The sequence below is a fragment of the Dermacentor albipictus genome, chromosome 2, assembly GCF_038994185.2.
Source record: "Dermacentor albipictus isolate Rhodes 1998 colony chromosome 2, USDA_Dalb.pri_finalv2, whole genome shotgun sequence".
Taxonomy (NCBI): domain Eukaryota; kingdom Metazoa; phylum Arthropoda; class Arachnida; order Ixodida; family Ixodidae; genus Dermacentor; species Dermacentor albipictus.
In genome coordinates, this window is record NC_091822.1 from 189,712,981 (window position 1) to 189,834,876 (window position 121,896).

Consider the following 121,896-nt stretch of genomic DNA (forward strand, 5'->3'; position numbering starts at 1 on the left):
ACAAGTGTGTGCGTGTGTCTGTGCGCGCGCGCTTCCTATGCGGATGACGATGCGTCCCAAAAAAGTCTCGGTTTTTGAAGTTATGTGTGCTACGCGACCCGCGCCTCGTAGACTGCCGACCACTCGACAACCTACAGCGTCTGGCAAAACTTCGCGCCGAATTCCGCAAAGAAAGGCTTGTAGCACACAGCTTCCTACAAAAATGGAGATGTCTTTAGTGTTAGTGCTTACGGAAGTTGCAAACATAGCGGTTTGGTCAGCATTGGAATGATGTTAGCATACATCGATTTGCCTCAATTTCGTCCTTCCAGCTTCAAGCACCTTTGCGGATTTGCAAACTGCCAGCAATATACTATGACATTAATGCAACAGTTCGCAATGATTATGCATATGCTCAGAAACTTATTGCTTTCACGCGTTTAGAAAAAGTATGATTGCTTGCAAATTTTGGAAAGTACAGCGGATAAATACCTAACGCCACATGAACGGCTTGAGCCAAAAGTACGAAGATTAAATAAATTCATGTACTACCCATCATTCTCATGGTAGCTGAACGATCACAGCACCAGAGTTCCCTTAGTGATTTGGTAGGAAACTCTGTGGATGGCGCAGCCTCCCTTTTCGAATACAAAGACGCTTGCCTAAGGGTTATTCCGCGTTTCCTCACGTAGGTCTCTGTGGTAAGTGTCATTCTAGAGGTGTTCTTTTCTTGGAAAGCCTCTAAGGCAGCAACGCTAAGTCGTGTTTAAGATCTTTGTCACCCGGTGCATGTCAATGCGCGATGAGTCACGACTAGCAGAATGTATACTCTAGAGAGTGCGCAAAATTCAGCAAAGCGATTACTGCGGCCTATTAACAGGCCTTCCCAAAGTTCTGTGAAAACAGAGGCTGTGATTGCAGCGCCAAAGTTGCCATTATTTTTTTCAGGAATCTCTAAGGGTTACGGGGTTCGACGTGGCTGTGACTTGCGAGTGCTGTTCTGGTAGAGTGAAGTGTTCATTCCGATGTACTGCAGTCAACTTCTCACCGTGAAAGCTTTTCTGGTCAGTGGAGTGAAACGCGAGAACTTTGTACGAACTTACAACTGGTCAGTCACTAAGTGGCATATTGCTCTTGTCCATGAGCACAAGTTAGCTATACAAGTGGATATCGATGTAATGAAACGAGCTTATGAGCGAGCCACACTTCCTTTTGGCTTTATTTTAAGCACGCACGTATACTTAACGATATCACGTGATAACACATCTATTTCAACATCACTTTCTACCGCTCTCCAAAATACAACTTGCTTCTTTTCGAGCTGCATTTCACCTGTACTACGTCGAGCCGCTGCATGCAACTGTTGCGGACTCTCTGGTGCGTCCGTGTGTTTCCATCTGTTTTGCTTTAATTCCTGCCTGGTTTGATATAGATATTAGGTGGCTACAGCTCACGCACTACATATATGTATACATTACTGTTTCTGCATAAATACTCTAGGCGAGTCAGTACCATCCTCTCCATCATCTAGAGCATAACGAGACATATCCTGATGCTATGACCAGCTTTCGGCGTGGACGGTCCTCGACAGATAACACGATTGACCTTGTCTCGTTTGTACAGCAACAAAAAGGCCTAAAGAGATTATCTGCAGCGATGTCTTTGGACGTGAAACGCGCATACGACAATATATCGCATGAAGCTATCTGGATGCCGTGGGGAACATTGGATTGGGGGACCATGTCTACCAATGGATATACAGTTATTTTAAGGGCAGAACCTTCTTTGTACAAAGAGGAGATGGTACAACAACACACCATTGTGCTTTTCGTAGTGTGCCTCAAGGCGGAGTCCTGAGCCGCACTCTCCTTAAACTCGCGCTCATCGACCTTCTCGATGTACTTCCGCTGTCCTTGCATCTATCAATATACGCAGACGCCATCTGCATGTCGGCACCAGGAGTGACGCGTCTGCACGTACGTGCCGGGCTTCAGAAAGCGGCTACACTGACGTCAAACTACCGTCAAGGACGGGGACTAGAGCTGTCATCTGAGAAGTGCTCGCTGGTTGCCTTCCCGCGCAAAGCGATGGGCCCATACGTCATTAAAATCAATGTACAGGCTATTAGTGATGTGAAGACTCACCGCTTTCTGGGAGTATTAACACATCGCAAGCTGTCCTGGAGCCCTCATATTACCTTGTACATGAAAAAGAAACTCACCATGATCACCCATGTGCTAAGATTTCGTGCGGGAAAACCGTGGGGTGCATCTGTACGCGCGATGCTTCTACTTTATGCGGTACTTCTCCTCAGGTTCATGAGCTACACCTCACCTGTGATGGGCAAGACCCGAAGAAAAAATGTACACGTCATCCAGTCGATTCAAGCTCAAGCACTGAGAAAATGCCTTGGCCTTCCGAGATGTGTGTCTTCAGCAGCGACTATCGTCATCGCGCGTGATCACACAATCACAACAGATATTCGCGTCGATTCCTTAAGAATGCGCATCAGGATTTTCGCCCGGATTCCATCACACCACCTCGCCTCACTTCCTGCTTCTGGACCACACTCTGCGTTCAGCGATATTATTGCTTCGCATCGTTCAGTGCTTCCCTCGAACTTCAAGCCTGCAGGAAGACCACCATTACCGTTGTGGTGCCTACATCCTGTCGAAACCCTCCTAACCATTCCTGGAATCCAAAAGAAAACACAATCGTCATTTTTAGCCCTACAGCAAGCCACACTACAGCTACTGCATTAGAAACACAGCAATGCGCCTTCACATTTACACAGATGGTTTAGTTACTTCTACAAGCTCAGCAGGAGCAGTGGTTATTCCCGCGAAGTCCGTAACCATAAAATTCAAGACAATGTATTCTACGTCATCGACAGCTGCAGAGCTCGTCGCCCTCCGTGTTGCTCTACAATTCGTAATTGAAGAACCGCCTTAGACATGGTCATACTTCTCCGACTCCACGGCCGCTCTCCAGTGCATTATGTCGCCATTTCGTCATGAACCGAATGAACAATTAGTCGCTGACATAAGACTTCTTCATCATAACGGAATGGAGAAAAAAACACAACATAGTTTATCAGTGGATACCGGGCGACTGCGCTATCTACGGAAACGACCGTGCAGATAGGCCACCCAATCTGCTCATGATGGTCTCCACTGTGTTGTTATACCAGGGCTTCGTTCGCTCGCACGTGAACTTGCACAGTGGAACTCGACGGCATTTTCCAACGGTCGTCTCCACAACCTGGATCCGAATCTACGGCTACGTCTTCCGTCAGCACTATCTAGAGCTGAGGAGACACCTCTGTGCCGCTTGTGGCTTGGCGTGGCCTTCACAATGCTTACTCATTTCGGATCGGAATGTCCAACAGCCCTACATGTGATAAGTCTAGCTGCGAGGAAACAATCGCCCACCTTCTCTGTGAGGGTCCCCGCTTCAGTGCACCCAGGAAATAACTTTCAAGAGTGTTAGATAGTCTTCGCAAACACTCTTTGTCGGATGGACACTGGCCGAGGCCGTCCTCAGCACAGAAGGTTTTGAAAGCGTTGTTGCGCATCCTGCGGAAATCTTTCCTTTTCACTTTTTTTCTTTTTTTCTTTTTTCTGTAACATTTCTGTTCTATTATCTTTCATTCCCCTTACCCCCTTTCCCCAGCATAGGGTAGCCAGCCGGTCTGAGAACTGGCTAACCTCCCTGTCTTTCCCCCTATTACTGCTTCCTTCCGTCCTCTGCATATTTACAAAAAATTGTTTTGCACTAGATTTAATGTTTGGTTTACTAAAATATCATCATCAGCAGCAGCAGCAGCGGCAGTATACTTTATGTTCACTGCAAGACGAAAGCCTCTCCCTGCGATCTCCAATTACCCCTGTCCTGCGCCAACTGATTCCAACTTGAGCCTGCGAAAACATATTGGTACACGAGTTATATATGCGCGTAAGTTGTAGGTTCACGACAGAGTCCCATGGTAAGACTCTCAGGTCGATATCCTGATAATGTAATCACAAATAAGCAAGAGTAAGCAACCAAGCATTATGCACAAAACACATATTTAAACATAATGCAACAATACATCAAAAAAGGAGTTTTGAAAAAGATTTTTTTTTTCATGTCGTTCTGATTACTCGCGTTTGTACATTATGGCATTTGATTCCTGATTAGCCTCTGGCAACGCGTTCAATAAGTGTTGCATATTGTAACGGACAACGTCACGCAGGCGTAAGCGTTATATTGATCTTCACGCTGGGCGCCACTTTCTATCTTCTGTTGCTTCACAGCTCTTCGTCATCCGTATTGACGCGCTCATCCTCTTCCTGTACAGTGGCACTTCTGACGATACTGACGACACTGCATGATGTACTACAATGTATAATTCAAGTAACCGAACTTTCACTTAAGCGACCTGCTTCAAGGCGGCAACGAATGGCAGTGCCACAAGGCCGAGTGAAGTCGGCGTGTTCACATCATTCACCATGTATCCCGCGCTTTACTACGAAGTAAACTAAATTGGATCGCCGTGGCGCTACACGTCGGACGACGGGCGTATTTCTATCTTCCGCTTCCTTCCCATCGGCCGTGTATAAACATCGAGATCTCGATATATCCCGCATCTTCCGCATCTCCTGATGCGAAAGCACGACAGCAAAGCCTCTCTTCCCGCAGCTGAACGCGATGTCTGGCTTCCCGAGCACTCTCACGGTGCGCACGGAGAGTTTATCGGCTTCGCGGATGATGTCGCTCGCTCTCGAAACGCGGAGGATAGCCGCGAAAACACACACGCACACACCATAAAGCACAGGACGCACGCGTCACAGCGCCCAGAAGATGGTCGGGTGGGAGGGGGAAGTGCGAAGTAGACAGCGCCCAAAATGGGCTGACCGGAGAGGGTAGCGGAGGTCGCGCGGTATACGTATGGCAAGGCGCCAGCATCGACTGGGATGGGAGATGGGGCGATAAGGGTCCTGTAAGCCCGCCTGTCAGCCGGCTCGTCGGTCACTTGACCAGATGCCCGAACGTTCCTCTGCGCCTTTTTCCCATTAAGGATGACTCCGGTGGTGCCCTCTGCGGTGTTATTATTTTCTTTTTCAGCGGCCCGGGCCCGTCTGCTTGGACATGCATTTATTCGAGAGCGACACCGCCGAGAGAGCGAGCGACCCCGCGCCCAACGTCGAGGCTTTCCTCTCCATCGCCGCACTCAGTGCAACTTTTCCCCGGCTCTCGCGCTTCCTTCATCGCGGCGCGAATACCGCGACGCTGCCTTCGCTCTCTCGAGCGTCACGGGGCACCTTTCTTGCCCTTCCACTCCCAGTTGTCGCTGAAAGCATCGGAAATTGACTCTCCGCATTGGTTCTCGGTGCGTCTTCTATAGCACTCTGCTACGCGTGGCACCAGAGGCCAAACTTTTTTTTTTACTTCTCCTCATTCTTTTAAGGAAGCTGTTGGCATCTGCGAGATGCAACGGCGAAGAAAGATTGCGCTCTCCAGCATTTTAGTGCTCGTCTGTCTCTTTTGCTGGAACTTGGGCGGCGCTAGCGAAGCCTGGCACGGCGGCGTTTACACGGGAGACGGCGCAGTGCGACTGCAGCCTTAGCAGCGGCCACCGCGGTCGCTCGCTGGACGCTTCTCCACGGCTCGGCGAAGCCCTCGTGGCGTTTCCGGTGCACCATCGACATCCTCCACGTTTCTTCTTCGATCTATCTTCACTCTGCCCGCAGATCTGACGTATACAGGCGGTGCCCGGCGATCCTTTACGTTGCCTTGTGCATGCTTTCCTGCGTGCAAGCGTGTGTATGTACGCATCCCAAGCAAAACGTCTACGTACGACAAGACGGAAAAAAATTTTAAAGTTATGCAGATTCAACGCACATTTTGGAATCGATGTGAGGCGCAGCTAGCTTTAGTGAATCGGTTAATAATAAGGTATGCAACTCAATGGGGTATGCACAATTGTGTTTATTTTCATCGTATGCGACGTGTAATTTTATTCGGTACTTGTGCTTTTTCACCACACTGTTAACGCATTTAGGGCCCCTCACTAGGTCTGGCCATTTCGAGCTGACAAGCGCAGAGCATACAACGGGCGCCAACTATCGTGTTTGCAAAGAATTACATCGCTACACGCCGCGGAAAGGCCTGACATTTCAATCCGAACGCCGTTTCCTTCTTCACTCGCGGCGAATCCACCCGGAGAGGGATGGAGACGTAGTCGGGCTCCTGCGCCTACGTAATCGTGTCCGCAGTGTGACGCCGCTCGTGGTGACACGTGACTTCGAGAATTATTCAAGACATCTGTTATCTGTGCGATCTGTTGCTTGAATTGACGAATTGAAGTTTAGAGAAATAATAAAACACACAAACGGAACGTCTGCGTGTTTTCTCTTTTACTTCGCACCGAAGCAAGAGAGATGTAATTCCACTTCATCTGCTTCTTCCCACGGTCATGCGGTCACGTGAGCAGGTAGCGAAACTATGCCATTTTCTACCGTGTTCGAGCGCGTGAACACGCTCTGCGATCCACTTGTTCTGCCTCAGTATTCGTGAAGCACTGAATTATACCGCTAGGGATGTTTCCATGTGCACAGCGCGCAAAATCGGGCGCCGCGCGAACGAGACAGCAGCTCGCCCGTGGCGCGGTCAGCGGAAATGCGTAGCGCAGGAAAAAAAAAAGAGCGAGGAGAAAAAGAAAATGAAGGCGGCCCCTGTGGCGCATGCGTCAAGCGATCTTCGAGGTCTGGTATGGGGAAACGCAGGGAAGGAATTTCGCTTGTGAAGGCTAGACGGGGCGAGTGCAGAGAGCATCTTGCTTGGCAGTGGAGCCCCCCTGCTGAAATCATGGGTTCGCGGCACTGAAATATTTCTATCTCAGATCAACATCCAGAAAGATCCATTAAGTACATTCCACGAAATTGTTTCCCATTATCGACTAGGCAGGAGGACATTTCCACCCCCTCACCCCAAACTGAACAAACCTCAGGCTACCGCACTAAGACTCCTGCAAACCCGTACATGTCCCACTCCTCGGTCTCTTCACCGGACAGATCCTGAGCACTCACAGTCGTGCCCCAAATGTGGTCATGACGCATGCTCCTTTGACCGCATGCTCTGGCTGTGCCCAGCCCTTAACTCCTCTCCAGCCATCACGAAAGAACGATGGCAGGACTCTCTCAAGAGCAGCAATCTCAACATTCAACTTCAGGCTGTCCAGAGGGCCCACGACATTGCCGCGGGACTTGATCTCCCGGTTCCATCGTGGGCGGAGCCACCGACTTGATCTTCGGGAGCCTTCGGTTTGGCTCCCCGAGGTCTCAGTCCCTCAGGACTCAAATAAAGTTCTTGTCATGTCATGTCATGCTATTAATGAGCCGATTCGAAAAATTATTGCGGCTGAACGCTCCCTAGAGGACACGTAACAACTTCCAGCGTATAACCAAAATTTGCTATGGGGCCTGGTGAGGGGCCCTTTAATGTTAATGCGTTACACAGATCACAACATATGCGGAAATGCAAACACGATATCAGGGAACTGTCCAGCGTGCAACGTCAACACAGCGATGTCACCATGACGAGAAGTGATGCACATATGATGAATGCCGAATGAAAAAGGATGATGAGAGATGTATGGCAAGCGGTAGGGTGGTGGTGAGGAGGGGGGCGAGCAAAGAAGTACGACACCTACCCAATTACATTTGAGGATTCTACTCGCCTTGGTTAAAGCGCCACATACCTATTCTGAAGGATTCGTCAAGAATGGGCCCATATCCACGGTCCAAGATTGGGGTAGCAAACACATAAGAAATTTATCTACTTTGTCATTCGACATGCACTGTTATACAGGGTGTCCTAGCTATTACGCACCAAGGTTTAAAAATAAGCAAATGCCACGCATCTGGACAGAACCACGGCAATGTTGTTTATCATAAATTGGAGATATTCAGATTAAGTTTTGCATCCCACCTAATTACATAACTAGTCTTAATTAATTATTAAACTTCTCAAATATTATAATTAGATTAATAGTGTCAATTATAAAACTGCATCGCAACACGAAAAACTCCCGATACAGCTATCTGTTGCTCATTACGTGCTACGTAAATGGGTTTTTCCAACCGTGAAAGAAGCCCGCGAATACACGCAAAGTGCCTCGAGCGGCCAGTCGCGCGGCAATATTGCCTGTCCTTGCGGGCTTCTTCCCCACCTTTGAATGTAACTATATATGTAGCTTGTAGATAAGCACGCAAGCATTGAAGCAGACGCTTCAGTAAATATAATGCACGCTTTAGGATATGTGCAGACGTTGAGCATAACAGACGACCGCAGGCTTTATGTGTATTCCCAGTCGAAATTTAACTGCTGTATTTTTGCCGACAAACCATGTTTATTGAAGAAGAAAAAGTGTGCAAAGAGTGTGCAACTTTACAACACTAATGTAAAGCCCGTGCAAAGCTTTGCCGTGGTTTAACGCAGCTAAACCAAGTTTGTCGAGCGATAGCACGGTTTTGCTTGCTTTGTGAAAGGACAGAGACGCTGCTAGGGCGCCGTCAACAACTACCGCATCTACAATTGCACCGCAAGACCACACACAGATGCTGCTTGACACGGAAGCAGCAGCGAGCGAATTGACCTTGGCACTGCATCTCGCTTCAACGTAAACTAAGCGTCAAAAGCACAGCGCATGCGAAGCTACCAGCAAACGGCGCACGTTGTACACATCGCAGATCGCTTTGAATACGAAATCCGCGTGACAGCGCACTTTTTCCACATCGCAGATCACTTTCAAGATACGGGTGCCCACACGGTGTACGCAGCAACCACCGGTAGTGGCAGGCTAAGTCTCAGTTTGACCTTTACTGAGCTTGAAGGTCAGATTTACGGAACCAGACGTTTTCTGGGTTTGTTAATGGAGTAGTTGAGCTGTCGCTCTAAAAGAATTGACTGTGTTTAACACTTCCAGTCGTGCGTCCTGCAGGAACACCAACACTTCGTATACGCGTATAATGTGTCTGTGAACGTGGCCGTCTACAGTACATAATCGAAACGGCACTACTATGGCACTGCTATGAAGCCACCACTGACAACTGTGCCGTGTACTGAAGTAGCGCCACCAATATTACGCGCTTAGATGACATTTGCAGCGAAGCATGCGAGGATGCGACATTTCTTCTTCTTTTTTCTTTCTTTTTTTTGTTATCGATGTTGCTACAAAATATTTTTTTTTCAAAGTTAAGTGCATTTGCATACTTGCATTGCTTGATTAAGCGGAGCCTCACCGAGTTCCTCCCTATGCGAAGGAAGCAGCGAAGTGTAGTCTAAATATTCCTGCGGCCACTGCGCCAGCGAGAAACCCGGAAACGGGAGTTTTCCTCGTTACGCCCCAAAGTGTCAATGAGCAGCAGTCGCTTACCGAGAGCCAGTAATCGAGACAAGCCCTCGTAGGCACCTCGCCACGGATTCGGGCAAGCGAAGACGCGGTCAGTGCCGAAGGAAGCTCGTAAACTGTTTCGAAAGCTCAGCCATGGGCAAGGTTGAGACCGGTGTCAACCTCGGTCTCGAAAGCTAATACAGTGACAGAGTCAAAGTTTCCGAATGATATCGCTCTAAGTACCCTTCGAGAGTTAGTTAGCCAAGGTGTACTGCATAAATCTTTCCAAATGTAAGGTAACAAACCGGATTTTTTGTTCTGATTAACCTCCCTGCCTTTCCTCTCTGATCGCTCTTAAACTCGTATAACTGATACGTGGTTACGTTCCTTTATTTATTTTTATATGTCTAAGTGTCTCTCTCACACGGCTTGAACATACAACGATGACTGGAGTCGCTGATATTGTCTTTACATTCCAGTTGCTTGCGCTAAGAAAGTACGATACATGTAGACACAAAGACAAGTGCTGTGATTGCGCAATGGGCGACGCCATATTACACTGTAGAACATTTTTGTAAACAAATATTATTTTCATTAACAAAGATTGTGGACCCCGTTTTCACCTGTCATTGGAGCGGAAAGCCAAGGGGTAACGAGGCTGGCTTCAGAGGCAGCAATTGAAGTGGGAGGCAAGGCACCAAGGCGACCAGTAGGCAAGCTCTCCCCAATAACAAAGGTCCTAATAAAGAAACGACAAAGAATGAAAGTGTCCAACTTAAGAGATAAGACAAAATTCGCGGAACTGTCAAAACTGATCAACAAGGCGAAAATAAGTGATATTCGAAACTATAACGTGAGAAAGACTGAAGAAGCCGTAAAAAAATGGACGCAGCCTGAAATCAGTGAGAAGGAAACTCGGCATAGGACAGACCAAGATGTATGCACTAAAAGACAAGCAGGGTAATATCATCAGCAATCTCGAAGATATAGTAAATGCAGCGGAAGAATTCTATACTGACCTTTACAGTACCAGACGACTCAGGAGCGCTCTATTCAAAACAATAATGAACAGTATACAAAAACTCCTCCTATAACTAGATATGAGGTCGGAAAGGCCTTGCAAGGCATGAAACGGGGAAAAGCGGCAGGGGAGGATGGAATAACAGTCGATTTAATCAAAGATGGAGGAGACATAACGCTACGAAAACTGGCGGCTCTCTATACGAAGTGTCTATCGACTGCAAGGGTCCCAGAAAACTGGAAGAATGCAAGCATTATACCAATCCACAAAAAGGGCGACGTTAAAGAACTAAAAAATTATAGGCCCATTACCTTACTCCCAGTATTATATAAAATATTTACCAAAATAATCTCCAATAGAATAAGGGCAACACTGGAACTTAGTCAACCAAGGGAGCAGGTTGGCTTCAGGAAAGGTTACTCTACAATGGATCACATCCATGTCATAACCAGGTTATCGAGAAATCCGCAGAGTGCAATAAACCTCTCTATATGGCTTTCATAGATTACGAAAAAGCATTTGATTAAATAGAGATACCAGTAGTCATAGAGGCATTGCGTAATCAAGGATCACAGACCGCTTACGTAAATACCCTAGAAAATATCTACAGAGATTCCACAGCCAACTTAACTCTACACAAGAAAAGTGGAAAGATACCTATAAAGAAAGGGGTCAGACAAGGAGACACAATCTCTCCAATGCTATTCACTGCGTGCTTATAAGAAGTATTCAAGCTATTAAACTGGGAAGGCTTAGGAGTAAAGATCGACGGTGAATGCCTCAACAACCTTCGGTTTGCCGATGACATTGTTCTATTCACCAACAATGCAGGTTAATTACAACAAATTATTCAGGACCTTAACAGGGAGAGTGTAAGAGTGGGACTGAAGATTAATATGTAGAAGACAAAGATAATTATAAATAACCTGGCAAGGGAACAAGAGTTCAAGATTACAAGCCAGCCTCTAGAGTCTGTGGAGGAGTACGTTTACCTAAGTCAACTAATCACAGGGAACCAGGACCATGAGAAGGAAATTCAAAGAAGAATAAAAATGGGTCGGGTCACGTACGGCAGACATCGTGAGCCTCCTGAATGGGAGCTTACCATTACCATTGAAAAGGAAAGTATACAATCAGTGCATTTTACCGGTGCTGACATACGGCGCAGAGACTTGACGGCTGACAAAGAAGCTTGAAAACAAATTAAAGACCGCGCAAAGAGCGATGGAACGAAGAATGCTAGGCATAAGTTTAAGAGACAGAAAGAGAGCAGTTTGGATCAGAAAGCAAACTGGCATAGACGATATTCTAATAGACATTAAGAGAAAAAAATGGCGCTGGGCAGGTCATGTAATGTGCAGACTAGATAACTGTTGGACCATTAGGGTAACAGTATGGGTACCAAAAGAAGGGAAGCGCAATAGAGGACGGCAGAAGACTAGATGGTGTGATGAAATTAGGAAATTTGCGGGTGCTATTTGGAATCGGTTGGCGCAGGACAGGGGTAATTGGAGATCGCAGGGAGAGGCCTTCATCCTGCAGTGGACATGATGATGATGATGGTGGTGTGATGATGATGATGATGATCCGTCCACTACGTTGTATCTCATAGCCTGCTGTCCAGCTCTGGGCAGCAAACTTTCACCAATTATACATGGCGCAAACGCTCCGCACGACAAACCATCCCCAGCTGTAGTACGTGGCCGCACAAGCCAAACGCGAAATGCCCGCTGTTTTCTTTTGACATGGCCTAATCGCTTAGCGACGGTTTGTGGCGACCTAAATTCCAATTTCTAACCCGGACTCATCGAATCGTCTAGGTAACGTTTTTTTTTTTCTGCTTAGTGTTTTCACCTAACTGCTCTCTTCGATAAATTCTATACATTGTCAGTTTTAACTTCTTGCATGTCCGCGAGTACGGGCAACCAACGATAAAAATATCGCAGTTCTCACTGAAAAGACCCGCCGTGACCTGCGCCCGCAGCCGCGAACGTAAAACGAAAACGACCCGACGAGGCGGAGACACTGCCCGGACTCCTCTCTCCACTTTCGGCGGCAGCTGCGCTCGAAATTTGCTGCGGGGATCAAAGGATCATAAAGCCAAGTCTCCCCCGCCAACGTGGCTCTTAACTGCGTGTTCCTTCCGCGGGCGCAGTTAAGGACTTCCCGAACTTCGTGAACTTGCCGCTTGACTAATAAGAAAGAATGAATCAAATAGCTATACCGCTACACGGCGCCGTCGTGAGTATAGGCTGGGACGAAGTAGGCACTGCCCTGACCTGTAGGGTGGTTTTCATGAGCCAGTCAGCTGACGCCTCGGAAAGGCGCGGAACATCCGAATTAGCCAGCCAGTGCTTGCAGAAAATTTCGCTGGGGATGACCGTCTCCGCCGTTACGTATATAGTCCTTGCTTGATCGTATAGGCTCACCGAATTCGATAATCGAGTCGCCGCTACTTTTATGCTTGCGGTACCTCCCATTCATTCCTGCGATTCTTTTCTCTTTGGCAGTTCTTTCTGTTATAGACTTTCGCAGATGTTTGTCGTGTAAATCACGGCGGTAACAACGCGTGAAACTTACGACAAGTCATATTCCACAGCAGCCGCTAGTTCCACTCATATCAAATCAATCAATCAATCAATCAATCAATCAAAATCACTTTATTTCTGGGCATTTCCTGCGGAGACAGAGACTAAAGGCTGAAATAGCCTGACTGGGCTCCTGCCCACGTTCAGTTCATACAGCATTTACGCGTACAATAACATATACAGTAAGGTGCACATTATATTAAAATTACAGTTTTCCAATATACATTGGAAGGCACGCAGTCAATACAATACAATACAATACAATACAGCACAGTACAATACCGTTATTTTCCATTTTTAACATGACAATGACGGATGATGTGTGACACAAAAAAAAAAACGTTTGACGATGTTCTCACTTACTTTACAGCAGCAAGTATCTGGAGACTATTAGCTAGTCACCGTGAACAACAAGGAAACGTGTATTTGAATAGCACTGTGTTCTGCGCGCAAGTTAGGATTGCCCGATAACGGTTCTTCACTGTCTCTTCTAAAAGCAATATCACGTCAGAATGAAGCCTTAACGGGGGCAAATAAAGCGCAACGTCTCTCACAGATGACAACACGCAGTCGCGATGCAAGATCTCGAGGAATTTAATCCGGTCATTAAAGAAGTGGTAATCTTCGACTCAGCATCATGCGAATGTATCGCATCGTAGTAACAAACAATAGAGTACTTAGAATGGGAAATACGCCTTCTGGTTTGTCTTTCAGTATTCGTTCTTCATTGCAGAGGGATATTGCGTTTAGCTATCCTGATCTCGTGCTCAATTCATGTGCTGATTGATTAAAAAGATCCAGCCTTTTGATAGCATAAGATGGTAAGCCATTAAACTTAAAGAAATAATTGGGCTTGGCGCCAACAAGATCCATACAAAAGTGGGTATTAATAGCACTGTAGAGTTTATTTAATTCTTTGTCTTCTTTTTTTTCCTTCCTTTTACTCTGAGGGGGGAGGGGGGAGGGAGGTTCCACTACACTTTTGCTACATTCATCAAACAGTCCTTTCCTTTTCTTTTTTTTTTTTGATGTGAAGCAGCGTGAAGTGTGCGGACGTATACTGCAGACTGTGTTAAAACGAGACGCGAAGAAAACACTGTCCAATGTGGGCTTTATGGTTATCTCTCTCCGAACCTCTCAATCTGATTGATAAATGTTTCCTGTTTCTACCGCTACTTGTCTGCTTTGACTTAAATGTTGCTGTGATGGGTTCAACGATGTAAAGAGAGAGAGAAAAGATGGAAATAATAAATGGTATGCACCGGGCCACCAAAGAGGAATATCTGCTTCCCTCTTACTTTTCTTTCTTTCTAAGCGAGCGCTGGAGTTATAATAAGACAGTACTGCGGGAAAGTAAATATTTCGTTCGTTCGATTTCTGCTATACTTCCAGAGAAATTTTTACCTTTCGGGCTATTAATTTTCATGTTGATAAAGTCTTACATCACAATAGATCGCAAGGGACAGAGCACGCCAGGGGCAAGACAATAGCTTTAATCCATGCCAATTTGTTTCTTAATTTGCAATAAAACTCCTAAGTGAGTATCGATTTTCATATTTACGGCATACTTCGTCCCGCTTAATCCCTACGGCGTCCAAAATGGCATCAAAGTAGCCAGATCCTTTGGTACCGAGTGCAGGAAGCATTCTACTTTGTAGTGTTTCATTTTAACACAGCTGCGCACAGTGGTCAGTTATTCAAACGTGATACTCAGACCGCATGGCAGCCGGCGCTTGTTGCGCCACCGCTGAGCACTGGGTATGCGCGGGGCGGTGGATGGGGAGGCCGAGGCCAAATTCAGTCACCATGCATTACAAACGCGCTGCCCAGATCGCTTATCGCTACACATTTGCTCGGTTTCCGCGGCGCCCACGGGTGGCACAACAAGCTCAGGCAACCATGTGCTCCGAGTATCGCTTATGAATCGCTGAGCACCGTACCACAGAGTAATATGACTGTAGTACATCTCGGACAGACAGTAACGTTACGCGAGCGGTGACGACACTGCGCCAGCGAGCCAACCAGCAAGAATCGCAGCGCACCTTTTCCCTTCCATCTCAGATGTGACTGGGCCCTTTGCGACAAAAAAAGAGGGGCGAGGGGAGACGCTATCGTGACACGAACGAAGGCGGCCGCGTAGGTGACTGCGCGTTAGCCACGGCACGATCTCGTCCCCCTCGTCCCCACCACCCCCAGCTCTCCTCACTTACCACCACCCTGGCCCCGCTCCACGCCGTCCCTAGACTCCTCTCCGGGACGCACCCTTAAAATTGCTGCAATGGGGAGGATAGGGAGGGCCGCCGGGTCGCCTGTTAGCGTCGCCTCGATAGCGCGGAGAAGAGACGAAATCGTTCGGAGCGCTTCTCCGTTTTCTAAATGACCTCCCTGCATAATGGATGAGCGTGGCCGCGCCAGGGCGGAGGGCAGAAAAAAAGGAACAAACCGTCTCCCGTTACCGGGGCCCTTCTTCTTTGCGCGCACGTAATGTATTCGAGCCGCTTCTCTTTCCAGATAGCATCGGCCGCGCTCCGAACTGGCCGTGCGAAGACCACCTCGGTTGAGTCGGTGTCGTCGCGCAGGTCGAAAGTCGTCGCAAGGACTCACTCGCTCCGCCAGCTTCGAACTCGGAGGGAATTGAAAAGTCGTTTGAGAGGCTTTCAGAGAGAACCGAGGCTTCCTGCGTCGGCCTATTTCTCGATAGCCGCGACGCCGCGACGCGGTCTCATCGCTGTATAGAGCGGTGACAACGGTTTTCGGGGAGGATTATTTGGGGCAAGAGGCACTTGGGGCAGATTCGCAACAGCCGAATGAACAACGTCCGTCGCGACACAAAGCGGTTTGCGTCGACACTGCTTAAATCGTGCACCAAAAGAACCGGATGAGGGCTTCACGTTCAACGCGCGATCATTGCTTCATTGATTCCTATCCGCTACGACATTCGGAGAGCAGCCGACGTCGCGTCCCTGTCGTTGCCAATTCTGTCATTTGCCTTTCTGACCAAATTGCGGCCAGAGTAGTAAGATAACAGTGCTGTGCGTACTTATTATATGGGAGTGCGCGCCAAACGGAGCTGTATTCTCGAACAATCGCTTAAGAGGATATCTTCAGTTTTCAATGACGTTACGTCTGGTGCGACGTAATACTTGAGCGACTGGAAACTTTTAAAAGGTGTGGCGATTCCTTTGGTCGCATCCGCTTTTATGGATTAGACAATTAGAGGGCACTTAAAGCAATACGCAAAAATAAAATGATCGACGGAGAATACGGGACCAGTCAGTTTTGACCAAACATCGCAAGTGCATTCACGTGTATTTCTGTTCTATTATAACGTATATCGCTAGTTCTAGATCTATACTTTATAATAGTACAGGGGCCTCTAAACTATGCTCCACGGGCTGCATCAGTCCCGCGGTGGACGGTCCGCAGGGGAACTTCCTCCTTCCCCCCCAAGTCTCAACTGCGGCTGCGCCTGAGAGCGGAGCTTCTCTACAAACCATCTCGCTATTGCGCTTCTTCCTGGGAGCCAGCTTCACTGCAGTTACAAGATCACTCCATCTCGTCCGAGGCAGCGCCGACGTACAAGGAGTTGTCTTTATTTGTATATATATATAGGACATTGGGCAAAATAATAACAAGAGCATGGTGGCGCCACCCACCACACCGTTGGAGCCTCATGCGACGTTCCCATACAAGGTCTACACACAAGGTCGGCTGTCTACGATGGCGGACAACCGACTTTGTATGCGAGCATCCAGCGGCACGCTCCGGCATCGGCTGTCCCAAACACGGACGCCCTGGTTTCAGACACTGCGCCACCCGCCTTCTTATTATCTCGGGTGCTCTGCCGAAGACTCTGTTTGCCGATATCATTTTCTTTTTCGCATGCTAAATGATCTCACCGCAATAGATATCTGCATTGAGGCGAAGCTTATAAAACATATCCGCCATTATAGAATGCATATAGGATCCTCGCCGGCATTTCTTTCCATCTACATGTTCCACGACAGAATCGTTTACCCGGAGGTTGTAGAACAAACAACAATTAATGGCTAAATTTTCAATCGTAACGAGATTTGATAATTCTAATCACACAATGGCAAATTCTCCCTTTCTGCTATATTGGGGGGTTTTCCGGGTGAAGGTTGTTGGGACGCCGGTTACTCGAACCTCGACCGGCGTTACTACTGGGTAGCCTGGCGTTGTCCGCAGGCTGCAGGCATCCGGTAGACCATGTCGACCAGGCAGGGGCGAGACGATTTCTAGTGCGAAACTTGCACTGTTTATTCCGTGGTTCGTTAAGGATATAAAAGAAGAAAGTAATTCAAAATACATTGCGGGTGCCGCTTAAATAGGCCCGCTAAAATCGCAGGCGGGATTTTGCTCACGTCAACGTCACGTGACGTACTGAATCCGGTCGGTGATGGGCTACTGCTCCCTCTCTCCTCGGCGACGTTGCACGTGCCCGCCTCCGCTGGCGGCAACCCGTGGGTCCAGCCTGGTTCGCGGAAAGGAGTCTCCCCTTGAGTCGCACAGTTCGCGGAAGGCGGCCCTCCCTCCTGTTACGCACGCGCACAAAGGGGCCCGTAATCACTGTGGGGCACCCGCCAGGCCGGCAACTTCTCGAGAAACCCATAGCAAATTAGGGATCCATACTCCGTTTTGATTGGGCATGGTGTTTCGATCATCCTTTTTGCACGGGGTGTTACACGCCAATCGTAACAAGGTGGGCCGGCAGCGCCGGTTTCCATCTCGCCTCGTAGCGACGAGCGCTTACGCGCTCTCCACAGAGGCTTGGCGGTGAAAGCGAAATCCTAATCCTAAAATAGTTATCTCGCTCCTTTGCAGGAAGTTGTGCCAGAAGGCACAACTTAAAAGTTTACTCATTTATTTTCACAAAGTTTTATTTAGTAATTTACTGCCCGGCGCTCTACACGGCCGCTGGTTGCCAATCCGGCCCTCTGGCCAGAGAGATCGAAGACCCCTGGAACAGCGGAGCGAGCGAGAAGCAAGAACTTCTCTGCAATAACGGAGCTATGCGCCGAACTCTTTCGCCGCACGGCGAGAAGCTTGACAAGCCCCAGCGCTTCACTTAACCGTGCTATCTCCGTTTTATAATAGTTAAAGCCCTCGCCCACTCAATGGATCTAGCGCGTACACGTTCAGCTGAATCGCCATAAGTAACACTCCAGCGAGGCGCTCCCGGAAACCAAGTTTTCCCGAGAGCCGTCTTCCAAGAGGCGCGCATAGTTCCTCGGCTCATCCTGTTCGTGCGCAGTTGCGAACGGTGCACTTCTTATGACACGCAAATCGGCGGGCGGGCGATGCGTGACACGACGACCCGCGCGTGCAGTTTCCTCCGGAAGAAAGCGTTGCTTAGCGCCGAGATTCTTCCGCATAGTTTCAGGTCCGAGAACACGGAGAGGAGAGAACAAGGGGCAGCCGATGATTTCGGAATGGGGGGGCGGGGGGGGCGCAATCTTGTTCATCACACCGGCGCCGCGTTGTGTAGCGCCTGCAACGGGCCGCGCGGCGAGCGCATTCTTGTGTTGTCCCCGTGGAGGCGGCGCGCGCACTTCCTTCCCCTCGAGTGGGCCTCCGCGCACTTGTTCAAGCGGAAGATCATTTTGCGTCTCGCGAGAAGCAGGGCCCGCGCACACATGGCTGCGCCTTCCGGTTCACGAGTGCGCTCATCATCGGCTTAGAGCACCTGCGCCGGCGCTTGTTAGCGACCCAAACCTGCTTAGCGCAGCAGCGGGAGGAATGGCGGCCGCGGCGGCGGTCGGGAGGAGGAGGCGCGGGCCTCCCCTCCCCGCACTGCAACCGACCGCAAAGTGCGTCGAGGGCGCCGAGAAGGGCTGGCGCCCCAGCTCTTTTGCGAACGCACTGCAGCACGCGACGCGGCTGCCAGAGTTCCCGGGAAGAGGGGCACGGCGAAGGCTGCGCCTGCCACCGACAGCGCATGCAGTAGGGTACTAACGTACGTCACGTCGCTATACCGGTGTTTCGTGTATGAGGGACACCCAAGGACCGCGTACGTAGGGCGCCCCGATCTGCGTTCTCTGCGCAGTGGTTTGAATGAACGCGAAAGCAGCCTCGAGCCATACTGCTAACGTTGCACCTGTCCTTTCCAATTTAGGTTTCCCAACTCTGACCCGACAAGCGCCGTCACCGGCATAAATGTTATCTATCGTTTCAGTTAATTCGAAAGGTGAACTTCTATAGGGTGTGTGCGTTGACGTCTAGCGGCCGCCATGTTGCATGTTGTGCAGTTAGCAAAGTAAAAACCTGCGCGTTATCCAAATCCGCTTATCTCCAATGCCGTGGAAGCTGTGAAACTGAATATAATGTCCGTGGAGTTACGTCAATTTTCCATGTAGATCAACTTGTCTTTTCTTTTTTCGAGCGACGTTTTCTTTTTTAAAGGACCTCCCACCTGGTCTGGCCATGTTGAGCTGACAAGTACAGAGCATACATTGCGCGATAACAATCGTGTCTGCAAAGTGTTACGTTGCACGCGCCGCGGAAAGATGTGAAATTTCAAACTGAACGCCGTATTTCCTTCTCCTCGCGGCCGCCGCGCTTCAAGCCGAACGGTGACGTACTCGTGTACCTGCGCCTACGTACTGGTGTTCGCAGTGCGACGTCGCTCGTGGTGACACGTGAATTATTCAATACAACAACTGTTATCTGTGCGATCTATTGCTTGAATTGACGAATCGAAGTTTAGAGAAATAATAAAACTCACAAACCGAGTGTCTGCATGCTTTTGTTTTACTTCGCACCGAAGCAAGAGAGGTGTACTTCCGCTTCGTCTGCGCGTCCCCACGGTCGCGCGGTCACGTGCGCAGGTGCCGAAACTGTGCCATTTTCTACCTTGTTGCAGCGCCTGATCATGCTCTGCGATCTGCTGCTTGTTCTGCCTTAGTATTCGTGTAGCGTTGAATTATACCGCTAGTCATGTTTCCTTGTGCACAGCGCGCAAGATCGTGCACCGCGCGCACGAGACAACAGCTCGCGCGCGACGCCGTCAGCGGAAGTGCATCGTGCCGAAAAAGCGAGGAGAAAAAAAATGAAGGCGGGGCCTGTGACGTGTGCGCCACGCGTTCCTCTAGGTCTGGTATGGGAGAACGCAGGGAAGGAATTTCGCTTGTGGAGGCTAGACGGGGCTAGTGAAGAGAACGTCTTGCTTGGCAGTGGAGCCCGCCTGCTGAAATCATGGGTTCGCGGCACTGAAATATTTCTACCTCGGCTACTAATTAGCCGATTTGAAAAATGTTTGCGGCAAAACGCTCCCTAGTGGACACGTAACAACTTACAGCGTGTAAACGAAATTTGCTGTGGGGAGTGGTGAGGGGCTCTTTAAGCAGTGATGTCTGGTAAGACGGTCGTCTAAGGACTGCTCCACATGGTGGCGCTTCATGTCGGCAGTACTTTGCTTTATCCATATCAAAAGGAGAAAAATGGCACCCTTGTAGGCTTTACAAAACTCCTGATGAGCACAGGTTTGATGGATCACACCCACTATCGCTGGCGTGGGCTCTCTTAAACCCGAACATTTCTGCTCGGGTGGACAAATGTACTGCAGCTCAACACAGCGCGCGAGGCTAACTTTAGCTCCGAATGCATCACGCCTGGCGCGACAACAACGCGCCATCTGTGCACCTGACGCACGCCTTCTTTCCTCTACACAACGATACCAAAGTAAGGCACGTTAACGTGTTTTCGTTACATGCGGTTTAAGGAAGCCGCATGCAACCGAGTTTAAAGGAGTTTCATGTAAAAAAAAAAATCGTTTTTCTTTGTACGTTTCCTTCCCTCCGTTCAAGTACACTGCGATATCGTATGTTGGACACGATATACGCGACTGTTCCAGAGAGCACTGAAGCACCACCTTGTTGAAGCTGTTGATATATGCGTTATTTCTATTTTACCTACTGAGGCAACATCCACGCGGGTGGAACCCGATTATATTATGAGACATGCAGTTCTTTAATTTGCACGCGCTATAGCCATCAATTTACCGCCATAACGAGTGTTTCGGGTTGCTTTCTTCCTTTTATTTATGCGCTTCTACTTTTCTCATCTGACCATCACATTTATCGCTCTTCTTTTATTCCCCCTCCCGTGTGTGACCTGTACTTTGTGTTCTACTTTCTTCTTTTAGATTTGTCCTGTTGCTCTTTCTTTCCTCTCTTCCTTCATATCTTCCATTTCTGTGTTTCTGTCACCTCCTTTCCGAAGAGCACGCAGGCGTTGTGCCCCTTCCGGTGGCAGTTGCCAGCCTGTTCCTCGCTTTCCCTTTCCTGTCAAATGCATATATGTTTTCAAAACAAATAATAATAATAATACCCCAACGCTGAGCAGCACACTAGAACAGAGTATAGTTCAGGCCGACCTCGCAGCTCTCATTTTCATAATAAACATCTATACCTCTCCATCACTTGAAATGCTTTGCACTCGGCTATGTTTCAGCACGAAAAGACGAGAGTCCCGCGATTTGTAGCACTGCGTCGTCTTAGAAGAAAAACCACAGCGTACAGATGGTCACCTTTTTGTCACTCATGATAACAGCCTTTTGAACACTGCCCGCTGCCTCGTATGAGCTTGAATGTCGACAACACCGGATTGAGGACAGAATTTAAAAAAAAATGCGAATTTTTTACGTTTACTGACCATCGGAGAACATAGAGTGTGTATACATATGGCTTGACTGCTGATCCTCGTGGTGTACCAGATGGGTGACCTTTGCAGGAAGTAGATGCTTGCCACTTTTTCTCGACTCCAGCGCCGTTCAAGAGAAAACCCCAGTCGATCGCATCTTTTGTAGGAACCTGAACGCCGCTCGTCTGATGCATGGATCGCTCCACAGACTTGTCTGCCTTTATTTCTGCCTAAATTTGAAAGCCATGGCCTCTTTCTTTTTCTAGACACAATTATTATTATTATTATTATTATTATTATTATTATTATTATTATTATTATTATTATTATTATTATTATTATTATTATTATTATTATTTATGGAAATATACAAACACACAAAAGAAACAGGGAGGGAGCAAGCTGACAACTGCCCCTGAGAGGGGCACACGCCTGCCTACTCTATCGGGAGGAGGGAAAGAAAGAGTAGGCAGGCGTTTGCCCTTCTCGGTGGCAGTTGTCAGCTTGCACCCTCCGCGTTTCTTTTGTGTGTTTGTATATTTCCATACCTAATAATAATAATAATAATAATAATAATAATAATAATAATAATAATAATAATAATAATAATAATAAAACACAATGGGCAATAAAAATCTACGCACATGTATACTAACGACGAATTATTCCACTTATAACCCAATATTTTCCTGAAAATTATCGGGTTAAACAATCAGAAAGCCGCTTGAAGACAGAAAGACGAAGTTCGGGCGAATATGAGCGCTAACCATCTTTCCCGCGGTGTCGGCTAAATCACGGCGCTTGCAGTTCCCAGAAACTAACGGCAGAGTTCGCTCTCGTAACTTTTGCAGGAAACTCCGTGGTTCAAGGCACGATGTCTTAAGCACGCCGAGAGCGAATTACGCGAACTTTTGAAGCCGGAACTTGGCCCGCTTCCTTCGTCCGTGTATACTTCAAGCCGTCGCCTGATTGCCACGTCCTGCATTAGCATTTGTTAAGGCGGCTCCCGCTTCCTTATTAAGCGTCTATCTTTGTCAAGACGAAGACGTCGAGAGTGCCCGCTGTAACGAGCGTCGCATCGCAGGTAAATCGCGTTACTGAAAGCATCCCCTTTGACGTACTTCTGGAAGGCAAAGAAAAAGTATCGAAACTCGGGTGAAACGTCATACGTTGTGACCAGTGCCGATTGTGTTTATCTTAGTATGATCGCCCCCTGTTAAGTGCTATGGTAGCAAACTAGCTTAAGATTTGCCCTCAGCGTCTGACGAGCTCAGCGTAAAGATGCGGCGATAACGACTTTCGCGTGGCAGGCAAGCCCGCGTTGGACGAACGTGGAATTGCAGTTTCGCTAACCACTCCTAACCGCAAGACCAAACACAGATGTATTGAAGAAGCGCGGTAAAGAGCGAAAGAAAACGGGCCATGCTTAGGCTTAGGCTGCATCGCGCATCAACGCGATAAAAATTAAGGAATTACGGACAGAAATATCTCTTTTCCAAATCCAGTATCGGATGCAACGAATGCGTCTCTCGCACTGCGCTCCCTCTCTCCACCCCGCCCGCCCGCCCGCCCGCCCTCCCGCCCGCCCGTTCGCTTTTTTGGTTGTCCCTCTGCGCGTGCGTGTCGCATCCCTCGCCATCTCCTGATAATACGCATTCTTCGGTATTCTATTAATAACTTCGTCATCATTGCCTGCTTTACCGAGATCACATTTTTACTATTACATAATTACCATAACGCTATGTAAATTATTCAACTTTTTGTTAACCTTTATAATATGCCTTCACGTTCCTTTGTATTCCTATGATAATAACGATACGTTGAAACTACAGCCTTATCACGGTTGCTAGGGCCCAGCCAACTTGCTTAAACCAGCTTTTTTTGCTCTAACGTCAATTTCCAATTTGTACTTTGGAATAAATAAAGTAATTTCACTTCATTTCATTCGATTTGACTTCATACTGGCTTCTACACGTCCGCATCGTCTTTAGTATACGTCCCCACAGTTCTGTCGTGATAGGGCGTGGCTCCAACTCCCCAATGCAGCGACTCCCTGCACTCACGCGCACGCGATGCGAAAAATAAATTGTGGGTGCACAGAACTGCACAACGGATTGCGAGGGACGCCGTGGTGGAGGACTGCGCGTTGGTATTGATCACGTGTAACGTATAAGATCGCTCTTTAACATGTAACCAAAGCACAGAACGCGAGCGTTTTTTTTTTTTTGTTAAGATTTCGTCCCCATCGGAATGCAGTCGCCACGAATGGAATCGAACTCTCAACCTCGTGCTCAGCAGCGCGACGCCACATAACCACTGAGCTACAGCGCGGCGGGTGGGCGCGATGTGGGGGGAGTCAAGAACGCTGCGAGCTGCTGTTGCCTCTCATCCTCCTCCAAACACGACGCTCTCTCTCCCACCTCCATTCTAGGAAGCATGGAGTGTGCTTTATAGCTTTTTTTTTCCCTGCTGCAGCAGTTGGCATTGCACACGCGACATCGTTGTTGAAAGTCGAGAGCCACGGCCTCGTCAAACTAACGACGGAAGTAAAATGATCTTTAAATCTAAAGTTTGACGGCAACCCGTCTGGCTGGGAAAGTATATATCGAAAGAAAGAATGAAAGACGAACCACGATAGCACGAAAATTTAATGACATTGCGGCTCCCATACAAGAGCCTTGTTTGCAGTAAAGAGCAGTGAAATAGGAGCACAACGCATTTATGTACGTTTCAGTATGGGATGCAAACAGCGATCATGCATCTTCGAAAGCCTCCCGTCATTCCCGTGTCCTTTTTTTTCTGTTCTTTTTTTCAATAAGACCTTAAAAAAAAGAATAATCACGAAAATGAGCGATTATTGGCGGAAAGCATTCGTAGCCTCCGAAGACGTGAGCCTCTGATGGAGGTTAAGCGATTCCATGGTGGATGCTGGATGCTGACGTATTTCTACACGAACTATGTGTGACATGACATACTTCCCGTAGCGTAGGAACATGGTACAATTCTGTCGAGGTTTGAACTTGAAAGCTTGCAACCGGCCAATGTGAAAGCGTGCGACCATATCGAGAAAGCTCAGACATAGAAGCTCACCAAGAAATAGGTCAAGTGCCGAAAACAAACTTTCAACGCACACTCTGTCCTATTTTATCGCGTAACGCCTGCATAACAAGCAAACAAAGATACCAGCAATGAAGACTGAAACCAAGAGTTAGGAAGTTTAGGCCGTTTGTGCGTGTTTTTGACTTTGTTTACAAACTCATTGTGGTCCAACTTGCATTTGACTTTTATAATGTTATGTCCATGGGCGTCTAAGACTGTGTGCAGTGTATTTCTGATCCTATGACGTGATTTCTTTTCATTTTCGTACATACTTTTTTTTATTGTTGTTTCCGCTATGAGAGAAGGAGTAGCCGTCCCCGTTATAAGGTGACTACGTCTCTTTCTTTTATTTTCATTTCAATAAAAAGAAAAGAAGAATACGCGAAGGGAATTAGACTGGCGACGCCTATGCCAACGTGTTCCACACGTGATAACGTGATTTTCATTGGTCACCCACTCACAGGTGTACCCGTCCTGGCATTACGGCAGCGAGGAGGGCAGGCAGACGAATGCGGCCATGCGCGGTCGGTCGCTGCGGCACACGTCCGACCACCGTTATCTTTCCGCGGGCGTTTTGAAAGCGGCAATGGTTTAAAAATAAGTACGCCACAGTTTCAATCGCAGTGCCCCGTCCATTTCGGCAGCAAATACGACTTCATGACACGTGCGGCCCGCCCTCACTTCAATGGGCACGTTAATTGAACGCCCCGAGCACACGTCCCGCCAGACGGCGCCTACGTGCACCCGGCCGTGCGCAGTCCATTTGACGCGTCACCCATCTGGCACTTTCTTCTTTTCACTCGGCGAAAACCCGCTGTTATGCGAACGGGCTATCGCACAGATTCGTGCCCTTTGGGCGTGGGGCACTAATTACGGCTCACGGCGGCTTCGTCTTTCGTTGACTTCCCGGAACTCTGTTCGGCCCGTACTTGCGGGCTTGGATGCCCGTCGTGTTTAATCTACCCATACGTGCGCGCTCAACCGCTATGGTCAGCGCCATAGAGGACTCTATTATAGGTTGTCAAAAACAGGACAACTCATTATTAGGCGTTGTTATCGGGGCTAACCCGTATGCAGTCGCCCACGTTGGTTTTAGAGAATTTCCACGGTTGAAACCATGAGCACTGAAGCGTTTCTGTCTTATGCTAGGCCTGCGATGACGATAGCCTGAGACCCGCGATGCGTGCGTATGTCGCATCGCCAACGGGAAACATCTACTATCTAATTTTTTGTCTCCCAGATATTATCCTCAAGAGAGAGAGAGAGAGAGAGAAGAATACAGGAAGGCAGGGATGTTAACCAGTCAATAGTCTGGTTGGCTACCCTACACTGGGGGAAAGGAGAAGGGGAAGAGAAAGAAGGGAGAGAGAAGGTGTAGGTACGCGTACGGACAGCACTTCAGTTAAAGTCGCTCGAGCAAACCAGAAGTTCTGAGAAAACACAAAAGTGCCTTCACTGCCTTCTGAGCCGATGATCGGTCGGGACGGTGCTCTAATATTGTCTGTTCACTCAGAGGACGATCGTCTAGTTTCCTCAATGTGTCGGACAAATACTGTCTTTGGGCTTGAAATTGAGGACAATGGCACAATATGTGGTCAATGTTCTCCTCGCATGCGCAAACATCACATGCAGGACTATCAGCCATTCCAATTAGTGCTGAGTAGGCATTCGTGAAGGCCACTCCAAGCCATAACCGACACAGAAGAGACGCTTCACGCCGGTGCACACCGGCTGGAGGTCTGAGTTGAAGTGATGGGTTTAGTCGGTGCAGTCTTGTGCGTCTTGTATGTACATTATTCCACTCTGCTAAGGAGATCGTGCGTGCCAGAATGCCAAGTTGTCTCGCGGCGTCGGTCCTTGAGAGCGGAATGGGGACGCAGCGGTCTTCTTGGTTTGACGTCCGAGCTGCTTTATCGGCGTCTTCATTACCAATGATACCGCAATGACCTGGTATCCACTGAAAAGAGATATCATGGCCTTTTTCTCCTAAGTGATGGACAAGTTCCGCGATTTCGCACGTGAGCTGATCGTGAGTTCCATGTCGGAGAAATGAATGCACACATTGCAAGGCCGGCCTGGAATCGCAGAAGACTGCCCATTTTCTAGGACTTTCAGTATTTATCACTTCAAGCGCGTCGCGGAGAGCCGCGAGCTCTGCAGCTGTAGACGTAGTGACATGGGAAGTGTTGAACCGCTTGGTTATTCTCATTGCTGGTATAACTACAGCGCCGCCGGAACTGGTTGATGTAGTTGATCCGTCAGTGTAGACGTGTGTGCAGTCGCTGTATTTCTCGTACAAGAGAAATAAAGTTAGTTGCTTGAGCGCTGATGATGGCAAGTCCGACTTTTTCTGAAGTCCTGGGACTGTAAGGTTCACTTGAGTACGGCGCATACACCATGGAGGAATAGAAGGCCTTGCTGCAGGTGTGTAACCTGACCTGAAAGAGTCACGGTGCGCGAAGACAGTCGCACTGAATGTCGTGTGGGGCCTATCTACTGGGAGACTTGCTAGGTGGTGGGTAGGGTTCCGGGCGAAGTGTCTTAGGTGCACACGCATTGTTTCAATGCTAATGTGCGTTCTAATAGTGAAATCTTGAGCCACTGCAATAACTTCAGTCGTTGACGCACTCCGCGGTAGACCGAGACATATCTTGAGTGCTTGGGCTTGGATGCTTTGGATTATGTTCAGGTTAGTTCTGCAGGTGTTGGACATGACAGGTAGGCTGTATCGCAGGAATCCAATAAAGAGGACCCTGTACAGTTGCAGCATAGAGTGTATTGGCACTCCCCAGGTCTTTCCTGCAAGGAACTTAAACATATGGCAAATTCCTGTCAGGCGTTTTTTCACATAATTCACATGAGGGGTCCAGGAGAGATTTTTGTCAAGGACCACCCCTAAAAATCTGTGACTCGTGCTGTACGAGATCATGTGTCTGTCGACGGATATCACGTATGGCGACATTGATTTCCTGGTAAATGCCACCGCTGCGCACTTCTCGTATGATATATGAAGTCCTTGTTCTCGAAGGTAGGATGATGTCAAAGTAGCTGACTTTTGAAGCCGCGCGCGAAGCTGTAGTCGCGTCACAGCCGACGTCCAAATGCAAATGTCGTCGGCATAGATGGAGAGCCTAACAATGCCTGGCAGGATGTCGGTGAGTCCAATGAGTGTTAGACTGAAGAGCGTTGGGCTGAGTACTCCGCCCTGAGGCACCCCACGGTTACTGTAATGCTGGGAGGTCGGGCCATCCTCGGTAAGTACGAAAAAGGATCTCGTATGTAGATAGCTACGTATCCAAATATATACTTTGCCGCCAAGTCCTACTGCCTCTAACGCGTTCAAAATCGCTTCGTGCGTTACGTTATCGTACGCTCCTTTAACATCCAGAAACAGGGCAGCAGATAATCTTTTGCAGGACTTCTGGTGCTCGACGTACGTCACCAAGTCGATAACGTTGTCTATGGAAGAACGGCCCCGCCTGAAACCGGCCACTGCATCTGGGTATACCTGGTAATGTTCGAGGTACCATTCTAGCCGTGCTAGAACCATCCTCTCCATTAGTTTTCCGATGCAACTGGCAAGCGCAATTGGTCGGTATGATGCAATGTCTACAGGCGACTTGCCAGGCTTGAGCAGTGGAATTATGCGACTGGTCTTCCATTCTTGGGGAACCGTACCTGTCCGCCAGGAGCTGTTGAATAGGAGCAGGAGCACTTTTCGAGCCTCATCACCCAGATTACACAGGGCACGGTAGGTTATACCGTCGGGGCCTGGTGAAGATGAACGCTTGCACAAGGCCAGTGCAGCTTCGAGCTCGTCCATGGAGAAAGGACTATCCATGCGGGAGTCGCGTGAAATCGGTGAGTGGCGGAGCGTCGATGTTCCAGCGCAACTAGTTTCGCCAGCAATCCTCCTGCAGAAAGCTTCCGCTACGTCAATCTCGCTGCATTGTTGGTGAAGGGCCAAAGACTTAAAAGGGTGGCGCTGCTGAGGGGTTCCACGGAGACCACGAACAGTTCTCCATATGTGAGACAATGGTTTTCGTGGATCCAAAGATTCGCAGAATGATTTCCATCTTTGTGATGCAAGTTTGTCCATGCGACGCTGAATTTTCTTTTGAGTTCTTCTGGCCAACCTCAAGTCATTTACAGACTTCGTGCGCCTGTATCTTCGCTCTGCACGACGACGAATTGCACGAAGCTTCTCTAGCTCAATGTCGTATTCGGTGCGTGTGGACGTTCTCGGAAGTGAATGTTTCGCAGCCTCTAGGGCACCTTTTATGATGTCCTCTAGGCTAGTGGCCAAGTCATCACGACAGCCGTCTTCGACAATTGACTTGAACATTGGCCAGTCGATGCATTGTGTGACGGCGGCTAACCTGGAGTCCGTCAACCCTTCAACCCTAAGATAAGTGGGTAGGTGGTCACTTCCCCGCGTTTCAATATCCGGAAACCACCTGACCTTTCTAGTGAAGGAGCGTGAAACAAAGGTCAGGTCCAGGCAGCTACAGTAGGCAGTTCCACGTAGAAAGGTGGGGCTTCCATCATTTAACAAGCATAGTTCTTGTTCGGAGGCAAATGACACTAATCTTCTGCCTCTCGAGTTTATCTTAGAACTTCCCCAGAGATGGTGGTGGGCATTAAAATCTCCAGTAATCACCAAAGGCTGCGGAGTCGCTGTGGTGATTCGCCGTAATCTCTCGCAGTCCAACCGACTTGAGGGCGATATGTAGGCTCCAATTAATGTGAAAGTGAGCTTGCCTTTCCTCACTGTCAGACAGACGTATTGGTTTTCTTGGTCAGGCGACACTGGGTGATGGACATACGTAAGATCACGTCGCATGAATACGATGATCTTGCTGCATTCTCCGTGGGTGGCGGACATGAAACATTCATACCCGGACAGTCTGATGTTATCTGATAGGGGCTCGCAGATGACGATGACTGGGAACTTATTCGTGAACACAAACTGTCGAAAGTCCGACATGCGTGACTTCAGTCCTCTGGCGTTCCACTGAAATATCGACGCGTTTCGGACTTCGTCACGAAACGACGGCTTCTGGAGAGCCATGATTTTAACCAAGAGCTGCAAGTACTGGACTCAAAGTGTCCAGCACCTGTAGTGCGCTTTGCGCAGACGAAGACTTCATGTTGGTAAGTATACCGCGAATGGCACTCATGAGCGACCGCAGAATGTTGATGACCTGGAGATCATCAGCCAGCGTCGCTTCAACAGTGGCAGAAGCCGTTGAAGCCGGTGCGTTTTGAGGTATCTTAGCAGGGAGGTGTGCCCTCGGTAGCTCAGGCCATTCTTCAGGACGGGCGAGGCTCTCCTCTTTGTTCGCTTTCCTCGTATCTGTCTTGGTGGCGCAGTGCGGAGATGCGGCAGCCCTTCTGACTGTAGCTGGCGTGTACCTATCTTCAGTTGCGGAATTTCTTGAACGTTTTCGGTGTCGATGCCGACGTCGCCGAACAGCGGTAGCAGCCTCTCGATGTGTCGAATTGTCGCGCACCATGCGTTTTAGAATCGTGAATTCCTTCCGCATCCGCGGGCAATCCTTTGATGAGGCCTTGTGAGGACCACTGCAGTTCGGGCACTTTAGAACATGTGTGCTGCAGGCGTCTTCTGAATGGGACTCAGAGCACCGCGGGCACACTACACTGTTCACGCAGACACCCTTCACGTGGCCAATCTTGCAACATTTGAAACACTGGAGGGGCTTCGGTACGAATGGTCGTACTGGATGGCGGACATGTCCTACTTTGACGTGGGAAGGAAGGCTGTCTCCTTCAAACATAATCTTCACACAGCGTGTGTTTCCCAATCTGGAAATTCTTGTAATGGAATTGCCTTCTGTCGTTGGCTTTATCAGCGTTGGCAAGTCGTCATTAGGAATGGCAACGTCGACGTCATAAATGACGCCCGCAGTACCATCGCCGCCTGTAGGGATCATTGATCGCACCTTTACGTTGTCGATATCAGTTATATTTCGTAGGTGTTGTAGGGCACTACGATGTAGCACATCAACTGCCAGGACATTTTTCCGCGGGTTTATATTATTATAATATATTATTTATATTTATATTATATTATCCTCAAAATTCCCTTTCACCCATTGGTCAGTACATGTTAACCTCCTGGCCTACCATTTATTCCTTTCACTCTTTACATCTCATCGCTTCCTGTTCGCCGTATTCTCCTATCTGTTTCAATGGGGTACGCTTTCTTTTGATTTTTGCAGATGTTCAGTGCGATGGGTATTGTTGGTCGTCCTCGCTCTGTGTTCAATGTTTAACGAGGCAGATGAAACTTCGGCGAGGAGTGAACCAAACAGTGCAAACGCCGTTTGTTTGGCCGCGTTAAACGACAAGTGCAGCGACGAGTGCAGCGAAGAGTGTGGCGTACATGTACGTCCGCGACTATGGCAATGCGTCGACACCCCCTTCTCGGTTTATGAAATATTAGTTCACGGTTCTGGTTACGGATTTTGCTGGAAGTTGGTGGGAGGCAGAAACAAATACACGAAATGGGGCGATTTCGTACATCCAACTACATCGAAGATTAACGTAATCAAGGTCCACGGACAGGAAAGGAAAAGGCGAAGAAGCGGAGAACGAGAAATGAACTTCGCTTTCAGTAACGGCACTGTAAGATGGTAGCTGGCTGGGAACAAAACATTTCGGGGAAAAGATTCGCCTGTGCTGCCTTGTCCTTATTGTAATCCTGTCTAGCTTACTTCTCGAACTCTGTCCAAGCAATGACGTAAACACCGTTAGTGTTTTTGACACGAGTTGACAAGCTGACAAAACCATGAAAATCGCCTGCGTTATAAACGTTGTAAAGAGACAAACGCGTACGCAAAGGCGCGCGACAGCGGCGTGGCTTGTAAGCGTAAACGCATTTCCGCGCGCCATAGCCGTCAGCTCTTTCAAGTGACTGGTCCCAGTGACGCGGCGGGAACCATCGGAACGCCAAAACCTTTCGAACAACTCTCTCAGCGCGATGGTTCGGCGCGAGCAACAGGGGCGCTGTACAGCGAACGAACGGTCGGCCAATTAGCGTGCGTGTTCCACAGCAGTGGACAAAAGCACGACGGGAAAGCGGCGCTCGCGGAACGCCAGCGGCCGCATGTCGACGCGGGCTGCCTGCTCTATAAGGGTGAGGTGGGGAGGGGGGGGGATGCAGTGTACACGGCCCTCCGCTGCCCGGTCCGGCTGACCGGTGGACGCGCCGGGCGCTAATTCGATTCGAGCTGCCCGCGCCAAGATCGATGCGTCGCTGACGGTGAGCACGCTGCTCTCGAAAGACCAGCAGCGCTTTGAATCGACTGTCACCTCCGACGCGAATCAAGTTTACCCAATTAGCGATCGACCCGCGCCGCTGCCGCCCCGCAGAGAATCAAGGAGCGCACGCGCCGCGGCGATGCTCGAGTCGCACGTGCGTTCTGCCCGTCTTTCTGAGGAAGAGGCATCTCGGCATACTCTGCACGTTTCGAGGCAGGCAAGCACAAACGAGAGGCACCTCCGCGACGACGGCTGGGCCGGTGTAGTTATGCAAATGCGATTTCTTTTTTTTTAGGTCTGTATTTTGATGATTCCGACAAGGCGTCAGACTAGGCGAGCTGGGTCTTGACGGCACCGCAAGCACTACGACTGCGAAGGCAGAACAGACAAGACTTCAGAGAAAGCCCGACTGACGATTGCATTGTGCTGCACAGAAAGACTATCTATTCTGTCTTCGTAGAAGATGTACACTCGCCAATGCCAAATGAAACATACGCTAACGCTGCGGCGCCCAGCACGTGTGGCTTCATCGTATGCGCAGTAGACTGTATGTACAACGATTCTAAAATGTCGTTATTTTCTTCTTGTTGATTTCTAGATCTTGTTTGATTTTTTTTTCTATCTTTTTCTTCTGTTCAGAACCACCCTTCTTCCACCGCCACCAGAATAATTCCATTCCATTCTGACCATCCATCGCGCGTTGTCCACAGGATCTATGTCTGTGATAATGTTGGGAAAACGCAATTACAAATGACGAGAACAGCCGGCCTTGCAGAGGATTGCGATGAGAAGTCTATTTCTCATTCTACAGTTCTCTAACTCCAGCCTCTGTTTCTCTGACTGAAGTGTTGCTCACGGAAGAAAGGTGGAGCTCTACGACTGTTCATTGCCTTCCTTCGAAACGCTGAACTGATCAACATCTGGTGAAAGGCCAGTGTTACCATCGTAATAAATGCTGAGGAGAAGCATTCACTGACCATGAACAGCCCGGCTAACAACACCTGTTGCGCAACCACCACCATTACAGATGAGTTTTGATTAAACTGTCGTGGTGCCAGCTGGAGTACTGCACCATAGGCACGTACGCTTGAATTCGATACAAGCGCGTAGATTCATAAATTGGCATGAGACAGCACGACTCGACACTGTTTACACTCTAAAAAAGTTTACACCTTTTGGGGTGTATATCTGCCACACAACGATAATCGTCATCTGCCTTGCTTGCATTTCCTTTCTTGAAAACGCCGCGCCCGCTACTTCCTGTCGACAATGCTATGTCACGCTGATAACGCGCATGCCGTTCGTTACTGCGAAGTACTGGGCTCGCAGCGTTAAAGAAAGGGAACGCGGACAAGATAGATGACGTTTATTATTGTGTGGCAAGATACCGCTCATAGAGTGTAAACTTTTCTTAGAGTGTACTAGTAGTACAAACAGCTTGACAGAGACCCAGGTGGCCAAATTGTCTCTGCAAGGCCAAAACATTTGCGGCGACTTGCGTTGATGCGAGAGCTGACAAGCGCCTGGCCCTTCGTTGGTGGCCTGCGCGACGAGCGCGCGATTAAAAGTTGTATTTGCATGCGTGAGACATCGGCACATCATACGGCATTTCTGGCACATCGCATTCATGTAAACGGCCGTGATGCGCCAGGAATACGAGGTGTATTAATGTGCCAGATGACGGCAGATTGATGTTTCATGTGGTGCACGTAAACACTGGTGCATCACATCGAGAAAGAAATGCCTTCCCTTTCTTTTTGCTCCCTCCTCCTCCTCCTCCTCCTCCTCCTCCTCCTCCTCCTCGAAAGAAGTCGCGAGAAAAAGATGCGAGAATTGGGCATCATGCCTGGCACTCATAAGCGAGCGAGTTTTAATCGCTACTTGCCTATCGTAGTTCTAACAGGCTGAAAAGGGAGGCGTACATTCAACCCGCAACAACTCAGTCCAACCAAGACTTGGTCTGAAGAAGAAGTGCACTGGCTCTTCCGTCTACGCTGCAGGAAGAAAATGAATCCGCCAGAATGAAAAAAAAAATGTTTGATTTTGAAAAGCATATGTGTTCTCTATCTAAGCTAATTCCAAAGTCGGAGAGAGAGAGAGAGAGAGAGAGAGAGAGACGAAGACAGAAATGTAGGGAGGTTAACCAAGCACGTACCCGGTTGGCTATCCTGCGCTTGGGGATCGGCATCGCATTTACCAATGCGTGTTCATTCCTAATAGGGATGGCCAACAGTGCCGGGTGCAACTTGTGCGGGTGCGATGAGAGAGATAAACGAGGTGGGAAAGGCAGGGTGGTTCACCGGAAGATTACCCAGCACTAGGGGAAGGCGAAGGTGAAATGAAAGACGCAAGGAATAGCGGATAGATGAAGGAAATGCACGAAAATAAATAAATAGAGGAGGTGGGCAACCGTCCGTGGGTACTATAGTCTCTCTAATGGAACACTCGAACGTAAAAAAAAATTTCAGGAAAGCCTAGGCCGACTTGGAGGTGTGACGATGTGTAGGCCGGCGTTCCAGGACTGTCTGCTCAGAAAGCGGCCGGTCGTCAAGATGAGCCAGCGCGGTCGAGAGTGACTGGCCGTGTGCGCTGTATCGCGGACAACGACAAAGAACGTGCTATGGACAAGGAACCGCAGTGGTCACACGCAGCGCCACGTTCCCTTTTCATGTAGAAATCAAAGGATTTGGTAAAAGCGACGCCAAGCCACAGAACGTATTTCTAAAACACCAAGGGACAAGAGATTCGGGAAGGCGCAAGTAATTGTTCTGAGAACACGTACAAGACCACACGTACACTCCGGACGCGCGTTCTCGCGACATCGGGTACCTCAACGAGTCGGCCGCACATTGTGTGCAGCTACCCCGCTCTAAGAAAGAACGCGGAGCTCCCCTTCCAGCTACGGATCGCAGTGCGTCCCCGCAAGGGTTTGCCAAGAGCGGCACCGATGGGTCACGCGATCCTCGACCGACTCGCGCGACAAACGAGGCCGTGATCCGGACCGGAGATGGCGCTGCGATAATTATCGAATAATGACCGAAGGGGCCGATGGGAAGAGGGAGGGCCGGCGGTTCACTTCGCGGGCCACTTTACAATGTATGTGTTTTTTTCTTCTTCTTTTTATCCATCTTGTACTCCGTATTTGAGAAGTGGAAGCCTTTCATTTTTATTTGACTCTATTTTGGCTAACCCCTTTCTCTTCGCTAATTGAGCCACGCGACATGGCTCCCCGCTTTCCCAGCCCCCCTTTCTCTTTTAACTCCCCACCTTTTCGCCGCGCGCGACGACTGGCGAGCAGTGACCGTCGCTTACCGGCGCGCTAGGGTGACCTGCGCTTAAGGCGGCGCAACGTTCGCGCCTTCGGCGCCTCGCCGGTCGTTAAGTGGGACGCGCGAGAGATGTGACCGTGGCACGCCACCGGCCTCCAACTCCCCTTCACTCTTTTCGACGCTCCCCCAATTCCCTTATTCTTTTTTTTTTTTCAGTTGTCCTTACTTATTTACGTTTTGCTCGTTTCTATACTTTCCTCCGCGACTCTCTTTTGTGCTTGCGGGCCGCTCGTTCAGCTCTCATTCCGGGTCGTTTTCTCCGAACAAGGTCCGCCACGCCCGATTACGCTTGTGGTTTGCCGGAGTCTGAGACGAAGAGTGGAAGAGGGGGTGGCGACGCACGAAAGTAGAATGTCAGACGCGCCTGACACGCTGGGAATCAGAGGAGAAGAAAGACGGGAGGGCGTCGAAGGAAAGGCGCGTACCTGCAACAAGGCGATCTAACGGACGAGCTCCGGAACAGCCCGTGCTTGAAACGGAGCAGTTACGACGTGGCGAAGTCTGTGCGTCGTTCCTGATCAGGCGCGCACGCCGGCTGGCCAACTTTTATTGCGCGCGGACGGCCTGTGCGAAAGGAGCAGCGCGGCTCGTCAATAAAAGCAGGTTACACATCGCGAGAGACTGCGTCAAAAGCCGCGTTGTTTAATCCGGTAACACGCAGTTGTGCAAAGCTGAGCAAAGCAGCTTCTCTATTTTTTTTTTCACTTGAAGCCTTGATGAGCTTTTGTTGGGGAATCTGCAGTAAATAAAGCAATATTTGTACGTAGATAACGAGCAGCATCTTTGGCAAGAACATTGTAGAGATTTACGCTATTGGGTTTGAGCTATTCGTTCTCTATTCGTAAAATATTCACATTTTGTTATTATTTTTGACTAAAGTGGTGACCTACCTAACCTTTACTGTTTTGCGGTTTGATGTAGTGGCTAGGAAACTTCTGTGGGTACTTTACGCTGAAGTTTTTCTTTGTTGCCTGTCCGTCTGCCCTTGTATGCAATACGATATCTTTATCGTTCAACACGGCTCTGGTTGAGCTGGCGGAATCCCTGCCACAGTTCGTCAGTCTGTCAATTTACGCAGACGACATCAGCATCTGGGCTTCAATCTCTCGCCCGCCGGTTCGCACAAGATTACAAAAGGCTGCAACGCCGGCGTCTGCTTACTTTCAGAGACAAGACCTCGGCGTCTCAACAGCAAAATGCTCATTAGTCGCCTTCACGCGAAAATCTATGAGTGGACGGACGCCCGGTGTCTATTAATGGCCAGCCTACCTGGTACAAGAGAACCCATCGATTCTTAGGGATCATTGTCGAGCGAGACCTCTCCTGGAGACCCTATGCATCCTACCTAAAGAAGAGACTCCTCTCGATCAGAAACCTTTTCAAAGCCATCGCTGGAAAAACATGGGGACCGTCCGTGTGTTCTTATGCTTCAACTGTACGAAACGCTGTGGGTGGGTTTCTTGCGTTACCGCACTCCGGTGTTGTCAAGCACCCAGGAGACGAATCTCGGAGAGCTTGAGAGCGTGCAAGTTCAAGCGCTTTGAACCTGTCTTGGTCTATCGCGATGTGCTTCATCAGCCGCAACAATGGCCATCGCCAGGGAACATCCCATCAGTACGTATGTCGCCACAGACACCCTCAGAAATCGCGTTCGACACCTTTCCCTAGTCCAGTTTAAACGCTTTGCTTCTCTCTGGGAAAGTAGATCAGAGGCAATTTTAACGGGCATTGTAGCCTCCTACCGATCCTCTCTTCGGCGTCTTCGACCTTCCTGCCTTTCCCTTACGACTTCCCCTCTCCCTCTCTCTCTTTATCGTGCAAAAAGCGATAAATGAACACGTTGTTGCGGCTTCGAGTGGCGTTAGGGCAAGGAATTCACAATGCCCATCGACTGCTACGTCAGGATGTAAGAATGAAGGCAAAGGGGTTTATTTGCTTAGTTACACGGCTCCAGTAACGGAAGCCCCCTCAATGCATGAGCAAGTTAAACGTTCGAGTTTTCATTGCTCGAAAAGTATCCGCCTTTAATACCGTCGTCTTCCCTAGGCGAGTCGGCTAGGGAATCTGAAGACTGTCCAGCAGCAAATCACAATGGACGGATCCGTTGCGATACCACGACCATGCTCGCAACACTCCGCAGTAACCCCGCCTCCGAATCCCGATGGTTTGGAATATGCGGCAGGAAAGCAACCTGCGAATGCAAGATCGACGTCGTTGTTTGGTAATCATTGGATGCAACCCCCCCCCCCCCCCCCGTCATCCTTAGTTCAGGCTGACAAGTAATGGTACACGGTTCGTGGCATTTTGTGGACCCGTCAAGAATCGGTGTCCACGCTGCGTTGACCTCTGGATAGGCGCTGATGGATTGGCGGGTGTTTGCCTTGGGGCAAACGTCCAATTAACGCCTTTGTGGTGTTGGGACGTAACAATGTAAACACCGCGTGCGACGTCGGGTCGCCGGAAATCTCTGCTTTCGTGTGGGTGTATCGCAACCCAATAAGGTGGCCGACAAATGACTTTCCAAGTCCGTCCGGACGTCTTACCTTTCCATTAGAGGCGAGGAAGCCTTGCGCTGTGTAAGCAGGGTTAAATGGTGATTTTGGGACTGGGTCAACAAAAGCCTAAGTCATGTAGTATACATAGGTGGCTTTGTTTATCGTATCCTTTTAGCAGACTGGTCTTGCCCGTGACACTATTTATGGGAGAATCATTCCTAACCGCAATCCTTTTTCAAGAATACAAGAAAAATATTTAAGCGTGACTTTTAAGCATGTTTCGACGAACCGACCACGCTCAACCAATGCAATGCATTTAGATGCGCGGTGTTTGACTTCAACTGTGTAGACAGCTTGCAGACACGTAAAACAAAATATTTCACGCATTGCGAACCGACAATTTGAAGATTCCTTGCCAATCCCGTAAATGTCGAGAAAGGTTCGTGCAAGTGCTGTTGAATAAAGAGACAGGAGCTGGCATATTCGCTACAAGTCATTATTTCATTTCGGATATACAACAGCGCAGATAAGACGGACAGATATAACGACACACGTTACCAGCACTGGTGGTCGTTCTATCAGTCTGTCCATGGTTTTGTGCGTGCGATGTTGCACATTCGAAATGAAAAATGTCTAATTCGCCGCAGTCACAGATTTATCGCAAGCCGTTCCTAAATGTAGTCACCTCATGTCTTCATGCAAAGCTAGATCTCGGAGCTTAGCGAATAAACGTGCGACCCTTTGAAAGATGCGGCTACGCTTGGTATGGCAGTGCGCGCGCAACTGTGCCGAGACGGTAATATGGGCGGCACGGCTGTGCTTTCCAATATTGGTTTCCAGTGCGCCAAATCCTTATGCTGCGAGTGAAACTGGTCGGAGACGCGCGGCCGCCTTTCTCTCGCGAACAGTTCGAGAGGCCGCGCCGGAGCGGAGGGGCTCAATTTCAGAGCTGGGCGCCCGCGTATCCGCAGGACTACGCCGTCCCCGAAGCCCTGCATCGCTATAGTTCTCTGGTCGCCCGCGTCGAAAGATGGCCTCCGCAATAAGGCGATCCTTCTGCGCGCGCTGGTTCTCGCTCTTTTTTCTTTAGGAGACAAAAACACTTGCCTTGGATTCACGCATCTAACCCACCGTCATTTCCTTTCATCTTTCTAGCTTCGTTCGTAACCACATGTTTCAGACAGCAGAAGACAGCAAGAGCGAATAAGGTATTACAAACCTTCGTCAAGTGTCTGCAGAGCTTTCATTCTATGAGTATATATATATATATATATATATATATATATATATATATATATATATATATATATATATATATATATACACGTGTGAGGGGAAGGGGGACAGTATCGTGCGAACGACAATTAAAATTTGGAGTCGGATATCTCTGAGCATGGACACGCTAAAAGAATTCTTCCAACTGATATTGTGTAGAAACACCACTTCTCTAACTTTTCAATACAAACATACCCACTTACTGCAGTCAGCAAAAAGTATTCAATCTCAGTTAATTGGGCTGCTGACAGCGATTACTACTATACCACTTTGTGTCCCCCTAGCCACATAACTTATTTGCACAAGTGGTTCCCGCGCGCCTCCCAGTGCCTAATTTTAAGAAAGCCATAAACCTTAATTTTGAACACCCTGTATACATCCCCGACATTACTGCTTCTGGCCCTACGAGCTCGTCTTATCCTCATCACCTTTGCCTTTATAAACGAGGTACGTCCTACTTTCACGCCACCCAAACGGGTTTTTTTTTTTTAGTTTAACAACTTGCTCTATATTCCTCTTTGGACCCAGCTTAATTAGCTGTATTGGGATTTCGTCGGGTCCTGCCGCCGTGTTCACTTCTTATTTTTTGCTGTAAAAGCTTTCTACGCTAAATGTTGATCTCTAAGTCTTCTCTGTTGCTGGATATGTTTCAGTGTGGACTACGCTCTCTGTCTCGCCGAAGTTATCCGTAATAACGTCTCTGATGCACCGCAGCGCGTCGTCTCCTTGCGAGACAATGTCGTTAACGAAGACGTCAGCCGAGTCTGAGCACAGTGCCGCCCCTTGACTGAAAAAGGCGCTACTTTTCTCAATAACGGCTGCGGAGCGCCAATTGTAGTAGTGACCAGTTCTATCAAGAGGCGGCACTGCCGTGGTAGTGTTTGATTTCAAAGAAGAACGCTTCTCAGAAAAAGCAATAACAGACCAAATAGTTTTGTCAGATTAATATCATGAAAATAAACATGCACATAAAACACAATCAATGAAAACGTATAGCATTTAGAAAGACTTGTAGCGATATGTGTATGCATATGATTGCACAGTGTATACACATTGTATGCATAGCCACGCGCTATACATTGCATACGTAGCCGCGCAGGTATACACAGGGACAGATTATGCGCCTTTTTTAAGTGAAGTTGATACAAACACTCCAAAAGGAAGACACTTGGAAGCAGAGAAAAATGAAGACAAACCGCTGCTCTGGAGCACCGAGTAGTCCAGCGTTCTTATAGCGTCGTGAGCGTGCTGCAGACCACCACGGCACTTTCAAACAGTCACAATGTATAGCGCTTGTCTTAACGTCATGCCACAGGCCTTTCTGAAAGCTTCGATCCTCAAGCTACACTTGACAAAATTAAATTGCGGCTGCGATTTGGAATTGAGAGGGAGCGGGGAGGTGGGAGGCCAGGAAGCGAGGAGAAAAGTGTGGGGTCGCACGTGCCCTTGAAGAGACAAATAAGGGAAACAAGGACTCTGCATTTTCGAATATTTCGTGGCGCTTCACAGGACGGCCACTCGAAGGTGCCTACACATATCACAAGGAACGGGAGATGAAAACACACACACACACACACACACACACACACACACACACACACACACACACACACACACACACACACACACACACACACACACACACACACACACACACACACACGCGCGCGCGCACGCGCACGCGCACACGCACACGCACACGCACACGCGCGCGCGCACGCACGCACGCACGCACGCACGCACACGCACACACACTGATCGGAATGCTCAATGTCTGAATGCAGCGGGAAACGGTATGGGGGAGAGGTCCCGTTGAGTCAGGGCATTTCTCAATTAGGTCTCTTTAATTGGGGCTGGCGACGACGTCCCCGCAGATAGCGCGTCTCGACGAGAGATGGCACCCGCACTCTGGCAGCGACGAATGGACGCCCTCTAATTGAACCCATCCCGCAGGCCTGTCCGTGTCCATCTTCATCAGCTGCGCCACGGGGAGCGCCTAATTAGACTGCGATTGGCCTAGAGTGGCCAGCTGCGTTTTTCAAGTGCGCGTCATGATAGCGCGCGCGGTCGCCGGCCGGCTGCGGAGCCCGCAGGTCGCGAGGGACGCGCGGTGCGGGCCTCGGTGCGCTCACCTATACGCGCGCTGCACCACAGACAAAATGCGCGGTGGCGTTTTGCTGCTGAGCGCGAGGTCGCGGACTCGACTCTCCGTATTCCATAAATGCATCTTAACTTGAAGCCCACGCTTGACTTGATTTAAATGACGCCTGCCGTGAACGCACCAAACGAAACGCAATGAGCGTCTTGGGTAGGTTCGCACCAGGCGTCGTTTATACATTCAAGCATGGGCTTCAAGTTAAGATGCATTTCTGAACACGGGGTTAAGCCACGGCGGCCGCATTTTTCGCTAAGCGCGGAAAGAAAGGAAGAAAGCTTAAAGACCTGGTCAGAAAGTACCCGCCGTGGTTGCTCAGTGGCTATAGTGTCGGGCTGCTGAGCACAAGGTCGCGGGATTAAATCCCGGCCACGGCGGCCGCATTTCGATGGGGGCGAAATGCGAAAACACCCGTGTACTTAGATTTAGGTGCACGTTTAGGAACCCCAGGTAGTCCGGAGTCCTCCACCACGGCGTGCCTCATAACCATAAAGTGCTTCTGGCACGTAAAACCCCATAATTCTAATTCTTGGTCGAAAAGCGCCGGTAGTCGAAATGATCCTGAAGCCTACTAACGGCGTTTCCCATAACCCGGGTATATCTTAGGGATGTTAAACCCCATGAACGAATCAAAATACGTCTTACGCAGGCATGCGGTAACGAAGCAGTAGCATACAGTAAATGCGCACGAGCAGCATATATATATATATATATATATATATATATATATATATATATATATATATATATATATATATATATATATATATATATATATATATATATATATATATATATATATACATATATACATATTGTCTACAGCTCTGGCGACAGTGGTATACCGCAGAATATCCTCGCCGCGGAAGCCTGGGAAAGGCAAACGACAGTGAAATATCTCGAACAAATATCAGTGGTGAATGTCTCGCAGGCAAATTCTACCTGTCGCCTTTTCGGCAATAATTGCGGCACTGGGGGCTGCGGCGACGCGACCGCTTCAGGGAAGAAGGTACGGGGGAATATTTTAAGAGGTCAGCGAATATTCCAATTTTTCAATTCGATTGCCTATTCCAAACGAGCAGGTAGCATTCAATTTTTTTTAGAACGTACGAATGTGCAAATGTTGGCTGAATTGGTTTCCGGCAAGACCATACGGAGCACATGCCGGTCTGAAAATAAACGAACAGCGTCAACTGTCCAGCCAAGTACCTGCAACAACAATCGTCCCGAAGTCTGCGCCTGCCCCAAATGATCCACCACAGATTGGTGACATTCTTCTTTAGTATTTATGTTTGAGTCCGTATCTCACCTAGTCAATGCGACTTGAGTGCTGTCAGTACTAGTTCCCAGTCACCGTTGCTGAATATACTCGTACACTGAAGCGTACTCGGCAGCTCCTGTTTGGGGTACCAGGGCAGTACTTCGCCAGCCGCAAGCACCAGTAACGAAGGCCTCGCAACAATTGAACGACACTTAATAGATAAGCTTTCAAATAATGTCCACTCTTCGATCTCAAAATGCAATCGTTCAAACGCGCACGCAACTAGCTTTCACCTCGGCGCAGCCCACGCACCCCTTGTTGCGCTGGTCGTCGCTGCAATACGAAACCACCGCTGCGTTAGCGCGATGATGCGCATACTTTTTAGCGACGGATCGGACATACTTGTAGCTGCCTCATCATGCGGTGGAAGCCGTCGGTACGTGCAGTCCATGAGATGCTGACGTGTTACCGCACACCCGGACAATAGAGACAACCGATCAGCGAGAATGATAACTGCTCATCGCCGCGCACTACTCATGGTGCTGGTGCTCTACAAAAATGGGCTTCCCTGCACAAGCTTTGCTAATGTGGAGAAGCTAGCTTTCAGAAATTATTTAGTACGAACTGATAGAACAAAGAATGTCCTTTTCACAAACTTCGGTACAGCGCGCGGCGAGACAGGACACAAGGCGAGGAAGGCAACAAACGAGGAATGTTAACTCTTTCCTTGTGTCCCGTCTAGACACGCGGTATTTACCAATGCATCCGTTCCAAGTAGCCTATAGCTATCAAAACTGCTAGTTATTCAGTAATATACACCCTCGATTCGAGACAGGATTCGCACATAAAGGCTATCGTCTGCAAAATGTAAACGGCGGTGAAAACCGGTAAATAACACTTCTGGAATAAAATTTCTGCGGTGGCTTATTATGCTCGAAAGAACAACGAAACGTTAGTTGCGACGCCACCTTTCAATTCCCGCATCAGCTCCCTCTGATATCACAGATTACGTCGACAGATAATTATTTGATTTCAGTAATAACATTCTCAAAGCGGCACCTCTTCCGCAGAAGGGAATCTAAACATGCGAAACTAGAATAAGAATCGTGGTGTCGTATAATAACGTCGTTAGTGGCGTGAATGCGAAACCTAAATTCAAAGTAGGAAACTTTAGCATTCGTTTTCTCCGCTTTTTCTCATTAAGAGCTTCGAACATTACCTACGAGTCTCGTCTGGTACAACATTTGTTTAACCTACATGCCCGAGTTGCAGTAGTCGAAGGGACGTCCACGAGATAAAACTTTTTTTATTGGGTGGCCATAACAAGGTACGTGCACACTAACGGGGAAAAAACGCGTGCGGCAGGCTGCGGGCGGCAGAACGCGGCAACAGTGGCATGGCCTCCACTTGCGGGCGTATTTACCGCTATCAACTGCATTCGCCACGACTGTGGTCAACGAAACTCAGTGTGGAGGGTATTGGGGGCGAGGAGTTGCGGAGTCGCCATCTGTCGGAAGCGCCTCCCTCGCGTAGTACGAGGGATCACGCAGCGCGCTCCTCAGGTTTCTCTTACGGCGCTCAATAAAAACACGACGCGGCAGCCCTCCTGGTCATTTATGCAGGTACTCTCAAAACGAGGGAAGTTTTTGACTGTCGATATAATAATCTTGGGCAAACTTAAAGCACGCAATCGTTTACAGACGCTACCTCTTTACCGAATACGTACAGCGAACGCCAATACGCGCGGTCGCCGCGATGGAGGCTCCCGAACCGGCTTCTTGCGTGAAAGGTAGGCAAACGCTGAAAGTAAACTATGTGAAATATGTTCTTATAGTATGCTGTCTGTATAACCAAATGGGGCATAACAGAATGAAGCCTCAATGCAGCGATCGCACGGGTCGCAGCGACCGACTACGCGTCTGCATGAATGCCCGCGCACAAAGCTTTGCTTTCGCTGTGAGCATGTTTTCGCACCTTGCCGCTACTTTAGGCCACAACATATGAGCATTTGACAGTACACTAGCAACCATTTTTGCGTGGACGCTATCAGAAATGTTCAAAAATAATTTCGTTATAGAGACTTCGACGCCTACGGCGACTGTGATGTGCCGTCGCGACGATTCAATCTTTTTTCTGTCTTTTAAATTCTTGGACATTTCAATATTATTCAAGTTGCGTCGCACTGTATGTTTATCGGTCTTCTCAGCGTACGACTTCCCGCTGCCATGCCTATCTTTAATGTGCGTCTTACCGCTCCCTTTCCGTTCCAGTGAACTTGCCAGTATATAGTATTACCAGTATTACCCGGGCAGCGGGCGCGGCCGAGCGTCTGCAGTGCGCGTTTTCTGGTACTCACCGAACATCGCGCAGTCCCGGCGCCGCAACAGAAACCTTCCTCGCGTTTGTGCTTGCTGCATATTCGAGTTGTAGTCAATGGCTGTCTGCCGGTTCCGAGTTTCGCCAGCCAAGCTTCACGCAGCTCCTTGCCCTGCGGCTACGTGTGAATAAGGCTGACACCGGGCTCCGTTGCGTACATCCGGCACTGCGGCAGTAGCCTACCATGCTGCACGCTTCAAGGGCAGCCACTACCTATTATAGCAGTTTCCGATGTTGTCAAGTTGACACCCAAGCCGGTAAAGCCTCACCACTTAATCAGAACCGCGGCGCAGGTGGAACCTTAAACTTTCGTTTTCAGCTTGCTTCGGCGCTTCCGAAGCAGCCGAGTCCACGTGATTCCTCATGTCACGTCACGCCGACGGTGGCGCCAACTTTTCCAGTGGTGGAGCTCGCCGCCATATGCAGCGTTCGCCCACGTGAACGAATCCGTAGCTTCTCGATCGCAGGCCTCCCCGATCGACGGCGAGCGGCCTGCCGCGAAAGATAGCTCCAAGAACCACTCGCTCCGCAGCAGCAAAAAGTTGCCGCTCACTTGTTTTCGCGGCACTACAGAGTTTTAGTTTAAGGGGACGCAAGCGGCCTATTGCGTACGCAAGCCGCTTGCGTCCCCTAAACTAAAGCTCTGTAATATTACCTGCGGCATGCAATACTCCCCGGTCAGTTTAGACACGTAAAACATTGTTCCACAACTCCATTTAGGTTAATTTCGCGTAATAGGTTAAAAGAAAATAAGCTTTTCTTTTTTTTATTTATTTCACGCTTAAAACACAGCGCTGGTATATCAGTGTGACGTCACACATTTCAGCGCACTTTTTCACATTTCGAGCCGTTGTCTCTCAGTAAAGGTTCTCGGAACCTGATAGGTTCAGTCTTCCGATTTTTTTTTTTGATATAATGACATCTATCTTTAATGATGAAAATACTAAGTCGACCCAAGAAGACACTTTCAAAATGCATGAAGTCATGGTGAGCAGGTGTGCGAACTTCGAGGCGGCGTCGCCACTTATATTTCATTTATGAATCTTTTCTGGCTTTCCAAACTCCTTCTCATTGCAAGAGTGACATTTTCTTGTTTTATTATTCCGAGGGGTAGCATAAGCATTATTTACTAACAGATATCAAATCATTTTTGTCTTGAGTATCCCTTAAAGGGGCCCTGAACCACTTTTTATCGAAGTGGAGAAATGCATCCGACGTGAAAATAGACTGCTTCAGAAATACTTCGCCGCAAAAAGTACTTCGATGCAATCAGCAGAAGCGGAGTTATTGGCAATCAAACACAGCTCCCACTGTGCTCCCGTTGTTCCTTCAATGCCTTGCACTGCAAAGGCTATGGCGCAGTGGGACGTGCCCACAACGCTCCGCCTTTTAAATGTCACTGTGGCACGCAGTCCAAATTTTATTTTGGATGTTCACGTAGACACCACGACTTCTGCCTTTGGTGCCTACGAAACACTAAGCATAAGCCAAACGCGCTTTTCCTCAGCGAGCCACAGTGCGCTTAGCCAGTGGACTCAAGGTGGTACCCCGCGGCAGCCGCGGTATCTGCGCCACGTAGCCGACCGCAGCTTGATGTCAGGTATTGGCGAATAGCAGCAGTTTAAGGAAATGACGAAATAAAGTACCCAGAAGAGAGCGAGGGCAGGGCCATCTGTTGAAAAGAGTGCTTGAGAGAAAGGTGACTTTGCGATCCGCTTGCGAGCTCCACGCACCGCGTACGACAGCAAAACTTGGCCGAAATGTTCACAGCAGCGTAGGCTACCCGCGGACTATGCTATTTCACCAAGCCCGAGGGGTGGTTCAGGGGCCCTTTAAACACTTGCACAAGGGGTATTGTGAGTTGCTCCCCCTGCGTTATCTGCTAGTGCGTGAATAGCCACAAAGATTCCTCGTGTGTTCCAAGAGTTGGGGAGCCCGTGATATCTTCGCAAACAAGCAGAAATAGTGTTTCAATATATAATACTCTTGGTTGCAAATTTCATGAATAGTCAAATTCATGTTTAAATGCTATCGTACTTTCAATAAGTAGGCGGTGCCATCACCCTCAGAGAAATGTCAAAGAATCAGGGGAGGAGGAAGTGTACTTGTTATGCAAAGTACTGTTATAGCAACGATAGAAGCAGTAGTACATTAAAGCTAATGCTGTCAACCTGAAAGAAGTCGACATTGGCAAAGCAGCGAGTCCTACGTAATAAGATAATAGCACACTACCATTGAAGATTGCCAAAAGACCTCTATAGCAATCCTCAAGAGACAACGGTGGAGGCCAAATAGCTGCTATCACAGAGGTGTAGACAACACGAAGACATGTAGCTAGAGTTTGAGAAACATTCTCCGCGTGCAAAATCAGTGTCATCAGCATGCTGTGGCAAAAATATTAAGGCGCCTTACATCTATATGCCTGGAATTAAACATTTCTTTAAGATTCCACATTCTGCTAGTGTTTGCATCCTTTAGCTTCCACCACTGACAACTCTAACATCAAAACAGTAAACTTGGCATGCCAACGTAGGCAAGCTTTCGTAATAAATGAACAACATGCACACCCTGATGCCAGGAGAAAGCTTTATTTATATTGACAACAAATATAAAGGTGACTCGGCATACTTTTTTGTGTGTTTGCAGCAGATACGTTGCTGGTCGCTTCAAAAAATATTTGCTTTATAAACATGCTTTTATATCAAAGTGCTGAGTGCATCACAAGAGTTATCTGACACAAAAGGACTAGACTGCACTCTCACAAATGCAACATTGCACACTGTATCAACAATCATCACGGCTGAAATTCTTGGGCAGTGATATTCAACAGAATATCCTGAGGGGACGACAACTGCACAAGAACAAACTGCACGTTGTATTAAGGAACTAGTGCACAAACTTTGACAGGAAGACAATCTGACATGAACTCACACTTGTGAAGGAACAAGCATGCAGGTTTCTTTATGCTTCGAATAGCTGACTCAAAAAATAAATTAAGCTTTCCCTGTGAAAACTGACAGGCCTTGAAAGATGCAGTGGACAATATGCATGAGCACTTATACTCTCTTGCACATGCAGCAAAACTCTCCACCAGATGGTCCTGGCTTAATGATGCACGGACATTTCCGTGCAGTCTACAGCTAATTCTGACCATTTACATGTGCATTCACTCACCTAAAACTGTCCATGGTTATTTCTGCACTGAACTCCTAGCCACACCACAAACTAAGCCGCAACCTAAGCTACAAGAAAAAGCTGAAAGGTAGAACAGAGCTCAGACAAGGACAACTTTGAACATTCATGAGTACTTCTAGGGATAAACCTTTGTAAAGTAGGAGTATTGTGGCCAATCTTGGAGTCACAACTGTCTACAGGACCACACGTGCCATACAGAAAACCTTAAGACTATACATCACAAACAGTTATAGACAAACAAGACATATATATGGACACACGTAACTGAAGCTTCATAGGTACCTAGAATTTAATAAAAATTGCTATCCTTGAAAACACTGATACCTCCAACATTACAAAAGACGGTACCATTCATAAAAAGAACTGCAGCCTCTAGAGCGTGCAAGTTCAATCACCAAACTGAGTTTGACAAGTTTGAATGACAGCAAACATTTCGCAAATGTGGAGTCAGGAATCTGAAACTTCTCAAACATTACGAGTCACAAAATGACTATCGCTGGTATCTCTACAGACAGAGCAGTGAGCATCAGCAGTCTGTAACTGCAGGTAATTTCAGTGAAAGGGTGCTCGAACTGAATTGCAGGGAAGCAGACAGGAGGGCATATGGTGCCAAGAGTGAAACAACAACAAGAACTTGAATTGACCACAAGGGGACATAAATAAGTAAAATACAGTTACCTGCAGACGAAGTGCCAATGGTTTTTTTTGTCAACGTGGACAAATTTCCTGCTAACCCTGTCTGTGTTGTCAACACAGACAACTTTTTTGCCCGGTGCAATCCTTGAAGAACAATGTTAGCTCCCAAGTTAGTTAACAGATAACTTTGGAGTTTCTTACAAACAAACACGTTATGCAGAAAGAAAGAAAAGGAAAATTGTGAGTCCTTCAGGACGCACAAGAAGTCTCTTGAGAAAAAATAAACTGGAGAGAGAGAGAGAGAGAGAGAAAAAGAAAAAGACAGTGACAAAAACAGATGTGCACTCTTATAATGACTAGAAAGAGGATACCATGCCACTTATACAATGCATTAACTGAGCCTTTTTAGCCCATTTCATCACACTCTGTGCTTGAAATATCTTACTGTGCATGTTTACATGGATAAATGAGTTGAGTTCTCTCAAATTCTTGTAAATGAGAGGAAGAAACTCCTACTTGGTTGCCCCTCAAGCCACCTATGTGCACCTTATCAGGTTTCATGCACTTTGAACATATGCAGACAAGCAACATTGCTTTGAGTAGCCACAGGAAATGCAGACCCCAGTTGTGATCCTTATTCCTGCACCTTGGGTCTCTGCCACAGGACTTCAGAGCCCCCAATTGCCTGTCAGCACAGTTTTTATCTGAGCTTAACCCTGCTTACTCCCACAGAGCTCATTTCTGCACTTTGATAGTACTGTGACAGGCTCAGCATTAAATGCAGTTTGTGCCACAATAATTGGCAACCTATGCATTAATTGTGCTTGTTGCAACGCGTCCGTGCCCTATAAAATCAAAGGTACAGAACACCACTCTCTGGAGGCCACTAAGCTTGGCCACTTAAATCGCAAAGATACACAAACTCCTAGTGCTTGTCTTATTATACTCACTACAACTCTGTTATGCCCTATAAGGAAGATAAAATCGAATACTAGCTCTGAAATTGTCACTCCCATACTTATGCATCAAAAATAGTCAGCACCCGTACCAACAGCCACTGTCTACCACTAGCATGGCACCTGAGAATCAGGAATGGTTATTAGACGCAGGGAGCTCTAGCTTTAAGTGCAAGGCTGCATAGCTCAGCAATAAAAATATATATGCACTTGGTTTGCTTTCAATGAGCCAGCCCAAGTCTCACACAAGAGTGAATGACACTCTAGCATAGTGGGACACTTGAATCAAGCTTCTTCAATGCTCCAAACAAATACAAAAACTACCTTGCTGGACATGTTCATCAGCATATTAGCTGAAGAAAAGCTTTAAGCATTCTCAACATTTAATAAATTCCCATTACTCTCAGCTTAACAGCACACTGATTAATATACCTCTAAAATACATTCTCCTTGCTAAAGCAAACCTGTAACACTTTACTGGTTTGATTCACATGCAGTATGTCAGCAGTTTGAATATATCAGATGCCACATATGCAGTATTTGTGCACTCATGTGTATAGGACGGCCTGAAAGTTCCCAAGATGTTTGGCACCAAGCAAAAGCCTCTACACTCAAGGATATTTTGCATACCAAGTGATACCTCACCAGTAAGTGTTTGACAGATGCACCACAATCAATTCTGAGCCATAACTACAACAGCGGCATTGCTTGCTATGCTTTTGTACTTCTCAGGACAGAAAATGAAATACAAATTTTACCACAGGTTTTTACTCCAATGCGATACACAACAAACATTGTACAACAAACTGTGCCAGCTGTGCACAACTTTTCTGGTTATTAAACTCGTAGCTTGTTCGCATTCAAATTTTGCACAAAGGTGGTAGTTTGCAGACCATGTGGTTCGATATTATGTTTGGTAGCATTGCTTGCCAGCTTCATTAAGAATAAATCAGAACATGTGGTGATATGCAGTGATGCCAAACAACGTAAATTATTTCACTGAACTGAACTTGCAGCCATGCCTTTCATAACGGGCGAGTAATACACTCAGACTACAAGGTAAAAAGACAAAACTTAAAAAAATATAATTAAAAAAATTAAGAAGGAAAGACTACAACTGCAACGATGGCAGTGCCATCTGTCATTGTTAGGGCAAAACACAGTGCATGGTGCGCTTTGGTTTTCAATGAAAGCTGGCCCCCCTATTATGCAAAATTTATTTTCTTTTTGCCTAGCATCTCTGCGTATGACTGTATAATCCTGATTATCCTTAACAAAACTGACCACTAATGCATCCAACATAGTACAGGGGTAGAAGTGACCAAAGATGTTTTGGAGCAGCTCAGGGAGCAGCAATTTTGCCACTTTGAAGCAGGTTTGGAGCTGAAGAATTGCATTTTGAAGCAGCTGGGTAGAGTTCAAGATTTCAATACAGGCAGGCTCAGATGTTCTTTACTGGATTTTGCAGAACAGTGTATTCAGCTACACATTACCCACGACAAGCTAAATGTGAAGTTATTGCATATTTGTCAGTTTCCACATCAATAGTGGGACACCGATATTTTTAATAAGATTCGGAACAACAATGTTCACTCTGCATCCACAACAAGAATCCTAGGACTGCACAGCCCCTGAGAGATTTTTCAAATGCCAATAATTTGCATGTGCTTGATCACGATGACTTTTCAGCAACAAAACCACGAGCCCCATAAAGCCAGTACATAACAGCAACTGATATACTAAATGCCTAACAATAGCTTATTCAATTTTCTTTTACTCTATGTCGTTAACATAGATGCTGAGAACGAAGCACATGTGCTGTCATGTCTCCATTTAGATAGACTAAAGCTAAAATTTGCAACTCCTGAGTTTTGTTCTGCAGTGGTAATAAACTGGTTTCGTACAGTGTTGTCAAGCTATAAACTTGGTTGGTGGAATCCAAATTTGAGTGACAATCATGGTTGCCACTGGAGAACTACTGAGTCAAGAATTTTAACAAAAATAAGCACCTCATATGTAGTAGTTTCACCGTCATTAGCACTAAAATGTACTACAATAACTAAACCGATGAGCTGCATGCAGAAGAAACCGTACAGCTGAGCTGCCAGCAAGGCTTTGCTTACAGACTGCCCAATAAATAAAGCATCAGATTGACACAGACTTATAAAACTGCGTAATGTATTGCACAGCACAAAAACAATTCATTTTCCTCACTTTACAGTGGACAAGTTTGAATGTACCATCAAACACCCACCAATCTCCGAAGGATTGCACAGGATTGGCTTTGAGAGCAAAACAATAGCCAATGCACAGCCATGCCTGTGTGGTTGCTACTGAATGCACAAATCTTTGGTAAATTTAGCGACTTAATTCTAAAAGTGTTCTGGAGCATGTTAGCACACTTTGATTGTTTGCCACAGGATGACACAATTGGTGCAGCACTTCCATCACTGATAGTAAACTGTGTCCACTGCAGGGAGCCACCTTCATGTGAAATTTCTGCATGAATAAGCCAGCAGTTTAACCAGAAAAGTCGTGTATAGCTGGTATTCATTTTCATGTGACACTTAGAATATGCCAAATTACATAGTGTATCTATCATGGAGTGCTCAACAATAAAAACAGTGAACTGAATACTGTACACATTGAGCATGCAAGAGTGAAAATGCATGCTGCAGCTGCATACCAAAGGAAGGCTCAGGAAATACAGTGTTCGAAAGGTACCTCACAAGCAACATGAACAGGAGCATGTTACACAAGAGCAACATGCACCCTGCTCCTCCATGCAGATCGTCGATAGTGACAAGCATCTGAATCACATGTAAAAACTTTGCCAAAAGAAATGAAGTCACAGCACACATGACAGCCTACTGACCAAGGAATGCCTAGTCAGCTTCTCGAGGCGACTGCACAGCTAAAAATTTCTGGAGAGGGAGGCCCACCTTCAAAAGCTTTTCTAGCAATAAGAGTTCCATGGGCGCGACACAGTGCAGCCTGGTTGCTTTCTTTTAACAAAGGTTGTACACAGGCTCACAGCTGCCAGCTAAGCTATGAGTATTTCTTGGTCCAAGTCCTTTCAGGAATCCAAAGCTGAGCTATAACCTCAAGGGGCTAGCTCACCGGTGTGATTGGTTGAAGTGACAAGCCTGTCATATTTTTAATCCTTCCCAGCTCAAAGCTGTAATGTAATGTGCAAAAGAAAATGGAATATCTGAAACTGAATTGGAATGCTACACATTGAGGATGTTTCTTAAGAATATAGAATGATTTAGTTTTGGGCTTTTCTGTTTCCATAAGTATTGCCACGACATCGTAACATCAGGACACAAAAAGTAAAGTGGGTCGTTCTAACGAATTTTACTAGCAAGAAGTTTATGTTACAGCTCCCGTAGCTTGAGAGTTGACTATCACATTAACTGCCCAGCTACGATTTGAGAGTATGCAGCCTAGGCAAGAGCACTGTGAAGGTTGCTCCATCATCTTCCACCGCACAAGCTCATGATGTGAACTGGACAGAAAGTTCAGAAAATGCTAATAGAACAGCCTCCATCATTATTTAAGCCACATAAGTACCAGTATTTTCAGCACTGCAAAGACTTATGTGGCCTTTGCATGTCCCTGCATGTTCCCTCTCTGCAAGGGAATCGCATACAAGCAAGGACAAGTTGGCTACGGTTATGACAGCCACAACCGGATGGCTCTGGCACTGTGCTATCAGCACCATCTTCTTACACTGATGGCTACTTGGGTGCGTGTTTAGGATATATGCGACTCCCCTTTCGCTTTTGCAAGGTGAGCTACACAAGCCTGCCCAGTGCATTTTGGTTAGCTTTATGAAAGCCTATCCTGTAAGACATACAGCTTTTGGCCTTATAATACTTGCAGCCCGGCCAAGTGCTCACACATATGTCCATTTCCCATACAATAATGTTATGCTCGTGCTGTATTATATCGGAAATAAATAAATAAATAAATAAATACAATGGGCTCTTAGCAGCCACACTTTTCTCAATGCACTGCAGACAGTGGTGATGCAATACAAATTCGGTTCCTTGCACCAAGCTTGCTCTCTTTTTCCCCACATGCTGCTCATCAATATTTTCTTTTTATTCACCTTCTTTCCATGCTCTCCTCCTTCTGACTTTGTTTGGTCACCCCGTAACACAGGTGCTATGAGGAGCTTAACCTATTCATGTTTTTTCATGATTTGTGTACAAGGCCTCCAAAGCAGCAATGCTGACCATACTAAAAATCTATAAACTATTTTGCTACGATATTTTGAAAAAAAAGGAGGCCAACCATGAAGTGGTTATGGCTTGAGTCTGCTTACGTCGAACATCCCAACAAAGCATGAATACCTGGGCATTCAATCAGTTTAGCAACGAGCCATGAATACTGAAGTCCACGCCACCCAGCTTACCTTTAGTCAGCTACTGGACAGCTAGGAAGAAAGTGCACTAGGAGAAAAAACAAAACAAATCATAAACATTGCAACCAAGAGAAAAGTGCATGTCTGAGTATTCTAAATGAAGTCATTAAAGGGTGAACAAAAAAATTCAATGATTACGAAACCCCCTAATGCAAAATTTGAGTGCAGCTCTGTACGTGTTTTCATTTAGCGGTATACTGAATGGCGCGGACAATGTCTCGTGTGACATGTTGCAAATGGAGCGAAGTACAGCATGACTGCCTCACTAATCTAGAGATTGCAGGAGCCAGCACATGAGTGACGCATGGGAGTAAATCACAGCTGCCACCGCCGCCCAACCTCCCAGACACTGCGCACTACTCTGGCACCATCTCATAGGCATTGTCGCTGCACTAAGCTTTTCTTCTCGGGCTTTTGCCAGACCCTCCTCCACTTTCTGCCTCATGGTTCTGCTGCACCCTCCTCTCGCTTTCCTTTTCCCGTATTTCATCCCCGCTGCGCTCCGCATTTGCTTTCATGTTTTGCTGTGCTTGTTTGTGCGATTACGCTGCCACCGACACCAACATTCGTCACAGGAACAGCCGCCTAAGAGCTGCAATCTAAAAAGTTATTGCATAAAGCCAGACAGATAGCGTGAAAGAGTAAGCATATCTCTCTTACCAAGAACATAGATTTGGCATATCAGGAAATAATATAATATACTATTGGTAGTGGCATCATCGTTCACCTTGCAAAGCGAGACCACCTACTCAGGCAACTACTGGTCGGACTGCTGAAAGTGCTGAACAGAAAAGTAAAAATGCATTGCATTTGAAAACTAAATAAAAGCTCACAACTTTTGCATGCAAGTAGTGCAGAAAGAAAGCCTCCAAAATCCAGAAGAAAGGACTACAAAGTAAGCATTTTCAGGCAATGAAATTATCACTGCTGCATTTTGGGTGTGAGAGGAAGAAATGGCAGCATGGTCTTCAATCACAAGTTCCGCTACAAATAAGCCACATTTCTCTCTTTTTTTATATAAACATTTGGGAGGCTTGAATTAGTAATCTACCAACTGTCAGTACAGCGTGATTTAATATTGGCCTTTGTTTATCCCTTTACATTTCATCTTACAGTGCACAGACTATTGCACCAAAGAATTGCCTATCAGTGTCATGCAAAGCTCTGCAAGATAGCCAGCCAAAGGCTGGCAAAAGAACAAAGTAAGACTAGTGCAGCAGGAAACACAGCAGAACAAAGCACCCATGGAGACACACGAAGATCGTAGAGGCAACTATACCAACAAAACATTATGCTGCAGATTGGCACCATCATAGACCAGCATTGTTGCAGACCAGAACTGTCACAAGCAACGACTGCCATAAACCAGTGCTTTCACTGACTAGAACCACTGTATATCAGCGGTTGCACAGACCAAGACTGTCGTAGACTAGCACTGCTACCAGGTACCGTCATAGACTAGCACTGTCAATGACCAGCACTGTCAATGACCAGTGCTGTCATAAATCTGTTGTAGACTAGTGCTGATCTACAAAGCTGACAGCACAGGTCTCCAGTACAGACCAATACTGTCAATAGCCAGCACCTCTAATGACCAGCACAGCCAATGGTGAGCAATGCCATAGACCAATGCTGTCACTATGTCACAGGGCTGTCAGCAATGCTACAGGGTACTGTCAGAGACCAGTAGTGTCAATGACCAGCACTGACAAACCAGCACTATCATACACAAGCACTTCTGTATACTAGCAACACCTGGTCTTTGCTTGTTGGTTCAACAGTGCAAGAAAAAAAAAATCGTGGAAATGGCTCAAGAGCAGGACTGCAGAGTTAATAATCCAGCATGAAAAATGCATTATGTGCTTCTCCTTTTTTCTGAAAGCTGAACAACAAGAATAAGCAGACAATAAGATATTCAAAAGAAAAGGTACAAGATAAATTGATTAAAATAAGCCATGTATTTCTGCCGATTTTCGTCCTTTAAGGCTGTCCAATGAAGGGATCTTGTTTCACATGGGCATTTAGGCCCAACATTGGGCAGCTAGACTTTGAAGCATGCAAGGTGTCGAACCGAACCGTAAACAAACTGCTATTTTTCTATTGCTTAAGTGAACCAAGCTGATACCTGTCAAGTTAAACTATACATAAAATATATATGCTGCATGTGTCAGCAGAAGTGAAAAAATGAAACAATTAAAAGATAGCACATTAGCAATAATAAAGAACATTTTTTGGCAACACAAATTGTAACCAAGGCCATAAAACATTGAGTAACATTAATTAGATATCAAGTTACGAAAATAAGCAACAAGCATTTAATTACTATGTCACCACTCTATGGCGCATGTGACAGAGCCAGTCAAAGTTAGATCGAGTCCACTAGCCGGAAATCTCAGAGAAGCACCAGTTTTGAGCTATCTGCCACTAAAATGTGTGGTGAAATACATAAGTGTTCCATGAACAAGTCAAAGTAACTGCAGTATTGCTACACTATACAGCAATAAATCAAAACAGGCTCATTAAGCATTACCCAAACAAAACAAAGCAACCATTGGAAGATGAAGACTTGAATAACTCTGGGAGAATAAGAAAAATCTCTTCCTGGAGCCATCATTTTGTAATGGGTACTTGTCAAAACAATGTCTTTATAATGTTGGCTTTGACAAAGACAAATGCCCTTGATAAACTCTTGAGGCCAGGTTCCCTTATTTGCCCATATTAGTGTATAATAGCTGTGTCTTACCAGTACTCACCTACGGGGAAGAAACCTGGAGGCTTACGAAAAGGGTTCTACTCAAATTGAGGACGACGCAACGAGCTATGGAAAGAAGAATGATAGGTGTAACGTTAAGGGATAAGAAAAGAGCAGATTGGGTGAGGGAACAAACGCGAGTTAATGACATCTTAGTTGAAATCAAGAAAAAGAAATGGGCATCGGCAGGACATGTAATGAGGAGAGAAGATAACCGATGGTCATTAAGGGTTACGGACTGGATTCCAAGGGAAGGGAAGCGTAGCAGGGGGCGGCAGAAAGTTAGGTGGGCGGATGAGATTAAGAAGTTTGCAGGGACGGCATGGCCACAATTAGTACATGACCGGGGTTGTTGGAGAAATGTGGGAGAGGCCTTTGCCCTGCAGTGGGCATAACCAGGCTGATGATGATGATGATGATGATGATGATGATGATGATGATGATGATGAATCACCTAGCGCGTTGTTTCAGATATTGTTTTGCCCTGTACTAAACATGTCTGTACACACTGGTCCAATGTCGTGATGGGAAATATCACCCAACTGCACTCTCGATACCTTAATTTCTCTGCACCATGCTGTTCTTAGCAGAATAAAGTTCAGCACTGATGATGCAATGAAAGCACCAATGCATTTCCAGCTTCAACAGAACCCACAACATATATTATACCACGGCATGATGTTTTGGGAAGGCGTTGACCCACACATTATGAACGAGTAACAGACCCTATATATGTACATCGTAACTCAGATTCAGAGTAAATTGCAGTTTACTTTGACTGTCTCATAGCCATACTCCATAATAGTTTTCATTACATGCTGTAGGTCAGAACTGTGTGAAACACCAATGCATTCCATGTTGCTGTTTTATGCTCAATGTTACTGTGATCACGGCAGAATGAAAGTCATTAATCTGATGCCCTCCCAAACTACCTTGCCATAAAGATTAAATTAGTGCAACCCGCACACAAACATAGATGAATAAGAGGACACACACACAAAGCACTATGTGTGTGTCCATACGCTTGATGTGCCATATGAATGCTTTCACGTCAACATTCCAATGAGCCCATATCACAACCTCAGACAACCACCACTAAGGCACCTCATAGTCCACTTGCCTGTGACTGCTCTAATTATCATTAATAGAGTGAGCACTACTTTCGAGAAATTGGCACTATTTGAACACCCTTGACTGTCCTTAACTATTATCCTCTCACTCAAGACTGACCCTGAAAAAAACAGAAAGGCATAGATCTGAATCTGAACACAAATTGAACTGGATAGCAGTTTGGTTCGACACCTCGCATATGTAAATCTCTGTACAATTTTTTTTTTGTCAACCTCTTTAAAGATAAAGTTACCTTAAATATTGATAAACAGTTATTTAGGAACGGATACATAAGAAAAAGACATACTCCCTGAACAAGGATAGCATACAACTACTCCCTGAACTAGCATAGAATACAACTCTGCGACCCTGATCAGGGAGGCCATAATTGACAAAATTTTGAGTTGGTGGGCAAGGTATTCACGGTAAGGGTGTCGCCACACTTATGCGGGACATGACAGCACTCTGGGGCAGCACATGGATCCTGCCTGGAAAAGAGACAGATGAACACACACATCACTTACAGACGCCATAGACGACATGCAGATGAAAATGTCAACTGAAAAATTCTGAGGCACTGTTAAGGAAATCTTTCGGCACATGCAATATCTTTCCTTTCGTCATTTGCTCTTGCCTCGTTTACATCATCTTCACAAACATAAACAATACTGACTGCTCCTTCCCTTCACATCAGCAGACTCTTTCTCATGCTTTTGTGGTTCAAGTACCATATTCAGTTGCACAATGAATACACTTGCATCACAAACACATCCCCACATTTGCTCTTCAAAATTATTCCCCTTGTAATAATTGCACCCCCAACATTTGTCTCGTGCGGCCCCACGGATGAATGACTGTGCTGTAGATTTCTGGTTCACCCACTTTGGCTAAAGATGATGGTGCATGCCACTGAGAGTCATCTCTCAGCGGAAGAATAAATGCTTTCCACCATGGTGCCAGTGCAACAGAAAATCAAAATGACATATAGACAGTAGCGCAGCTAGAAGCTAGCAAACTGGTGAGCTATACAGTAGCCCTGAAGCTTTCTTTGCCTACCTCTCATGTCTTGGTGATGGTGATGATTGTCGGCTGTCTCGTAAAGTAGAAGCTGTTTCTATCAGGGATACGATCACTTTCAAAAAGTTACACGTGACTTGCCGGTGCACACAGGCAACAGTTTCTGGTGCTGTCCAAGTTTATTATCTTCATACTGTATCAGGAACATTCTCAGTTGTTTACTTCATAACGGTCAATGCCGAGTCATGTGGAAACTCTTGAAGGTAATGCTATCACTGAAAGAAGTCGCTTGAGAGTACACCCCTGAATAAACTTGCCTTTGCTCGGCAAGGTACCCTACCATGGCTGATGACCATTATAGGATGTGTTCAATGCCGAAATACACTCTGTATTTCTTATTGTGGTGCTCCACTTTGTCTAGCCAATTCATCAAAGATTCACTTCAATGGCGCAGTGCGTGAGATTTCAATGTTTTCTTTTTTTTTTCTGCTTTGAACGTGACCATTTTCAGACAGTGTTGTTTATTGTTCTCTTTTCTGCCTGTCTCGTGTATTTCTTAGGGCAATATGCCATAATTTCCATTACATGACCGGATTTAAGTCAAAGCCTGTGGAGTATGCCATGGAGCACGGGAATTGTACTGCCAGAAGGCAATTCAATGCTGAAGAAGTCCGCTTGCATAACTGGTGGATTCAGCACGACAAGCTATGAATCGGATGTGTGCCACCTTCCAGGAACTGAAGACCTGAAAGCTGTCACTGTTTGAAAATAGTGTATGTGTATAATATTTACTACAAGCTTTTCAATTTTTACACTTTTGAAAAACTTCTTATAAAATTTACCTAACATATACAAAGGAGCCAACAAGCGATTTTTGTGGAGCAGTTTTTTATGCCACAACAAAAAGGTTAACTTTGGAAGTGTTTATGTCTGCAGTGGTTACTTTTAAAAACATGTGCAAATTTCGTAAACATAATCTTTTGATCCGAGTGATAAAAATAGGAGTCCTGACGTCAGCAACACTGTAAAGTATGAGCGATGCCAATAGCCCACCTCTCAAATTAGGAAAGCAGAATGATGGGCAGCTTTTACAGGAATGAATGCAACTTTTGTCAACCATCTTCATTTTGACATTTTCAGCCATTTTCGACAATGAAACGCAGCTGCAATAAGTGCGCGTTGCTGCACAGACCTTTCTTACATTTCTATTGCTTTTCTTTTCTCTATGTACACATGTACAGTCGACCAAAAAAGTTTACGGACCAAGAGATCTGACAAAAAGCTGAATATCTCCTCAGTCTCAAGACACAGCCTGTTATTCCCATTTCCAGCCTTTTGTGGCATATGCGGACAACATCATGATGCCCAATTTAACTGGCTGCTTTTAAAGGCTGCTCGTATATTTTGAATTTTCCGAGATCCCGTGGTCCGTAAACTTTTTTGGTCGACTGTACATAATGGCTCGCCCCCGGTGTCCTTATTGTGTCGATAGACAAACCACGCCTTTGCATGTGATGGCATAGTAGTACCACACACGATTTCACTGTGTTCATGCTCAGAATCATATCGGTTGTTGAAAACCTTAGCGACAAGGAATTGGATATTCTTCACGGAGTCTGATGCAGTGTTCACGAGGAAAAGCCAGAGGTTGACAAAAGCAACAAACTATTTATTAAACCAACTTAACCAACTACAATGGACTGCATGCGCAAAGAACGAATTCAACACTATAAACAAACTTGTCCAGTCTTCCTGCATTTGTCGCCAACCACTGGCCGATTAGCCTTGGCCCCAGCGGTATGCATGCCTCATGCACGCACGGTTGCTGTAATGTCCCAACGCAGCCTCCCCTTTAATTATAAAGCCGTGGCACTTCTAGCTCCAAGGTGTACAGAACATCACATGACGAGTGGGGCACCACCACCCATGCAGCATTGTCATGTGGAGACAGCTACTGCTGATTAACACTTTCGGTCACCGTTGACAATTCCCACACCCTTTAAATGCACCCGTCAACTTTGCTTCAGTTTTTCAGAAAGAAAAGGTGCATTCATTATGCAAGGAAAAACATTTATTGTTACAAACTTGTATCAGGAAGAATTACTTTGTTATACTTAGTAATTCATTATATTCAGATTTGTTAATTATATTGATGAATAGGTGTAAAAAGTGTATGTGCTATTATCCTCACGTCTTATGCGGATATTGGTTTACTCAATTATTTGTTAAACAGGTGGATTGTGCTGGATTTGTAACATGTTCATTTGGACTAATTTCAAAAGAAGCTTTTGTTAATTACCTTCCTTGATTTGAAACAACTTTCACAAGATTTTACACCTCTCTTCTAAAATTGAGCCCAACTGAGCTAAAAGCCATTTCATGCCCAATAATTACTTCACATATCACATCCTCGACAAACACACTAGTGCTACATATATCCAAAACTACTTTCAGATATCAAGTTAAATTAGTTAGTGGAGCTGAAAGGGCCCAATGCAAAGAGCAAAGGCACAGTATTGGAATGCAGGATATTTTGAAAGGAATTGAGGATTCTCCTGCAATTTAAAATAATTTGGATCTTAAAACCTCGTGGCGTATTCTTTCAGATATGCAGGTTGTTTGCTTCATGTTTTACCTTATTCCTTTAACAATAGAGTCTGAGCTTTTAAGGGTTAAATGATGTTCTTCTGGCACTACAAAAAAAAAGGTATGAGACCAACCATTGAAAGATGGCATTGGGCATGAATATCCATTGAGAAGCTCCTCCCTCCTGGCCTAAATGAGTAGGCACTCCTTCAAAGTGATGTCATTGGGTTGTCCTGGTTCAGACCATGCAAAAAAAAAAAACAATTATACAGTCACACACACAAAAAAAGAAGCTTTTGGCCAGCCAGCAAAAGTACAACTATCAATACAACACAAACCAGGAACGACAATGAGCTTCAGTCAATTTTCATTCAACTATTTAAAGCGTTCTTGTTAGGAACTTTCCAGCCTACTTACTTCAAAGGCCAACTGCAACAGAATTTCACTTTGGCTAATTTGGTTATAAATAAACAGTATGCAGGCTTCGTCCGTAAATGGGACTGCCTGCCACGCGGCACTGCATTCGGCAGTAGCATGCTCCCTGAACGTGGGGGATTTCTGGTGGAGGTACTAAGCTAAGTAATCCACTGGGTGGCAGACGCGTCCGAGCTCTGATGCAGTGAGAATCTGAAGTGGCGCAAAAGCTGCCTTTCAGTTTTTGTCAAGGCAGAAAACGTCAAAAATGGAGTGTTCGCTGGAGCAGTGGTATGTGATTAAATTTTGCTTTCACCTGGGCAAAACCGCTTCTGAGATGCTTGCCTCAGTTAATATCTGTGCCGAAAGATCAAATAGCTGCTCCACCACTGCGACCCTCGTAAAAAATGTCCTCCAGCATGGATTTTTCTGAAGCAGTTTCAAAGAATGAATTGGTTTAGAAGCAAATGCTGTTTACACATTAAGCTTGGTTCCTAATTTTGTAACTCCTTGCCAGGGTATCCAGATGAACTTGGGCCCACAAGTGGATAGCCCTTGCGAAACAGTCTTAAGTGGCACGACTGATCCAAAATTTACCATAGAACAAGCATAAGATTATATTTAAAGAAGCTACCTTAAAATGCCGCTAATGCGAATTGGATACATTATATTTCCATACAAAGTTTTGACAATGGCTAGGGTTGCTAAAACATTGAGGGAGAACAAGGAAACTAGCAGTCTTCTTGATCACAATATTACCTCACACTAAGAATGATTACAATAGCTTGTGTGTTGCTTTCCTCATTTTTGAGGAGAGTTAGGTACAAAAATTTACTATATTCTGAAACAGTTGTAAGCTTCATTCGTGTGTTGCTGATGTTGTGCAAGCTGAAGCTTCTTTTATTTTTAGTTTGGTATTCTTCTCACACATCCTTTTTCCTCCCCAAGACAAAATGTGTCACTTTTCGTATCCCTTCTGTAAGCTACTCTCTTGCCGTTAATGGCATAAGGAAATCTCTTTGGATGCATTATATTAAAGGTCAGCTGCAATACAGTTCTGGGCCATGTAAGAAGCACGATATCAGATAGTGTGGATATATGGCAGCCCCCACGCAAAATTTTGCATTTGCGATACAAGTAGATGTGTTGATAGAGGTTTTCAAAATAGGCATTCTTGATACCAAACTAAAAAAGAGATTTACGGGAGGGGGGCTCTGCCCCCCCCCCTCCCGGAAAACTCTGGAGGGGGCTCGGGCCCCAGAGCTCCCCGGTAGTCAGCGCCTATGACCATTTTAACTCAAATATTCAATAAATATAGCAGAGCAGGTTTACACACATCAATGTATCATTCAGCATAAACATTACGAAACTATTTTCATTTATTTTTAATAGAATGCTTTTCCCTGTGCACCTATCATGGTATGAAGGCGTTTCTGCCCTTTTAACTAGCAAAAGACATTTGCACATTCATCGTGCTTCAAGCAAACAAAATAAAAATATTGCGGAACAATGGCGCATAAGAAAGAATAAGCCCTAAATGGTGCACGTGACCCTGCCAGCAGTTGTGTGAGTGAGCTAAACCTCTGGTACCACATCCACGTCTATGGAAATTCTAAAGTGGCACAGTCAACAACTATGCTAAACACTGTTCAATAAGAAAATACCTAAGGCTTCTTTTTGATTCAGCCTTGAGCAAGTTCTGTGCCAGTCTAGTACGAGGAGTACAGAGCTGCAGCACAGACGCCAAGAACAGGACTGCACAATGGCAGTAGTACATTGGAACTAATCTAGTACACTATAATTGACACCTCAACTGAAAAGAAATGCAACAAACTAGCAAAAATAACAACTGGACGACCGACTGCATCAACTATCCGTGGCTATAGCCATTCCGTTGACCTTCTGGATGATGATAGCATGCTGTAAGTTTCGGGTTAAGCTTTACTAGCGAGGCTGCATAAATGGAACAAGGCTTTCAATTTTATGCTTCTTTGGCACAGGCTCAGCGCAAAATCCCTCTGCAATGCCATTTTGGAGAAGGATGGCACGATTTTGTGGAACTGGGCACAACTGTTCCGCCACTAGAGCCTACATTTCTTTTGTATGCAAAACTGTTTTTTCCTCTTCCTTAGTAAGTGGCGCAGAACACCTTCAATGACTGCTGGCTTCTGGCCTAGTTTTTGACCCTGCTGATGCTAAACTTTTGATAAACAACAGAAAGAAGGCGATAGTAGATCATCTGGTTCACATGCAGAAAAACTATTCATGCGGTCGAATAAGCAGGCACATGCCAAAATCCATATGCACAAAAGAAGACGAAAATAAAAACTGCAAAGTGTGCCATGCTCAGGCTGACAAATGTTTGGTGCTAGCCTCCGTCAGTAAAGACATGTCACTTGAGTCAAAAACATGGATCTTGGCTTGCCATGTTATTGCGCCACCGAAATATAGGACAGGGTTAGCGACTGTGCAATCCCAACACACACTCACATCATCCAGATCCTCTAAGTACACTGGTGCCTGAGGCTCTGCTTCCAGGGCCTCATCCAACGTGCTCATCTCAAGAGTAGGCTGCCCATCAGCATCAGGAAATAGAAACACGCTGGCCGATCGGCTGCTCAAGGGTCGGCCTGTGGCAGAACTGCCTAAGGAAGTTGCCGACCTGCAGCCAGATCCATAACCACTCTCGGGGCTCTCTGTGTGCTCGGCTTCGCTGAAGCGATCCAGGCTGCTGAAGAGGACTGTGTGGCTGGCACGGTGGGGCACAACAGTGGCAGGGCTGCCTTCTGTGTGACTTGCAGCCTGATTCAAGCTATTGCACGCTCGAATCTGCGGCCTCGGCAGCTCTGGGGGAGGGCCCTTTGGTGGCTCACAGAGGGTCAGCCGCTCAGGCTGCCTGTCATGGCGGACAGAGAGGGCATCCAGAAGCAGACCCCAAGAAAGACTTGAAGCAAAAGCTTCCACGCCTGCAGCAGGTAAAAAGGAGAATAAAGTGTCAAAGTATAGGACTTGGCAAAATGATAAGTTGACCTAGGCAGTGACTGGTCAAATTAAAAAAAAGAGATGAGGAAAGAAATAAAGAAGCAGGCACACACCCAAACAAAAGAAAGGAAAAATAACAAGCACAACACAACCACTGTGGGTGTAACAAAACTTGTTCAGAAAAAAAGAAGCAATAAATATACCCTGGCATGCCTTCATGTAGTCAGACACACGCTTCATAATAAAAAAAGGGCAAGTATAACGTGGCAATACGTTTTGATTCGTTCTATACCTTTTTTATCCAACTAATGACTGGCCGATCCTGGTTATAACATGGCCAGAGCACCATTCATACTAACCATGAAGTGTGAAAAGAAAAAAAATAGAATAGAAGCTTCATGTACTTCTGATGAAGCATGAAAATTAAAGAAATTAATAGAATCTCTGTGCTATCTCAGTCAAGGTCTTATCTATGAAAACAAGGCTTCTTTGTAACAAACAAGCTTTAAAAGTGCATAAATCGACCTCGTGGGGTTCCTTAACGTGTACCCAAAATACGGTACACAAGCATTTTTAAATTCTGCCACCATTAGGTTGCAGCCATCAAGGCTGGAAATAAAACCTGTGACCTCGTACTCAGCAACAGAATGCTGTAGCAATTCAGCCACTGTGTCATGCGCAAGTGTTCGAGTCAATGTAACACTAAGCTGTGATAGTTGCCATTGCAAGCAACCAAGGCCACATTTACTAGAAGTGTCACAGAAATGCCAAAGTACCAACCGTCCTGGCCATTGGCTAGACGTTCTTTTCTCAGACTCAGCCAATCATTGTGTTCATTAGTGGACCTCACAAGCAGTCACTACAAAGCAAATGTTCCCTTAAAAGTGGACCACACTGAATGTTCCTTCAGACCACGCGAGGAAGACATATAGAACAGACCACACAAAAGAGCAAAAGAATGCACAGCGCACCGTAACAATGTCCAAAAACAAGTTATTTCATGCCATTATGTTCATGATGACATCAGAACATTTTAACTTCCAGTTATGAATGTTAAATTAAGATGCATAAATTTAAGGATTAGGTATTTCATCGTACCTGTTTGTCTAATGTGCTGGTCAACTCTAACTTCACACAGCTTAACTGGGGCATCAGTCTGCGTTTCCTTGGAGGCCCTGATTATTGGACAGGTCTCCACTCCTATGGTGACAGGATGTCTGCAGCAAATTCCTGATGAAGAGGAGGAAGAACCAGAGTCCCGCTGTTGCCGCCGCTGCCGCCGGCCCTGCTCCTTTTCAGTCTTCTTCAGCTTTTCCTTCAGGTAAGCCACTTCATGCTATGCAATGGAAAAACAGGACAATCTTGAAAGTAGCCCACCACAAACTTAGGTACAATAGTAGTCCAGAGAGCCACAGAAAATTCGATAAATTGCTGGTTCTCTGTGGTCATGCAATGAATACCCCATTTAATAACCTCGAGCTGACCACAGGAAAACAACATGTCATTATAGCAATAATCAGTGCAAGGTATAGTAAAACATTGCTAACTCAAAGTCACAAAAAATTGAAAAAAATTTCGAAATAACTGAAATTACAAAAACAGAAGTGCACTAACCATGCATATACCACGAGCCTTTTCAAAACGGCACCAGTAATATTCTCATTTGATCACTTTTGCGCGACTCGGCATTGAACACATAAGCGTCTATGAGCAAGAGCGTTAGTGGCACTTTACCAAGACAGCACCACATAATCTCTCGATAACACCAGTGAACTGTGCTGGTTCTGAACGTTCTGAGCGTAATTACTGCTCACTGAACATTACATTACTGCTCACTGAACGTTCCAGTGAGCAGTAATGGTAGCACTTTCTTATCATTATTACTTTTCTTATTTCAGTTTAAGTATGAAGAATTTGGCAGTTTTGCCCAAAGGGCAAGCGTTGACCGTTATAGCTAGGTTCAACATTGCACTCGAACTCCTTGTAGGGTGTTGCAATATGTGGGTGTAACATGTTCGCACAAAGCAGCATGCAAGGCAACTCCTGCTGGGCAGAAGGAACATCCCCATGGCAGCATCAGGCACCTCACAATGCTGGCGTGATGATTGCAGGCAGAAGTGCTGCAGGTGTCGTGCCTTGATGGTGCACAAGGTCAGGCCAACGAGAATCCGTTGGCGCCCAGTTGAAGCACCCAGTGAAATATTAGTGTTAGCTTGACGTGTACTGTTCATATTGATTCCTTTTGGAATGTCCTGATCTAAAAGCACTAACACTTGCATTAAAAGCACACTAAAAAGCTTTTAAATCAGCACATCCCTAAAAGAAATCAAAATGAACCAACTAGCCCCTTTATGCTCTGTTTACTGCTCAGACTAGCGCATACACACCACAGCACAGCAGGAATGCTAGTGTGCTTATCGTCTGTGTGTGCACACAATGCTCATGCCAGCAGCGGAAGGCAGAACGCTGTCCACTGAGGCAATACAGCATTGATTGTGCCGCCACTTTGTTTGATTGTGCCGCCACTTTGTTTGATTGTTTTTGCAGCCAAACGCGCTCAGCAGCTCTAGAAACCCTCTAACACACTGCACACCTACCTCACAAGCACTGTCGATACTGAATGCATGACAACCCTAATTGCAATACCACAAATGAGTCTCAAGTGTTTCAGTATTACTATCACAATCAAACATCTATTTCTGTAAGTTTTAATGCGTTAGCATTCTCAGGGTGTCTAGCAAGTTTCCAGGCTTTCCCTGAGTGCCTTTGCAAGATTGCCTGAGCGACACAGAACTTTGTTTTATGTCAAGATGGGCTGGCACTATGTCACCCGATGCTGTCATTCTCTAGTAAGCATGTTGAAAATTAAAAAAAACGACTTAAATGCAGTTTAAATACTAAGGAGTAGTATTCATTTTATTCAAGATAGAAAACTGAAGGGATGGGTTATTAAAATGCACAGCAAATAAAATATCTTCGAAAAAATGATAAAGCCCACTGCAAATTGAGTTGAACATTTCAAATATGAATAAAAAGGGATGCATAAGGAAGCAAATATTTTCGAAAATGAGTTATTTCTATCAACTGATAGCAAGCTCATTGATATTATCCCAGAGCTTTGTCACAAGTGAGATTTTCTCAGCAGCTGGAAAGTCAACCTCAACTATCCTGACATACTCTCAGCCAGGGCACAATGCCTCAGCGCTGTGTTTCACTGCTTTAAAGAGTTTATTTTCATTTACATGAAGGTCACCTGCATCTTGGAGTCAGTCAACACTGTTTTTTGAGCTCAAGCTCCTTCAAAGAAGATGTGGCACAGTTCCTTTCCAGTTCATTCCTCAAAGTGACAGTCGTTTCTGTTATCATCCTCGTGCTGCCACGTGGTCACCCCAAGGACCATTTGAAGCATCCTTTCGGTCAATTGTACAGTCAACGTCCAATTTTTTGGACTCCCTGGGTGCCGCGAAAACCTCCGAAAAATCGGGCAGTCCGAAAAAATGAATGCATGTCTTTTACTGCTCTTAGGAGTTCAAATCGCCACAGGCACGTCCTAAAAAGCTGTGAAGGCCTGCCAGTACACTTATTAGGCATATCGATGCTCGTACTGTGACAGGAGACAGTGGGTGCACGTGTGTATAATTAGGGAATACCAGGAAATACGTACTGTGTCCCATGACACTTGCCCCTTGACATGCTTGTTAAGCTTCACCGCAATACTTCACGTATGACGTAGCAGTTCTGCGGAAACCCGCAAGGTTGAGAGAAGTAATTAATAAAAGGAAAATCAGACATCCACCCGTTCCAAGCAATTGCTACAAAAGAAACCCGTACGGGTTCCTTGAAAGAAAAGCCTCACAGTTGAAGAAAAATTCGTCCTGGTCCAGGGCTCGAACCTGAGACCACTGCCTTTCCGGGGCAGCCACTCTACCATCTGAGCTAACCAGGTGGCTAGCAGATGGCAGGGTGAAGTCGAATTTGTCAACAACACGAAGCAAAGGCAAGCGTTTGATGTAGCAGTTCTGCGGAAACCCGCAAGGTGGAGAGAAGTAATTAATAAAGAAAAAAATCAGACATCCACCCATTTGTAGCAATCGCTACAAAGGAAACCCATACGAGTTCTTTGAAAGAAAAGCCTCACAGTTGAAGAAAAATTCGTCCTGGTCAGGGGCAGCCACTCTACCATCTGAAATAACCAGGTGGCTGGCAGATGGCAGGGTGAAGTCCAATTTGTCGACAACACGAAGCAAAGCCAAGTGTTTGACGTAGCAGTTCTGCGGAAACCCACAAGGTGGAGAGAAGTAATTAATAAAGAAAAAATCAGACATCCACCCGTTCGTAGCAATCGCTACAAAGGAAACCCATACGAGTTCTTTGAAAGAAAAGCCTCACAGTTGAAGAAAAATTCGTCCTGGTCAGGGGCAGCCACTCTACCATCTGAAATAACCAGGTGGCTGGCAGATGGCAGGGTGAAGTCAAATTTGTCGACAGTACGAAGCAAAGGCAAGCGTTTGACATAGCAGTTCTGCAGAAACCCGCAAGGTGGAGAGAAGTAATTATTCAAGAGAAAACCAGACATCTACCCATTCGTAGCAATTGCTACAAAGGTACAATTGCTACAATTGCTACAATCTCTTGATATATATTTCTTTGATATATATTTCTATGTACCCTTAGATTTACCTAGAAGTGCATTGGTCATCTGCATCTCTTCACATCACACAGTCAATAAACCTGGTTCATTACAGTATAATATTGTTTTCTTTGATCATTGTCCCTGATCGACATTCCACCAACAAGAAGAGTGTGTAAAATGACACGATATCAATAAGGTTTCCTTTCGTAGCTTCATGTTGCAGATAGGCAACTTCTGTGGTTAAAATTATGTTTTACTTTTAGAAAACATGTGTTAAACATGTGAAACGTGTTAAAAATAGCAGTTCACCTGGCTAAAGCTACAATTGGTACCGGCCAACAAGAGTCCAGGTGCACCAAAGCAGTAAAAAATTTCACTGCACAGACTTTCTGCAAGAAAAAGTGGTCGTTCGCCAGAGTCCGTGCAAGGAACATCTGCTCGCTAGCAGATGACCCCCTTAACAACGACAGCAAATTTGAAGACATCACGTCGTATAACCCATGCCTCAAATATGTATACGTAGCAAAGAGGTGTCAATATAAATTTGCAGTTGAAATAAAACACTATTATAAGAGCATACGCGTGCAATCAGTCTCGGCGCCCGCAGCAAAATTATGTTGAATATGCTGCAAAGAGCGTCTCCACCCAAATCCAGTTCACTCACAGCACCCTCGCAAAATTTTTCCACACGCGGCGCCTCAGCACGAAAGCGCCGTTCGTCCCACTCGACCATTGTCTAGTACACTCTAAACACAAGGAGACGACATTCGCTGTGTGCCAGAAGTGCTCAAATGTAGGGAGAAAGTGTTCTTGTGCATTCTCCTTCTGTTACTTTCTTTCTATAGAAACAAATGAACTAACATTCCAACTATTACGAACAACATTTGTTCACCATAAAGTTGGAAAAATTATCGATGATGCGCCTTGGGCAGCCAATCGCATAGCTCACCCTACTAGCGTCATTAGGGGAATTTACGTCAAATGCTTAGAGGCAGCTGAAAATTCAGCCGAGCGGTGTGCTGCGATCGGCAGCGACGTACACTTTTAAAATTTTATAATAAATAACACGCTTTACACAGAGCACTTCGATGCGTCAATTAATGGTCGGAAGGACTCACTTTAATGACTCAGTACATTTGTACAAAATCGTCAAAATCGTTTCAGGGTCCCTCTAAATTTATCCGATACTAAGCAGAATCGAACCCGTCACGAACGTTCCTCAAGGATGGCAACTTGACGCATTATCAGGCTGTGCCACAAATACACTGGGTATGCGTGGCTCTTCAATGACCGTCTTGCCAACTTGGGGCACTGAGTATGTGCCACTGAGTGTATGGCTAACGAGGGAACAATTCTAAGCATTTAAAGGCACGCCATGCTTCTCATCTCAGAAGCCACGCGCGCACTTCATGGCAACGCCACTAGGTAGTGCAGCATGAACAGGAAGAAGTGCAAGTGAGGTGCCCATCTGCTGCATGAAATATTTCTCAGTGTTCGCACACACCAGCACGCAATGCATTTTGGAAGCCACACCCAAGGTTCGTAACGGTGGCGCTAGATGGCACCATGTTCTTAGAGAAGCACGAAAGGGGACTCCTGCTGCAGTACACACCTCCTCATAGCCTGTACTGATGGTGTAGTGTCACAATATTGATTCAATGCTAATGCATTACCATCGACAGTAATCTTGAGATGGGTTCTGCTACCTAGTTAGAGTGCAGCTCTTAAGTGGCCATTCCTGCGGCGAGCGTGGGCATCGCACCTCGTAATCGAGCGAATGAAATTAAAGAGGGTGATAGCGAAAAGAGCGTAAGGGGGAAAGCGGAGCAGGATGTTGCAGTGGAACCATGCGGCGGAAAGCGGAGGAGGAGGGTATAGTGAAAGCGTGAGAAAGAATGCTTATTTCCGCACAAGACAGGCTCTGTAGCAACGAGATGGCGCCAGAGTAGTGTGCGTCATCTGTATGGAAACAAAGCACTGCATGAGCGGAGGTCTGTCTGCGGCAGCGGCTGTGAATCGCGCCCACGCGCCACCCACAAGCTAGCTCTTGCGACCTCCCGATTAGCGAGGCAGTCATGTCACATTTCTCTCTGTTTGGAACGTGCTGCACAAGACAGATTGTTTGTACCAGCCAACATATCGCAAAATGAAAACACTTATAGAGCTTCGCTCAAACGTTGCATTAGGGAGTTACGAGTATCATAATCATCGGTTAATTTTTTATGATGGATTCACTTGTACTTCAAAGTTTTGCATGAAGTCTTCTCTAGAACTAAACCATCCAAAAGTAGGCTTTTTACGAAGTCCAAAACTTCATTGCAGTTGGACTATAGGAGTTATAATCTTAAATCAGCAAGATAATCATGAAAAACTGCATGCCAAGACACTAAACTGTGAAAGTTTAATGTACCAAAATAGAAGTTGTACCATATGAAAATAAATTCATGTGCATAAGTTAGCTGTTATAAGTGCACCATACCTTCTGCTTTAAAATGCATTCACTGTATTTTATAGCTGTTTTCGCTTTCTATCACGTGTACGAATGTGCAAAGAACGTTCAGGCTTGCTAGTGGTGCTGCCCTTGAAGTAAGTGGGATAACAGAACAGCACTGTCCCTCATTGCATGGCAGTGCTAATAAGTGCTCTTGTATGTACATAGGTAAGTTTGTGAGTGAGTGTGCCACATTCTGTGGTCTTCCTGTGGGATGCAAAATGCAACCCGTTTTGTTGTAAAACAATGCCTGTGCTGTCAAAAGAGCACTACTGGCATTTATTACTGTTTGTTACCTGTGGATGTAACAACCCATGTGAAAGGATTGTTTCATTTTTGAAGCCTTTACTTGTCTTGGCTCAAGAGTTAACTAAGAAATTATCAGAGCAGTTCAACAGAAAATATCAAAAACGTGCATATACAGTCGAATCTCGTTAATTCGAGCAAGCTTGATTCGAACTTCTGGTTTATTCGAACTGACACAGTGGTCCTGTCAAAGTTATGAGTATTCCAATGGGCAAAAATGCTTGGTAATTCGAATGCGCAAGCATTTCCGACGGTTAATTCAAGAATACTGTGCTCCGCCAATGCTCTCAGCAGCGCGCCAAATCACGCAGTGGTGCCTTCGACCAGCATCGCTCTGACCCCGCCATAGAGGAAAAGGTGAGGAGGGACCTCTCAACGCCGCACATGAGATTCCGTATGAAGTCCAAGCGCAATAACACTGTTGCCGTGCACCCTATGCTGTATGTGCAAGTGAAAGCGTGCAAGCAGAACGGACGATCACGGCTCAATCTCGCCCACACTAAAGAGATAGAGCGAGGCGGAACTGCGTGCCATCTTCTGTCATGCGCGAGGCACCCAACGTTGCAAGGCACCGGACGATGGGGGGTAGAGAGGAGGCAGCATTCTACTCTGGCTGAAACTGCGCATGTGGCATCTGTGCACAGTTGCCCAGCCGTATCTTGAGAGCAAGCTGCGTTGGGAGCAGAGTCTAGGTACGTCGGCGGCCCGTAGTTTTGTGCGTGCTGTGTATTCTTGGCGCTCACTTTTCATTGAAGCAATAGACAGCACAAATGTCACTTCACTCACCGCTGCTGCTGCGTTTCCTCACGCCAGTTTTATGACAGCGAGCTTCCGCAGTCATCGAGTGAGATGTGTTCATGTTTGCTTGTGCGCGTGTGACACCATGCTTTTAATTTAGTTAGCATGCCTATGTTTACAAGTTAATACAGCCTATAAAACTACTATCCTTGCTTCACAATTCATTTGCTATCGCAATCGTTGCTTCACCTTTCGAGCTAAACTGCGGCTTTTTTTTACAATGAAGAGTAAACCGAGATGTCCCGATGGAAAGGTTGCCGGAGACAGCGCACCACATCCAATTCTGTACAAGAAGATGGACCCTTAATACTACAAGGACGTGAAGGCGACACCCAGCAACTCATTCTCCTTATCTTTTGCATGCGGCAACGCTACAACAGAAGGGAGTGCACCAACATGACTATGATCAGTGGCAATGACTTCGTCATCTTCGTAAGACATGACGCATTAAGAACGCAGGACAAAGAACGTAAAAAAGCGTCAATCTGTCAGCAGATGAAGGAAGAAGCATGCGAATATGCAGAGGGAAGCAGCGGCAGAGGCCCAGTCCCATCTCGGCAACTACGTTGTGGCAGTCTTAGGTGGCAGTAGTGTCCCTGTATGCGGGAGCACGTACAGTAATACTAGGTGGCAGAGGTAATTAGCGCCATCCATCAAGCTGGCCAAAAAGCAAATCTGCTTCCCTCCCACCCCTCCTCGAAACTGCGCTTCCCTTTCCCTGCCTCTCAACTCCCTTGAAACTTCCTCACCTTCGATGGTCTCTGCAAGCACCCACCTCCGCACTGGCCTGGCGCCAGCTTAGCCTGCTCCCTGATGTTTCGTTTTCTGCCGTTATCGGGAAGCGAGCATTGGCCAACGCAGGCTGTTTTGTGGTCCTCGCTCGCTGTGTACTTGTGTGCGGCAATATTTCATGACTCGCACCGTTTGTGCATCGTGCTATGGTGCACGAGTACTTCAAGAACAAGTCCTCCTTTTAATTCGAACAAATTTTCGAGACTCCGAGTTCAAATTATCGAGATTCAACTGTGCTATCGTGGAAGTAATCAAACAATTCAGGACGCAAGAACCACAAAAAGATCACCTTGATAAACAAAATGCTAATTGCTTATTTCAGTACTAAGTTATTGTTTTCTTTTTCCTGATTGTGGTGAGTGTATTGTTTATTTTTGCTTCAGTACTAAGTTGACGCAGTGCAAAATAAACAGGGCATGAAGGCACACAAGATGACTTAGACAGGTACTGACTTCCACCTACTTTATTACGAAAAACATCGAACCAACTTAAATACATGCGGACATGTTATCGGCAAAGAATAAGTAACAAAAGTGACCATTCAGAAACTGCATTTCCTTATCTGCAATGTTGACACTAGGGGCACTCATGCAGATATCCCCGGCTTTCTAATGTGTGCTGCTTCTAATAAGTGCTTTCTGTTTTTGTTCTTGCGTGTTTTGTGTTGAACACTTTGTATGCATTGTTTTGTGTTTCTTCAAGTCCTGTTTATATTGTGCTGCACAAACTTAGCACTGAAAATAATGTACAAACTAGACCACAAGCGAATTCTTTTGGCGCAAATTGCTTATGGCTGGTGCCACACCTGTCTGCAGCTTCTCTCTCAGGCTGGCATACAATTGCTATCGTGCTCGCTTATCACTGTTTTCATTACAGGGCTACATAAACACAATCATGACTGCAAAAAAAAAAAGTTATTTAAAAAGCTTCTGCAACATTCTCCACACTACCGCTGCAAGATCGGGCACTCCAAACACTAAGCTGTTTCATTAAAGGAGAAACATGACAATTGATTGTCGGTTCCTTTAAACATGCCTTTCCAATGTAATGAATAAGAAGAAAGGAAACTGAGGGACCCGATTTTTATTACTCATACCATAAGAAGCCGACAATTAAACACACCAATGACAGCATAGGGTAACTTAATTATACTTAGTAAGTGAAATAAAGAAATGATAAATCAATGGAAATGAAAGTGAATGAAAAAAACAACCAGCTGCAGATGGGATATGAGCCCACGTCTTCGCATTACGCGTGAGATGCTCTTACCAGACGAGCTAGCGCGGCGCCATTTTCCCATCCCCTTTTTGAGGTATTTATGTTTCTCTACTGGAACTAACTGTGGGTGTGTTAGCCAGCGCCACCACTCGCAAGCCTTGGCAGCAGATGTGGAAAATCCTTTCCACCGCAGGCATCATGTGTATGTGAACTTTTTTTGGTGAAGGCCAACAAACTCATTTGAATCCGGCAACATTTAGAACTCAGAATCAGTTTTATTTTCCTCAAGGAAAAATGGACCCCAGACAAAAAGCTGCTCATTCAGCAGCTTGACGAGGCCTGGGGCCCTTCAAGCAGTTGCAACAGTGGCAAAACAGCAGTGTACGTCATACACCCATGCAAGAAGAAAAAAAAAAGCAACTCGAGTAACAAAAAAAAAGAAAGAAAGAAAGAAAGAAAGAGAGAAAGAAACTGTTTGCACCAAGCTGTGAAGAACGGGGAAAAAAAAATATTTACATATACATTCACCAATAACAAACCAATATTGTACACTGACATGTTATATTCACACGTACACACGCAAACACCCGTAGAAGTGGCGCGCATATGCCCCTATATATACATATATGTACACCTACATATACATTCACATATACACACGCACATGGCATATATACACACCATTTAAATACACACATGTAAACTTCAAGTAAATATTTTATGAAGAATGAACTGTTACAAAAACGGAGAGCGAGAAAAAAAGTGAAATTAGAAAATGCCTGCAAAATGCTTCCAAACTAATCCACACAAAAGCACGCACAACGCCGAATGTAAACTACATGATATAAATCTGTTGCCGATTAAGCAATTCTGTTTAAAAAGTATTCAATTAAAGCATGTTTATTTATTACGGGGCCATCAATTAGGCTTGTATTATCGTTCAGGGTGTAAGGTATCATATACTTTAACATTTGTTGACCGTAATTCGTTCGAGTTTTGGGAAGACACCACTTTTCTAATTGTCGAGTGTTGGCTGCCGGTACATGCGTTCCTTGAGCGCACACACGCCTTCAGGTAGCATGTGTGCATACTTTTTTTAGGTGAAGGCAACTGGTCAATAAACCCACAAGATGGCGCTACTAAGGCACCATCTTGAAGCCATAGCTGCCGCACTACACTTTTCTTCTGACGCTTTCACTGTACCCTCCTCCTCCGCTTTCTGCCTCATGGTTCCGCTACATGCTCCTCCTCGCGTCTTTCATCCTTTGCTGCGCTCCACATTTGCTCTTTCATCCTTCACTGTGCTAATTCGCTCAGTTACGCCAATGCTCATGGCATGAACAGGCCCCTAACAGCCGCGCTCTAAAATCGAGTTTCTCGATTTACATAGTGAAGGTCTCGAATCCAGCAGCACTGATGCCTTTAGGTAGCATGTGTGCGCTTATTGACCCGTAACCTTCACCCAAAAAATTCACCTATACGTGATGCCTGCAGCAGAAAAAATGTTCTACATCTGCAGCCAGGGCTTGCAAGTGATGGCGCTGGCTAACACTCCCACTGTTAGTTCTAATAGATAAACAAATACCCCAGAAAGTGGATGGGAAAACAGCACCACAGTAGCTCAATTGGTAATAGCACTGCATGCGTTGTGCGAAGACATGGGATAGTATCCCACCTGCAGCCAGTTGTTTTTTCACCCATTTTCATTTACATTAATTTATTCTTTATTTCAATTAATAAGTCTATGTAATTTTCCCTATGCTGTCCTTGGTGTCTTCATTTATTGGCTTCTTATGATATGACTTTCCATCTTAGTAGCTCAGAATTGTATGTTGCAAAATCGTGACAACTGGCCAGAGGAGGGCGATACTCTATGCACGCTTGTAATGAGATGCCCACCTCGAGGTCTTCTACTCGAAGGATGAGCAGCTCGCCCTTGTTCTGGGCCAGGGTGCGCTCTCGTTCTTGTTCACCCAGCACATAGTTTAGACGGGTGCGCTCCACGTCCACCAAGCCTAAAAAGAAAAGTGTTTCCAACATATGAAAATAGTACTATGGCGATTTCAAATGCAGGGGTCAGCCAAGCTGCACTCTCCCCACATAAAGAAAGACATTCTTAGTTTTGCACCAAGATGAGAGGACAAACATGTAACATTACAATGCAGAACAGGGGAGGAGAATGTTCTGATATTTTAGTACATTTTTCTCTATGCTTAAAGGATTTTGGACTTCTTTGGCAGCAAAGGTTCTTATTTAGCAGATTTCTCAGTAGAATATATATGTAGTTTTTCGGATCTCTGGAGGATTCACAGATATTCACAATATAACCATTGAGACTCTGTGGCAAGTTTTGTGCATAAAGTGTCAAGCATAGCTAGGTGCATGGGTAACATAAACACAAGTAGGCAAACAAATTTTTCGAGTAGCTGTCTTTGTTATCCATTTTGTCTATGTTATCCTTGTCCAAGCTCAAACTGATACGTGGCGCAAACACTATTCACTAGAAAATCCCCCAAAATTGGGGTGACCCAAGTAATGATATACCACCAGCAATACAGTACGTATTTACTTTTGTAAGGTCTCTCCTCTTGTAAGGCTTCCATCTCCACTTTGGTGTGTGAAAATTTGGGGGAAAAAATTTAACAAAGCATTATGCGCATACCGTGTATACTCGTTTAATTGACGCACTTGCATAATAAACGCACCCGTAACATTGCTCTTGAAAATTTTGATTTTTGTTTTCCTCCACATAATAGTCGCACCCAAACTTTGGTCCTTTGTAGTTCCACGATAGAACAGCCATGCTGTAGTTTTTAGGAGAGATTAGAATCTTTCACTCTCACACGTGTTTATAGAGCAAGCACACCTAATCTTGATGCCCATTGCTGTGTTGGAAATAACATTGCCACGTGAGAAACGCCAAGACCATGTAAACGAAATTCTACAGCAAGGTAATCTAGGCTACACAACCATGCTAGCACTAAACATGCCGTTTGGACACACCGGCATGTGCGGTGCATTTGATGACAGAGAAACTGACAGCAAACCATGATGAGAGAACACTGGTGGCAAGCATACTGTAAGAACAGGCTGTGCGTTATCACGATCACCAGGAACCTGATGGAAAGCGAGACCACAACAACTCAATTTGTTCTTGCCACCTGCTCGCAGCCAAGTGTCGGTGCAAATGCACCTCGCTGACTCAAGACAGCAAAAAATGCGCACTACTCTCTGCAAGAATACATTTACTCTGGCGTAATAGGTGAGTGCACGATGCGTGGTGCCTGGGAGAGTCCAAGTGAAGAACGGGCAGCTGCTGCTTGATCGGCATAGTGGGTGTAGTCGGGTGTAGTTTAAAATTTGCATGTGTGTGTGTGTTGCTCGCTTTTCTGCCTGTTTTTGGTTTTGCAGTCTGTGATGGGCTGTTAGTCGAGTTATATGCCTGCTGTGGGACGGAGATTTCATCTTCTCACAAAACAGAAATGCTGATCAGACACCAATAAACTTTGGCATGCAAATGAGCAGGACAGCCGAAGAAAGAGACACACGCAGTGTGCTTGTCAAAAAGTAGCGCTTCAGCATGATGCTTGCACTAACGGCATACAGCCAGAAATGGCTACGAGGGTGAGCTGTTGCAGAACCACAATGTAGATCAAGTGGCCTGACAGATTTGGCGATTCCGATGCAGAGTGAAGTGCAATCCACAAAAACACTGTTACAGTCTGAAAATAGTACACATGTATTTTTACTGCAAGGGTAAGTTTTCTGATGCATTTTTCAAATCATTACAGTCTCACTTTTCAATTTTGGTGTTTAAAAATGTTCCCATAAAGTTGCATGATAAAGGGCTAACTTGAACTAGTTGGTACGCGCCTGAAAAGAAAATGAGTATAACAGCGTAAGAAACGAGATGTGCAGGCTGACGAACAGCGTTTCACCTGTCTCAGTCTGCACGTCCCGTTTTTTGCACTATTACTGTCTCAGTCTGCACATCCCTTTCTTTGCACTGTTACTCATTTTTCAATAAAATTTATCCTGCATAGTAAACGCATCTCCCAACTTTGCTTCAGTCTTTCGGGGAAAAAAGCGTGTTCATTTCACAAGTTTATACGGTACCTATGTGCTGTTTAATTTCCATGACCTGCTACTAGATGACACAAGGTAATGTCCAGTCAACGATTGGATCAACACTATCGTCACTGTATCCCGCCAGATCACACGTCATAGATGTTTCAATGCTACCAGCTGTAACTCTGCAAAATGTTCAGCTGCATCATGCTTTCAGGCGCATTCCACTGGTGATGATAAGGAAGCACATAACTATGGCCCTTGAACTGTAGCATTCGAGCTCCAGGTGGTTCCATATATATATACGTAGAACAACATTGTAAATGTGTCGCTACACAGAAGTTTGAAGTGGACAAAAGACATGTGCATTGCTGGTGGGCTCGGAAAGAATTCGCCACTACCAACTAAACCCAGATATCGTTCCGAGGGAAACATTGCAACTTCCCAAGAGTTGGGGACCAATTTGTGCTTTATATAACAAGCACCAAGACGAATATGCAGTGCTGACTGAAATGATCCACACGAAAGCTCTGGCAATCGTTTGTCCCATGGGTATTCTGTCTGTGGAGCTCAAAGCAGTAGGGGATCAATTGAGTGCAGTTCAATGGGACAGTGTGAAGGCATAAGGCTGCCCCGTGTAAGGTCTGCGTCCTGTAAAATATCTGAGGGGAAAAAATAGCGTGAGCCCTAAACAAGTAAGTACACTATTGAGAGAAATCTAAGAAAATGCAAAAATGCAAGGAGTCATACGTGCAACTTCAAGTAATCAGGACTACTAGAAAATTTAGCAATAAGAAACTACGGTTCTTGCAGCTCTTGGTGATATATATCCCATAAGCAGAATTTTCAAGTTCCTTCTGAGCTTAGCATGGTACCACACAAACACAAAGCCTCATCAAGAAACAACCATGTATTATTGCGATGTTCCTGTGGTTCAAAATAGAGAAAATAACCATTTGTAATTTAATCACACAACAACATTTGTACTCACTGTCAAGAACCCGCTGTATTCTCCAGACTCGCAACAATATGACAAGGGCACCAGCCTGCCTGCCTTTGTCTGGTGAGACCCGGGAGGCCACATTCAGGCTAAACGCGACAACCACCACGACTGCATCCAGCACCTGTGAGCAGGACATCACAGCATAACACCAACAACGTGGAAAACAAAGTCTATGTGCAACACTTGATATGGTCACAGAGAATGCACAAACTATGGAACAAACTATGGCATAATACATGCATTGTGCTCTATGGTCCTATGTACATAGGATAGCTTTGTACTCCTCACTATCATGAAGTAGGCGTCGCACAATTTCAGACGAAGTTGTCTTTCAATTCAACAATGCCTAGTCATACAAACCTGCTTCCCCATTCAGGCTGCCAAAACCTTGAATACCTGTGTGCTTGAAGGAGCCATTGAAGAGAATGCTACCATTGCTTACATGTAGTTGTTATGTTTTCATACAATTCACCTTTGCTTTCTGCCACTTGTATTTGTAACAATATTTAGTTCTAATATGTCTTACAAACAAAACAATCAGTCATAATTATACTTTCTCACAGACAACATAGTTTCAACATCATTTTAGCATACTCAACACTTTTCACTTCACTTTGCATGTTTACTGTGACCACACAAACATAGAAAAGCAACTAACCAACAACAGCTGCTGCTCAAATAGCACATACACTGCTTACTTGTGCTATCTAGAGGCACTTTCAACCCACACAGCCAGAAAAGCATTTAGAAGAGATTGCAATGAAGAGAAAATAACTTCATAAGCCAGGCTGATTGCTTACAGGGGTATGAGTCACTGCATCTTCGCTTACTTACGGCGGTATGAGCCATTGCTGATGGTGCTATTTTTTGTACCACTCGACTAGCTGCCGCATTTTCCAGGCATGAGCCATTGCAATGAGCCACTTAAGGCTTTCGCCTTAATAAGTTCTTGTTATAAAGACTAAGCACTTTGTTGCATTGCAGCATATCCCTTGTCTTCTTCACTGATTCGCCAGAAGGTTACACTGGATGCAAACTTAAAGGTTACCTGTGACACCTTCTGAGCACTGTAGAACACTGTAAGTAAATTTGTTAAGTGGCTTTACAATACTCTCATGAGTGTCACAGGCAAATATTACCCTTATGGATGCAGCTAGGATAGCACAATTTTGTTTGGCAGGCCATTTTCTTCAAACTTTCCAAAACCACCTGCACTTCACTTAGTTACTATCACAAAAGAGTGAACATGATGGCTACTATGCAGGTTTCCTTATATGTCACAACTAAGCAGTGCCTCCAGCAGAAGTTAAATCAAAAGAATTCAATAAATATAGAGGTAGTGGCTCCACCTGGTGGTAAAAAAAATACCGCTCCAACTCTACGCCCTACAAGATCAGGCAGAGTGGCAAAGAATCGCTCCACATAATTTCAAGGGCGTATCAACACAAAACGTTGGTGCAATTATGGGTGAAGAGCAGCGGGCATTGTTCTGCGTGAGCACTGTTGAGCAGCTTTAAACACTTCACAAACAATGAAAAGAAAATGAAGAGCACGAGAGCATGGGCAGCATTTGATTGCCAATACATACCTTTATTCATACAAGACACAATCAAAAACTTTTTGTTGGAAAGGATTTGTGAGAAAATACTTTTAAATACCAGACACATCCTATATTTCCCACAGAAAGTTGTTGCTCAGCCCTCCTGTGAACTGAAATATATTTAAGATAAAATGGAAGTCGCACAGATAAAGGCCACGGCAACAGCAGGGTGGTGAAATGTAATTGTTCGAGCTCAATTAGTTAGCTGTGCTACTATAGATGCAATGCACACTACATTGCGCATTATATTATAGTTAATAAAAGGGAAGTGGGACATCCGCCCAGATGTAGCCACTGCTACAAAGAAAACCCATATGGGTTTCTTGTAAGAAAGGCCTCGCAATTCAAGAAAATTCGTCCTAGTCCAGGACAGTGGTGTGTGCATGCAGATCTGCGAGCGTGCCGGAAGAAAAGAGTTGCAATGGGAGGCAATGATCAGCCCTACAGTGATAAAAAAAGTACATAAATGTAGGAATCGTTTCACTGTGCCTGATAAAAAACCTGAAGAAAAGCAATTTTTTTTACCAGCCCACTCAAAACAGCCAGTATCTAGCTATGTGCGATACAAGGTACTCACCTCAGGTCCTTGCATAAAAAACCTAGCTCTTCCAGCAACTGCCCTCAACAACACCTGCCAAGAAAAAAAATAGAAGAGTGGCCTTCAATATAACAGCCAAATCTACCAACAAAATGTAGTTCTGCAAATCTGAAAACAGAGTTCCTCAGCTGCAGCAACACAAAAAATATTTTTGTTGAGACAAGAAAACACAAAAGCAGTAAGGGGAAACAGCAGCTGTTTCATCAGATGTGCTGTCCTCCAATTGAACCAAGCCCTTTAAAAAAAAGGTGGGGGGGGGAGATAACATTTTGTAAAGATGCATTAACAGTGTTTTTAGGACTGCTCTAGTTGAAGAAAGTGCTCTTGAACTATGGCTGAGCATACAATTGACATCTGTAGCATCTGTACATACATTAAAAAAAAAACAATACTGGAGGAGTTACCAAGCCCTTTTGCAATACCTCTCATGGTGTCAAAGAATCCATTTGGAACAGTTTTAACACATCAATATTTTTGTACCTTCTTAAGCATCACTAGTCAAAGTGTAGAAGGCTGGCTTGCCCTACAATTACAGTAAGTTCAAAGGGACACATTCATTTTTTTCCTCGTTCGTTGTTATATAAAGCACTGGAGCTCTCCCACATTTTCCGCGTTAGCTGAACTTCATGCTACTGGCCATTTTTGCTTCCTCAACATCAGGTGGAGCCACACAGTTCACAGTTGTGGATTTTGCATTTTAATTATATAATCAGCAAGGCTAATCACATGCTAAGTTTTTCGCATTGGAACTTCTCACATGCCACTGCTGCCGTAAAGCTCTAACTTTACATGACCTTGGCCAGACCCAAACTTGAGTAAGCATGCTCTCTTTAGGATCCTGGCCAGTTCACACTAACAAACCTTTTAGAGTGCATCCAGAATCCCAGCACCCAGTTTATTCTAACTAAAGTCGCTATTCTAGTGTTTCCTCAGTGAAGCTAACCTTTGACCTACCACACCTTGCTATACGCTGAAAGAGTTCGCGACTATGCCTCTTCCATAGAATATTTTACTATTATTGGATACTTAAGGAACGCTTGTTCCATCAGCCATCGTACATATCATGTTACACTGGTCACACCCAAGAAGTTCCAAGAAGTTGGTATACCCCATTGTCCAACAAAAATTTGCTCAGACTCATTTATACCAAGAACCTCGGAAGACTGGAACCACCTCCCTGCCTCCATCACTGCCATCTCTAACTCCAAGAATTTCAAGACCAGATCTAACACTAATGCTTCTTCTTGCCCCTCTTCTTTGAAAGCCTTAAGGTGATTGAGAGTACGAAAATAAATAAATAAATAAATAAATAAATATCCACACTGTGCTTTACCAGCCATGTAGTTTAATATACAACAAGCTAAGTTTATTAATTTCAGCACGGTGTCTCAGTATCCTTCACCAAGGGTGACATCAGGAAAGCTGTAGCAGCTTTTTGGTGATCCAGCTGGTGACCCTGGCAGTCATTTTCACGGAAGACCGACACCCGAAGACCCTGTATGTCAGCAGGTGACAACATTCTTGACAAGCTGATGTACATCTTGATACTGACTCTAATTTGCAACAACTCAAGGAGTAGCAACATCTGTGAGTGGGCGCTTTTATTTAAACCTAAACTCTGGGGTTATACACACCAAAGCCACACTCTGATAACGAGACGCTAGTGGGGAGGGGGGCTCCAGATCAATTTTGACCACCAGGGATACTTTCACCCAATGCACCCAATGCATGGTACATGGGCGTTTTTTTTTTTTTGCCTTCAGTATGCTGCGGCCGAGATTGAAGCTCAGCAGTGCAATGCCATAGCTACTGGGCTACATCAGCAGGTGATGGGTGGCTTTACTGTCCAGGTGAGACTCTCAATGTTCCATGACTTAGTGTACAGTGAGTCACGGTACCTTGTAACACACACTGCTACTTTCTTGAGAACCTCTTTGAGATTCCCCATGTATCAGGTGTTGTAATATAAACATGAGACCTTTGCTTCTGTGACTTTTTGCTCTTGCGCACGGTGGACCGCTACCCGAGAAGCCCTAGCACAGCAGGCACACGTACTCAATCGGTCTTGCAGTGAGCCTTTGTCCGTAAGCACCGTGACTGTCACACTGTGGCGTACCTTAAGTTAATGAACCAGTGTTTGTTGGTGATCTGAGTTCAGAGCCTTCTTTACGCTGTATCGGAGAGTAAAAGAACCCTGCTGTAGTGCCTTAGTGCATTGCGGAGTGGAGAACTGTCATGCCCTTTCCTGACCGCGGCTTGTACGGTGGGCCTTGTGCAAACTCATCTCCACATGTAACATGCATGCAGAAGATGTCATAATCTTCAGTGGCATCATACCAAATGCACAAATGTGGAGTGGATGCGGCTTGGTGCTTGCCCTCCTCAGCTCCATGTCAGATCACCATCCATCCATCTAAACTGAGCGATACAGGTAAAGATAGCTGCCCCTTACTTTAAAGTAAGGATACATGACAATAAGTTCCCTGCTAAAGTGCTTTCCCAGCTATACCATCAATGAAGGATGTCCCATTAACCCCATGTTTCGCATGCTTTTGCAGTATGTTTTTGCTCCAGAGGTTCTACTGTATTCACATATGGCTTCCATCCCTGCTTGCACTGGCTTTCAGCACACGGCACTATACTTATTTATCCTCAGCTGCCCTTGCACAGCAGACTTAAGCTGTGATACATCCAGGTGCTCTGCCTTAACAGAAAACACCTGCACCCAAAAGCTATTATAATTTACGTCCCCAAGTAACAGCTTTAAAATTCTCAGCTGATAATAAACCGAGCATCTTACGAGCAGTGTGTGCAATGATGCCACGTGAGAACACATCATATGCTTTTGTATGTTGTCTGTTTTACTGCTTGCAAACTGGTCATAATCACCATATGTTGATGCCAAAGGCACCATACTTTCTTATTACCAGTTAAACAAGAAAGTGTATCTTCCCTAGCAACCTTTGTGGAGTGGCACTGCCATAATGTGCAGCATCTTGCAAACAATTTGAAAGCGAATGTGGGTTTTGTCAGCAATGCGGGATCCTCCAAAATGCGTGAAAACTTAAAACATTTTGGCTAAGTTTTCTGTAATCAGAAGAGACTCGTATACTTTCAAGCCTAAAGATAACGCAACAGTTCTTTTCCTATCACCATGAAAACAAAAAGTGCAACAGGTCATGTGAGAGGATATGGACACAGTGCTGGCTGCCAAATTATGTTCACATTGCGCTGGAGGCAGTATATACATAAGGTAGCCAATAAAACAAACAAAACAATCAAGCCCTATCAGAAGGAAAGAGGGAGGTAAAATGCGAAGAACTGTTATCAGGAAACAAAAAATTGCAAGCACTCCCCCTACCGGAACATGGGGGTAAGCGAAGCTCGTCCTGCATGCACCTGACCTTTGTCACAGTTAAGTAACCCGCAGATAATGGTACCGAATTGGTTCAGCCTCCCGCTCCCTTAGCTCAGGATCTTCTTGTTGCTGTCGGATTGCCTGGGCTCAGGCGGCTCTAAAGACGCATTTATAGTCCGACGTTATCCATGCACAACTGAGCATCGTTAGACACCAGGCGCGTTGGAGCGCATTGGCCGCGTCTGGTTACGTTGGGGGCGCCAGTGTGTCGAACCATTGGTCGAACTATAGACGTTGCTGTTCTCGCCAACGTGATGCAATGTGTGCGTGCATTCATGCTACATCTGGCTATATTTAAAACCTTAATGGCTGGATCGGCGAGTTCTTGCTACCGCTCGTTGCACACTGCGAATTCCTTGATGAAGCACACAACGCGTGGGCGTCCCATCCGTTTTCTGAAAATGAACTGAACGGAAACGAAGAAGGCACAGTGCGAGTTAACCCTTTCCTGCTCTTTTCCTCCCCGGTGGAAGCAAACCAACTCTGATTGGTTGCGCACATGGCGTAAGCGCGAGCCTATGCAGCTGGAATCTTTGCTAATGGCTCATGCTCTGGCGCCAGCGCAGCTGTCAACTTATCAAACCTCCCTTACCCGCAGCTGCCCTGGTCTGGGAGCAACTGGGTTTTTGCGTGAGCAGACTGCCACCGAAACTTGTGAGCCAATACAAGCTTTGCTTGAAAAAGAAGCCAAGGGAAAAGATACAAAAGTTCCTTGTCATAGTAAAATGGTAGCAAAGGCAAACGCATGCACACAGGGCCCTTGTTATAAATTTCCTTGGCTTGTTGTTTACTTCAATTTATAGCGTTGTGTGTACACATACTGCCTTCAGCATAATAAACACATAAGTTGGTAGCCAGCACTGTGTCCATATCCTCTCACTTGTCCTGTTTGTCGCACTATGTTAACATGGTGATCACTCGCCAACTATACTTGCAGACAACTTTCTATGGCAATGAAGGAAAAGCTAGAAAGGCAAAGCATGCACGAATGAAAGAACTTCAGAAAAAAGTTCCAAATTTTCACCTGCGTTACTTTCAGCTGAAAGAGAAAAGGGAAAGAGAAAATAAACACATTACTCACAACAGCAAATTAAGACAAAGCTTATCACTGAGTGGTAAATTTGACCTATTTTTCTGCTGTTCTCTTCCGCTTCTGGGCAAATGTGAAACTGACACATGTGGAAGCTGTGCCAGTTCAGTGTGCGCTCCGAAAAACTAAATGCGCTGCCAAACACTGCCAGACTACTCGGCAGTGTAACACATGTGCAGAAGCTCTGCCTCCCCCCCCCCTAACTTAGCCTTCATTGCCACAGAAAGTTGCTCACGAGTATGGCTCACCTTTGTATTCTGCTTACTTATGAACCATGATGAATGGCTAGCTATGGAAACAAGAGCAGTGTCGCATTATGCAAGCTAATGACAAGATACAGAAAGGATTAAATTTGAAAAAAATAAATATGTCGTCTCCCGGTCTATGTCATCAGCTTGTGTGACATGAACACAAATACTGAAGGCCTGCAGATTATTTTCCATGATGACAGGTCTTTGGAGCCCTTGTCTAATTATAGAATTATGGGTTCAATGTCCTAACCGTGCACAGTAGGTTATGAAAAATGTCGTAGTGGAGGGCTCCGAATTTTGAAAACCTGGGGTTCTTTAATGTGCACCTAAAGCACAGTACATGAATGCTCTTGTATTCCGTCCTCATCTGTATACGAATGCTACAACCGAGAATTATATGCGTGACCTCATGCTTAGCAGTGCAATGCCATAGCCCCTTAGCCACCATGGCATGTAAGCCCTAGTTAAAATACAATGAGAAGATGGTCAACAAGATTGTGGGACAAATTTCTGGCATACCGTAACCTGAAAAATAATTTTATTTTGAACAATCATCAAGAAAAGCATCACCACGGCATGTAAGCCATAGTTAAAGTACAGTAAGAAGATGGTCAACAAGATTGGGGATCAAATTTCTGACACACTGTAACCTGAAAAATAATTTCATTTTGAACAAGCATCAAGAAAAGTATAACTACTATCTAAAATGCACAATATACACTACTGGCACAAATGTCAGTTTGAATCATCATTAAAAGAGAGGAGGCTTAACTAGTGCAAGAATCAGCCTACTTAAATAATGTGGCAAGTGGAGCCATGCCCAATAATTTTTAGAAATGTCCCTTCCATTGCATGACAACTAGTTACAACCAGTGGAAGCAGATATAAATATGTACACAAGCACACTTCTCACTAGAATTATTTCTTTGCCATTAAGTGGCTGAGGGTGAGCAGCAGAATGTCAACCACCCTAGTTTACACACAGAGTCATTATGCTGGGCTTCGACGTTAAATCACTTAAACAGGTAGTACGACAGCAAAGACCAAGTTACAGGTTTAAATGTCTGGGATAAGCACTCACCTCAGCCAGAAAGAGGCTCAGCACAGCCAAGGACAATGAGCTAAGAAGAGCTACGAACGTTTCGAGTTTTGCAACTGTCAGGTAGGCACTGTGGGATCCACTGCTGCTGCTGCTATCACCACCGACGCTCAGATTGAGTGAGCAGTTTTGCAACATCAGCTGAATTTCTGCATCTGAGGAGAGACAGAAGTAGGTGGTGGTGGTGAAAATGTATTCACCTCAAAATCAAGTACTGGCCTCAGAAGAAGAACAGGCAAAGCTCAGTTTAGACAGGAAATAAGTTTAAGATAGATATAAAGTCATTTAAGCACTAAGGCTTTGATTGCAGCGCAACCAGCTCAATGATGCAGAGACGGAGCAAGACACACACATAGTGGTGTGTGTGCGTCTTGTTCCTCCTCTGCATCTTTGTAATAGTTGCACTGCACTATAGAAACCTTCAAGATGACAAACCAACAAGCCCAAATCTCAACACTGATCACTTGAACCCGCCCAGCAAATGCATGCACATTCCAAAAGGTTGAGCCCAGAGTGGCAATAGTTGATAGGGGCTTACATTGCAAAGTTACTGTTGTGTACTGTCATCTGTTCAGTTTACATTCCTCATGCCATCACTGATGTGCCTTTTGTTATGTTTACAGTGCACTAATTAAACAAGCACAGATGTTTACTATTACATTTTGTATCCTCTAACAGCGTGGAAAAGAGTTCATGTCTACTGCAGCCCTCCTGCAACTGTACAGCAGAGCCAAGCCTCACGGTATCCCCGGCACGAGGCATTCAGATACATTATGCACTATTAAGGGGAGATGCACCTCGAAAAGTTACATTTTTGATGAAATCCCCCAACTAAGTTATTACTGATAAAATTATTCTTAGTCATTCAACTTTTACTTCTCCAAAAATCGAGGCTAAATTTAAACAATACATTTGTGAAGAATCCATCCAAATTAGTCGCGATGGCTCTTGAAACTGCAAATTTATGCACATGTTCGCTATCTTTGGATGCCCTCCTCTCTGAAGCTCAGTGTTGTCTGCCATTGCAGTTTGCAAAGAGCCTCTTCAGAGAATGTAGAGCGCTGATATCTATCTAAAACATTTACTCATCACAGAAATGTTAAAACATTTGAAATCCTGATAAAGGGAACATAAAATATATGTTTGGTACTCTTGACTTTTGTTGGAAATTTAGCATGCTATGCGCATATTTTAGATAGTTGTCAGCTCATACCATTTGTCAACAGAATGCCAGATCCATTGAACCACTATGGTATGCAGACATACACAGTTAACCTTCAAATAGAATAAGCATGTCTAAAACCTCAAACAGGTCTGCAGATTTCAAGCAACCAAGCCCAGGCTTTTAGTCGTAACCACAATGATCAACTATATTACTGCTTAGCAAAGGGAGCCCAGCCCACAAGTTTAAGTAGCAGCCTGCACTTTCACTCTCTCTCTGACAGCAGTATCAAATCCCTTGGGTGCTACCAAATTATGTCACTAAGTGTGCAATGACATCTTCACCAAAAGCACTTTGTCATTGGCACAAGAAATTTAGTGTTAGCTATGATGCCAGTTGAAGCATAGTTCATCAAAGTGTTGCTATAAAGAGTGTTCACTCATCGCACAGCAAAAGAAATGAAAAATTATAGGGTTCAACATCCCAAAACTGTGCTGCGGGCTATGAAGGACACTCTAGCAAAGGGCTCCGGATTAACTTTTGCGACCAGAGATTCTTTAATGTGCACCTAAAGAACAGTACGTGGGCATTTTCGCATTTTGTGCCCACCGAAATGCAGCCACCGCAGTGGGGAATCGTACCCACAACCTTCAGCAGTGCAACAGTTCAGCAGTTCAACACCATAGCCACTGTGGCAAGTAAGAACAAAAAAGGAACAAAATGTAGCTGCAACAAAGTGAATTGACCAGCTTGGAATAAAAGTAGCAATTTCGAAACATGCCTATTCATTAACTACATGCTTCTTCACAGCAGAAAATTCAATGAAGAGGAATGGGGATGGCAGCAAGGTACAGGAAGCCACCTTCAAGTATATCAGCTACTAAGAAAGAGATGCTGAGAGCACACTTCTAGCAATAAAAAAAAATGTAATCATATTCTTTATTAGCATTGCACAAAGATGCAATATGACAAAATTAGTTTTCTACAGCTGTTGGGCAGAATTCACCGAAACAGCCAGTGGCAGTGCCACGGCCAATGCCGCACCATTCTGCCTACACAGTTAGGCAAGCAAATAAAAACAATGGATACACAGTGTGCTTCACTCTGTGCCGCTTTTGCTTTCCACTTCTCAAAGTGTTGGTGAAGGGCAAGGAGATAGCTTGTAAAATGAACACAATGAGTAGCCCAGAGAGCAGCTGCATGCCGTTGGACTTCTTTGTTGCCACAGCAACCATCTGAGAGTGAAACTAGCGGTCGACTGTTTGGTCTCAATTTTTCATGACAAACTAAAGTTAATTATGAGACACATTGCACCCGTTGAATGACTTGAAGTGCTTGAAGCAGTCTAAAATGCCGAACTGCCAGAGAGGTCTTTATCGAGAAAAGAGCTTTTCTGTTGATAATTCCAGCAGCTGATTGTGTAAAGATGATGAAGCTATTGCACCAAAGTGGAAACAAATAAGGACCACAGTTACTGCTTGTGAGTAGTTTTTTTTTTCTTCAGTGTTGCTCCTTGCTCACCTAACCAACCAAGATAGCTATACTTCTGAATGCTCTACTGAAGTGTTTGTGTGTCATTCTGTTTTGTTGTTTCTCATGGTGTATATATGTGCACCATATTTGGCATTGCATCAGCATGCAAGAGTAGAATGTGTTGGTGGCTACGCATGTTTACTCTCTTGATTATATATATATATATATATATATATATATATATATATATATATATATATATATATATATATATATATATATATATATATATATATATATATATATATATATATATATATATATATATATATATATATATATATATATATATATATATATATATATATATATATATATATATATGCAGCCATTTCTCTACTTTCTTTACATTCTACATTTTCTTATCAGTCAGTACCACATGCTTGACATCAACTGTATTCAGTTTTCTCCACTAGTTTGTTGCCGTATGATAATAGCCAATGAAACATTTCCTTAACTCTGTCTTGTATAGTATTCATTGATGGCGTACATGCCTTGATGAGGATTCGGATAGTGCTCATCCCCAGTAAAACTATCTACTTATTGCAAAATACAAGCTCAATGCCTCTTTTAATGACCTGCAGTAAAATACAACTTTGAATAAAATAGCTCTCACAATACGCTGCATCAGTATGTAGTGTCATGCTCTGCAAATAATATATGGGAAATTTGAAGAGATTGTGTTTTGTCTTCTGGCACTGCTATGTATAATGCCACGTTCAATTATTTGCAACATGTCATTACCATTTTGTGCCACTGCATACTGATGTTTTGCCAAATCAGCTGTGAAGAGACTGGTATTTTGCACACATTGCTGTGACATGCACTGAGCAGCTGTTTACGATATGCCTGCCTTATTGTTCATTGTTAGAAATAAAGCATCTCTGATGTACCTGCTAACTTGCATTTTAATGGGGTGGGCAGATTGGGGGTGTTGTTTTTGCTACTAGACCTGTGTTTTAAGTATGATCTTCCTAGTACAAAATTTTATTTCTGTTTTGTGTACTTTTTAAGATGTATGAGGAACTTTCTCACAATGTGAACACTTCATAACTGAACTGTGTAACTAGTAATTAAATTTGCATCATTGTGGTTTCGTGCATTCTTACAGGGTGGGTAGTCCGTAACTCTAATCGGACATTGTTACTATCAACAGCACCGCTGCATGCAGCCTACATCACAAACTGCAGGAGGTCTGTTGGGCACCACTGTAAAATCTGCAACATTTCTTGACACCTCCTTATAAAAGCTTGTTAGACAGGCTCTTAGAATCTACAATAGCCATTGTAGTCATTAGTAGTCATTAGCCAATAGCCATTAGTAGTCATTAGTTGATGGGAATATGTTACCCTCTGTGGCTGCTATTCGTGACTAATTTGTTTGCAATGGATTCCAGAACCATGTTCACCAGAGCATCTCAAACAAACCCTTAATGCACACACCCTGTGCAAACTGGATGTCTGTTAGCAGCTTCAGGAGAATGGCAAGTCCTGTCACCACAGAGAGCACAATGATGAAAACATTGCAGAGACGACTAGTTAAGGCAGTCCACACACGTTCACAAGTCCTGCAAAACAGCAAAGCAGTTTCCCTCAGGTCAGTGAAGTAAAATCCCAAACACAACGTACTGGGAGCTGTCTACCAACTTTTCGGAAAACTTTGTGCATCAACATTCTTGTTCAAATTCTGCAATTTCAAGGCACAAAGGGAATAGCTTCCCTTCTAACACATTCTAGCTCACCTAAAACTGTGAAACTCGCCCTGTTCGGAAAGCTCTTTGTCTCTTAAGTGCAAGTTGTACCGATTGTGAAGGGGTCAAGTGGGCCATTCAGCCTTTTGGGATGCATCTTGGCATTGGCGTGCACCCGCAAGCTGTAGATAGGGCATCTTGGTTAGGAAGTACTTTGTACAGAAGGCCAGGCAAATGTTTCTTTTAATTAAATTTCAAACAAACAATTTTTTTTTCTGCGAGCTGTCTTCATCTCCACACTAGGAGGTTTTGGTAGTTTGTTCATATGATGAGGGACCGCATCATGCTAAAATGACACAGAACACATGGGACACCAGTTCTTTGTGCCATAGGCATGTGTAAGAGAAGTACGTCCTGAACTATGAAGGAATGAAGAGCTGACAAATTACACTTTTGGGGAAAAACTCTCTCCTGCATTCATGATTTGTCGCTGACTACAGGATCTATATACGCATTTGTACTGCTACATGACCGTTAACAATTCACTGCCAAAGATAACAAACCCTTGCCCTGGGATGTACTGGTTTCACCCTTGATCATTTCTGGTCTTAGAATTGTAAACACTGTATATAAATAGCTTCATGCCTACTTTACTTGCACATAATACAATTGGCAGGACATTACCAGATAATGTTGATGCCTCTGCCACAGTGCATTTCTAGACTACCAATTCTTTAGGAAGGGAACAGCACGCAGCTGTACTTTCGATACAGAACAGGCTATACAGTACACCGATCATATAGTTCTTGAGTACAGTAACCAATTGTCCAAGAAAGCAATATAGCATGCGATTCGCACACAAGAGAAAGGAAAAATAAATAATTTTCGAAGTAAAAAAAGCCCCTCCAAGGTGAATATGATCACTTGGTCAAAACAGCTTACGGTCCAGTTCTTAACTGTGATCTACCAAAACGGACAGAGAGCAGTAAAAAAACCCGCTCTAGAAGCCGCGTGGTAATCTGACAATAAAACCAACTCAAGTGATATTTTCACACAACCTGTGATAGTACGCAAACCACACAAATAAGGAAGACAAAAGTTATTTCCATGTAATTCACGCTAGAATAAACATTACGGCATTTTAAGAAATATTGGACTCGGCGCCAAGCGTATGCGTAGCTAGAATTTAGATAAACATACCTTTGTGTGTTTTCACTATGACTGCTAGACGCTTCGAAATCCCATACCAAAGGGTCAGAGTTCCTCATTAATTCTTCTTTGCTGGAAAGTACACAAGAAAATACAACACCTTAACAATGGAAATGCGATATTCTGAAGGGCAATGACAGTGATGTCGAGAACCGCAGTTCAATATGGATACGGACATGGCACAGCAAAAACCTTCTGCCGCTGGCGTAAGATACAAAACGTTGAATTAACTGAAACTCACCGTTTCATAACACGCTTACAATACGTAGATGTGCGTGCCAGGGCGCGCTCATAGGGAGCTTTGTGAAGTATCGACATTATCCAAGTTGAAAAAGTACTCCCGACACCCACGCACTTCGAGTTTGAGTGTCGGCTTCGTCGAAGATGATATATCAATACGAAAACGCATTTATAACATCATTTCTGTAGTTTCGGCGTAATATGAGTCGTTTCCAGAGTGTTTCACACAAACGGGACCAGTTTAATTACACACGAGACATCAGAAATCAACTTAATTGCCGCGATCAACGAAACCGACACCGCAGCCTACTACGTCCTGCGGAAAATTAATAAAGACAAATACCTGATGGAAGGCGCCATTTAGGCAGCCTCTGACACAGCGATTGGTGCATATATGGGTGGTAAATGAGAGGGAATCATATCCAGGACCAGTACAGTTCTGTCCGTTCAGCGAACTTCAACGCAGAGCACACCCACACCATGATGGCACAGCCATCCCACGCACGCGCAAATGGCCAAGTGGCGTCGCTGCGGCGTTGTCATAGAAACAAAAAAGCGGCACAGAACGGTTTCAGTTTGGGTTTCAGTGAGTTTGTGCGTTTATGTGCATCGTATTGCCTCATATATCGATACTCACAAAGCCCGCAGTAAAACTTCCATATTTTCATACTAGTTTTTAGAGGCTTTCGTTGATTTCACAAATGGCTGACCGAAACGTCAGTAAATAAATTTTTCTTTTGAACAACAGTTTTCTTTCGCAGTCAAACTTCGTATTCAGGCTGCATGTGGAGGTTCATTGTGTTTACCAGTACGTTTGCATGTCTGTTATTTACTTCTTTTTTCTAAAAAAACAATAATTGTCGCTTTCTTGGTTGATAGAATAGTGGCGTCATCTGTCGTTGAGTGAGCAAAACTACTAAGCTTCCTTCTGAAATCTTTGGTCGTTGCCTCCGAGAACCTCAAAGGAAATGCTCTGGGGTGGACGTTTGGCCTATTTAGGACAGACGGCAGCACTACCCCTCTAAGTTAAACAACATTAATTTTTTGGCTTTCTTAGACTTGGCATCTCTGCAGACAGTATGCACTTTTGAACAAGAAAGTGCCATAAAGAAAATGTATCGCCATACGTTACCTCAGTGCCAACTTGAACGTCACATATTACACACTCTTAAGCAAAATTACACCCTTTGGGTCGTATCTTGCCACACAACGATAATCGTCTTCAGCCTTGTACGCATTTCCTTTCTTTAACGATGCGAACCCGGTACTTCCAAGTCACGAACGACATGCGCGTTATCAGCATGACGGAGCATTCTCGACATGAAAGTAGTGAGCGGAGCGTTTTCAAGAAAGGAAACGCAAGCAAGGCAGATGATTATTGTTGTGTGGCAGATATGCACCTCAAAGGGTGTAAACTTTTTTTAGAGTGAAGGAAGGCAGATGACGATTATTGTTGCGTGACAAACATATACCCCAAAGGATGTACATTTGTTTAACAGTGCACTCTCAGACAAAGTACACCCTTTAGGGTGTATATCTCTCGCACAACAATAATCGGCATCTGCCTTTTGCGTTTCATTTCTTGAGAATGCCGCGCCGGCTACTTTCCTGTCGGGAATGCTATGTCATGCTGATAACGCGCATGCCGTTCGTTACTGGGAAGTACCGGGCTCGCAGCGTTAAAGAAAGGAAATACGGACAAGACAAATGACGTTTATTGTTGTGTGGCAAGATACAACCGAAAGGGTGTAATTTTGTTTTACACTCTCAAAACTGTTGCACCCTTTGGGCTGTAAATTTGTCCCACAACGATAATCGTCATCTGCCTTGCTTGCGTTTCCTTTCCTGAAAACTCGGCGCTCGCTACTTTCCTGCCGAGAATGCTGCGTCACACTGATAACGCGCATGCCGTTCGTGACTGGCAAGCACCGGGCTCGCCGCGTTAGAGAAAGGAAACGCGGGCAAGACGGATGACGATTATTGTTGTGGGACAAGGTAAGCCCCAAAGGGTGTAAATTTTTTCCAAGAGTGTAGAGTGTGCACTCTTAAAGAAAGTTTACGCCCTTTTCGGCGTATCTTGACCTGACAGCACTCTAAAAAAGTTTATGCCTTTGCGTTGTCCCTCGCCCCCAAACAATAGTCATCTGCTTTGCGTTTACTTTTTAAAAAAACTCTGTGCTCGCTACACTCTAAAAAAAAGTTTGCACCCTTTGGAGTGTATCTCTGCCACACAACGATAATCGTCATCTGCCTTGACGCGTTTCCTTTCTTGAAAACGCCGCACTCGCTACTTTCCTGTCGGGAATGCTATGTCGTGCTGATAACGCGCATGCCGTTCGTCACTGGAAAGTACCGGGCTCTCAGCTTTAAAGAAAAGAAACGCATCAAGGCAGATGATGATTACTTTTGTGTGGCAGATATACACCCCAAAGGGTGCAAACTTTTTTTAGAGTGTACTTTCCGGGCGATAACGCTCTGTCACGATGAAAACGCGCATGCTGTTCGTGACCTGCATGGTGACCTGGAAGAACAGGGCGCGCAGTGTTACTGAGAGGAAATGTACACTCTAAATGAGTTTGCACCCTTTGCGGCTTATCTTCACCATAATGATAATCGTCATTTGTCTTGCTTGCGTTTCCTTTCTTGAAAACTCAGCGCTCGTTGCTTTCCTGTCAGAATGCCGCCTCAGGCTGATAACGCGCAAGCCGTTCGTGACTTGGAAGTACCGGGCTCACAGCGTTAAAGAAAGGAAATGCGGACAAGACAGATTACGATTATGATTGTGGGACTAGATACGACCCAAAGGGTGTAAACATTTTTAATAGGGAAAAGTGCGCGTTCTAAGAGTGCGGGTTCTCGCTATTGCATCCTGGGCAAAAAACGGAGTATTTATTGATCGAGCTGTTCGTCAAGAAAACAAACAAACGCCAGGCTTTCTTTTACTTTCTTTTAGCGGCAACGAAATTTTAGAAATTGCCTGTAGCAGATAGCACAATCCTAATTCTTCAGCTAAATTACTCCATGATATGGCCACTACATTTACGAAAAAATCACAATGCTTAATCAAATAATTAACACAATTACACTAATTAACTGTTTGATCAATTGCTTTATTGCACATATTTCAATTTACGAATTGTGGCCGCTGAGTTTGCAAGGCGTATCCACTTGGAACGAATTCTCTGGGCTACACCTGCTTTGAGATAATAATTTTCAAAGTGTATTGCATCGGCATTCGAGTTACATTTGTGCTTCAATGCAAAAAACAGCGTTTTCATAAAGAAATATCTGGAACAACAGCGCATTTTTATCGCAGCTTTTACAGCGCATACATCGAAAGCAGTTCCATCCTCGGAATTCGTTCCAAATCGATAGGCCTTTCTAAACGATTCGTAGATTGAAATATGTACCGCGAATAAATTAACTGGTAGTGAATTGGATGGATGGATGAAAAACTTTAATAAGAAGTGAATTGGTGTAATTCTGTTAATTATTCAGTTACTCATTTTGATTCCTCGCAGAAGTAATGACCGCCTAAGGGAGTAATTTAGCTCAAGGATTAAAATTGTGTTATCAGCCACAGGTGGTATCTACAAATTTGGCGCAGCTAAAAAAACAAACAAGAAAACAGCCTATATCTCCCAGACTGAAGGTTAGCTTTCATTCATCCGCAATAAATGTAACTTCCACGTAAATTCCATCAAAATAAAAAAAGGAAGAAGAGAAAAAACGGGAATGACCTATTTACTGAATAAAGCAATGCATCCTGCACAGCTCGTATGTGTGGCGAAGTTTGATATCTAAATTATTAGCTAAAGTTCGCTAATTCGCTTCGTAATTAAATGCTTCGGGGGACATGTTCCAAGTGTGTAAGAATCCTTACAATAGCAAAACTTTTGCAGTGTCTCTTCCCAAACTGGCAGACAAATAATTGTATTGGCATTGAACATTTCCCAAAGCCTTTCGCGAAATATGGGACAAACCTTATTGCCGGTGCCTGGCACTGTTAGCATTGCATTGCCGGAAAAAATAAAAAGGGGGGGCACTGACCTCAACTGCGCTGAGTCAAAATTTTTGTGCCTGTTTTCATTCAAAACAAGTCGCATACTATATTATTATAAAGGTCTTTTCTCTTTTTGTGACCATACATAATGTTTAGAATCGCTTGTGGCAGATACCGTAATTGTAGTCCTTGTTCTGGTTTACTCCAAGGGCCAGACATAAGTAGCACAAAAATTCGAAATTAAGAAATGCATCCCTAATTAACTGTTTTCTTAATTACGGCTCATATTGTAATTTACTAATTATATCCGGTGAGGTTGCAAGGCGTATCAACTTGAAACAGTTTTCTAAGGATCACACGGGTTTCGAGATAATCACCGTGAAATTTGCGTAAAAATGCACCATTGCTCCGCTTGCTTTTTTTTTCGGCCGCTTTATGCAATGAACCACAAAAGTAACTGGAACGCACATATAAACGAGAAGAAAGGGGGTTAACCGAGAGGCCTGATATTTTATTAGTCATATCATAAGAAGCCAACAAACACTGACACCAAGGACAACACAGGGGAAATTACTTGTGTTTAATAAATGAAATAAAGAAACGATAAATATATGAAAAATGAAAGTGGATGAACAAACAATTTGTTGCATGCGGGGAACGATCCCACAAAAAATGAACACCCTAGAAAGTGAATGACGAAATGGCGCCGCGGTAGCTCAATTGGTAGAGCCTCGCACGCGAAATGCGAAGGTTGTGGGATCGTTCCCCACCTGCGGCAAGTTGCCTTTTCATCCACTTTCATTTCCATTAACTTATCGTTTCTTTATTTCATTTATTAAGCACAAGAAATTTCCCCTGTGTTGTCCTTGGTGTCAGTGTTTGTTGGCTTCTTATGATAACGTACATGTATTTCATCGCACACTTTGGGAATTAATATGTCGACACTGGCGCCATCTTGAAAAATCGTTTGAAGTGGATACGCCTTCCAAACTAATCGGCTGCAGTTCCTAAATCGCATTATGTGACGTAAAGTTATGAATAAAAAAAATAATTTATGCATTTGTGATAATTCGCCGATTATGCCTTTCGATTTCTCGTGCTATTGATGTCCGCCTCTTTGAGTAACCCAGCTCAATGACTAGAATCATGCTATTTCTCACAGGCAATTTTTTAAAAGTCTTTATGTATAAAAAAAGTGTTCGATATGTAATGATGCCCCGTTGCTTTTGAATCAACCTGGTGTCATGTAACCCTAACAAAGTCTTCTTGATACCGTGGAAGTAAGTGGGGCTTTGTCAATTAATGCGCGTGTGCGTGATTGTTTGTGTGTGCATGTCAGTGCACGTGCGAGATAGCAAGAAAGAAAGAGATTTGAAGTACATCTTTCCCTGATATTCTTTACGATAACTCGCCACGACCTCGCAAAAACAAATTGGAAATGAATTGCGATCTGCTAAAGTCATTCGATTAACGTGTCGTAACTGATGTTATGCACGAAATCGTCAGAGGAGCTGCACGTTGAGCGGAATAAAGGGCAACTTTAACGAAAGCAGCGCATAATTTAAACATAGTCATATGGCGCAGTCGGAGGGACAGAATTGCGAACGAAATCGCGAGACCATCAGAAGTTCGGAAGAGCTAGTCCAATTCGGAAGAAGTTCGGAGGAGCTAGTCCAGAGGAGGAGGAGGCCGTGGGTGCACATCGCGGGGCGACGTCTCGAGGAGCTCTATGCGGCGTCGTGCTCGGCCGCTATGCACCCAAAGAAGGCTCGCGCCCGCCGCCAATTACAAGAGGGCCCTCGCGCCGGCGTCTCGACCGCAGCCACCTGGGATGGCGGAGAAGGCGGGCCAAGCCCGGGCGCAAATCGAATTGAGCGCAAACGGCCACGGGCGCGCCGCCCGTGCGGCTGCATTATGGATGGCCCGCGAGCCGAACGAGGAAGTCGCCGGATCGTCGTGATTGAGGGTCCTCGTTGCGCAAGCAGAGGCCCTCCGCTCGTGGCCAGCGCCGCTGCTCGGCCGATCAGTCGGCGTGGCCAGTGGCCGGCCGCTGCGGCGCGCCGCTGGGCAGCGCGGGCCACTGCATATTGCATGGGCCCGTGTCGATACGACCGGCACCGTGGCTGCGGACCTGCCCGAAATAGCGTGGGCGGGCGGGCGCGCGCGACGCGCTGCCTAATTCGATTTGCTCGTCCTTGCGGAGCGCGTTTTGGCTCCCCGCGGATGCAGTGTATGCCGGCAGAGCGAAGAGAACGGTAATAATAATAATAAGAGAAGGAATGAAGGCGAGCGAGGCGCATGTCGCGAGTGCGCGTCATTTTGTGGCCAACTGCCGATTATGACGCCACACGTTGGTTCGTGTATGTATATACATATACGGCTGATCGGGAAATTTCCGCCGCATCCCCTCCTGCGCGGGAGCTATATGACGCGGACGCGCCCTGCCCAAGGTTATCGGGTTAGCGGTGTGGTCCCTCGAGAGTTGCGGGTGCGGGTTCCGGTGTTGATGAGATGGTTTTCTACTGCGCGGCCACGCAACGTGAGTGTCGAGCTTGACCGCGGTAAGCCGTGGCTGCGGCAGTGCCTTGTGTGGATGCTTCGCCACAGCAACACCCTGCCTGCAGCGAAGCCCAACTGCGGAAGTTTTGCGATAAGAGGGTTTTAACGTTCATTATTTCTTTACTCGTTTATTTTCGAGTACCTTGTGCAGTTAGATTAAGCTTGATTGATGCAATCTACTTATAATGTGACGAAAGCATAATGTCAGGTTTTAATGTAGTATACACGTCCCTGCGGTAGGCGGCAATTCGCCAAATTGTTTGGACTCGGATCAAGAACCGAACGTGTACTGGAGCAGTCGTTGAGACGAAGAAGACGGTGACGGAAGCGAACTCTAATATAAGATCTCCAAGGCACCAGGTTTGTTTGAGCCATGCTGTTGGCGAAGGGAACGAAAGAGCTCGATTTAGAGAAATAAGCCAACATTCACTGAAGCCACAGAAGGCATAATAGAAGTTAGAAGTGTCTTACCTGTTAGGGAGGTCTTAATTTTACGTCTTTGTTCACGTTCACAAACAAATGGAAGTGAAAGAAATTGTGGTGTTCTGCTGCTAAGCATAAGGTCGAGGGTTTGTTTTTCAGCTGCGGCGCCCCCATTAAGATGGGGACACACACACAACGCCTTGTACGCAGTTTAGGTGTACGTTAATAACAATGAGTTGGTCAAAGCTGATCCCTAGCCTTCTACTACCGTGCCCCTCGTAGCTCGACACGCGATTTTCTTAGTATTTTTTTTCCATTTCACGAATATCCAATCACCTGATTCCGATCAACGACATCAGGAAAAAAAAAAACGTATTACTGGATAGCCGTGACAGAGCATCTTTGTTTGTGACAATTGCTGATCTTTAGTTGCTTTGGCACGCTGCACTTTGAGCGGTGTAGCAACGAGTGGCGATCGATATTTGAGCGGTTCGAGAATCAAACAGGACTACTCGCGACTTTCTCGATCCATTCCCCGCACGACGACTTTCCGCCCCGTTCGATTGTTCCACCGGGCGCCGCCTTGTTACCCAACGAGGACGAAGAGGCCGTGCGCTCACGCATGCCCATCGCTCTTGCAAAACAAGTAAATGGTATAAAACGAAGCAATTCAAACCGCAAGAGGCAGCGTGGAGGAGCGAGCGCTGCTCGCGATGCTGTGCCGTTCGCGCAGGTGGCGGTGTTCGCACGACGTACCTGGCGTGACCGCGTCAGGCCTCGCGTTACTGGAACCGTGCTGGTCGTCAATTTGGGCCCGCGACGGCGACGACGGGGAACGAGCGAGAGCCAGCGGCCGAACCACAGTCCGGTTCCCGGGGCTTCTGCACCGGAGCAGAAGCTCGCGGATACCGGCGCGAGACCTGCAGAACGATGGGGCACGCGACTCGGATTTACCGGAGACAACAGAAATAACCTTCCGTATGTGCATGTGTACGCGCGTGCGTGTGTTTTCATATCTGCTTTGTTTCTCTGTTCACCGCAATCTCAAAGTTAATGTTATAAACTTGTGCACGAGGTCCACGCTCTGGTGCGTGCTTCCTGCATTAGTGTACAAGAAAAAGCTAGTTTTGAAATTGTCACCGACTCGGTTCATGCAATATCGCATACATGCGCATAAAAGGGCTGGATAGAAATATGAATTTATAAGAGTAAATACCGAGATTACAGACATTTACATGCAGGGCAGCGTCTCCGCTGCGTGTGCGCGTTCGGGGAGAGCGGAAGGTACAAAATGCGCTTGCTGCCATTCTCCATAGTTCTGTTTTGGCAGACGCTCACGTGAGCTCACAACAGGTTACGGATGACCTTCGATGAAGCTCAGGTACTTGGAACATTCATTAACTAGAGAGAGGCGAGAATATCAACTGAAGAAGGGTCCGGTCAGCTACTCTGTGAAAGGAGTAACCTATAACCTCGCTCAGTCTTACCTCGTTCAGGAGTGCTCACGCTCTGACACTCCTTGGCCTAGATGTCCGCGTGAAACAAAAAAAAAAACAATATCGATCACCGTCATAATCATCATCAAGGAAAGCTAATGTAGAAACGCAAGGATAAATTGGGCACGACGCCAACGTGAGAGATGGATGGCTGTGCTATCTTGAAATTACATCTCCAGTACCTCATGACCTCACAGGTTGTTGCAACGCGCAGCGCCTGATGAACAGGGGGAGGGAAAGGGAAACGCCAGCCCGGTCTCTGGAGTCAATGTTATGAGTGGCAGCTTTGTCTTGGCAAGGACAACAAATGGCAAGTCCCTTTGACAGAACGTAAGCCCCGGGCTGTAGCTTTTCTTTGTTCGCACACTGTTAATCACTTCAAGCATCCATCGTTTTGTGACTAGCCTTTTGTCTTTAAAATCACGTCACGTGCAGTAACGTGCAGTAACCGACAAACTTTCCGCAATATACTAAACAATCACGTGTGGCAATCTAAGTGAATGTACTCATCCTATGCCGTTGTAGAATGCTCTTTTATGTCCAGCTTTTTATGCTCTTTTATGTCCAGCATAACTAATAATGTGGTCATTGGCAGTTCAGCTTGATAGCGCCCAATTTGTAACCCCTCCAGGAGCCCTTAAGTAACATATATGATGATGATGAAATTAAAATACAATCACCATTAATTTGAAACACTGCAACCCGTTCCCAAGAAAGATTTGGGGCAAGTTTTAAAATACTGCTTCATGCGCTATCTCTCAAATGACGGGAGAAAAAAAAAAGAGCTTTCTAGTTCCTGCATTCTTAGTGCATTGCGACACAGCCAAGTCTGAGTGGTCTCTGGCACAGCTTCAAAGCTTGGGCGTTGACATTGTTACTGCGTCGGATTCTTTGCTCAGGACAGGAATTTTCTGCCAATGCTCTTGGATAATGTCCGAGGCTTTCTCTGCGATCATGATGACTGGTGCATTGGTATTTCCGGACACAAGGGTGGGCATGATCGAAGCATCCACAACGCGTAGATGATCTATTCCTTTCACCCTGAGCTCCGAGTCCACGACAGTGCGCGAGTCGTTGACGCGCCCCATGCGGCAGGTGCAGGCCGGATGGTACAAGGTGCTGGTGTACGAGCGAGCCACACAGGCCAGGTACTCGTCGCCGAGGAATGGGTACAGCTCGCAGCCAGGCAGCGGCTTCTCCCACACACGTGTGCCCAGGTGCCGCAGAGCAGGCATTCCCGCCAGCCGGAGACACAACTTCATGGCGTCAACCATAGTGTTGATGTCCCGTGGATGTGTCAGATAGCGAGGGTCGATGTCCGGAGCATCGTACGGGTCTCGGGAGAGTAGGCGCAGTCGGCCGCGTGATTGCGGTCGCAGAATCACAGGATACAGCGACATAGATTCGCGCCCCAGGTATGGAAGAAATGTTGATTCCCACGTCTCGTTGCTTAATCCATGCGCGAAGCGGAAGGTGTCGCCATCATCCGACACCGGGGAGCCGGACGCCATGTGGATCTCAATGTCTGGCCACTCCATACTGGCATAGCGTGTGCTCACGAAGCCTAAACCCTCGACTCCACCAAGCAGCGTCAGTGGGCCAGAGCGGGTGGCAAGGTAGTGCGTCAACTCCCGCAGGGTGAAGGTGCGCGACTGAAGCACGGACACTGGCTTCTCTAGCAGGAAGTTGAGGCCACCAGGAAAAATGTGGTCCTGAAGGTTGGCACCCACACCGGGCAGATCTCGCACCAAGGGCACCCCGACTTCGTTGAGATGTACGGCGGGTCCAATGCCTGAGAGAAGCAGCAGTTGAGGGGAGCCGATGGCCCCGGCTGCCAGGATCACCTCCCGTCGGGCCAGAGCGCGGTGTGGTACGGTGTAGCGGTCAAAGGTAACACCGTAGGCCATGCCATCTTTCACGAGAACCTTGGTAACGTGGCAGTAGACTCCGATGTGCAGATTCTGACGGTGAAGGATAGGGTCCAGGAAGGCACGGCGTGTGCTGTGACGACGACCCTGCCAGACGGTGCCCTGCGGGATCGTGAAGCCTGCGAGTTTGTCTCCGTTGATGTCGCCACCTGCGGGGTAGCCCATTTGCCGGCCAGCCTCCACAAAGGCTTCAGCCACGGGCGTGTGGTACGGGGCGCGCATCACTGAAAGGGGCCCATCGGTCCCGTGGTGACCGTTAGAGGCGATGTCCGGGTCCCAATTGTGCTCCGAGCGCAAGAAGTACGGCCGCAATTCTTGCCACCCCCACCCATCGCAGCCATGATGATCCCGCCAGCGGTCGTAGTCATGAGGGCTGCCTCGCACGTAAAGCATATAGTTGAGGACACTCGAACCACCTAGCACTTTGCCCCGTGGCCACTTGCTGCGTCTTTCGTGCATGCCGAAGCAAGCGGCCTCTTGTGGCCGCGTGGTGTAATTCCAGTCCAGAGCTGATCCCTGGACAGAAGCTGCGATCAGGGGGATGTCAGCCAGTTCGCCTTCCCACCCACCAGCCTCCAGCAGGAGCACCTTCGCCTGTGGGTCAGCGCTCAGCCGGTTGGCCAGCACACAGCCCGCCGAGCCCGCACCCACAATGATGTAATCGTACTCCTGGAGAAGGTCGAGCGTGTGCATGGTCGTCTGGTCGCGTCCCAGTCGGTAGAACATGAGCGCTGCAATGGGCAACAACGTGCCCACACTAGGGAACCAGGCTGTGGCCATCTGGTCAATACGCAGCGGCGACAGTCCATATGGTCACACAGAAGAGCAGAGCAAAACGCGAGCTGCTTGCGCACCGCCGAGCGCAAACGGCTTGGCCGAACAGATTTGAGCAGATATGCCCGTCGTCATTCTGTAAAGATGGCCGAGTCGCTGACAGTGACCCGTTCCGTGCTGTTGCAGACAACACCGACCATGGCGACCTCGAATACTGCTTTTTCATGTAGCCTTTTTCATCGGGGGTGGCGCCCCCCCGAGTGGTGATGGAAAACACTGCCACGTGGAATCGTAACAATGCTGTGTGAAAGAAGCACATCCTATTCTGCTCGTGACGTTCGCAGAAGCGTGACTGGCTTTGGCAATCAAAATAGTGATAGATGACAGAGGTGTATGATCGAACGCCACAAATTGGCACGCCTGCAGGGTATCGCGACGTTTCAGCTATGCCAGATAGGGCACGTGCACCCCATTTGCCTATGCGATCTGAGCACTCGCCTCAAGCAGTCGACATATTCGTGCAAACGCTAGCTCTTTGAGCCCACGATTAATGCCTCCTTCGGTATTGCTCGGGCAAGTCGGGGCGCATGTTTGAGCGTGTACTCCGCGAAGAGCGTCGCTGGGGCCAAAATGCTTCCAACAGTTTGACTGGGATTAAATGGCCTATCTTGACGACGTAGTGAAGAAGTGCGAAAGAGGCCAGGACAACACAGACGATATCAATAAAAGTAGCCGTCAGTGTTCGTTGTGTACAGTGCTCAGCAATTGAAACGCGATATTCGGAGCACGTGTATGCTTGGCACCTTTCACGCCGCCGGTGGGCGCTGGAGGCACCGAGCTATTGCATTTTTTTCATCAGATGAAAGCGAGAGTGTTTGTGATGTATTGCAACATCTGTTCGGCTTCTCAACGACCATCCAGCGCTATCTGACGGCAACGACGGCAATACAAAAAAGAGTCAGTCGCCTCGCCATCCGAGTAACGCGTTTCAATCGCTGAGCATTGTAAGTACATGCCCGAGATGCTCCATTGTTTCCTTGTTGTTTTCTACAAGATTTTAAATGGCTTGTGCTCTTCGAACAAAACAAATGTATTTAGCAGTCAGCTCTGCTTCCGCATTGCTTGTCTTCCATATTGCTGCTCCTCTATTTCACTCTGCTTCCCTATGACTATGTATGGTCTATGGCGCTGGATCGTCACCATGCTTCCGCCATAATGCTTCCAGGAACTCGCACAGCATGCAGTTCGCTGCCCCGAGCCTGATTTTTCGGCGATCAACTACGCGTGCGCGGCATTCAGACCGACCGTGTTTCGAAGCCCGTTCGGCGTTCTTTCGCGCAGTGCATGTGCACCACACTGCCATCGAGTGTTGGAGCACGATACACGGCCGTGTCGTCTAGCACGCAAGGTGAGCGAGCGATGCAAATCTGATTCCGATGACCGGATGAATTGTTGTCTCCCGCGGGAGTCGAAGACGCGTCGGCGCGGTGTTCATTCATCGGGGCGCCCCATCGGCCACCTCTCTGTCCCTACCCGATAAGGAGCGCGCGAGCGGCGTCCGGGGAGCCGCTATTATTTCTCGGGGTCCTCCTGTCGTTTCGAGAGCGCCACCACCATCGAACGCGCGCGCCAGCATCCCGGCTCTCGCCCGGCACGCCCGCCTAGCATCGACAACTACGCGCAGGCTGAAAAAAAAAAGCAAAGTGCCGAAGTCAGACTGACAAAATAAAAAGGAAAGCAAGGACATTATAAAGGGGAAGAAAAAAAGAAACAGTGCGCGGTGCAAGCCGCCACCACGCTGTGCGTCCCCGTCTGAGCTAAACTCCCGGCGGACGGTGCGCGCCACCAGCTGTGGGCGCAGAGGCGCTGCTGCGCGCCGCTTCCTCCGCGCCGCTCTGTTCACGCCGAATTTGTTCCTCAATGGAGCATCTTTTCTAGAGCGACTCCCTCCTCACCGCTTTCCCATCGGGTGCTTTGACTGGTGGCCTTGGGACGCCGCTGGCGGACGTGTCTTGGGCGGACGTGCTCCGTGAGGTAACGCTGGAATGACGCAGTTTCGGCCTGTGTACTGGCGCACCGACACATCGATGCACGTTGTGAACGTCCAACTGAATATGACGGCGTCCCTTCCTTACGTTTCTTGTTTGTTTGTTTGTTTGTTCGTATAATTTTTAATTTTTTTATTTGGTGACAGGTCTCGAGACAGCTGGGACTTTATGTCGTGCTTTATGCACCATCATCTTGTCTATTGACAAAGAGTGTGCTGATTGTCGACTTTATATTCGCGCTTCGTCACACTTGGACTTGCTGTTGCGCATTGATACCACCACGGACACCGATGTCGTTGTATTGGCGCAATTTCGTTATCGTTTATCGTGCGCCGGAGAGCTGGACGCCTGCGCACGAGAAAGAGAATGAACAAGAGAATAATTAAACCGCGGGAAGGCGGCGATATACCTGGTTCGAGTCGAAACTGGCCACGCCAACCCTTATGCGCCAGGCCGACATTTATACGCCAACTGCGAGATTAGCTTTTTGAGGAGACCAAACTGACTGTTTTCCATTTATTGTGAAAGCAGTTATATGGACACTTCAGGTGCATTCCCGTCGGCGTCACCGTGTGGTGTTTCATATAAAGTCCAAGTGCGATAGCATCGTGAACGAGCGTCGTGTGACGTGGGTGCCAGTGAAAGTGTGCAAGCCGAGGGTGATGGCTCGATCTCGCTAGCGCAACGGAGGAAGCCGGGAGGAAGCGCGTCGTCTTCCGTCACGCGCAAGGCACTGCGGCGGGGAGAGGGGGCAGCAGCAATTACTTTAGCGTACTGACACTTTCATACATACATACATACATACATACATACATACATACATACATACATACATACATACATACATACATACATACATACATACATACATACATACATACATACATACATACATACATACATACATACATACATACATACATACATACATACATACATAATACATACATACATACATACATACATACATACATACATACATACATGCGCGCGTGGTTTGGGGGGGGGTGTTTGCATGTGCGTGTGTGTGTGAGGAATCAGTAATTTACAGAGAAATGAGGCAAGGTTGGCCTGAAGTGCGCGGCGGCCAGCTGCCGTGCTACGGGGACGGGAAAGGGGGAGGAGAGAAAGAGCGGAAATGAGCAATGACGACTAAGACAAATGGTGGAGGCGTGTATGGACAACAGCACAATGTGTACGTGACCCAGACTCTCTGCTGAAGTCGCGCATTCAGTGCAATGACGATCATGACGTCAAGCACAAGCGTTGCCTATACAGGGTTGTATTTGTAAGTGAGAGTGAATTGGTCGAGGACAGCAAATGATGTCCTTAAGCATCTGCTGCTTCTTGTTGCTGACTAAGGTTTTGCTGTTATTTCGAAATCATAAATATAACATATAAGATCAAGGCGGTGTCTGTGCGTGATGGAAGGGGGGAGGAGTTTCTTCTTATCTTCTCCAGCTGTCTCAATAAAAGTTTGGCAGATAACCTAAAATTTTATCTCTACATTTAGAATTTTTTGAGCGTCATTACAAACTTCCTTTTCTGACACCAGGGATTTCTTAAAAGCTATTTTAGTTTCTACATTCTGTCCAGCGCTTCTAGCTCACTGTCATCCTCGTATATACATGAAAAGCTCTGTGTTTCCTGAAGCAACACATAATATTAATAATAATGAGCACTCAAAACAGTGTAAATCCCACGCACTCTGGGATTCGATGCTATGCAAAGCATTTTGCAGGTATCTGGCTATCCAGAATTGCTTGTGGTTCCCCAAAGCGATACCATGGGGACCAATGTATTTGTGTAAATTTAGTAGTTGTCTGTGTGGGTCACTATCGCTAGTGTGTGTGACGACAGCAGCAAAGCGACGACCTCGCTGAAGAGGATCGCATGGCGGAAACGGCATGGTTTCTACACCGGTCACTCGACGCGATCTCCCGACAAGGTTATTGTTGGGTTCTACAAAGGTAGTCGATGAGCGTAAGCGAGAGAAACATGGAATGTGGCGTCACCAACGACTACCTGGTATACGATCGTACATGCATGGCCATGTCATGTGCTGTACGTTGAAGCGACTATGGCATTTGTACTCAGGCGAAGGAATGTTAAAATTAATGTGAAGAACTCTGAAATCGGTACAGGGCTGGGAAAACTGGGCCGGTCCTCGAGATAATGCAGTCTAAAAAGGGGCTTGAAAGCGCGAGCTGTCACGCGGAAAGCAAAGGAGAAAGCGGCCGGGGGCGCACGCGCGGAGCGTTTCGAAGATGGCTGGCTTTCGGAAGAGATAATTATGCGTCCGCGTCATCGACAGACAAGCCGAGCCACCTCGCTCGACAAGATCTGCCTTTCAAGAGGATCCCGCTCAATTGCGCAGTGTGGTCTGAACTTTCCATCCCATTCCTGAGTGGATGTTTCACCTGGACGCTTGTCTTTGTTTGTCCGATTCTTGAACTTTCATTGGACTGCGTAGCGCGTGTGCCTTTGTTTTTCGTGCGGGTGTCTAAATGTAACGTTAATAGTTTTCGCATGACATAACTACTCATAATTCCAAGCAATACATTTTTAGAAAAGAAAGGGTGCGACCGCGACTTAATGGTTAGAGTACCCGGCTGCTGTGCTCGACGGGAGAGGTTAGATTTCACCATCGGTTACGCAATACTTTCTTTTTAGTAACGCGAGACAAGACAAGAACCTACCTGCCACAAAGCACCAGAAATAAGACAAAGAAAGCTTTGCATAAAAAAAAGCAAAGAAAACGCACCGCGGTAGCACAACCCAACACAGTGCACTAATGCGCTATTGCAAGTGTGTTGATAAGAGGGGTTCGTAAAGTCGGATGCGAATGCCCAGCGTTATTTATCATCATTTACAGCCGCATTGATTGTAAGCTAAATGCAGTGCGACGTGAGATGTCCGGTTTTACATAATTTCCTCTTTCTGTCTTTTCTGCACATTGGATGCCATGCGAATAAGACTTACCTAACTAGTCACCAAAGCTTTGTAACCGCTTCAGTGACCATTCGGAGAGAAGTGTCGTGAAACGAGATTGTTCCCGCAAACGCGCTCGTCTTTTATCCACGATGCGAAGGCTCGAGTGATAATTAAAACGTGTTCCCGCTGCACGTGTTCCCTAATACGTTTGCCCCATTAAGCAACTTCCTGTTCTATCCCGAGGCAGGAACGAGACGAGGATCCAGACTCACAACTTCTCTCCCAACAGCACCGGCGATGGGAAAGAATGAAAGGCGACGATTCAAATCCCAAAGCGCTCGTTGGATATAAGAACGTTCAAATACCAGCTAGGCGTCATTTTTATTCTTTTTTCTTTCAGCCACCGCCAAATTTTTACAAATTGCGTATGGTAGTTCGCAAGGTGATGTATCCACTTCGAACGAATTGTCAGAGCTTGAAAAGAGCCTTGCAAACTCACTACCTACAATTCGTAGATTGAAATATGCACCGTAATGTAATGAAATAAAAAGTTAATCAACGTAAATATGTTACTTATTCAATTAAGCATTTTGATTTCTCGTACAAGTAATGGCCGCCACATCGAGTAAACTAGCTCAGTAGTTAGAACAGTGCTATCTGCTATAGGCAGTTTTTAAAATTTGGTGCAGCTAAAAAAAAAAAAAGGAAGAGAGCAACCTATGTATGATATCTTGTAGCGTTCCCCTATGATCACCCATGGGGCCGACAACTACTCATCGCAGGAAAGGCAATAGCTGAAAGCACAATGAGCACCAAAGGGAACTGCAGACAATCTAAGAATGCAATCACTCGGGAAGTTCAGCACACTAGTTAAGGATGGCACATACCAGGTGTTTCAGCGAAAATATTCAACATATTTTTAAACATTGCCTATGACAGATCGCACAATCCTAGTCCATGAGCTGGTCTACTCAAAGAGGCAGACATGCACAATAAATTGAAATGCATAATCGACTAATTCACAAAAAAAAATCACTAATTAGGTTTTTAACTAAATGCCTCACGGCGCGTATTGCAATTTACAAATTCTAGCCGGGGTGTTCGCAACGCGAATCCACTCAGAACGAATTCTCGGGATGAAAGAGTGGGACGCGCTCCTGCGAAGTCCCGTCTTTGAGGACCAAATCCTGGCCGGCCAGCGCGCCCACGATCGGGCCGGCAGACTAGATCTGTCAGTCCCGTCGTGGGATTATCCGGGTGTGCGTTTTATCGCGTTTTGCTGGACCAAATAAACGTTTATTCACTCACTCACTCACTCACTCACTCACTCACTCACTCACTCACTCACTCACTCACTCACTCACTCACTCACTCACTCACTCACTCACCAGTTTCGATATATTATTTGCCGAACTTTGAAGAGAAATGTGTCGGCATTCCATCTACTTTTGTGCTTCAGTGCATAAGACGACTTTTTGTTAAGAAAGTAAGTGGAACGCCAGTGCACTTATACGGCAAGTTTGACGGCGCATATCTCGTAACTGGTGTCATTCACACAATTCATGGATATGCCTTCAACTGCCTTTCAGTCTGACTCACTAGAACTTGTAAATTGCTATATGTGCCGTAAGTTAATTAGTTAAACAGTCTAATTATTGAATTGTTGGCAATTAGTCAATTATGCGTTTCAGTTTGTTGCGCAAGTAATGTCCGCTTGTTCATGTAGACAATCTCATGGACTATAATTGTGCTATCTGCCACAGGCAAGTGTAAAAAGTGTGTGAAAGTGTTCGCTGAAGCACCCCGTGTAATAAATAGTATAGCAACGCGCACAAACATGCAAAAGTATGTACACACATGCACAGTTCCGTAAATAAGAACCGAAAAGAGTCCCGAGAACACGCCGAGAAGATCACAATTTTGCGGCCTGGGATGAGCAACGCAATATATATATATATATATATATATATATATATATATATATATATATATATATATATATATATATATATATATATATATATATATATATATATATATATATATATATATATATATATATATATATATATATATATATATATATATATATATATATATATATATATATATATATATATATATATATATATATATATATATATATATATATGTATATATATATATATATATATATATATATATATATATATATATATATATATATATATATATATATATATATATATATCTGTTCCCAGGGGCCCCTACGAAGAAGACGCTGTCAAAGTAATGACTGCTGCGCGGAAAAAGACAGTTATTTTCTAGGCAAGATGCAGAAAGAGAAAGTAAGCAGAAATTGCGAATATATGTACCTTTCTGACTATCCTCTTTATTTTCTTATTTCGTCTGCAATCTCTTTAGTGCTTGAACCTCATCCGATTAGTATCGCGCCGTCGCGAATCGGACCAGTCGTGTCAGCACGGCGGCCACATAAGGAGGACAAAGCAACCCAAAGGAAACTTTTCAGAACAAATGAGCGAACGAAAGAAGCTCAACCACGCGAAACAAAGCAAACAGAACTTGGTGCACGTCGATGCGAATGGAACAAAACAAAACAAAACAAAAAATGACGAGACGGGTGGCCTTAGTCGAAGATGAGCGCGCGCGCGATCGCGGGTCTCTGCACACACGCGGTGTACACACCTGGGCGAAGGGGACAAATAGAAAAGAGAGAGATTTCCTCTAGCCCTCTGTCTTCCCACTTCCCTGGATAGCTCCGAAGGTGCGGCGTATTCCCTCACGCAGGCTCGGGGAGAGAGCGTCGCAGCAGCAGCGGATGAGGAATTATAGGGATCGTGTCGTTTCCACGCCCCGCGTCTTGCCACGGGGCTTTCTGGCCCGAAGCTGCTGCCACCACGACGGCGCGGCTGGCAGCCAGCAAGAAGCGGACAAATGACCCAGAGCAGGGAGAACAGCCCGCCACGTCAAGCACACACGCGAGAAAGAGGCATTATAGCCGCTGCGTCGCTGCCCTAATGCGTTTTCTTTTTCTTTTTGTTTGCAGCCTATAGGCTATTCCCGTTATGTACTTTCTACTTCTCAACGTTCGTGGCCGCGTCGGCCTTTGCCTTTCTTTGTCTGTGTTTCCTGAGGTTGGGCGGCCCGCGCGGCGCTCTTCAAATTCATTCTCTTGGATTTGTCGGCTGTACCATCCCGCTTTGGACGTCACGTGCCTCTCCTTTTCCTCTGCCTGCCCCCCCCCCCCCCCCACCTTCCTCTGCTACCGTTTTCTTAGGCGAGGGCGAAGGCCGACGCCGCGGCACACATGAGAGAGCACCACGGGATCAGGTCGCGGAAAGGGCGGGCGATAGGCAGCCAGAACAGCCGGACAAAGTCGCCCGCGCAACGAAACAAACTGGCGAGCCCACCTAGCCCGGGAACGAGAGACAAAGAAACGCGCTCGACAAAACAAAAGGTTGTAAAGGAGAGAGAGAGGGAGAATAAGAAGTGTGCGTGTGTGTGTGCGGGTGCGGGGTAAGGCGAGGTGGGAAACGGAGGGTGAGTGGCGAGGAGAGTGGATGAGCCCCGCGCGAGCGGAACACACAACACGCGTGGAGGCGTAGGAAGGAACGACGCGAGCCCCAAGGTGCGCGGGGTCCAAATCCCCGGGCTTCCCAAGAGCGGGGCGTCATCGCCGGCGAGCGACCATTGCTCATCGTGTTTGCGGCCGTTTGCTTGGGCTCCCGGTCGGGGCCCGTTGCTCTTCGGCGCCGAGAGGCTGTCTTTCACTGTCAGAATGACCGCCACGCGGGTGTCCCGGCCGCTGTTGCTCGCTGCACGTTCGAAATCAATGAGAGCGATCAGTTTCCCTTCTGCGCGCTGGTATTCTCTTGCCCCGCATCTCTTTTCTTTCCGACATGTTTTTTTTTTTTTTTTCGCTTCGTACCGTCTCACATTGCTGCCACCGATACGCTATAGCTGATCGAACGCCTGCGTCACGCCGATTGCCACCGTTGGTGACGCTGCACCGTCGCACTTTTATATCACTGGATATTTTTTCTTGTATTGTTTTCAAGGAGGCAGAGGGCAAAACCAAGGTGGCATAGAATGGACCGGACTCCATTTTCCAACGTTGGGAACGTCAGTGAGCATGGTTGCTTGCGACATGTTGTAGTGACCCGACGACTGAACAGTTTTTCTCTTTTCTTTCTTTCTTTCTTTTACTTTATGGTTATACATCTTTCTGAGTCAGGCATTGGCGAGACCGAGGAAGTAGTAATTGTGGATTATCGATTACTTCGAAAGAACAGAGGAACAAACAGGTTGAATTCGGAGCGGATACACGGCGTACCCCTGTCGTGGCTTTAGAAATGTTAAAATACAAATAGAAGAGCGTCGAAAAGGGACCGTCAACTATCCAAACTTTGTGTAACGTGGTTACAGCTATTTAGAGAATATTTCTGGAAATGTTTTGTTCATGTACAGCTACCACAGCGCTGTTCCCGCGAACCGTACAGTTCAGCGGTGGCCATGTATAGGGAAGAGTGGCAACGCCAATACAAGCACTCGTTGTAAAGCAGTGGGGACATCTAAGTTCGTTCGTTGTACAAGCAAATTTGTTGCAGTGGTTTTCAGCGTAGAAACGTTCACAATGCTCATAAAATATACATCATTCGGGATTAGGGTCCGGAAGACCCGTTGACATCCATTAATCTAAATCTCTGTTACTAAAAATTTCTAGCGTACGTGCGGTCGCAAAGCCGGACTAATAGCGGTCAGTGAATCCGGCCAGTCGTCAAAAACTGTACCAATGCGCAAATAGCTGTCTCTCTCTTCTTGTGTTCTTTTTAATTTAAGGCCCCCACTGCAGAGTAGCCAACCGGAAAGACGTCTGGTTGACCCTCTCTCTCTCTCTCTCTCTCTCTCTCTCTCTCTCTCTCTAGGAGCGCACGGGTGGCTAGCTTCGTTCGTGCATGTAATGTGCGACCATGGTCTCAGCAAGACGTCTTCACTTCCTCGTACCCCTCTCTTTCTCCTCTCCCCTTCTCTCTAAGCGGAGTAGTAGGACGCAGGGCTTTTATTTCAGGGAGACCTCTCTGCCTTTCCTCAAACAATTTTTCTTCCTTTCGTTCTCTCTTGGGCATAGTTCAAGTATAGTCGCGCACACTTTCATCGTAATGTGCTGTTAAAGTAGTGCAGACAAATATGTATTTTGAAGTTGTCTCTATAACATGCTGCTCGCGCATAAGATGATGACATACTTAACAAGTATGAAGTTTAGTAAACACTTATAAAATATTTTAATTTTATGCTTAAATCGGTATCAAATTTCCGGACCTGGTCTTATCGACGTTATTGCGACGCCGTCGTGACCCAGAGCAAGATCTTCGAGCGTCGTGTAACAATAAAGCTATAGATATGATGACGTTGCTTATTAAAAATATATATTAACGAGCGCTGCGCGCCTTTCTTCTGGTTGCGCGCGCAGGAATGGAGGGAGCCGATGTAACGATACATCGCGAGTCATGACCCACTCTTCTGATGTGATGCGAATCTGGAACTTGTTCGTAAAAACAAGTTTTCTTTTTGTGAAGCTGTAGGGCTTAGTAAAGCATTTAAATTTAAATGCTTCTCGAGTGAAAAGCACCATCTCTTGGTGCAAACATCTCCTTATTTTTCATGTGAACAAAAACAAACATTTTAGTAAGTTTTTAAGGGTGCTCTGACGCTAGTAAGTGTGTTTTTCTGTGGTTCAGAGTGTTTCAACTATATTTTAACGTAGAAAGACACCGACTCAACAGTTTCAAGTCGACGACCGCGCTAAACAGCTCCATTGCAATGTACCCCTTCACATTACCTGACAAGCACAGTCATAAAAGCGATTGAATGTTTACATAAGCAATGCTCAAGATTGGTCTTGACTTGAGCGCCTCTCTGCACTGTTGTCACTTTGTGCCCCTGCAAGCAAGAATAATTCATCATAATCTACATTTTCATTTTTGAGCCTTCGAGTGTGATTCTACAAGCAGCCGTAAAGTTAAAAGGGTATACCGAAACCTTCTAACTTATAACTTAACTTATAATTGACCACTGGCTTAGAGGCTTGCCTTTAGAATGTGTGTGGTGGGAACATTGAGCGACATGTGTTTGCACGAGGATACGCATTGCGTGTACACATTACTTCTGCGTGTAGTACGTCGATAGCGCACATGCGCATATTGGACAAGATGTATATGGATAACAGCTCATTGCTATATAGCATAGTCACCTGCCATCTACCTATCTCTACATAGTCATCTACCTATCTCTTTGCTGTACATCCCTGTTTCCCTTGCGGCAATGAATAGTAGTAGGCTCCAGGCCGACCTCGCCTCATTTCTCTTCTTTAATATATCCTCCTAGTAGGCTCCAGGCCGACCTCGCCTCATTTCTCTTCTATATTATATCTTCCTCCTCCTCCTCCTCACTCCCTCCCCATTGCCAACCTTCGCCGTTGGTCGAGAACATTGAGACCGCTGCAACGCACATTTGGGTTTATAAAGTAAATTACAAGTTTGGCGCGACACAAATGTGCAATAGAAGTGGCGCCCTGTAACTTTCTTTGTTGTTCATTGTTCTTTATATTATTTTTCTGCCGAATTCGGTTCGGCGTTACGTGTCACGTATGCAGGAGAAATCACGACTGTATACGATGCTGCACGAGACAATTTTGCGAGCTCGCATACGGAGAAAGGCCGCGTATCTCCCTGCGCATCTCCACCCGAATGCAGGTGCGCCTCGCGCTGCACGGACAGCCAACTCGTGAGAGACGGAGTGCGTGTCTCCGCGAATCCGCCGACTCGGTCGGACACTTCGTGGCGCGTTGTCCGTCGCCAGCCGCGGTCGACCGATCGGGTCGTTCCGCGTGACCGCGTCTCGATGTCCAAGCGCGCGCCGGACCGCTTTGATCTCCGCCGCACGTCACGACGTCGGGGCCCTGCGGCCATCGCCGACGCTATGTACCACTCGCTCTTCTCCTTCTCGTCCCGTGATGGTGCCGCCGGGCAACCGGTTGCGCACGGTCCTGCCGCAACCGGTGCGCGGAATTAGCCAAAGGCTGTGTGCCACGACGGGGTAAAGCCATTCAGTCGGACAGCACCGTCGCCTAAATGCACGCTTGGCACGAGCAGTCCTTTAAGCGAATGGTGCGTCTGCGGAAATCTGCAAGCCGAATTCACAGATTCACGAAGGCGGAGTTGCCATGTCAACTCTATGCCTTCTGAACTGCGTGGAAAGTCTAGAGAAATCGGGAATCTTGCGCTCTTTGGGGACTATATTCTCGGATGTTCTCAACCTGACAGCCTGATAAATCAAATGTAATCTGCTTTAGCAACATAATGCGAGCAAGGCATTTCGCACCAACCGAGTTCCCTTAAATCTCACTCCTAGCTTTAATGTGGAAAAACTCCTGGACATGACAGGCAAGGAAATGTAAAACTGTGTGCGTGTGTGTGGGCGTGCGTGTGTGTGTGCGCGTGTGTGGTGTGTGTGTGTGTGTTTGTTATTAAATGCTACTCTGCATGGGGGAGGGGGGAGGGATTGAAAGGCCCTAAGAGAGAGAGAGAGAGATAGAGAGATGGAGAAAATAAAAAGGTGTGAAGAATATGGACTTGGTATTTACAAATATTGGCTATATTGCATTCTAAAGGAAGGCTATGCGAAACTGAAGCTTTAGAAATTTCTGCATGCAGAATGTGTACATGCAGCATTTTGTAAAACTTGCCAAGCAAGCCAATATCCCGAACGTATGAAAACAACAGGCTTAAAGCCTGTCGCTGCTTAGAGGCACAAGGCATAGGACCTGATGCCACTCTTGGCGTTGGTACATGGTGCCCGACTAAATTTGGCCTCTTTCAAAAAATGTATTTTCATTAATATAAGCTGGGCATTGCAACAGGAACGGCAGCTTCTCTTAATAACGCCACAAATTTAGCAGCAGGAGAATGATATTCCTCCTCGTAGCGATCCCTGTGCGCCCATTTACCCGCGGGTGCGTATACTCCTCCGGGTGAGCCCAAAACCCGTCATTACCGAAAGCCGCGAGGAAGTGTGCCGCATCTCGCGTTAAAAAGAAAGAGAGGTGTGCGACGCGAACCAATTGCTCAGTGAGCCGGCTATGTCAACAAACCTGTTCGCGGTTAAGTTAATTCACTCGAAGCGTCGCGCGACAGCAACCATGCTACTCACGAAACACTACCCGCTCTCTCTCTCTCTCCTTCTCTCTCTAAGGGACGTGCCATAACGTGGCGGCGCTGACGACACGCGGCCATTTGTCAAGAAAAAGGGAAGGAACCCAGCGAGCAGCGGCGTCGCGCAATCGCAAGATTAATGGTGAGTCAAGGCCACGGTATCGAGACCCCGCGCGTTCGGAATGCGTTTATGGCGAAGCTGGGCGGGTCGTAAATCATAGTCGCTGTCACCTTGTCCTTTTTTGCTGGGCCAGGGCGCGCTGTGCCGTCCTCGGGCCACGCGTGGTATGGCACACGCCCGGCACCACTGCAGCTTCGGACGGCCATCGCGGGCCGACGTGGCGCGGCACCTTGCGTCTCGGGGGACACTTATGTGGACCACTCTGGACGTGGCCGACGGCCGATGCCGTTTTGGAAACGCTGCGCTGCCGATATACGAGTGCTATCCCTTATCTCGCATGAATTTGCGTTAAACTGTGCTTATTACAGTTAAAATTCTGTCTAATGAAACCCGATTTTACGAAGTTCCCGATCTACCGAAGAAATTTCAATTCCCTGGCAATTACCCATAGGGTTCGATGTTGTCATCAACCCGAATTAACGAAACTAACTTGACTAAACTCGATTTAACGAAGCTTTTCGTGAAATAAACGAGTAAAAAAGCGCTGATTTCTTTCTAATTTTCACACACGCGGGTTTTTCTTCGAGCGTGTGCTCTAAAGCTATCGCGTTAAAAGATCTAGGTGCCATGATCACGGCCGTAGCTTTATTCTGACGAGCCTGCACGCCGCACCCATGCACGGAAGAGCGGACTCAACACCGCCTCGGTAAGGGCGACGGTAATTGCTTTCGTTATGTCATGGTTTATGCGACAGACGGCTGGATTAGCGGAAAATGCAATGCCGTGGTAGCTTTTGCGTGTTCGCTAGGTTACAATATTGCATTTCGAAGGACCGAAAGATTCCTTTCGATTTGACGAACTTCCCGATCTAACGAAATAATTCGAGCGTGGTAATCACTTCATGAAATCAAATTTCAACTGTACATGTATATAAAGGCTGCGCGTTTTCAGAGGTAAAGGTAACAGCCGTGCTATAGTTTTCATGTCTCTTTCTTTCTCCCTTAGCTCTAGAGGTAACATCTATCTGCAAACTTAGCAGAAGTACTGTATTTTAGGTGGCAGGTGGCGCGTCGGTATATGCAAGTGGTAGAAATAATCAAGGGGAAGGCTGGGGGATGGTGGAGAAGACTGCTATATCTGTCAGGGCACGAACGAAACTCGCCCTTTTCCAAGGGGCCTTGGAAAAGGTCGGTCCACCGACTGAAACTGTTGGGTAAATAAACCAAGGATAACCGCAAAGTTGTGCTTATTATCTTTCTAAATACGTTTAGCCCACGGAAGATATATATATATATATATATATATATATATATATATATATATATATATATATATATATATATATATATATATATATATATATATATATATATGCGTGCGTGCGTGCGTGCGTGCGTGTGTGTGTGTGTGCACACTAACATGCTTTCTAACTCTTCAATGACATATAACTTGAACCAAATAACAATAAGGAACACCTCTAAGTATAGAGTCAATACTTATGTGCAAAATACATAAATAAATCATAGAAGTTCACCCATCAACATGTGGTCCGATGTGGAGTGTCGGAGGAGGTCATGGCTGGAATAGTGCAAACGTCGAGTGAAGTGCTGTCGAGGTACTTTAGCTGGAGCCGGACGCGAGACGGCATGGCAAGACGGGGCAGGAACGTCGACCAGGAGGGAAGGCCAGGAGCACAGGGGCTGTGGTCTGTGCTCTGCTCGACTTCCCTCAGACGAACACCAGCTTTAGACGTTGAGCCGTATAGGCTCAGGAGCATCAGACATAAGGATGAGCCCGGGCCCATCGTCCGACAGGCTGCTTCTTCTGCCGCTGCTGACTTTTTTCCTCGGCTTCCTCTTTCACAATGCCGGCGCTCCCACGTTCCTCGCTTGCGCCACGAGGCTCTCCGGAGATTCTTCTCTGCAGCTTTTTCGGGTGCCAGATGCACGATCATACTCGTGCCTTCGTCGTCGTGGTTGCCGTCTTCGCCTTTCCTTTGGAAAGCAGCACCGCATGAGAATATGTCTGTCCGTATGTCTGCCCGTCCGTCCGTCCGTCCATGTCTATCTATCTATCTATCTATCTATCTATCTATCTATCTATCTATCTATCTATCTATCTATCTATCTATCTATCTATCTATCTATCTATCTATCTATCTATCTATCTATCTATCTGTCTGTCTGTCTGTCTGTCTGGCTGGCTGGCTGGCTGGCTGGCTGGCTGGCTGGCTGGCTGGCTGGCTGGCTGTTTGTTTGTTTGTTTGTTTGTTTGTTTGTTTGTTTGTTTGTTTGTTTGTTTGTTTGTTTGTTTGTTTGTTTGTTACCTTTTGGCTTGATGAAAAATAACCGAGACCTTAGAAATCATCTGTGTTGTCCTTTTATTTCCTCTTGTGTCCTTGTTCTGTACGCCTGCCTTGTAATATCGTGCATGATAAACCCCATTATTTGGTCGTGACTATTATTATTTAATGTAACAGCATTGCTTCAAGGTTCCACAAGAAGTGGGTGCGCCTTTATGAAAGTTACCGCAATATGAACATGACGCAGTTGAACTATCAAACAGTAACCTTTATAAAGGTGTATATTTGTGCATTCATGTGTGATAACCTAGCAGTAAATGCTGCAGCGCAATGGATTTGATATTCTAGTTATTTTCACATCGAGGTTAAAGGTTACATCAATATCTATCTATCTATCTATCTATCTATCTATCTATCTATCTATCTATCTATCTATCTATCTATCTATCTATCTATCTATCTATCTATCTATCTATCTATCTATCTATCTATCTATCTGTCTGTCTGTCTGTCTGTCTGTCTGTCTGTCTGTCTGTCTGTCTGTCTGTCTGTCTGTCTGTCTGTCTGTCTGTCTGTCTGTCTGTCTATCTATCTATCTATCTATGATGTCATCGTGCTCGTTCATTGTCGTCATTCCAGCTCCTAGATACCTTACTCTCGTCAACGCCTACGCTGACCCAGTGACCCAAGTTGTTTAATAGCTTGGGTCACTAGGTATGGGCTCGTGGTCGTGATGCCATCGTCGTCGTTGCGTCGCCGTCATTTCAGCTTTGTCATCCGACAGTCGTCATGCCGTTGTCGTTACGCCATCGTTGTCATACAGTCATCATGCATTCGTTGTCACAGCGCCATAGTGATGCCGTCGTGGTCGTTCAGTCGTCGTCACTCCAGCTTCGTGATCGGTATCTCGTCATGCTGCCATC

The 121,896-nt window shown here is 46.0% G+C and overlaps 3 protein-coding genes and 1 long non-coding RNA gene across 6 annotated transcripts in view; all 4 read right to left on the reverse strand.

The window, feature by feature from the left end:
- Positions 1 to 45,012, reverse strand: part of LOC135919117 (lachesin-like) — a 216,384-nt gene extending 171,372 nt beyond the window's left edge. Inside the window, exons 1-2 of one of the 2 annotated variants that reach the window (XM_070534570.1) lie at positions 44,880 to 44,997; positions 9,979 to 10,094 (exon numbers count right to left, since the gene is read on the reverse strand). In XM_070534570.1, the coding sequence (XP_070390671.1) occupies positions 9,979 to 9,985 (7 nt within the window). In that variant the 5' untranslated portion in view covers positions 9,986 to 10,094; positions 44,880 to 44,997. Of the gene's footprint in view, positions 1 to 9,978; positions 10,095 to 44,879 lie in introns of both variants that reach the window. The other variant, XM_065452855.1, reaches the window with a different exon arrangement.
- A 2,470-nt stretch (positions 45,013 to 47,482) lies between these two features.
- Positions 47,483 to 94,670, reverse strand: LOC135919595 (uncharacterized). 2 transcript variants are annotated; one of them, XM_065453517.1, is made up of 12 exons: positions 94,519 to 94,670; positions 93,927 to 94,007; positions 92,479 to 92,603; positions 88,324 to 88,496; positions 82,463 to 82,516; positions 80,274 to 80,406; positions 77,114 to 77,229; positions 66,075 to 66,312; positions 64,485 to 64,960; positions 61,715 to 61,813; positions 58,402 to 58,465; positions 47,483 to 54,143 (listed from the first exon to the last, which is right to left on the reverse strand). In XM_065453517.1, exons 1-10 carry the CDS (start codon positions 94,533 to 94,535, stop codon positions 61,790 to 61,792), a joined length of 1,437 nt encoding a protein of 478 aa, XP_065309589.1. In that variant the 5' UTR covers positions 94,536 to 94,670; the 3' UTR covers positions 47,483 to 54,143; positions 58,402 to 58,465; positions 61,715 to 61,789. The 2 variants fall into 2 exon arrangements, with proteins under 2 accessions (XP_065309589.1, XP_065309588.1); XM_065453516.1 differs by lacking the exon at positions 47,483 to 54,143 and having other exon boundaries at positions 58,351 to 58,465.
- Positions 94,671 to 102,343: 7,673 nt separating this feature from the next.
- On the reverse strand, positions 102,344 to 105,714 carry LOC135919588 (glucose dehydrogenase [FAD, quinone]-like). The gene has a single exon (XM_065453507.2). The coding sequence runs from the start codon at positions 105,362 to 105,364 to the stop codon at positions 103,508 to 103,510; it is 1,857 nt and encodes a 618-aa protein (XP_065309579.1). The 5' UTR covers positions 105,365 to 105,714; the 3' UTR covers positions 102,344 to 103,507.
- Positions 105,715 to 106,430: 716 nt separating this feature from the next.
- LOC139056378 (uncharacterized) lies at positions 106,431 to 120,519 on the reverse strand. Its single transcript, XR_011512321.1, has 3 exons — positions 120,206 to 120,519; positions 107,314 to 107,754; positions 106,431 to 107,043 (listed from the first exon to the last, which is right to left on the reverse strand). It is a non-coding gene; the product is annotated as an uncharacterized lncRNA (long non-coding RNA).
- Between the last annotated feature and the right edge of the window lie 1,377 nt (positions 120,520 to 121,896).

Coding starts and splice junctions, on each gene's coding strand:
- LOC135919595 (XM_065453517.1), bottom strand. Junction 82,517..88,323: donor TGAGCCTCTTTCTGGCTGAG/GTGAGTGCTTAT, acceptor TTTTCTTGGCAG/GTGTTGTTGAGGGCAGTTGC. Junction 61,814..64,484: donor ACTTAGAGGATCTGGATGAT/GTGAGTGTGTGT, acceptor GGTCTGAACCAG/GACAACCCAATGACATCACT.
- LOC135919588 (XM_065453507.2), bottom strand. CDS start 105,364: ATGGCCACAGCCTGGTTCCCTAGTGTGGGCACGTTGTTGCCCATTGCA.